At 42.5% G+C, this 121,995-nt stretch overlaps 1 protein-coding gene across 20 annotated transcripts; it reads left to right on the forward strand.

Moving 5' to 3' along the window:
* The first annotated feature begins 26,734 nt into the window (after positions 1 to 26,734).
* NKTR (natural killer cell triggering receptor) lies at positions 26,735 to 111,710 on the forward strand. 20 transcript variants are annotated; one of them, XM_043541649.1, is made up of 17 exons: positions 26,735 to 26,878; positions 31,538 to 31,632; positions 56,033 to 56,107; positions 59,510 to 59,617; positions 61,646 to 61,690; positions 63,577 to 63,664; positions 73,644 to 73,673; positions 75,814 to 75,959; positions 80,987 to 81,221; positions 81,946 to 82,104; positions 85,332 to 85,419; positions 90,195 to 90,340; positions 100,785 to 103,748; positions 104,015 to 104,127; positions 104,806 to 104,865; positions 105,538 to 105,636; positions 109,071 to 111,710. In XM_043541649.1, the coding sequence occupies exons 1-17, from the start codon at positions 26,787 to 26,789 to the stop codon at positions 109,160 to 109,162; spliced, it is 4,635 nt and encodes a 1,544-aa protein (XP_043397584.1). In that variant the 5' UTR covers positions 26,735 to 26,786; the 3' UTR covers positions 109,163 to 111,710. The 20 variants fall into 20 exon arrangements, with proteins under 20 accessions (XP_043397584.1, XP_043397594.1, XP_043397596.1 ...); XM_043541659.1 differs by having other exon boundaries at positions 80,999 to 81,194; XM_043541661.1 differs by having other exon boundaries at positions 80,999 to 81,194; positions 81,949 to 82,104.
* Positions 111,711 to 121,995: the final 10,285 nt, after the last annotated feature.

A 121,995-nucleotide genomic window follows, 5' to 3' on the forward strand; every position in this document is an offset into this window, starting at 1 on the left:
ACATGATGTTGAAAGTGTGCATTACTGACCCTACCTGATACTTTGTGCTGATGTTCTCCTAGTAATGATGGAGCATTCATAAATTCTAAGATCAGAAGGGACCATTGTGATCATCTAGTCTGACCTCCCGGAGGAGCTAGGGTAAATTCAGGTTCTAGGTCTTCAACAGGTCTTTCAGCAGCTCCCATCTTTCTTTCCCATGCTGCCATTTGAGATACCCAGAGCTAAGGCTATTGTAAGAAAAAGGATTAAGAGACTGGGAGCGTGCATGCATTGGATGCAGGAGACATTTGTTGAGTGCTGTGGTCTGACAGACAAGCACAAATACTGAGGCCACTGCCTGATTGTATTACAATGATCATTTCTGGTCATATTCCCTTCACCATTACTTCCCAAAACATCATTTGAGACCAACCACAAAATAAAGGAGCTGGATCTGTGTATTTTCCACAATCTGGAGATTTGGCATATCAGTTTCTTAACCTGTTGGATAGCCATTTTTTGTTATTTTATTATTTTTACAGCAACCAAAAGTTTTCTAGGTGCTCTATGGAACACAGAGACAGACCCAATCCTTGTCCCAAAAATTTAACCTAAGGCCTTAATCCTGCAAACACTTACAAACTCGCTTAACTTTATTTATTTGAGTAGTCGCACTGAAGTCAATGGATCTATTCACAGACAGAATAAAGTTACTTATGTGCATAAGCATTTACAGAATCAGGGGCTAATTTTAGACAGGATGCAGCAAGTAAAATTAATAAGTTCTGCAGTTACTTGATCCACTGAGGCATGTTGAGTAAGAAATTATTAAATATATGCTAGATCTTTTTGCATATGTTTTGTTTTCTGGATTTACCTGGATTGTTTCCATGAGCCCATTCCCAGTGCTTAATTTGAAATTAAAGAGATGCCATGGCTCAAGCAATTTTTTTTTATGTTCATATCTGACGCAGCAAGCCCAGAGATGCCGGGGCTATGAAATGCCAAGTCTAGAGGTAGCAGGGCTCAGCCCTGGCACAAATTAAGCCCTGCCTGTTCCTCAAATTATCACAACATATTATTTAAACCCTGCTGCTGCAAAGCCTATACAATGTCCATATCTGGGATATTTTGTGAATCTCTCATCTCTGATTTAATGAGAAATTTGTCCCATTGATACAGGATGTTACCTTACCGCTCATTTCCCCTCTCCTTCCCCATTTTATGTGATGGTTCTTTCAAACAGAAAGTTAGGTATTCCATATTGTTGATTTGGAAGGACATACTAGTCACCTGACCATGTGTCTTGGACCAATGTAAAGGTCTAGTTAGTGGACTGGATCAGATCCATGGTCCATATAGTCCCATATCCTGTCTTCAACAGTGGCCAGTACCAAATGCTTCAGAGGTGATCCGTAGTAGGCGGATGTGGGATAACCTGTCTCCCATGAAGGATTCATTCTAACTCTTCATTCCTGAATAGCAAATGCAGACACTCTGTGCTCCCTGTTTGTTCTTCCACTTCCCATTTAACGATTTAAGACTAGACGCACACCACCTATATCAACTTACTTCTTAGCACACCCCCTTATTTTTAACCCTCTACCGTATCTCATTTATGCTAGGACTCTCAGATGAACATCTGTTTGGAATATTTTAGCAGCTGTGAGCACTGTATGCGCTACATTTTAAAAATACATACTTGTGAGCAATGACCCAGCCATCGTTTCTGTTGGTATTGATCATCCAATTCCAAGTTACTTAGTTTGTGAACACAATGCCATATGGAAGAGAACAGAGGAAACAGAAAAATATAGAAATCTCTGCTTTCCAGCCCAGACCCAACTCCTCTCTTTCCGTCTGACAGTGGCAAAGTCCTCTGATCTAGGGGTAAAGTACTAAATCCAGTTCCTCTACTGGTTGGCCCTTTTGGAGGGGTTTGACTCCCAGCCAAAAGTCATGTTTATCTTCCACAATAAATTACATTGTTTGTTACAATGTAAGGGCACAGAACAAACAGGTTTCCCTGGCAGTTTAAGTGAACATAAGTTACGTTTACCAGCTTGGTTAACTGCAGTATAATAAAATAAAGCATGCTATGTCAGTTAGCTTTATCAGCATCAACAAGCTTTAATATTGGTTTTTATGAGGCTTTGTGGGGAGTTAGTCTGAAAAAAATCTTGAGTCACCAGACATCTAGGGATCTCTATGGCTTGTTTGAAGAAAAGAAGAATGTGCCTCATTCTTTCCCCACAAAAACCTCAAGATTTTTCCTAGGTGCCTTGAAGCATCTCTCAGCAGACGTAACACCTCTGGGAGGAATGGCCCAGTCCATACTATGGCCTGGAAAGTGATGTTGTAACAACCAGAGTGAAAAACAGATGCCTAAAATGGCTCTTGTCCAGTTTTCACGATGCAAAGCAGCAGCCATTGCTAGGACTCTTTGAAGCTCTGCTTCTTTGTCCACCGTGGATGGGGAGTTTTCTTTCCTCTGTTAGCCCAAATCATGCTATACACACTAGGCCTGGCTCCTACCCCAACTGGTAATCTTGCCTTCTGTGCCAACCACTGGGCGTCACTGCCCACAGCCAGGTTCATGACAGATGGTGCCTTCTGTTATGGTACTGGTATTTTTGCTTCTTACACACTTCTGACCATGATTGCTTCCTGATCTGGCTTTTTGGAAGGCCTAAAGCATGTACACTTTATACAATTTGCTACTTTGTACCAGCATGGAACACTATAATTAAAAGGAGGTTGCAGTGACCTTGGTTCCCAGGCATCTGAGTGTCCCCCGCAGCACTGTTAGATAGCTCTCTAGCCTGAATGAATGCATTTAGACGTTATCTGTCTCCTCCACAGCCAAAAAGATCTCTCACTTGGTTTCAGAAAGCTGTCTGTTTCTAATGTTAACTTTCCTCCACCTGGACTCAGGGCAATCTGTTCCCACTAGTCTCCAGAAAGACTCAAACTGGCGGCCCTAATAGTACAAAAACAGTGTTCTGTAGAGCTGTGTAGAAGATTATAAGATTTTACACTCATTTAGCACCTTCCTTCCTAAAAGATCTTAGTGCTTAGATCTCCTGGAGAGAAACAACTTTGCCTGCCACTTAAATGCAGTCTCATTTGTAATACAACAGTGCACAAAACACACTTTAGGACTGGAAGTGAAAAAAACAAACATGTCCAGTTAAAATTGCAGAGGGAATTCCAATAAGCAGAATGTTGTTACTCACATTGGAATCTGGCAAGGACACCAGAGCAAGCATCCCTATCTGTCTGAGGCTGACAAACATGAGCATTCATTAACTTGTGCATCCCATCTGAAAGATGGCACCTCTGGCTGCTCCCCCTGACACCATGCTGGGGCACTGCTTCAGTAGAGACTCATTGAGAAGAGCATCCCCCTGTTGAATCACCAACTCCCCTTTGAGTTTCCTTGGAGGTCTGCTTTACAAGCACCATCCTTGTTTGTTAGCTTGTACAAGCTAACAAAGTCCCTGCCTATGCTGGAATGTCTCTAAATAATAGAAGTGATTTGATGCAGTGAAAAGACAAAATCCTCTTGCAGCCTTTTATCTACGTTTCACTCAAGAATCAATGTGTAGTGCTTTTATCTGAAGCATTGCAGGAAGTAAACATGCACAGGCTGTCAGACACATGGGTCTTTTCAACAGCAGTTCAGCAGACTAAAAGCTCAATCCTGCAAAGTACTCTCAACTCCCAGTGCAGCAGCCCCTTAAAGGAAAAAGCTTTAGTTTAACAATTGCAGTGGCCACTCTGACTGATCAACTGAATTGCAGTCCAGTTTACAGCTACTGTTACCCTTATGGAATAGGTGTGTCATTTTTACAACTTCCAGATAAGGTGTCTGAAATTAGACCATGCTCCAGCTGTCAGGGAGAGAAAAGAGAGGGGGTTATGTGGCTCATTCCTGGACTTAAGCTTGAAAATTTGAATCCTAAGTGCTTGAAAACAAATGAAATAAAAAAGAACCCAGCATTTATTATTGTTAAAGTGTCATGATTTTTAAGCCAATCTCACGATTTTCTGGGATCGGTCTCGTGAGTTTTAAACACTTGGGGCTGTCAATACTGACAGTGAACATTGGGAGAGGGTATGCAGAGTTCAGGTGACTCATCTCGTATGAGAATCAGTTTGCCACCTTCTTTGCTGGGGGGGGGAAAAAGGAGCAGCTTTACAGCAGGTTTTACCATCTGCACAAAGTGACACATCTTAATAAGACGATGTGAAAGGAACTAGTTCCTGGGAGCTGGGCATTTACACCCTACACACGTTACCCACAAATACTCTAGCAAATGAGTTTCCTGACGCAAATGCTCATGGAATCAACAAACAGAGACTATGCACAGAGTGAAATTTTCATGGCTCAAGACTCCCCACATCACTTATGTAAGGACTCCTTGGAAGATCTGCCTGCTGGGTGGCCACACAGGGGAACATGCACACCCTCTGCATGCTACAGAAGTGTTCTCCATGCCCACACCCAACAGAAGGCCACTTTGTGGGTACTAGGCTGGGATGGGCCAAGGAAATGACCACAAATCTACACTTACATGGCTCGTGCAGCTCCAGCATCACATGCAAACATGCAGTTCCTGTGAGCTGGAACAGCAGTGGAGGACTCCTCAGTCTTCCTGCACAGAGCCCAGGTATTTGGGACCTAAGTTCCCTCTAAGCTGTGCCTCCAGAAATAAGAGTCAAGGTCACACAGTCAAGGTACAGACCCAATACCTTGGACCTGTATGTCTAATCAAAACCAGCCAACCCAGTTCAGTGTTTGGATATCAAATACCAACAATTAGCTGTTCATGAGCAATATACAGACTGAGGCTGATTTTCAGAAAATCTTCTCCCAATCATTTCAAACAAACCAAAATGGGGAAAAAAAAAAATCTCAAAGCCCCACAAATAGAAAATGAGGATACATCCATTGAATTCAGCATTTGCTTTGCTCAAACTTTTCTATGTGCTGCCCTAATTACCATGTGTCTCACACTAAGTTTTCACATTAGTTCTGGAGTTCTCCTGTTTGATTGTGCTTGTTCAGGACTCTTCCTTTGAGTGGTTTGTTCCCTAAGGATGCTGCAAAGATGCACAATCATTTGTTTGATCCTTTATTTTGCTGTAACTGGGACAGAGAAATGGTGTGCAGAGAGAAGTTTAGTGAATCTGTGGCACAGTTCCAGTTCAACAAATGCAAGGAAGCAGAAAATCTTCTCTAATAGTAAGTGTCATCATGTAGCTGTTGGGGGACAAATCTCCTATGGAGGGAGCCTTTGAGGAAGCAGAAAGATTGATTTAATACTCTGGCAAAGGAGAGAGTGGGAAGACACTGGTAGGATAAACCAGAAAGAGGATACAAAGTGAGGTATAGGCAGATGTTTTAGTGGGTGAGCAATTGTTTTTAGTACATACATTGGGTGTCAATTATGGGACATATTCTCATTTACATTGCAGTAGGAATTTGACCCAATGGTGTGCCACCACCAGGGAATCTGGTCCCTTGTCAACTCCAGGAGGCTGAGTCCTATTTGGAAAACATCCGAATCTGAACAAATAATGGGCCTGATCCAAGGATTATTGAAGTTGATGGAAAGACTCCAGTTGACCTCAGTGAGTGTTGATCAAAACTTTGGCCAGGATGTTTAGATCAGACTTAGCCATGACAACATCTGATTCTGAAAACATACTTTAAACCTGCTTCTCTTGTACTGAATGCAGATGCTGGCTACTGACATTCAAGCTCAGTTTAAAAGAATGTGGGGAAAATAGCCAAGGAACTGAATATTCCTGGCTTCCTCCTACAAATAAATCACTGGCTAGATAATTTAAATTTGGACTTTTTTTGCATGTAGGGAAGCGATTTATCTTAGCCTTGGTACAGCAAACATGTCTCCCATTCCTAAAATAAATGCACATATCTTTCTGTTGCAGAGACTTCACCAACTTCTAAGTTATCAGAACATGTTTAGAATATGTGATTAAGGCTTTGGGACATTGTTCACTTGATCAAACAAATGAAACACCGTAGAGGCAAAGCCATTGCATTCAACTTCAGGATATATACAGTCTGATATTGTATTTATTTTTATTGCTGTTCCACCATTATATCATTCAGACACATCTAGTGACATTAGGTTTTACAGATCTGGCTATATAGTATGATTCCAGTTGACACTAATAACTGCATGGCTGAATTTCCACATGGTTTGTTCTTTAATACACCGTTAGCACTTCATTTATTACTGGTAATAGTAAAAAGTCTATTTATTCATTATTCCTCTCACAAGGACTAGTGGGTACCTCCAGATAAATGTTTTCCAGCATAACCAAGACTGCCTGTAGGGGACTATAACACAGCTACTCTCTCAATTGATCTATAATCACCTTTACAGAATAGCAGCATTTATCTTTGACAGAGACACACTACTCAATCAGGATACCTTTTTGAAGTGTATGCAAAAGGCACAGGTTACCTTCAGCTCTGTGTTTATACTTGGAGTCACTAGCTCTTATTGATGCTACAGAAATTATAGCCAAATAAAGGATCCAGGCCATGGGATTTTTTTTACTTATTACTAGCTGAATTATGATAAACCCGTGGGTTAACAACACATGGTTAGGGCCAATATCTTTCCTCAGTTACACCAGTGTATACCTGGATTTACACCAAGGAAACTGAAAGTCCCTTCTTGCAATATCAAAAGTCCAGTCCTGCTCCATATGTGGCAAATCCTGATCCCACTGAAGTCAAAGGGAGTTTTATCATTAACTTCAGTGGGAGCAGAATCAGATCTATGTGCATACTGCAAAAAAATAGTTACAATTAGAAACCTCATTACTTAGAAAATTGCCTCCATACTGTAATTTGATTAGAGTGAAAGATGCTGTAGCTACTGCCATAGAAAATGCAATTTTATGTAAAAAGTACATTTGCAATAGATTTTAAAAGCCTAAGCAATTATTGCTCATTTATAACAAATGCAATCTGCTGAAGGAGACTGGCAGCATTGATTACAATTTCTTTGGCATTATTAGCATTGCACTATGTTGGAACAAACCCACAGAAGCCCAGACTACATTTCAGATGCTGACTCTTAAGTTGGTTGCATATATTTTGGGATCCAGAATTTACAGGGTCAAGTAAATACCAGTCATCTTATCTTCTCATTTAGATTTTATTTTCAGCTTCTGCTTAATCAGACAAATTGTTCCTATGCAGGGACATAAACAGGTTCTCACTAGAGCATGTTGACAATTTTATGTTTTTCTGCCCCCCAAAAGGATCTTTTAGTATCAAATTAAGTGCGGTCAAGGCTTCTGAACTCCCTGAATGAATATTTTGCTATTGCTGCAAAATACAGAAATTGTCATTCCCAAACAGATCAATACAGTATCCTGCCTCTGACAATGGCCATTGTTGAATGCTTCAGAAGACCCTATAGCAGGGGTTCTCGACCCCTCAAGGGGTCACCAGGTTGTTACATGGGGGGTCACAAGCTGTCAGCCTCCACCCCAAACCCTGCTTTGCCTCCAGCATTTATAATGGTGTTAAATATATTTAAAAGTGGTTTAATTTATAAGGGGGGGGCATCACACTCAGAGGCTTGCTATGTGAAAGGGGTCACCAGTACAAAAGTTTGAGAACCACTGCCCTATAGCCTCCCTGCACACACACTTTCCACACCTATTTGTGTTCACTCCCTATAGCAAAACAAAGACTCACCAGTGCAGCACCTCCTGCTGTCTTGGGAATTAGCTCTTCCAACCCAAAGCACCCTCTGCAGGCCAGTGTCTCACCTGTCACTAGCCCCCCATGTCCCTCCCAGACCCCAGTCCCCCTTTACCTTGAGGTGCTAACCCCTGGCAGTGCCCCCACACTCTAGGTCTCCCCTCCCCAGGGGAACCCCCAACCCTCTAAACCCACCTTGCCTCAGTGGTGACTGCCAGTCATCATCTAACCCCCACTCCCTGGGGCAGACTGCAGTGTGTAATGGCCACACATCATTGGCAAGGGGGTAGGACCAGCTGCCTCTGCCTATTCCCAGGCTACACCTTTGTAGCCCCAGTACCTTTTCTGGCCTTTAGCAAGGCCTGCAGCCTAGGACATTCTCCAGGCTGGAGCTCCCCAGCATTGCTTCACTTTTGTCCCTTGCTCCCCAACAGCTAGCCCTTCCCCCTCCAAAGCTAAAGTGAGGCTCCTACAGCTTCTGGCCCACAGCCCTCTTATAAGGGCCAGCAGGGCCCTGATTAAGCCAGCCACACCTGTGGTCAGGTACATAGTCAGCTTCCCCCAGCTGTTCTTAATCCCTTTACCAACCACAGCCCTCTCCAGGGCTGCTTTTACTATTGGCTCTCCCAGGCTGTTTTAACCCCTTCAGGGCCGGAGCGGGGTGACCAGCCTGCTACACCCCCAAACAATGGAAAACACACACACCCCATAGAATCATAGAAGATTAGGGTTGGAAGAGACAACAGGAGGTCATCTAGTCCAACCCCCTGCTCAAAGCAGGACCAACACCAACCATCCGATGAAGTGAGCTGTAGCTCACGAAAGCTTATGCTCAAATAAATGTGTTAGTCTCTAAGGTGCCACAAGTACTCCTTTTCTTTTTGCAGATACAGACTAACACGGCTACTACTCTGAAACCATCTGATTGTTCACTCCCAAACAATGGAGGAGAATAGGCGCATGCACACACACACACACACACTCTCTCTCTCCACATCTAATTGTTCACTCCAAAACAATGGAGGAGAACACACACACACTGCACAGAATCATAGAAATGAAGGACTGGAAGGGACCCCGATAGGTCATCTAGTCCAGTCCCCTGCATGAACACACACACACGCACTCTGCTTATAATTGTTCACTCCCAAACAATGGGATCATACAACAAACAACAATAGGAGCATACAACAAACTGATCATAATTTTACACTAGTCTTATTTATTCATATTATTATTAATAATAATGATCACTACTACTGTCAAATGGTTGCACACTTCACTGCTTCTGTTGGACAAGTTCACTGCACATGCCATGGGCTTCTAGTATTCCTCCATTCCCCCCGGAAGCTCTCTGTATGCGACCCTCCCCTCCCTCTCTAGTTCAGAGTCTCCCTGCAACTCTTTTCCCCTGATCCATCATGCCAGGGGCTCTTGCATGTATGTGTCTCCCCCCTCATGCATCATTATTATTATTTTTTTCCTGTCTGGGAGATGTCACTCTGGTGCCAACATCTGAAACTCTCTTGGTAGGATGGGCAGGACTTGAGATGGGGCAGGGTATTGTTATGCTGGAAGATATTGCTGGCGGATATCAACTTGTTCTTTGATCTGTGGATAATTACATCCAATTATTATTTATTTATTGCAGTAGTCCCAGTCAAACTCTATGCATCTACGAATGTATAAGGCCAGAAGAGTCTAATAGGTCATCTAGTTTGACCTCCTATCACAGGCTAACAACTTTTGCCCAGTTACCCCTATATTGAGCCCAATAACTTGTGTTTGGCTAAAGCATATCTCCCAGAAAGGAATCCAGGCTTAACTTCAAGATATCAAGAGATGGAGAAACCATCACTTCCCTTAGGAGTTTGTTTCAATGGTTAATCATCCTCACTGTTAAAAAATGGTGCTTTATTTCTGATTTGAATTTGTCTGGCTTCATCTCCCAGCCATCAGTTCTTGTTCTGCCTTTCTCTGCTATGTTAAATTGCTCTTTAGTACCCAGTACTTTCCCCCTGAAGGTATACCATCAAGTCACCTCTCAGTCTTCTTTCTGATGACCTGTAGGTTGAGCTCTTTAAGCATCTCACAGTAAGTCATCTTCTCCAGCCTTTGAATCGTTTTTGTGGCTGTTTTCTGTACCATCTCTAATTTCTCAACATCCTTTTTAAAATGTGGACTCCAGAATGGTACGCAGTAATCCAGTATCAGTCTCACCCATGCCATCTACAGAGGTACAATCACATCCCCGTTTCTACTCCCTGATCCCCTGCTTATACATCCAAGGATCGCATTAGCCCTTTTTGCCACAGTATAACACTGGGTGCTCATGTTCAGTTGCTTGTCCACTATGAACCCTAAATCCTTTTAATAGTTTCTGCTTTACGGGATACAGTCACCCATTCTGTAGATATGACCTGCATTCCTTGTTCCTAGATGTATAGGTTTGCACTGGGTTTATTAAAATGCATTTTGTCTGAATGGGCCCAGCTTATCAAGTGATTCAGATCGCTCTGTATGATTGACCTGTATTCATCATTACTTACCATTCCGCCAGTCTTTGACCTAGGACCAATACCTGGGGAACGCCACTAAAAACACCCTCATTCGATTATGATTCCCCACTGAGGACTACTTTCTGAGCTGTCAGTTAGCCCATTTTTAATCCATTTAACTTTACTAATATTGTATAGGGCTAACTTTTGTATCAGAATGTCATGCAGTACTAAGTCAAATGACTTAGAAAACTCTAAGTATATCACATCTGTGCTGTTCTTTTTCAATCAAACTTGTAATCTCACCAAAGAATGAAATCAGGTTTGTGTGACAAAATCTATTTTTCATAAAACCATGTTGACTGGCATTAATTATATTCCTATCCTTTAACTCTTTATCACTTGGATCCTGTATCAGTTCTTCCATTATTGTGTCTGTGATTGATGTCAACCTAGCCAACCAATAGTTATCCAGGTCATCTTGCTTGCTCTTTTTGAATATAAGCACAACATTAGAACTCTTCCAGTCTTTTGGAATTTCTCCTGTATTCGAAGGTTTATTAAAAATTAACATCAGCGGGCTGGAGATCTCTTCAGCCACCTCTTTTTGGATTTGTAGCAGGGTTGGCTGCCATCAGAGCGCCCCCTCATGACCAGACATCGCTGTGGAGCCATGTCTCTGTTTTCCCCTGCTTTAGGGCTCCTTAAGCAAACTCAGACTCAAAAAGGAATTCAAACAATCCCCAGAAGGGTCTCATTTATTTATTCCTCAGGTGCCCAATGGCCCTCTAGTTCAGTGTCTCTCCCAGTAGTCCAACACAAAGTCTTTCAAAACAAAACACAAACTCATGCAGTCTTCACCCCAGTTTCAACTGGGCATAGCCCCATCTTCCCTGAGGGCCTGTCAGTCTCTCCCCTACTTCTTGGGCAAGATCTCTCCTTGTAGGCCCATCTCACATCCCAGCCTGAAATGAGTACCCCTGCCGTTGACCACCATAAATATTACACTCTTCCTTTATGTCCAGTGACTCCATGGCCAGAACATGTTATTTTTATACACCCAGGAAACAGGGGTGGAAGATGTAAAATGGATATACCTCCCACACATTTTAAATTTTACAGACTACATATTGCTTGCAACCTGCCTGGCCCCATGTAAGAAATGATTCAGTTAAATTATAAGGCACACATTTGATTATGCTAGGATCTGGTGGGAGGCATATTTCATAGACACAGAAACTGTAGAGGCAAGAGGGACCCAGTGGGAACCATACTGGGTGGCACTGGAGCTGGGAATCTCCCTATGGAATCCTGCAGACATTATTAATATATCTGTAAATACTGTACTTGATTCACTGAATAATAATAATGTTTCTCAATCAATTGCTTGCAGCATATATGGCACTAAATTTGTTTTGCATTTAACTCAGGGAATAGGAGAAATAAAGAGGGGGGAATGGACAAGACTGTTAAACAGCACACTGATTAATAATTGATAATAATGGAGAAGAAAATTTGCAAGGCTAAAGGTCCTGGACACTGGTCACCACGTGAAATTAATAATTCAACTGTGCCAATTATAACTGCTATTCCTAGATGGACAGGGATTCCTAAAGAGTTGGTGTATGTTAAAAGCATGCATACAATAGAGAGTGGGACATATAAACAGCAGTATCCCAGAGTGAAGATGGCAACACAAGGAGGAAATAAAATAAACACAGCCTGCTGTAAACAAATGGTTTACAGATGGTTCTGTGAATTCTTGGCAAGATGAACTTGACCACAAGCAAGAGAGATTGGGTCCGACTAGTCAAAGAGAGTGAAAAGGTGGTACGGCTCAGAAACAAAGTATGTGTTCTGGGATACCACAACTTTTCAGTGGGGAAAAACACCATGATAGGGAAGTCTGGATGGATTTTGTCTGAACCTCATGTCCCTGACTTGGATAGGAACCAAAGTAGTCTTCTGTCTTTACATGAACCCGGACCCCATTGTGCTAGGTGCTGTATAAACAGAGAACCAAAAGATGGTCCCTTGCTCAAAAATCTTACACTCTAAATATAAGAAAAGAGACAACAGCTGGACATAAAGAGACAGATTGGGGAATTCAAGGAAACAATGAGACAAACTGTCTAATCCTGTTTTGAGAATAAATTAATGCTCACTTGTGTTGTCGCTCTGTGGCACATCACTCCCACAGGTTTAAAGTTATTAATCTTCATAATATCCTGTGGCACTGAGTTTCACAGGTTAATTATATATTGTATAAAATAATCTCTCTTTTGATCTGTTCATCCACAGGACAGTAAAAGCAAGGGCAACAACAATGCGAGCTCCCCCTATAAAAGTGCTTCAACCCTGACGTAGCCTCCTGAAATCAGATAGCATTATTGTTTCTATTCTCTCTCTCTTCTGTGATTCCCAATTAGTGGCCATGGTGGTAATGGTTTTTGTGACATGGACAATTGTCCACTAAGATCTGGGGAAAGACCAGCAAACTCATGTTACATAGTCCACTGAATAGTTGTCAGTAATAACTTACAGACACTTGAGCTGGATTTGAATCAGCTGCCTAGGGTTGACAGATTTTATTTTCTCTTACCAACCCCAAGTTTGGTGTCACTGAAGGTGACATTCAAGTGCCTTTCTGCATCTTGGTTGCTCAGGTGGAATGTGGAGACAGCTGTTTTTTGAGGGTTTGGTTGGAATCACAATAACCTACGCATTCCTCCAGTTTTTTTCAGATCTTCTGTGATGATGCATTCCTCTTGGGTGAAAGTGCTCGCTGGGATGGCAAGCATAAAATCATCTGCATATCCAAGTTTCCGTTCCCAGCTCGCTGATATAAATATTAAATAGTGATGGTGCCAAGACAGATCCCTGTGGGAGCCCATTATTCAATAGACAAGACCTGCAGGTCTGTTAAATGTACACAAAACTTGTGGTTGGTGAGCATAACTGTCAGTAGGAGCAATGTTGTTCTGCACCACACTATTTTCAACACCTTCAGAAACAGGCTGTTCTGCCAAACTGAGTCATATGCCAAGGACAGGTCCACATACGCTGCAACTGTTTTGAGCCCACCTTGATAGCCGGTTTTGGTATGGGTCATCAGTGCAATCATCTAATCACAGGTGCAATTATCTAATCACAGGTGTTCTGGTCTAAACCTGGATTGCTCTTTAGGGATATGGGCATGAGGATTTCCAAAAATATCTTGGAAAGGTTGGCTTGTAGCCAACATATAACAAAGACCACCACCAACATAAAGGTTAGGAACAATATTATCCACAAATTAGCTCGTACCAGTTGAGGACCAGATACTCACACCTTGTGGACAACCACATTGGCCCTCGTCTTCTCAGTAGATGAATATTGCATGCCAGTATGAGCAGGTAGCATACGTATTAAACTTGTCCACATCCAATTGGACACTACTATGACAATTGTATATGACATGGTCTATACTGACAATTTGACTTCCCATCCTCATACATATCTTGCAACCATCCCTCAGAAGAGAAGCAGCAATAATATGAGAATATGACTGTGAGATAATGAACCAGGACGTGCCCATCTACAAAGATATCTGACCACCTCTGTGATGCCACCTTAAGTCCAGTCTAGTTAGCAGCCAAAGCTCTTAAAACCTTAGGACAACTATCAAAAGACAAGAGATGGAGACTGCAGGAAAACAGCAGGGTCAAGAATCAAGACCTGATCACAGATCCTATAGACCAACCACTTGGCTTCACCAAGCCATGTAAAATATGGATCATAGAGAACCACATCAGAACCTCATACAGATGCTGCAATTACCTACTGTTGTTGGTAGTCCATCGCTGCTGCTGCTACTGATATTGTCGCAGTTCTCATATATGGCTATGCAAATGACTCCACAGTCCGAACCCTGATGCACAGAGTAAGCCGCACTGGGGCATGGGAAGTCTGTATCTATGATGTTTGATGATGCAGATCTGTGGTGCCTTTCACGTGCAGCCTGGAGATGATTTTGTTGATCCCGCTCAAACTTGTCACATGCTGATCTTGTCAGAGACCGCCAGTGAGTCCTGTTCTGAGCCATTTGCTCAAGTTCTTTCAGATTGATGCCAGGCCACTGGAGACTGCTCTTCAGATTATCTTTGAAGTGCTTACATGGACAACACTTCTTTCTTTTGCCCTGACTCAGCCTCCCATACAAGATCTATTTTAGGAGATGGTGGTCTTCCATTCTGATGACATGTCAGGTCCATGTAAGTTGTGCTCTCCATAACATTTTGTTGAGTTTCCTCTCTCAAGGACCTTAATATTGGTCACTCTGTCCTGCCAACGAATGCTCGTTACTGAGCGGAGGGGAATGCATGTGAAATTGCTCAAGCTGTTTAGTGTGACATCTATAAAAAGTCCACATCTCAGATCCATACAGGAGAGAACTTAGAAGCACAGCACTGTAGATCTTCAATTTGGGGGAGAGACAGATGTTGTGTCAGTTAAGAACTTTTGTTCGGAGTCGGCCAAGGGCCTGGCTGGCTTTACTAATTCTGGAGGAAATTTCCTTATCAAGGGAACCGTCACTCGAGATGATACTGCCCAAATACTTGAACTGATCTACATTTTAAACTGTGTGCCTTCGATGAAGAGGGCTGGCACTGGGTCATTGGAATGAGGTGCTGATTGGAACAAGACCTCTGTCTTCCCAAGACTGATGGTGAGGCCAAAGAGCTGGGATGCTTTAGAAAATCTATCAACGATGACCTGAAGGTCGTCATGTCTATGGGCCATCAAGGTGCAGTCATCCGCAAAAAGTGCCTCGACGAGAAATCTCTCCAGTGTCTTGGTCTTAGCATTGAGTCTTTGAAGCTCAAAGAGGGAGCCATTGAGTCGGTAGTGGATGTATATCCCCTGATCCAAGTCCCTTGTTGCGTGTCTGAGGACACAGGCAAAGAACAAGTTGAACAGCACTGGACCAAGTATGCAGCCTTGCTTCTCTCCATTCAAGATTTTGAATGCATCAGAAAAGTCACCATGGAACAGATGGATGATTTGTATGAATCTTCTTGGGCAGCCCAGTTTATGTAGAATAGCCCATAGACCCTCTCTGTTGACCGTATCAAAAGCTTTGGTCAAATCAATCAAAACTGCATACAGGTCCATGTTCTGCTCTAAACATTTTTCCTGGACCTCCCTTATGACAAAGATCATGTCCATAGTACTATGACCTGGTCTGAAACCACACTGAACTTCTGGCAGAATCTCCTCAGATATGTTTGCGATGAGTCTGTTCAGTAGAATGTGAGCTAGAATTTTGCCTGCTGTACAGAGGAGAACAATGCCTCTGTAGTTTCCACAGTTAGCTTTTCTGCATTTGTTTTTGAACAGTGATACAATAATAGCATCTTTGAAGTCCTGTCGCATTTCTTCTTCCTCCTAAATGCTACTCAAGATGTCATGAAACACCTCAATAGCCTTTGGGCCTGATCCTTTATACAATTCTGCTGGAATATCATCCTTTCCAGATGCTTTGCCAGAGTTCAGTTTTTTGATGGCTTTTATAACTTCTTCAGCTGATGGAGGGAGATCAAGATCCTCTTTGATGGGTTTCTCAGGTAAATGATCAAGGACACGCTGATCTACCGTGGATATCTATTGAGCAGACTATTGAAGTGTTCAGCCCATCTCCGTACGATTCCCTCCTTGTCTTTGATGAGGGTTGTGTCATCTGCCGACTTCAAGAGGGCTGTGCCAGAGTTAGATGGTCCATAGACTGCTTTGAGAGAGTCAAAGAACATCTTTGCATTGTTTTTTTCTGTGTAATGCTGGACTTCTGCAGCTTTTCTCTCCCACCCTCAAACTGCATTCTCCTTAGTTCAGACTAGGCTTTGCACTGTAGTACTTAAACCTATCTTTCTGTGAGATGGAAGTGAGTTTATTCTGCTATTCACCAAATGCTTTCTTCTTGTCACTTAGGAGCTTGGAGATGTCCTTGTTGTTCTCATCAAACCATCCTGGTGTATCCTTTTCTTTGGCCCCAGAACTGATTTAGCTGTATCAATAATCACGTTTCAAGTGTTTCCATTTTTCTGTTGGGTTGCCGGTGATTGGCAGGCATGAAAAAAGCTTGTCATCAAGTGACTGCTGAAAGTGTGCCTGATAGTTGGAGTGCTTGAGCTTTGCTATGCTGAAGGCTGTTCTATTAAGTTTGGGACACATGTGCTGTGAAGGGTCTATATGCAGGTTCAGCATTGCTCTTACCAATTTGTGGTCTGTCCAGCATTCCATACCAAATATAGCTCTGGTAATTCTGACATCGCGGATGTCTCATTGGCGGGTGATAACATAGTCAATCAGGTGCCATTGGTTGGAGTGTGGGTGCATCCATGTCATTTTATATTTATAATTTTGCCTAAAGATAGTGTTAGTGATGAGCAGACTGTGTTCTACACATTTACTCAAGAGGAGAAGTCCATTGCTGTTTATCTCTCCCACTCCATTTCATCCTATCATGCCTCTCCAGTCACTACTGCCTCTACCAACCCTAGTGTTAAAGTCTCCCAGCAGGATGAGCTTGTCATATGCAGGAGTTGATCTGATGATGAAGTCCAGGTCAGAGTAGAACTGCTCCTTGCTTTCCTCTGTGCTGGACTGTGTAGGTGCACAGGCACTGATGATAGTGACATGCCGTAGAGGATTCAGGGGAAATCGAAGTTTCATGAGCCATTCATTCAGGCCAACAGAGAGGTCAGGAAGTTGTTTCAGAAGTGAAGGTCTTATTGAAAATCTGACTCCATGGATCCTGTCTTCATCCTCTGCTTTTTCTTTCCAAAAGAAATTTTAATTGCTTCCTAGCTCACTGATGGAACCTTCTCTGTCCAATCTAGTCTCTTGCAGTGCTGCAATATCAATATTGTAGTGGACAAGTTCTCTGGAGACAAGAGCTGTTCTTCTCTCAGGCCTTTGTGCATTGCCTCCATCCATAAGGGTGTGGACATTCCATGCTCCCAGAGTGAGTCTTTTCTTCTTTATTGTTTTTCAGCTGCTGTAGGATGATCTGCCAGCCATGATAGTCTGGCCAGATGTTATGGGGCAGGCAATGTTTTGGGCACCTTTTCTAGGCCCGTCCCTTAAAACGGGTGAGCAGTGCTATCCTAAAAAGGGCTGCTCAGTAATCTAGGATGCTGATGAACTTCTCTGCTGCCCCGGGGACAGAGCTGAATGGCCTAAGGCCGCCTATGTGCAGGATTGTGGCTACAACTGCCAGTTCATCTCCATCTGTTGCTTTTCCAGGCCCCCATCGCCACAGGACTTGAATTAATGATAAAATGATAATGATGATGAGATTTGATAAGATGTTAATGGGATGAGAGTTGGGAGAAAATCTGTGCAGGAAACTTTTGAGCGAGAAAACTATTGCACACTCTCTTGGCTGTGGAAGTCAGATTCCAGCAGCATGAAGAATCGTGATGGCTGGGGACTTCCTTAGCTGCAGTGGGTGACCAGGACATCTTCTATGCCTTGTCATGCTCTACACGCGCCACAGCATGTTGCTGAACCACCTACATGGCCATTGAATCACAAATTGATTTCCCCCACCCTGTCCACCAGAACAGTCTTCGCATGCTAGAAAAAGGCAGTTTCCCTATCTCGCTGAGGGCAAAAGACCCATCGGCTGCCCTCATGGTGTATGAGGTATATGGGGGATAAGAGGAAAAGGTAGTACCTCTGTTGGAGGAACCTGTCATGCTTCTTAGGGATTCGTTCATCTGCTTTGGCCCGCACCTACACCCAGCTCTCACCTGTGGCTCCAAGTAGCTGTTTGCATAGGACAGTGGCCACACCCTGGTAAACTGCTTCAATGAGTGGGCTAAACCAGGTGAGATAGCCAATATAATTACCTACTACACAAGTGGAAAATGAAGGACAGCTGAATATGACAATGTGGAGAAGACATCCAAACCATGGAACATCTAGTGAACTGCTGCCCTCTAAGATCCTTGTCTGGATGGACAGCCTTGATTCATTCCATGTCAACAGAAACCACAGATTAGACGAAAGAAAAGGAGTACTTGTGGCACCTTAGAGACTAACAAATTTATTTGAGCATAAGCTTTCGTGAGCTACAGCTCACTTCATTGCCACAAGTACTCCTTTTCTTTTTGTGAATACAGACTAACACGGCTGCTACTCTGAAACAGATTAGAGGATAAACCTGGATGTTGACTTTTAATGTTGCTTTTCAAATTGCCATATGAAAGAAAGAAAGAGCCAACCCCAAAGTCATTTAGTTTCCTTTAAAATTCTGAACTCCTAAAACAAGAGCTGGCAAGGATATTTTTAATTAAGTTCCTTTTCATTGTTTGAATTTGCTTAATGGATAACTGCCTGCTGGCTTTTTGCTCTTAACTGCTTGTTTGCTCAGAAGCGAAGCATTTGCTAATTAAAGTACTTTTTAAGTTATTCTGCACTGCAATATTATCATTCCAGAAAGAAGAAATTAAAAAACTGTTTTTGCATGACTAAACAATTAAAGGCAACACACTGAATTCTGCTTTGATCTTCTTTGTTATGCAAGTTTTCAGATTTAGCTATGAAACTTCAACTCCTATTGTCCAGTATGTTCTCTCCTTGGTATTCTGTACTTTCACTGGGCCTCACTGAGAGTTCTAGGTCAGTTCCTCACTTGGTGCAGATCGACTTAGTTCCACTGAATTCAATGAAGCTGTATTGATTGATATCAGATGAGGATCTGGCCTTTTATGTGTAGAGCAGCTACAGAATATGCAGTTATGAACCAGCCTCATATACGTGATTTGGGCCCTACACAGATAAATTTCAGGTATTGTAAGGCCATGTCCAAACATTTCCTTGTCTGCCCTATGTAGCTAAGAAGCACTCCAAGTGCAAATTCTGTATGGATCCTTATGCGGCATCCAATAAACAAACCACAAGCACAGTAGGCTCAGAGAAGTCTGTGTAATACCACATATAATTCAGTAAAGTTATCTAACTGCAATGGAAAATTTAAGAGCAAGCACTATTTGACAAGTTGCTGTTCTTTTTAAATTTAACACAATGCTTTTTTTGTACAAAATTTCCAAAAAGATGGAAAAAATTCCAGAAGCTAAAACTATTTAGCTACCCTCCTGCGGTCATATCTAAACCAATGGTCACCAGATCAAAGGCACTTCCTACAATGAGGAATAGCTTCCAAATTTAAACCTTCTAACCCCAGTTGTTTTGGCTGCACAGCTGTTCAATAAATGGTGGAAAGGTATGTATTATAATGGGGAAAGTGTAATTTTTGCACCCTCCTTTTTCTCAAAAATAGCTGAACCGAGTTTGTTCAATCTCTCAAAAAAATTCACCTTCAAGCACATTTGCCAGTGGGACTACTCTTGTGCATGGGTGTTTGCAGGACTGGGGCCTAAGCCTGGAAAATTTCAACCAGAAATTTAATGTTTCAGGAATTTATGACAAACAAAAACAAGATTTATAACAAAGACAATTATGCAGCCTTATCTGTAGAGATGAACCACTGAGTGTACTCTCTTCCTCTAGGAGCCTGGCCCTGTGCCCATTGAAATCAATAGGGCCCCGGGCTTTGTTACTAATTTCAGTGGGCACAGGATCAGACCTTAATTCAACTAAAGCAGCATCTGCAGTAGCATCTAGCATTGGAATAACATGAACAAATAATTATTTGCAACTGGTGTACATATTTCATGATCTGGTTCAAAAGAATGGCCTCAAAACTGCTTAGCAAACTTTTTTCTTCATGTAACATATTTTCCTCCACTGAGCTGCATATTTATCAGCTTCTGTCCTAGATTTGATTATGAGAGTTCATTTCGCAGAGCACCAGACCTTCTTAATTTAGTTCTTTATTCAAGTAATTGGGGCTTGACATTTTTTTTTTTAATGGCTGGAAATCCTTTGCTACCTGCATTAAGAATAATTAGCATATTTCCAAGTCTTTTATGTGTGTGTTTTTAATTTGTTTGTTTGCTCTTAGCCAAGAGTTCAAGTTCCAATAAAATTGGAAGATCAGATAATGTAGGAAGGGAGAAATGAATTAGTACAGATGTACTTCAGTTATGAAGAAAAGAATAATACCCAGTGATGTTTGTTACTTTAGGAAGATAAAGGAAAGCAAAGTGATCTGGGTTCCGATCCTGGCTCAGCCACAGACTTCCTGTGTGACCTGGGGCAAGGCATTTAATCACTCTGTATCTCAGTTCTCCATCTATAATACTGGGGTAATATTGCTTCCCTACCTCACTGGGGTTGTTGTGCAGATAGATCCATTAGGGCCAGATTTTATCATATTTACTCATGTTTAGTGAAATGATACTTTGCAAGTAGCCCCAATGGTCTTACAAACCTGTAAAAGTACACAACAATTGAATCCCCAGTGGGACTACAGTGCATAGTAATGTATCACTAAACATGAGTCAAGACGAAAAAATCTGATTTTTTGTTTAGTGAGGTGCTCAGAAATAGTGATGAAGGCCATAAAGCCTGTACATAACCAAAATCCAACAAATTCTGTCACACTTTTATTTCTGACTTCTAAAGTATCTTTTTGTTTCCATCTTGCCACTGTTCACTCCTAGTATGTTTGTTATCTAAGGTTGCCAGGAGATTTCTGAACCCTCCTCTCCAATGTGAACTTCAAAACAGTTCTCATCTCCAGGCTAGATTCTACAATGGGCTCTCATTTGTGCTACCTTTGAAGAGCATCTGGAAGGGGGTCACCAAGTGCGAAGGCAAAAGCTCACCTCTCAGATGGTGTGGTTATTACTGTGAGCATATTTCATCAGTGCTCAGAGCTCTGCCCTGGTTACTTCTTTCTGGGTGCAATACAAGGTGTTGGTCACTGTAAGAATAGGAATCAAGATACTGTGATGCATGTGACTGTACAGATGGAATGATGGAATAAATATGGGAGTCTATGCTTATACCTACATCTAGTCTCTGAGCATTCCCATTATGAAGCAGCTCTTTCTGGACATAGGAGTGGGCTGATACGGGAACACACAAAGAGAGGACTAAGAAGATAAGAGTTGGCAGTGGGGTTTAGTAACAGCATAGTATAAAAACGTAGGGCCTGTCTAGACTCGGGAAACTTGCACTGGTGTAACTACACCAATCAAATCCCTAACGTGAACACAGTGTTTTTGGTATAAAACAGGGCTTGTAACCTACTGGAATAAGGTGCATCAGTAGAAGCCTCATCTTGTACTTGTGCAGAGCACTTACACAGGGCTTTGCACACGTACAGCTATGTTGGTGCAACTCACCCTCCCCTCTCCCCACATTGACAAGATCATAGATCTCATAGGAAAACATTAGGAACAATACAACCAATGATACATTCAGGGCAACTGTTAACAATGCTGTATTTTTGGTGCACGGATGGTAATGATTTGTAAAAGTGCTTATTCTTCCCAAATAAACAGCCATAAACAAAGAATAAGGGACTCAACTGGCTCTATTTTACACCAACAAGGCATGATCCTCACGCAGGCAACAGTGGCAGCCCACTCATTTAGGGGAAAAGCCCCTTGCAATGGATGAGAGGAAATGACACGTTTCATGACACTGAATGCATGTGTCCTCTTCCCAGATCTACTGTTAATTCTCTAGTGAGCATCATACTGACCAACGTTTTCAAATTAATTTCAGGAAGATTTGTGGTGGTACTTAATTTGCTAATAAGTTCAAGAAGGAAAGACAATCCCATGTGCTTCCTGGCCTCCCTTGAGGATGGTGGGGAAGGGGGGAGGGGAACTAGCTAGGAACCTGTTTAATAATCTGAAGAACTCCCTGTGACATTCTATACCTTGGGGGAGCATGCTGTAATCTCCCTATTCCTCATTTTCATATAATCGTGATCTTACGTATAAAGCACGCCTTGTAAGGTATCAGGGGAAAGGTTATGATCTGCTAAACGTCATTTCTCTATCCATAGATGTATATCATTAATGCATATGAAGTTATGAGAATTGTGTAGTATGGTTGTCACTAAAACATGCTGTAAATTGGGGGAATCAGCCAGATATTAGGTCCCCAAAGGCAACAGCAAGGAAAGTAACCAAAGCCCAGGCCAGGTGTCAAACAACCCATCAACAGCCATTGTCCAGCAAGGGAGCTACAATGCAATGACTCACCTGCATGAGGCCATACCAGGGGAATTGCTCAACCTTACTTGGAGAGACTCAGTAATGCTCACCTGACTCTGAACGGGTTGTGGGGCAAAGCCAAGAGGGAGGAAAGGACCTGATAAAAGGAAGAGATGTTTGCTGTGCTCTTCCTCTCTCTTCCACCTCCATCTACAGGCTGGACCACACCAAGCGACTGAAGTGCTGATCAAAGGGGAGAGCCTGACTAAAGAGCAACCAGCCAGCCTGTGGTGAGAAGCATCTAAGTTTGTAAGGACACTGAAAGTGTTAAGATCAGCTTAGAATGCATTTTGTTTTTATTTCATTTGACCAAATCTGACTTGTTATTCTTTGACTTATAATAACTTAAAATCTATCTTTCATAGTTAATAAATTTGTTTATTCTACCTGAAGCCGTGTGTTTGGTTTGAAGCATGGTAGAGACTCCCCTGGGGATAACAAGCCTGGTACATATCAATTTCTTTGTTGAATTGACAAACTCATAAGCTTGCAGTGTCCAGCAGACATAACTGGACACTGCAAGATGGAGGTTCCTAGGGTTGTGTCTGGGACCGGAGATATTGGCTAGTGTCATTCAGTTGCAAGTAGCTGGGAGCAGCTTACATGCCAGAGGCTGTGCGTGACCAGCCCAGGAGTGGGGGTTCTCATAGCAGAGCAGGGTAAGGCTAGCTCCCAGAGTCAAGAATTGGAGTGACCTAGCAGATCACCAGGCCGGATAGAACCAGAGGGGAACGTCACACTCTCCCTCCTTTCCCCTCCCCACCATTAGTGTGAATTGAAACGGAGGGGTAATAGCTGGGGATACAGGACTGACCCTTGGTCTGGGGCACGGGCAAAATGGAGGGAGAGGGGGGCAAAGTACAGGCTTTACTCTGTCTCTATGTACGTGTGTCTCATGGGCGGGGGAGGGCTGCTGGGCAAAGTAGCTAGTGCAGTGCCCATGAGAGAAGGTTGGACCTGGGGGGGGGGGGGGGTGAGCCTGGCAGTGCAGGGTTGCATGGGAATGGGAAGAGGACAGTAAGTCAGCCAGCTGTAATTATTGGGGTTACTCTGTACCCCAACTCCCTAGAGTGTCAGTAGTATGTCCAGTGTATTGCGTCTTGGAGGCAAACACTGCAGGTGGTTCAGCAGCTTAGTTTTACAGACACTAGCCCTGGTGGATCCCAATTATCACTCAGACACATGGCTGAAGGAAAGGTATTTACTAGGGGTGACAGGACAGGGAACGTTGCAGACACCCCAGATACAGAGGTTTAAACAGCTACAGTTCAAAGTGAGCAAGAACAATTCCAGACTGGGCTCAGGCCAGCCCAAGGGAGAGTCAGGGCTCTCCAGGCCTAGAGCTTTGGGTATCCTGTCCAGTCCAGTCTCTATTCAACATTTGTGGGTTTCCAAGCCAGGCTTTAGTGTCTCTGCTCTGGGTCCTTTGCAGTGCCTCCCTGCCCAGCTGCTGCTGCTCCCCCATAAGCCCCACACAGACCTGTACGTGGCTGTGATGGCCTGCAGTCACACACACCCTGGTCCACATGCAGCTTTGTCCACAGTCCCCAGGGTTTCTCTACAGCTCCATGCTGCCCTATGGCTCTCACACCCAACAGTGCCCAGCTGCGCCCAGGTTCAGGACCTTACCCTTCCCTTGGCCAGGGGAAAGGGATCTGTAACAGGGAAGGGGCTGCTGTAGGTTGACCAGATAGCAACTGTGAAAAAACGGGACGGGGGCAATAGGCACCTATATAAGAAAAAGTCCCCAAAAACGGGACTGTCCCTATAAAAACGGGACATCTGGTCACCCTAGGCTGGTGGGAAACACAGACCCTCCTTTGCTGAGGGGAGTTGCAGTCCCTGATTTGCTGATCCATCAAGCAGTTACTGGCGTTTATGGGGCCGCTTCGGGGGTGAGGGGACGGGGAGGAGGAAAGGGAACAAAATGATAGGGGCTGCCAGGTAAGATCGCAGCTATTGCTACCCCCACCCAATGGGCAAGGGGAGGATGGCCTGCCAGTTCCCCCAGGCACCCCCAAGTTCCCAGTGGGGGTGATGCGCCCTTCCAGCCACCACTGAGGGGGAGGCTGGGGGCCGGGGGCCACCCCCTGCACCTTCCCGTAAGGAGGGGGCAGCAGGGCAGGGCAATCACTCCCCCCAAATGCCCATAAAGTGTGTGGGCCCTCCACCCTCGCTCCCACAAAGAAGGGGCAACAGGAAGAATCTTACCCCCCCACATCCAAATTTCCCCCCAAGGGGGGGCGCAGGGAAGGATCATAAGCTCATTGCCCCCCAATTTCCCCCAAAAGTGGGCGTGGAAAGAAGGGATTGTGTTTGTAGGTGAGTGAGGGAGGCAACCTAGTGACAGAGGATGTGGAAAAAGCTAATGTACTCAATGCTTTTTTTGCCTCTGTTTTCACTAACAAGGTCAGCTCCCAGACTGCTGCGCTGGGCATCACAAAATGGGGAAGAGATGGCCAGCCCTCTGTAGAGATAGAGGTGGTTAGGGACTATTTAGAAAAGCTGGACGTGCACAAGTCCATGGGGCCGGACGAATTGCATCCGAGAGTGCTGAAGGAATTGGCGGCTGTGATTGCAGAGCCCTTGGCCATTATCTTTGAAAACTCGTGGCGAACGGGGGAAGTCCCGGATGACTGGAAAAAGGCTAATGTAGTGCCCATCTTTAAAAAAGGGAAGAAGGAGGATCCTGGGAACTACAGGCCAGTCAGCCTCACCTCAGTCCCTGGAAAAATCATGGAGCAGGTCCTCAAAGAATCAATCCTGAAGCACTTAGAGGAGAGGAAAGTGATCAGGAACAGTCAGCATGGATTCACCAAGGGAAGGTCATGCCTGACTAATCTAATCGCCTTTTATGATGAGATTACTGGTTCTGTGGATGAAGGGAAAGCAGTGGATGTATTGTTTCTTGACTTTAGCAAAGCTTTTGACACGGTCTCCCACAGCATTCTTGTCAGCAAGTTAAGGAAGTATGGGCTGGATGAATGCACTATAAGGTGGGTAGAAAGCTGGCTAGATTGTCGGGCTCAACGGGTAGTGATCAATGGCTCCATGTCTAGTTGGCAGCCGGTGTCAAGTGGAGTGCCCCAGGGGTCGGTCCTGGGGCCGGTTTTGTTCAATATCTTCATAAATGATCTGGAGGATGGTGTGGATTGCACTCTCAGCAAATTTGCGGATGATACTAAACTGGGAGGAGTGGTAGATACGCTGGAGGGGAGGGATAGGATACAGAAGGACCTAGACAAATTGGAGGATTGGGCCAAAAGAAATCTGATGAGGTTCAATAAGGATAAGTGCAGGGTCCTGCACTTAGGACGGAAGAACCCAATGCACCGCTACAGACTAGGGACCGAATGGCTAGGCAGCAGTTCTGCGGAAAAGGACCTAGGGGTGACAGTGGACGAGAAGCTGGATATGAGTCAGCAGTGTGCCCTTGTTGCCAAGAAGGCCAATGGCATTTTGGGATGTATAAGTAGGGGCATAGCGAGCAGATCGAGGGACGTGATCGTTCCCCTCTATTCGACACTGGTGAGGCCTCATCTGGAGTACTGTGTCCAGTTTTGGGCCCCACACTACAAGAAGGATGTGGATAAATTGGAAAGAGTCCAGCGAAGGGCAACAAAAATGATTAGGGGTCTAGAGCACATGACTTATGAGGAGAGGCTGAGGGAGCTGGGATTGTTTAGTCTGCAGAAGAGAAGAATGAGGGGGGATTTGATAGCTGCTTTCAACTACCTGAAAGGGGGTTCCAAAGAGGATGGCTCTAGACTGTTCTCAATGGTAGCAGATGACAGAACGAGGAGTAATGGTCTCAAGTTGCAATGGGGGAGGTTTAGATTGGATATTAGGAAAAACTTTTTCACTAAGAGGGTGGTGAAACACTGGAATGCGTTACCTAGGGAGGTGGTAGAATCTCCTTCCTTACAGGTTTTTAAGGTCAGGCTTGACAAAGCCCTGGCTGGGATGATTTAACTGGGACTTGGTCCTGCTTTGAGCAGGGGGTTGGACTAGATGACCTTCTGGGGTCCCTTCCAACCCTGATATTCTATGATTCTATGTGAGGAGAAGGAGCCCAGGGGGAAGAGGTGGGGCACGAGAAGGGGCGGCGGGTCTGCACCAGGGGAGGGGCGCTCATGAAACCTGCCCCCAGCCACGCCACCTCCCTTTACTGCTTCTCGCCCCCGGCGCTGCCACTGCGACCGTTGGGCAGAGGCGCGCGCGCGCGCGGCGGGGCCAGGAGAGGCGAAGCGCGAGCTTGCTTCTGGCCCCGGGCGCGTGCGCAGGCAGGCCGGGCGCGGTGGCGAGCGCCGCGCACGTGAAGAAGGAAGGGGGCGGGGACGCGCGGGAGAGGGGAGGGGAGTCAGCCCGTTAATGACGTTTGGGGCCGGTGGCTCCGGCTGTGGCTCCTCACACGGGCGGGGGGGAGGAACCGGGGAAGGGAAACAAAGCGAAGGAGAGGCCAGGTAAGGACGCAGCTGCGGCTAATCTCCCCCTAATGGGGAGGGGAGACCTCCTCGTTCCCACGGGGTCACCCCCCTAATTGCTGGTGGGGCTCGGGAGGCCTGTTAGTTCCCACGGGGTCGCCCTTCTAGTCACCACGGAGGGTGGGGTCCTCGCTCCCCCTTCTTGTGAGGGGGAGACAGCAGGAAAGTGCCCCCCCATTACTGTCGGGGGCGGGGTCTTCTCCAGCTCCACACATGTTCCCATAGCCGGGGGGGGGGGCAGCAAGGCAGGGGCTCGCTCCCCCCGGATCCCCCTAAGGGGTGTGAGAGCAGGAAAGGGTCTGGTTCTTCACTCCCCCGGAGGGAGCAGCCGGGGAAGAGCTCCCCCCCCACCCCCGACACACACACAGGCACCCAAACTTCCCCGAAGTGGGGGTGGGGCAGCAGTAGCATACCGACCCCCCCCCGGCCCCCAGCTTCCTCGCTCTCCCCCATCCCCAACTCCCGGGGAAGGAGGCGGGGGCAGCAGCCGGAGCCCCTCACTCTTCCTCCACAATGTCAGCGCCGACGTGGGAGCAGGATCCCCCAAACCTGCTTCCCGTGACGTGGGGGCAGGAGTCGAGGGTCTTCGCCCCCCCCCCCCAATTCTCATTGGCCAAGCGGTGCCTGCTCCCCACTTCTCATTCACTGGGGTGGGCTGGGGCAGGGCTCAGGGGCCTCCCCCCCCCTTCGCCAGGGGGAGGTGCTCGTTGTGGTTCACAGTAAACCTTTATCGAGGGGCGGGTCCCCACTGCTGGGAGGGTAGGGGAGGGGGCGTGCTGCTGTGACACTGGCGTTGTTTCCGTCCCTTCGGGGAGGGGGGGCTGTCTGCCCGCCCGGGGGGCGCTGTCGGGCCGGGTGTTCGTAGAGGAGGAAAACGAGCCCTGCGGGGGCAGGGCGTGCGTGGAAGGAGCGCTGCTCGCGAGACAGCCACCCGAGCCACCTCCCTTCCTCGCCCCTGCCCTCGCGCCGCCACATCACGGGCCGGGCGGCAAACGGGACGCGGGCGTGTTCTCGCGGGATTACAGCGTGGAATCCGGGCGGGGGCGCGCCTCGCCGGGAGGGCGCGCGCGCGCGCGGTGGGGCGAGCGCAGTGCCTGTGACCCCGAGGGGACGCGGCGGAGTGGGGCTAGCCAGCCAGTTCATGTCAGCTAGATGGGTCCCACGGGGTCACTCCCTTTTTCCCAGTGGGGAGGCCTATTCGTTCCCACGGGGTCACCCCCTAATTCCGATTGGGGGTCACCCCTCCAGTCACCACACAGAGGGAGTGTGGGATTCCTATGGAAGAGGTATTGGGAAAAGGCCCTCCTCCCTCCCCGCACATGACACATTCCCATAGGAGGTAGTTTCAGAGTGGTAGCCCTGTTAGTCTGTATCAGCAAAAAGAACGAGGAGTACTTTTGGCACCGAAAAGACTAAATTTGTTAGTCTCTAAGGTGCCACAAGTACTCCTCGTTCTTTTTTCATAGGAGGTAGTGTCTTCCCCTAGCTCCATATGTGCTCCTATAAGGGGAGGGGCAGTAAGGCAGGGCACTCCCTCCCTCCTAAATTCTCCTGAAGGGTGTGTGGAGAAGAGTCCTGACTCTCCCTCCAACTCCCACAAGGTAGGAGCAGCAAGAAATTATTTTAACCCCCTTGTGACAGGATGTAGTCCCTAGGGGTGAGGAAGAGGCCAGAGAGACCTTGGTAGGTCTAGCCCCACATCGCCTGCCTTGTCAATCATGCATGGAAGAGGGGAAACTGCAGTGGGGACAGGGAGGAGCAAGATCGCCCTAAAGCATCAGACTGCAGGAGCTGTTGCCAATGGTGCAGAGGGAAGACTTAGGCAGGAGACCTTCTCCGTGACCCCGAGAAAAGTACAGCAGACTCCCAGGGTAAGACAGATAGGCTGAGCTTGCCACAGAGACCCAACCAGAGCGATTTACCCCCCAAACGCATAACTTAAGTGACTGGGTTGTTGGCAGCACTGTAGACTCACTACCTCCCTTCTTCTGAGACCTCAGGGAGAGAGTATCCCCGAAAGTGTGGGGTGTTTGTGACTTCCATTTTGAACCCCAGCTGGAGAGAGAGTTAAGGAGGCTAACAAAGGGACACTCCCCCTCCCCCCCCCTTGTGAATAATAGGGAAGTGGGGCTGGTGGTGTGACCACACATGTAGATAACTGGGTATGGTCAGGTTCCCTGAGTAAGGAACAATCAAGGACTCTGCTGTATCCCCCCTACCCACCACCCAAATTATTCAAAATGGGGGGAGAAGGGCAGCAGTAGGGAAAGATATTAACTCCCAACATATTTAATCCCTCAAAGGGGGCAGCGAGGACAAAGCATAACCTCCCCAGAAACCCAGATTCCTTGCTTCCCCCCCACTCCCAATTCCTAAGGGAGAAGGAGGAGGGGTCGGCAAGCAGAGCCCTCGCTCTTCCTCCGCAGTGTCTTTACCAAAGTGGGAGCAGGGTCCCCAAACATGCCCCCTATTGCCACTGATGTGGGGGCAGGAGTCTAGGGTCTTTGTTCCCCCCCCCAATTCCCAGTGATCTAAGTGGTGTCTGCTCCCCACTTCTAATTCACTGGGGTGGGTCAGAGGGCAGGGGCCCTCTTGCCCCCTATTTGCCAGGGAGAGGTGCTCTTTTCTGTTCAGAACAGTAAACCTTTATCTGATGCTGTGTCTCATCTGGGTACAGCACTAGTCATTGCTGTGGGGCAGAGGAGGGTGTTGCTGTGCCTGGGGTTGGCAGTGAGACAGTGTGATTGTTTCTATCCCCTCTTGGAGTGGGAGGGGTCCAGCGCGGGACAGCGCGGGAGAGGGGGTGTTTGTACATGAGGAGAATGAGCCCGTGCCAGGGGGAGCATGCAGGGCACTAGAGGGGGCAGCGTGTGTGTGAATGGGGGAGTGCTGAGTTGAAACCTGCACCAGCAATATCCATTTATTACCCCTTCCCTTTTACTGCCACATCATGGTGAGGGTGGAAAACATGAGATGGGTATTCTCACAGGCTTACAGTTGGAATCTGCTCTCTCCTCTCCTGGTGTGCTCAAGGAGGAGAGAGTGGAGGGCACGGCACGTCCCTCCTGGGTACAGGTGCAGGGTATGGTGGTGAGCCCAGTGCCTGTGATGAGAGGAGAGTGTGTGTGGAACAGTGGGGACACACAGGAGTGGGAGGTGGAAGGAGGACAGGGGGTTAAGTCAGCCAGTTAATGGTGTTTGGGGCTAGTGGCTGGAGCTGCAGCTCCTCGGGGGGAGGGGGGGGGAATGGGAATAAAGAGGAGGAACTGCCATGGAACGATGCAGCTACTGCTAATTCTGCCCGGTGGGGGAGGGAGGCCTACTAGTTCCTATGGGGTCACCCCAAATTCTCAGTGAAGCAATGTCACCATTTCAGCCAAAACTGAGGGTTGGTGGGGTCATCACCCCCACCTTCCTGCAGGGGCATGCAGAGAAATTTAACTTTGACCCCTTTCTGTAGAACCCCCTCCACCTCCAGCAGGAGCTCACTCTTCCCTCCCCTGCTGCCCCCAGCTCCAGTACATAGGAGCTCGCTTTTCCCTCCTCTGCTCCCCCTCGCTCCAGGAGGCGCTTGCTCTCCTCCCAGCAGCCCAGGCCGCCACCATGGGGCTGGAGAAGTTCTGTGCCGCTGATGATTATTGGGGCAGGGGCGTGTCCCTTCCTCCCCCCTCCTTCCCCTGTGCATATCCCTGCATTTCTGTAAGGGGGAGGCAGCAGGAAAGGGCCTCCCCAACTCTTCAATGACACATTCCCAAGTGGGGCAGTGTATTCCCTAAGCTCCATACACATTCCTATAAGGGGGGACAGCAAGGCAGGGGGCTCACTCCTCTCAAATTCCCCTAAAAGGTGTGTGGGGGAGGGACCTAACTCACCATCCTACCTCCTACAGAATTGGGGCAGCAGGGAATGATCTTAACTCCCCTCCAGATTTCCCCCAAAAGGGTGCAGCAGGGTAGGAGTTGAACTCTCCCTCCAAATTCACCAAAAAAGTGGGGGGATAGGGAAAGATCTTAACCCCACACACACAAATTCCCCCTAAAGTATGGGAAGCAGCAGGGAAGGACTTAGCATCCCCATGTACCCAGATTCCTCGCTTCCCCACCCCAAATTTCAGAGGAAGGGACAGTAAGCAGAGTTCTCACCCATCTTTTGCAATATTTGTACCAAAGTGGAGCTGGTTTCCCAAACTTGCCCTCAATTCTGAATGATCTGAGGGCAGGAGTTTACATTCTTTGCTCCTCCGAATTTCCAGTGATCAAAAAGGAGTCTGTTCTTCCATTCCAGTTCCCTGGGGTGGGTAAGAGGGCAAGGGCCCACTTCGCTCCCTACTTGTCAGTGAGAGATACTCATCATTATTAATAATAATAAACCTTTATTTCATTTTCTCTCATCTCATTAAAGCACGAGTCATTATTGGCTGCTTTTGGAGGATGGGAGATGTGGGGTGCTGTTGTTTTCAGGATTGGAAATGATACAATGTTGTTGTTTCTTTCCCTTCTTGGGATGGGAGGGAGCCCTGGCTCAGTTTGGGGACTGTAATACAAGGACTTGACTAGAATAGGATAGAGTCCCTCACTGGGGCGGGATCTTAAGATGTGCTGCATGTCTCCTGGTTTATTCTTTCTCTTGTGTGTCAAGGTGGCGAGGAGGAGAGGGGCTGGAGCTCCCTGCTGCCATGGGGGCTCAGGACCGGCCTCAGTGCTTCTTTGATATAGAAATAAATCGGGAACCAGGTAAGATTTGGGGCTTTGTGTGACAACTATTTATTTATTTATGTTTGCTCAGTTTTCTGCTTTAGATATTGGATAGGCTCTTACCACTGATTTAGGCAATCGGCATGTTTCTTGTGGGTTTGATCAATTATACCTAAAATACTTAATATTTCTAGTAGTTTAATATTCTTTGAAATTCGATGTTGTGTTTAGAATGTCTTTCATAGTACTGTGGAATTTTTCTTTAACCAGGTTTTTCCCTACAGGGATTTGGTAGGGTTAATAAATGCTCAGTACTTGGAAGGTGAAAAGGACTGTATGGTATAAGTGCTAACCAGTTGAAATGAATACAAATATAGCATCATGTGTGTTTTGTTGTATCTTCAAGATTGTTTGTACAAACAAAACAAACTATAGAAAATGGATAAAACTGGTGAGGGGATTGGGCAGGATGATGGAGCTTTATTTGTTACAGTTCTTAAAGGCACTTATCACTTATATGTAAGTGCCATTAGTGGATGGTCTAAAACATCTCTTCCATACCTAGCTCATGGTTCCCTATGAGAAGCAGTATAGTCTGCCAGTATTGGGAGGTCTGAGTTCCAGTCCCAGTTATGCTATGTGAGTTGCTGCACAGTCTTCACCGTCTGTCTCAATTTCCTGATCTGTAAAGTGGTAGTATTTGTGTCTACCTCACTGTTATGAGAATTAATGTTTGTAAAGCACTTTGAACTTGTAAAGTGCTGTTCAAATGTTGTGTTACTACTGTTCACTGCCCCAGCACACACCCAAAAATAAACAGTTTAAAGGGCGATGGCTCCTTTTACTTTCATTTTCTATCTCCCATTTCCCTGAAAGCCTTTAAGTTTAGATGTGTCACTGAAATAAAAGTTTCTCTGTTTATACTTTCAAATTTCTGTCATACTCAGGTGTATATTGAAGCCATTTTGCTTTCTTTCACTCTTCCATAAACTCTTGCGGGGGAGGGATAGCTCAGTGGTTTGAGCCTTGGCCTGCTAAACCGAGGGTTGTGAGTTCAATCCTTGAGGGGGCTATTTAGGGATCTGGGGAAAAAACTGGGGATTGGTCCTGCTTTGAGCAGGGGGTTGGACTAGATGATCTCCTAAGGTCCCTTCCAACCCTGATATTCTATGGTTCTTCAGGAGCAAAGATTAACTGTTTTCAATAGCTTGTTACAAGAATAAGCTCACTGCAACATAGCTCACAGCTGTATTGTTAGAAGTTCATACTACTGTACATTTTCTAAACTCTGTGTCTGAATAGAAATAAAAACCAGAGCTTCAGTTGTAATACAAAAGTCACAATTCTCCACAACTTTAAATCCGCTCTTGTCATAGGATGGGAGCATTCAAAAAATCAAACTCAGAAATAGATCGTGGGGGGAAGGTTACAATTCTGCATCTTTGGTTTCCAGTCTAAATGCCAGGTTTCAGAGTAGCAGCCATGTTACTCTGTATCCACAAAAAGAAAAGGAGTACTTGTGGCACCTTTGAGACTAACAAATTTATTTGAGCATAAGCTTTCGTGAGCTACAGCATCCGATGAAGTGAGCTGTAGCTTACGAAAGCTTATGCTCAAATAAATTTGTTAGTCTCTAAGGTGCCACAAGTACTCCTTTTCTTTTTGCAGTCTAAATGCATTAGTTAAATGGATTTGCACAAGAAAGAAACACGATGCAATTTCCACCCAAAAACTTTTGCTTATTGATTCTAAGTTCTCTTCCCTCTTCATTTCTCCTATCCTGGGATTTTATTTTGGACCTCATCTTGTGTGTTTTGTTTTTGATCCCTTCCCCTAATTTCCCCTACCTTGTTCAGTCTTCTGATCCCAACTCCACCTGTTTCTTGTTTGCTTTCTGGCCCCGTCCTCAGCCATTTGTTTGCATCCACAAGAGAAGGTAGACTGCCAGTGTGGCTGTCAAGCTAATGGAGACCTAAACTGCTACCCCTCTCTTAGAGATTACTTCATATTGCTGGTGCAAATGGAGGAAGGTTAGGTATTAATCCATTCTCTTTCAACTCAGATGTTTGGCTGCACTGAGCAGAGGTGGGGCTTTGACCTCTTTGAGTGGTATGATGTAACTTGTTCCATCTTTAAAGTTGAACGATCCTCACAACTGCACAACAATTTTAAAGCTCTGCTCTATTTATTGCAATTGGTTAATATTTTCCTGTGCAAATGCCAACCATGCTGACTTATAAATTGTGCTAACATTAAGATCAGGAATGATGTATAATGTGATTAGTCTGCACTATATATTGGTACATAATTATTCTTTTTGAATTTATCACTTAATTGTACTTCAGAATGTTAACCTTTTAAAATGAAAGCTAAGTCATAGACCCATAGGGTTAGAAGAGACCAAAAAGGTCATCTAGTCTAACCCCCTGCCAAGATGCAGGATTTGTTATCTCTCTAAACCAGTTGTCCCCAACCTTTCTGTGGGAATAGCATATTCCTATTCCCAGAAGACTGTGGCGGGCGCCTGACACCTTGCTGCCGAAATGCCGCCGAGAAGCGGCCGCGGCAAGAAGCGTCGCCACTGAAATGCCGCCGAGAGACGGCAACGCTTCTTGGCGGCATTTTGGCTGGTGGTTCTCCAGCGGCCGCGCTCAGCGGCGACATTTCGGCAGCGTGGTGTCCTGCGGGTGCACACAACTGCCCCGGCGGGCGCCATTGTGCCCACGGGCACCGCATTGGGGACTCCTGCTCTAAACCATTCAACGATATGCAACACCCTTATAAAAATGAACGACACTAGTGCTTTCTAGCAGTGAAGATCCCAATTGCAGTATTGGTGTGTGAGACTGTTATGGGCTATTATTTGAGATTAGATAAATATTGCATTTATTTGTAATACCATGTCACCCTTAGAAATCCAGTACCTATTTATTCTCTGTAGCCCTTTTTATGACATTCAAAATCTGAATTAAATGTAAACTACACAGTGATGTCTGCCTGAATCTGCAGATGGCTTGAAACAATGGCTCTCAGAGATATGCACTGCCCTGCCTTGTTCATATCAGTGAGATATTAATTCAGAAATCTGATGACTGTTTAAACGTCAACATTATCTGCTTAGCTGTGGATGATTTTAGAAAAATATCAGGTTAGTGTGCTTATTCATCATTATTGGATATAGCAGAGATGTTGGAGCAGGGTGTAGTGACACACCTAATTATTGTCAAAGGTTGCTGTGGTGGAGAGCAAGAAATCACTCCCTACCCACAAACATATATAGACATTTTAAAGTGATCTCTGCCTTTGCTGAAAACAGGGAGGATAAGATGAGAAGCATCCTTTGCATAGTACCAGAAGTCTTGGTTGCCTTCTGGGTACTAAAACCTATAATAACTTCCCAAGCTTTCCTGGGTACCCAAAGCCCCAAACTGTCCACACATTCAAAACCTTCAGCTTTCCCCTGACATATACTACAAGGCAGTTACTTATTGTCATGATGACTGCAGCAGTTTAAGATATGGGAACAGTATAAAACAAAAATTGAGTTTAATATAAAAATAAAGGATACTGTATTGATTGGTCTGGAAGGCAATGTGGTGGGGACAGAATTTGAGTGGGGTTCTCTGCCACACTATTAGATCTATTATAGTACACTGTACATTGGTGGGAGGGCTTTGATCTCCTATATAGATAGATAGTATGGCTTTGTGCAAGTAGCTATGTCCTATTTTTGTTTTAGCTACAGGATCTTGAAACGCAGCTTTTTAATCCATGTATTTGTATTGTGCTGTGTGGTGGACTTTATTAGCATGCTTTGGAAATTAGTGTTTTTTCAGTACAACCTGAAACTGTAGTTACTCAAAGTAAGTTTTCTCTGGTATTTCTTTTTTTCAGCACTAATTGCAAAATAAATTGGAAATATAAGCAAGTTTGAGAAATTTGCATTTGACAGTAGCGCAGAGAGCTGTTAATAGTGTAGGTTTCAGAGTAACAGCCGTGTTAGTCTGTATTCGTAAAAAGAAAAGGAGTACTTGTGGCACCTTAGAGACTAACCAGTTTATTTGAGCATGAGCTTTCGTGAGCTAGTGTAGTGTATTTGTTCTTGGTATACTTTTTACCTTTTTTGCAAATGTCATGGAAAAAACACTTTTTAAATAGTGCAAAATATGTATTTATAGGGACAGACTAGTTGCAATACCTGTTTTCCCAAATAGTCTGGTATAGCAGCACATGCACAGTTGAATAACTCCATTTAACATTGTGGTGTTTGTTTTAAACATGTCAAAGGTTTGCAAAGCTCTGGATAGGAGTGTGTGTGTGGTGGGGTTTTTCTTTTTTTATACACTCACAGGTTTCAATAACTTATATGGCAGGGCAGAGCAATGTTTCCTCTGATTTATTTTTCCCCCGAGTGGTGAATTTAAAGCTGAATAAGCCCAAACTTAATACTTATGACCACAATCCCTTCATCCTCAAGAAAACCTACTGTATTTGCTATTCTTATTTGCTCTGTCTCACTTCTGCTCTCTTCCTTAAATTCTACTGAACTTTCCTTATTATTGTTCTCTTTTCTCAATCTCTCTCCCATGTGTTTTCTCTTCATTCATTCCCTCACTCATAGTATAGTATGAAAGAGATGGGATGGGGCGGTCTCCTTTCTGAGCTGACTTGATAAATCTTTGGGGCAAGCACGATATCTTTCACTGTTTTATATAGAGCTTTGCTCACTGTTAGTGTTTAGTGAAAGACCATAGAGATTTGAAATGAAGACTAAAGCAAATTGTGGTTAGGAACACAGCAGACTGAAGGCACCAAATTAATCAGAGGTTTAAGCAGAAACTAGGGCTTGGAGAAGATTGATTACTATGGTCTCCCACCTAATTTATTCAGTTATTCAGCAAAAGAGTAATTTTTGACAGTCCTAATCACCTTCAGGTAGTACTCAAATACATTTATGTTTGTGAGCAGCACAGAAGACAGACACATTTATTGGGGATGGGGTTAGCGCTGAGGAAGGAAGAAGTTTTTGTGGGGCTTGAGGGAGACAAATTTTTTTTTAACTAATAATTTAAATAACAAAGCTATTCATTTCTCTTAATAGAATAACTTACTGTGTAAAAAGAAAAGTAGCCACCCTTTCACTTTTATTGCAGTTTAAAATTTTTTGTTTTGGTTAAACTTTTATTCCCATGAATTTCAAACTCTGAGGGATTTGTGATCATGCATCTTTTTTTATTAAATAATTTAAACTTAGCTTCAAATTGTGTGTGGTCCTCAGGCTTCTGGCATCATTACACACTCAATGCAGCAGAGGTTGTATACCACTGTCTTAACATTAGGAGCCTGTACTTTATTATGAGCCTCCTATGAATGGTAGTATGAGTGTGCTGTAATTTTCCCAGTACTCTGTTTGGTCCAAGAAGGTTTTGAAAGGTGGGTAACAAGGAGATTTGCAGCTTAGATTGGATGAGGGAGTTCACTTGGAGAAAAAAGCAACTAGATCCTCAACATTCTTTCTTATGTATTTATATTACTATAGCACCTAGGAGCCCTAGTGATGGACAGTGACCCCCATTGTGCTGTAGGTATCAAGTGAAAGCTCTGAAGGACCACCTAACTAAAACTGGCTGAAATATTCATTGCAGATTTTTTGTAAACAGTTCATATTTAGCTAACTTATTTTTACTTGTTCAGATAGGCTTTATATGTTGTTCACAAACTGTTTGTTCATAGTAAATAATCCTTCAATATCCATAATTTGCTATTCAAGCTCTGTGGTTAGTCCCCAGAGTCGTGGCATGTTTTCTGTTCTCTAATTGGATGATCTAATATTTATAACAAGAAGAGAAGTTAAATACATTTTTGGGGTGTTGATTCAGTCCGAAAGAAGGAGGGAGCACTTCAGAAAGTTGATAGGCCTAGGAAAATTGAGGACACTAAACATTTTCTTACCTACTTTGCAAGAGAGAGAGAGCCTTATATATGGCTGTGGACTCTAGGTTTAAAATGGGTTCCTTCCTGTCTCAGGGAGAGAGAAAGATAAAAGCTAAGTTTATTAGCTATCAAACAGATTTCACGTACAATTTTCGCTTGTTAAATTCATACCAATAATTGTGTGTACATTTATGTGTATTGTCCTAGCTGTGAAGGTTGCTGTAAGATCCTTGTCTGACTCACTTATTTGCCTGCATTGGTGGGGGCTCTTTTTTTCACATTGACAAGTGGTAAAACCTGTGCAACTTGTATGATATGTTACCAGACAGATAAGTGCTGAGGACCCCCATCCGCCCCCCGATGGATACCTAGATGTGTACAAAACTGCATGATGCATGATCAGAATAAGGTATATATTTAGATAAAGCAGGGTGAATTGTAGCATAGCTTATGTGGAGGAGAGCTGTCAGGGTTCCCTCCCCACTCTGAACTCTAGGATACAGATGTGGGGACCTGCATGAAAGACCCCCTAAGCTTATTTCTACCAGCGTAGGTTAAAAACTTCCCTAAGGCACAAATCTTTCATTGTCCTTCGATGGGTACTGCTGCCACCACCAAGTGAGTTAGACAAAGATTCAGGAAAAGGACCACTTGGAGTTCCTCTTTCCCTAAAATATCCCCCAAGTCCCTTCACCCCCTTTCCTGGGGAGGCTTGAGAATAATCTGCCAACCAAATAGGTAAACCAGGTGAGCACAGACCAGACCCTTGGGTTTTTAGGACACTAAAAACCAATCAGATTCTTAAAAGAAGAATTTTATTAAAAAAAAAAAGTAAAAGAATCACCTCTGTAAAATCAGGATGGAAGGTAACTTTACAGGGTAACAAAAGATTTAAAACACAGAGGAATTCCCCTCTAGGTTTAACTTCAAAGTTTCAAAAAACAGGAATACACCTCCCTCTAGCAAAGGGAAAATTGACAAGCTAAAACAAAAGATAACCTAACGTGCCTTGCCTTGTTTACTTACACTTTTTGTAATATCAGAGACTCGTTTCAGGATTGTGTGGAGGAGATGGATTTCCCTGACCGGGTGCCTCTCTGTCTCCCGAGAGAACACACACAAAAACTACAAAACAAAAACCTTCCTCCACAGATTTGAAAGTATCTTCTCTCCTTTTTGGTCCTTTTGGTCAGGTGCCAACCAGGTTATCTGAGCTTCTTAACCCTTTACAGGTAAAAGAGGGATTTTATGCTACCCTTAGCTGTGTGTTTATGACAAGAGCCTTTTTCATTGTCACTGTACGTTGTGTTAGGTCAAGCTTATCCTTTGACATAGAAAAGATGTACTATGAGCACACTCACCTGTGTCTGTATGACTCCCAGAGCTACCTTCACAAAAGGAGTTAGGTGTCTAAATCCCACAATCAGGCTCCTTTGGGATTCACAAAACCCCTGCTCAGCTGCCACCAAACCCTGCAGGTGCCTAAAATTGCTCAGCGTATACATTTTTGCAAGTAGACGTTCCCTAGGCGACTATGTTTTTGCCTCTGGATATGTACACTGCAGCATCATTCTAGGCATCCAGACACCTAAGTCCCAGTGTGATGCAAGAACTAGGGGAAGATAGGTGGCGGAATGCCTAACTCACTCAGAGTACGCTTACCAGATCAGGCCCTCATAGGTGAATTTGTACAAAACATACAGGGGGAGCGATGAGAACTTTTAGCCCAGTAGTTAGGGTACACACCTGGGATGTGGGAGACTCCCGGTTCAAGTCCCCCTCTGTCTGAGGTGGAGAAGGGATTTGAACTGGGATCTGTCACCTCTCAGGTGAGTGGTCTAGCCTTCGGATAGCGGATATTTTGTGGGTGATCCCTCAGTCTCTCTTGTTGAAGCTGTTCTGCTGTGGATAAATAACTAAAAAGCCAGTGGAGCAGGAGGACTCGATCCTGGGTGTCCCACTTCCCAGGTGAGTATCAAGCCACCAGACTACAGAGTCAGTCTCATGTTTGTGCTTGCTCGCACTCTCTCTGGCCCAATGACTTTTTAAATTACACCACTACCCCGATATAACGCGACTCGATATAATGCGGGTTCGCATACAACGTGGTAAAGCTCCGACACGCTGCTCTGAGCATCATGTTAAGGGGGCCGGGCTGGGGCAGAGGGGTTGGATAAGGGGTAGAGGGTCTCTGGGGCGGTCAGGGGCTCTTCCCCCCCCCCCCCCCGGGGTCTGGGAGGCAGGAGCTGTGGGGGGGCACTTTTGGGGGCCCCGCAGTCCCAGAGTGGCCCGGGGGATTAGTGGGGGGCCAGGAGTGGCCCACTCCGCTTCCCTTGCCCCGGCCCCAGCCGTGTCGCTCGGGGGAGGGGGCTTGGGGGAAGGGATTCCCCCCGCGCTCACCAGCAGCAGCGGCGGAAGCAGAGCAGCCCGACCCCAGCCCGCTCCACTCCGCCAGCTCCCAGCAGCAGCATTCCTGTTCCCGCCGCCGGTGAGTGAGGGACCTTTCCCCAAATCCCCCTACTCCCCCAAGCGACACAGCTGGGACCGGGGCAAGGAAAGCGGAGCGGGCTGAGGCCGTGTCGCTCTGCTTCCCGCCGCCAGTGAGCGCGGAGGGCATCCTTTCCCCAACCTCCCCGCACTCACCGGCGGCAGGAAGCGGAGCGCCGCAGCTGGGAGGTGGCGGAGTGGAGTGGGCTGGGGCCGGTGAGTGCCTGTGAGGGAGAGGGGAGCGTGGAAGGGGTCAGAGCAGTCAGGGAGCAAGGGGGCTGAATAGGGGGTGGGGTCGATTAGGGACGGGGGTCTTTGGAGGGGGCGGTCAGGGAACAAGGAATGGGGGGCCAAAGCAAGTTCGATATAACGTGGTCTCACCTGTAACACAATGAGATTTTTTTGTCTCCCGAGGACTGTGTTATATCGGGGTTAGAGGTGTATTTATCCACTGTGGTGAAGGTGTGTCTCAGGTGAAGGGGGGCTTAAACCAGAGATCTCCCACATACCAAGTGAGTACCCTAACCGCTAAAAATTATGAAGAAGCTGCTTCTCCTCAAAACTGCACAGGCACCTAACTCCAAGACAGGTTTTGCTGCTGAGAATCTCCAGCAGAGGGAGGCACCTCCCTGCAGCCTGGATTTAGGAGCCAAACTCCTTGGGAAGGGTGGGGCTTAAGACCCACGCCTTGCCTTTGCATCTCCCATTGGCTAACTTAGGCGGGGAGCCACCTAGAATGTTCATTTTTGTGAATCCTATTCTGAGGGGCCTAGCCCTTTCCATCCATTATATATGGAGCCTAGGCACCTAACTCCGGTTTTGTGAATCCCGGTGATTATCTGGCCCATTAAAAGTTAGGCCTGGTGATAAGCCTAGCGATGCTGAGTAAGTTCCTTTGTGAATCTAGTCCTCAAAGTCATGGCAATCCAGCAAACAATGCTTTTGGAAGGGTATATGGCTAAAAGTACTGCTGGGATCACCTTACCCTAATTCTGAATGTTGGTTTTAAGTTATACATTATAATATGCAAGACTTCAGGTAAAGCAAAAGTTTTCCTGACACCAGATGATCACTTTTTTACTTATTAATTAACCCAGAGTGTGTATTAATACCTGTGGGGGGAGAAACAGCTGCGCATATATCTCTATCAGCGTTATAGAGGGCAAACAATTTATGAGTTTACCCTGTATAAGCTTTATACAGGGTAAAATGGATTTTTTCAGGGTTTGGACCCCATTGGGAGTTGGGCATCTGAGTGTCAAGGACAGGCACACCTCTGTAAGCTGCTTTCAGTTAAGCCTACAGCTGTTAGGAGACGTGGTTCAGACCTGGGTCTGGGTTTGCAGCAGGCCAGCCGGGTCTGGCTCAAACCAAGGAGGGCACTGACTGGGCAGGAAAGCAGGAGCAGAAGTAGTCTTGGCACATCAGGTAGCAGCTCCCAGGGGGTTTCTGTGAACCAACCCATCACAGTGGCGCAGCGAGCAAGGTCTGTGCACGGCTGATTGCTTTGAGATACTGGTACTGAGTTTTAAGTGTGGTGGCTGGAAAACAGACAAAGTGGTTACTGGTTTGTTATTTTCTGTTTGCTTATTTCGGGTAAGGGAAGTAGGGACAGAAAAGGAAGCAAAATAAGTAAAGAGTGAAGATCAGAGCAGATCAGAACAAGCTAGAACCGCAAAGGTTGCAAATTACCCAGAAAGGCTGAACACTGGGCACTGTGAAAGTCTCTGTTAACTAAGAATCCCCTGAGCTGAGTGCAGCCCAGTTTCAGTGAACTGCAGAGGGATGTGGCCCAGCACAAGGAAGCAGGAAAATAACTGCCAGTGAAGTAGCTAATAAACTAGAGCTGGCTAGACTGGAAGCAAAAGAGAAAGAAATTGACCATAAGAGACAGATAGAATTAAGACAATTAGAAATTAATGCTGCGGAGGCAGAAACAGCCAGGGTGGAAGCTGCTCACAAGAGGGCTATCGAGGCAGAAGAGGCTGCCCACAAGAGAGCTATGGAGGCCCAGAAGCATCAACTGGCTGTTATGGAGTTTGAGACAAATCCCTCCATCTGCTGGCTCCACTTCCCCAAAAATCCACAAATGGGAGCGACTGTGTCCCCAGTATGATGAATCCAGCGATATTGCTGAATATTTCATCACCTTTGAGAGACTCTGCACCCTCCATGCGATCCCTGAAGACCGAAAGATGACCACATTGATAACAAAATTGACTGGCAGAGCTCTGGACATATTCAATAAGATGCCTACTGATGATGCTTCAAACTATGGTAAATTTAAGGAACTGGTTCTGAACAGTTTCAGGTTACACCTGAAACCTACAGGGTTAAATTCAGGAGTCTTAAGAGGGGATCTGGATTGAGTAATATGGCTTATGTAAATGAAATGAGAGATTTGGTGGATAAGTGGGTGAGGGGGAAAGGCATTACAAGCTTTGAAGGAATGTGTGATCTGGTATCTCTGGTAACTTTGCCCCTGGGAAAAAGGAGGCTGGGCGTTCGCCTCCTCATTCCCCTGTTACTTGTCCCAAATTTCCTGTACAAGCAGAGGAGCCCAAGAGGTGCTGTCATTGTAAGTCCACTGAGCATCTGAGGAATAAGTGTCCCTTGCTGAGTGGAAACAAGCAGCAAGAAACACATGAATCTGCTACTTCTCAGACCTAGGCTGTGGCCTCTTTCCACAAAGGATTTGTAAAGCTTGCTTCCACACAATCAAGCAATGAGCATATGCATGCTGTTAAAATCAATGGGGAAGTACTTGTTGGATTGAGGGACACAGATGCTGAGATTTCTGTGGTCAGGAGGGACCTGATCTAGGAGAAGGATTTGCTGCCAGAAAAAATGGCAGAATTAGAACTGGTGGGGGGTTACAAAGTCCTTGCACCTTTAGCTAAAGTTCACATGCACACTAGTCATTTGCAGGCTGAACTGACTGTTGCAACGGTAGTACGCAATTTTGCACCATTTCTCCTGGGGAATGATTTCTTTAATGTGGCAAAATCTGTCCCAGGGTTGGTTAGCAGTGAGAAGGAATCTTGTGCTAAAAGCCCTGGTGGGGGAGGGGGTGAAGTCATATGGACTGCTGGGGGAATAGGAGGGTGTCTCTTAGATTCCTCTGTAGCAGTAAAGAATGCAGCTGTGGGGGCAGGAATGGTCCTAACCAGCTCCTGTAGCCCCGGGGCTCTAGGCAAGTCCCAGAGCGAGGGGCTGAAGGAAGCCAGCTCTTGTGCTGTAATCATCTCCCTAGAGGAGGGGAAAGTACCACTTTGTAAAGGGGGGCCACCGCAGTTGCTAACTGCCAGGAAGTTGCAGGTCAGCAGGGGGAAGGACCTGCCCTGGGGTGCACAGAGATATGTGTCTTGAAAGTGGGACTTGGGGTCCTGGTGACCGCTGTGGTGGGTACAGACCCCAAGGGCTCTGTAGCTGGAACCAAGCCCAACCTGAGTGAAAAGGGGGGAATTTTGCTGGCCAGTGAAGGGTCTGTCTTAGCTGGTAGCTGTGAGCCCACAGCTGGACCAGGGTCACCTTCCCTTCTGGGGAACACAGGAGTGTCTGGCCCAGAGGTGAGCCCAGAGGGTGAAGCCCAGACGGAAGGTGCGGGGGAGCCGGAGAGCCCACCCACCTTTTGTAGGGAGGATCTTGCCCAGGAGGAGGGTGAAAAATCTGCTTTTAAAATGCTAGACCCCTCTCCTCTGGATCAGGTTTTAAGGGAAAACCGGGGGTCAGATCTCCTGGAGGAGGGAGTCCATCCAATTGACCTGTTGGGAACAGCAAGTAGGGTGCCCAAAGGGGTTTTACCAATCCTAGGTACCCCATTGAAAGATGTTGTTCTTGCAACGCTTGTAAGAGATAAAATTGTCTCTCCAAGACAGGTAGGGAAAAATCTCTGCATGGGTGAAACTTCACAAGGGAGTGGGGTCCAGCCCAGAGAAATTCCAGAGGGAGGGGCCGAGGGCAGGCATGGTTGCCGTACACCCCTTCCTTGACAAAGCCTCAAACACAGGCCTGAATTAAAAGCCTTCTCCAAAGAGGCAGATGAATCTGCATCAGAGTGTCTACCAGAGGGCACAGAGAACTGGGAAAATGCAATAGACACTAAACAAGCCAAATTGAGTGAACAAAACCTGTCCACCGTAGATTTGCTGTTAACCTTGTGTCTTCTGCTCATTCAGCTATGGGATAAAACAAAGGAATTCATATTAGTGGTTAACCCTTTAAAGATGTGGGACATACCTGATTTGTGGAAGAAATTGTTGTACACGCTAGGGATGGTGACAGGACAGCCCCACAAGCATGTTACTTTTCAGCCTATACCTATAAACAGCGTGGAAGCTTGGCACAGCAGCAAAAGCATAACAGGCCCATGCTACTATGTAGAAGGGGAAACTGAGGTACACCGCCTCATGGCATTGGTGGCTAAATGCCAAGACACCTACACTTTAACAGATATTGCTGTCCGCATTCTGTTAACAGTACTACACCCCAACCTGTTTTCAGGCATCTGGGGACCAGGAACCCCAAAACTGGCTAGGACCCTTAGGAATGACATCGTATGGTTTAAAGGTACTGAAAAGGAGTGTGACCAAAGACAAACAGGGATTTTACGTGTACTGCTTCCGCCATGGACAGTGTCCAAGTCTCTGTCAGTAAGCTCAGGAGGAGGGTGTGACAGTGCCCCCCATAAGGCTTTATGGAAATATGCTTATGAATATATATAGAATATATTCTATATTACATATGCCATGTAACATATCTATGTAAAGGTTATGATCTACTGAATCTATTAATCCTATTTGTATGCATGTATCATGTTTGTATTCGAAGTTATGAATATTGGCCGTGTGCTGGCTTGATTTCTAAATAACATTAGTAGAGCATTTGGTCAGTTCCTGGAGAAAGGAATTCGCAAAGTTAAGTGCCCAATCAAGAAGCACTTAAGGAACAATGCATCTTGGAATGCTCCAATCCACATAAGTCTTCCTGGAGACATTCAAGATACCACGTGGGCAATGGCTTCTGCCTGTAAGAAACTATGAATCATGCATGGACATATGACTTGCCCAGGTGACTCCAGAACTCCATCCTGGAGCTGGACTTTGCATAGGAGAGAGGTTTCCACCCACAAGAGAGAGTCTATTTAAGCCTGTGGGGGACCCCTCCATTTTGTCTTCAGCTGGCTAAGGAGATAGCCTCTCCACCCCCAAGGATAACTGGAACAAAAGACAGTAACTACAGGGGGTGAGAGTGATTGCTGGACCCAGACTAGAAGGAGATTAGTCTCTAAAAGGAAGCTTACTGTAACTGGTGAGGTTTTGTCTGTCTTCAGTTTTATTAGACAGAGACTTGTGTGTTCTATTTTATTTTGCTAGGTAATTCACTTTGTTCTGTCTGTTACTACTTGGAACCACTTAAATCCTACTTTCTGTATTTAATAAAATCACTTTTTAATTATTAATTAACCCAGAGTATCTATTAATACCGGGGGGGGGGGGGGGGAACAGCTGTGCATTTCTCTCTATCAGTGTTATAGAGGGCGAACAATTTATGAGTTTACCCTGTATAAGCTTTATACAGGGTAAAACAGATTTATTCAGGGCAGTGGTCCCCAACCTTTCTGTGGGAATAGCACATTCCTATTCCCAGAAGACTGTGGCGGGTGCCATACACTCCGCCACTGAAATGCTGCTGACAAGCAGAAGCGTAAAGAAGCGGCTCAGCCGAAATAGCACTGAGAAATGGCAACGCTTCTTGGCGGAATTTCGGCGGGCAGTTCTCCGGCGGCTGCAGCCATTTCAGCGGTGCTGTGTCCTGCAGGCACACAGAACTGCCCCGGGGGGTGCTGCGTTGGGGACCCTGATTCAGCGTTTGGACCCCATTGGGAGTTGGGAATCTGAGTGTCAAGGACAGGCACACTTCTGTAACCTGCTTTCGGTTAAGTCTACAGCTGTTAGGGGATGTGGTTCAGACCTGGGTCTGGGTTTGCAGCAGGTTAGCGGGTCTGGCTCAAATGAGGCAGGGCACTGAAGTCCTAAGCTGACTGGGCAGGAAAGCAGGATCAGAAGTAGTCTTGTCCTTGATACTCAGGTGCCCAATTCCCAATGAGGGCCAAACCCTGAATAAATCCGTTTTACCCTATATAAAATCAAGCCAGTACACTGCCAATATTCATAACTTTGAATACAAAAATGATACATACATACAAATAGGATTAATAGATTCAGTAGATCATAACCTTTACAGCGATATGTTACATGGCATATGTAACATAGAACATATTCCAGTTATGTCCTATATATGTAACATGGAACATGTGTCTCTCTCATATATATATTCATAAGCATATTCCCATAAAGTCTTATGGGGGGCACCGTCACAAAGTGGTCACGCACTAAAATGCCACTCTCCACATATTGAACATGTTTTGTGGGCAGAATGCTACCATCTATGTTTTTTTCCTGCACAATTCCAGTCATGCCCAGAAAGACAGCACTTTGCAACATCTTGCTGCTGCTAAGAACTCTGTGATATCCTGAAATTCCTTCAGGCTGTGAGGCTCACTAGTGGGGATTGCACAGCTATTAAATACCTCTTTGTATTCATCTGCCTGTAGGCATGTCTATACAATGAGTTAGTGCATGGCAAACGGGTTTAAATCTACAGTGCTACAGCATGCTGGGCACTAACTCTTGCATGGACCCTGCTGCTGTACACTAAAAGTTCCCTCATGTGCTTCATGTACTGCAGTCTATCAAAATACATGAGGGAACTTTCAGTGTGCAGTAGCAGGGTCCACACAGACAGTTATTGCGTGGCACACCGGAGCTCTGTAAGTTTTCACTCCAGCTTGCTGCACGCACTAATTCATCGTATAGACAAGCCCTAAAAGGAAAAGTGTCAGCTTTGTTGCTGAGCCGTACAGTTAGGAAAATGGCAACATAGGAGTAGAACAGGCTGTGAAAGAAGCTGTACGTACTCATCTACATGGATCCCAGCAGAAAATGTGTTTTCTCTAGTTAGTGTAGATTGGACTTTAATAGTTAAAACCAGGCTTTTTTGGTCACAGCATTGGCTACACCATTAAATTGTATGTAGGCAATTGATATACTTTTTCAATTGGGTTGTGGGCTAAAGACAACAATACATCTGTTAAGTACTTTTGTTTAAAGAACTTTGTAAATGTTCTTATTTTCCTACTCCTGGGGGAATTCTGCACCATTGCACTCACAAATAATTAATGAGCTGTGCATACTTTTAATTTTTTGCGCAGAAAATAGCTTCTGCTGGAAAGTTGCTAAAGTTCTGCCTTCTGCCCACCAGAGGGCATTGTGGCAATAGAACAAAGCAGTAGCTCCTGGCCAGCAAGGGAAGAGAGAGAGCCTGCAGTGCCTTCTTCACAGTGCCTGTTGGGCCAGGTCAGGAGACAGGGGCTATAGCGGAGGGGTGGGGAGAGAAGACAGCATGGGAATGCTGGGGGGGGGGGGGGGGGGGACTGTGACAGACCGGGGCTAGTGGGGGAGGACAGACTGGGGCAGGGGCTGAATGGGAGTGGAGGCACAGGGGGAAGGAGGTGCAGGGCCACATGAGGACAAGGGGGTGGCTGAGTGAGGGCACAGAGACACATGGATAGGGGGTGCAGGGACACATGGGGAACAGGTGTCTGGGGGTGGAGAGACACGTGGACGGGGGTGCAAGGACACATGGGGGTGGAGAGACACATGGGGACAGGGGCACATGTGCCTTACTGAATGGGAGAGGCTATGGGTCAGCCAGGGTCTGCATGGGGGAAGCTCCCTAATAATCCCTCCCCACCCCCACCCCCACCCCCAAAAAACCTGTTCCATACTTTTCCCACCCATACCCAACAACCTTCAAAGTTCACACCCCGGCTCATTCCCAGCAATTACTTCCCTCTCCCTCAGCTCCTCCATTACCCCTGACTCCCCCAAGCCTTTGCACTGCTTCTGAAGGGTATGGGAAATACGGTTCTGTATTGTAGTTTAAATGAGTTATTACTCAGAGTTCTGTTAAATTAATATGTCTAGTAAGAAATATATTTGTCAAAACGCATTTCCTGAATCTTTTTAGCTGTCTGTATTGTTACAGACATACTTGCTGACATATTTTGAAATAAATTACCAACAATAATTGAAACTGGTGTGATTATATTGTGTTATTTTGACAAATAAAATATGCAGAATTTTAAAATATCGTGTGCAGAATTTTTAATTTTTTGGCACAGAATTCCCCCAGGAGTATTTTCCCAGTGGCCCTGTGAAGTGGGCAGGTAAATTTCTGTGCTCATTTTATGGATAGTCTGAAGCAAATAGTCCTTAAGGCCAGCATTTTCAAATGTGCATTTAGATGCCTAAAGTTGTGCAGTCAGGTTTGAAAATTTTGGCATAGTTGACTTGCCAAGGGCCACAGGGATTCATAGTCACAGCAGGGACTTTTAAGCCACTAGACCACTTTTCTCTATGTAGTGCAGTGGTTTGCAATGTGAAAGACCATCTCAGTTTGTGGCTGAGGGTAGGATGTTTTTCAAAAAGCAGTCAGCATTGGTGTTGGACTGTGAGTCAGGTGAGCTGGATTCTAGCTTGGACCTACTATTGACCTGCTCTGCTACCTTGAGCAACTCACCTCATTTCTCTGTATTTTGGTTTGCCTTTCTGCAAAATGGGGGTAATGATATTTGTAAAGTGCTCTATAAAAGCTAAGTATTATCACTTATTATTTTGCATAATAAAGCCGAGTTGATAACAGGAACCTCCAGACATGGATTTCTAATGGTCTGGAGCACAGTTGGTTGTACTTAGTTTGCAGATAGAGGAACAAGATTTCTGACCACTGATTTATTGTTTTTTGTTTTGTTTAGCTACTTTGTCTATAATTTTGTTGAGGGAGGGATGTTCTTTTATTAATGAATAATTGTTCAGCACCCTGACCGCTTTTGCAGAGTTGGGATCATTTGTTCCATTCTTATCCTTATGGGGAGGCTGTTCTTTATGAGTCACTTGGCTCTTTATGGCATTTGCAGTTATAAGGTCAGCAACCTAAGAATCAGTGCAGAAACAAATAATTGCTCTTGAGTATCTTCCTGCATGCTGCATCAGCAATTGTAAGGTCAGCCTCGAACCCTGCCAAAGCACCTATGCATCTTGTCGAGGATGCGTTCAGAATCCATAGGCAAAGAAATTGTCCTAAGGACAAGGTTGTAAACCATAATCTTAATGGCCTCTTCTTCTCTAGAGAGTGTTATGCTGGAGATGATATCAGCGTCAATCATGGCAGATTTAAATCCTTCTAAGATCTGCTCACAAGGTCCACTGGATTTCAAATTTTCCACAGTTGAAGAAAAGGCTCATAAGTTTAAGATCTTGAAACTTCATCAACCAGCAGACTGACCCTGCCTTTCAATGCAGTCCTTATGGATCCTAACAAGGGTTTATGGATAACACCTGTCGATCCAACTAGTTTAGCAGAAGACAGACTTGTTATAGCAAGTCCTTCTTTGAGGATTGGATTCCCCCTTCTCTCCCTCCCCCCCCCCCCCACCCAGATTCCTTTTCTTCTGATGTCCCTGGCAAATGAAAAAAACAAGATCAAAACCACCACAGGCTACAGTGGTGTCAGGAAGAAGGATCTTTACAGTAAAAGCCATATTCTGCTACCATTTATCTGTTGTGTGGCAATCTGTCAAGCTGTATTCTGGAAGAACTACAGGAAGAGGTAAAGGAGATAATATCTGGAAGGTCAGAAAGCAGTGAGGCATTCTTCTAAGAGCAGCTTACATTGCATCAGACACGTAGCTGTTTATTCTGGAGCTATCATCATAAAATGAGCTGACAGACTGATGCACATCAGTTAGTCACTGGACACACAGGTGGAAGTAGAGGAATCTGGCTTCTTCAGAACTTGTACAGTCAGACTTGGGAGAAAGCAAGGGACCCTGGATCAACTTTGAAATGCGTGCACCTGTGTAAACAATCCTCTAAAAGAAGAGCACCCTTTATTTACCAGTTCATGTCAGCTTTCTCCAGCACTGGACTGTCAGAAAAGAATTCAGAAGGCAAAAATTGAAATTCAGTAAACAGACCCACAGGTTGTCGTCTTTTGTGACCTTAGAGCCATCTCCAAACAAAACCTTTGAAAATGCACTTGAAAACCCTGGACCAACCACTGCATTTTTCCCCTTTGTTTATTTTCTCCATCTGCCCCCTTTTGGGGACCCTTTGTCTTGATTTTGGTATGTCAGAACTCCATTTATCCAATCTAATTGAGACCAGGCCAGAACAGATAATCAAAAATTCAAATAATCCAGAGAATGGGAAAGCACGAAGCTGCAATGCCATCTAGAGGTCACAGGAGAGATCACCCACTTCTGGACCTGTGTATGCTCATTGTTCATTTAATACAGAGCCGGATTATGGAGGGTTGGATAAATGGGGTTCTACTGCATTGTGGATTAGCCCAGGGGTAGGCAAACTTTTTGGCCTGAGGGCCACATCGGGGTTGCGAAACGGTATGGAGGGCTGGATAGGGAAGGCTGTGTCTCTCCAAACAGCCTGGCCCCGCCCCGTATCCGCCCCCTCCCACTTCCCGCCCCCTGACTGCCCCCCTCAGAACCATCCAACCCCCCTCCCGGACGCTATCCACCCCACCCCACCCCCCGTCCCCTGACTGCCCCGAACCCTATCCACACCTCTGCCCCCTGACAGGCCCCCTGGGACTCCCACGCCTATCCAACCCTCCCTGCTCCCTGTCCCCTGACTGCCCGCCCCCAGGACCCCACCCTATCCAACCCCCTTGCTCCCTGTCCCCCCTGGGGCCCCACCCCCTATACAAAACACCCCTGTTCCCTGTCTTCTGACCACCCCTCTCCCCCCGGAACCTCTGCCCCATCCAACCGCCCCCTGTCCCCTGACTGCCTCCTGGGGCCTCCTGCCCCTTATCGAACCCCCCCCCGCCCTTTACTCTTACCCTTACCATGCCGCTCAGCGGCAGGACAGGCTTATTTGAAAGCCTGGGAGGTGGGTGGGCGCAAGCTGTGCTGCCTGCGCACAGCGTTGCTGCGGGGGAGGGGGGACAGCAGGGGCCGGGAGCTCAGGGGCTGGGCAGGACGGTCTCGTGGGTTGGATGTGGCCTGCGGGCCGTAGTTTGCCCATCCCTGGATTAGCCTGATCTTTGATAAGTGCGTAATTGAAATCATTCAGAGAGGCTATTCTATACAGTTCCACTGCATACCACCAGATTAATACACACACCTTTTTCACGGATCTCTATTTGATAAAGAATCTGCTAGGGGACAAATTCAAACTTCTTCTACAACAGAAATGGTCCTTCAGAAGCATTGAAGAAAGGAGTTGTTATGCTTTCATTATCTTCTTATCCGTAAGAGAACTGGAGGACTTTGTCCTATTCTGGAGAGCTCTCAATAATTTATCTGAAAATGCAAATTGGGTATTATGACAGCCTCAGCTATAGGAGCTCTAAATCCATGGGATTGGTTTGTGGTCTTGACATCAAAGACACCTTTAGCATTACCTACAGTAGAGAATTTTGCAGGACTAAGTACTCTAATGTTCCAGAAACTCCTTAGTTTTGCAGGGCTTGGCAACCGCTGAGCTTCAGTCATTCCAGACTCAGTCACTTGTTTGTGAGTATGGACAGAGATGCTGCACACACTGTTCAGATTGACCTCACAGTACAGGAGCGTGTTAAAAATACTGCTACCAGCTCTGTTCTTGTTGAATCTCCTTTAGTTTGCTGGTTGAGACAGTTTCAACACCCCTGCTCTCTGTGCTCTTCACAGTATCCCTCAACTATGCCCTCCTCTGGCTCTGGCTCCTTGAGTCGTTAGCTGGTGAACCTCAGTGGGTTACTGGCAGGGTGAGGAAAGTTTGTATGTCTTTCTTCCATCTCCCAATATTAATGTTGAATTCCTGGAAGGGTAGAGAAAATGCTTGCCCTTGACCCAGATCTCCTTCTGGCCTCGGGGTGTGTCTACACTGCAATAAAAAACTCACAGCACCGAGTCTCAGAACCTGGGTCAGCTGACTCAGGGGCTTGGGCTGCTAGGCTGAAAATTGCAGTGTCAACATTCCCTCTCGAGCTGGAGCCTGGGCTCTGAGACCCTCCTCGCGGGATTTCAGAGACCAGACTTCAGCCCAAGCCCTGAAGTTTTTAGCTCCGCAGCCCAAACGCCAAAAGCCCAAGTCAGCGGGCCTGGACCAGCCGCGGCTCTGCTGTGGGTATTTTATTGCAGTGTAGACATACCCAGGGAGCCCTGGAGCAGATATCGTTCCATCACAGTTGCCCATCCTGGCTGTTTCAACTTGACTGCATGCTGTTCCTATCCCCAGCTATTTTCATTAGCTTTGGGGGAGATACAGGGAGAATTGTGTTTATGGGGAAAGAGGGCTGTCTTTGCTTGCCATAGTTTTGGTTGGTCCAGTGTTGTGGATGGACGTGAGACTGTTTGTTTTAAGAAATGAATTTTTAATTTGTGGCAGGGTACTTAAACCAGATAATAGATGATGTGACGAAGCGGGACTGTTCTTAATGTTTCCTCTGAATAGTGTGGGGGTGCCTCGGTTTCCCCTATGCAGTTCTTAAGTATCTAGGTGGTGGGATAAGGGTGTATGATCGTTGCAGGGCAGTGTGTGCAGGGGTCTGGACACAAAGAATGGCCGACACCCTGTTTCCTGGCAACTGATGGCCTGGGCCCTTCCCCCCTGCAAGGTGAGAGCTAAAGGGGTTGGAGAACAAAGGAATCAGGTGACCTCCTGGCCCGGGAAAGGGACGAAGCCCGGAGGAAGAGGGGCTGGAGAGAGTTTGAGTTTGGGGCTGGCTGGGGACATGGAGTGAAGTGCAGACGTGGTTGTCTGGCTCACTGCCCCCCACAATGGACCCAGCTGAGGGGTCCTATTCTCTGCACCTACAAGCTCTGTGTTAGACCATGTTCCTGTCGTCTAATAAACCTTGGCTGGCTGAGAGTCATGTCTGACTGCGAAGTTGGGGTTCAGGACCCTCTGGCTTCCCCAGGAGCCCGCCTGGGCGGACTCGCTATGGGAAGCGCACGGAGCGGCAGAGGATGCTGAATGCTCAGAGGTCAGACCCAGGAGGGTGGAGGTTGTGTGAGCTGTGTGTCCTGCAGACAGTCTGCTCACAGAAAGGAGACTTCCCCAGAGTCCTGACTGGCTTTGTAGGGAGCAGTCCCAGAGCATCGCCCGGGGACTCCGTGACAGATGCTTTTTAAAGTTCTGTTCAAATCAATACAAGGCTTTGTTATACTATGCCCAACATCGTGACTTTTTAGCTCCTAGAACAGGGCTCATCTAAGGAGGAGACGTATTTATGTCCCAATTCTTCCCCCATGTGTCTTTAATTATACCCTTGTTATGCACTCTTTTAAAAAAAACAATTATTGGGACAGAGTTACTTCAACATTTAAGAGCATTTTAACATTTTATCTGGTAGGGGAAATGTGCAGTATTTGTTTTTGCCTTTATGTTTGAAATGCTGCTTGAATGAAACTGTTTCCTTGCTGGGTACCATTTACATCTATGTTGCTACAACCCATGCAGTTTTTTTTCTATCTTTAGTTATTTAAGTAATTTTTAATATCTGTCTACAACTATGAAGAGCCACTGGTCTGACTGTAGGTGTTCCAAATAAAGTAAAATCATGGTGTAATATTGGAAGCTGATGAAGAAAAATGTTCAAAATTTGGGATATACAGTAGTTGAGTTAGATTCATTAACATATATTCTAGTGGTACAATGAGTATGGGTAGTCTTTTTTTCTATTATAAATTCTCAATTTTGAGCTCTAATATTCATAGAATTACCACACCACATCAGACCAATGGTCCATCTAGTCCAGTATCTTGTTTCTAACAGTGGTCAGTACCAGATGATTCAAGAAGGAAAAAATGCTGTTGTGGACAATTTATGGAATAATTTACCTCCATAGGAAGTGTTTTTCTTCTAGAAATATTTTATTTATACTATCAAATGTAACTATGGACGTTGATTTTTTTTTTTTTCCAAATCCATTTAAACTCTTGACCTCCGTGGTGTCTTGTGATGATGAGTTCCACAGTTTAATGTGTTAAACAAATTCTTTTACACATCTCCTTGGCCCTTGTCATGATGCGGAAAGGGAGACAGTTCTCACGAAGGACGTGGAATTAAAAATAAGAACTGCATAATGATGGTTAAGATTAAACTAACCAGTAAATGTTACATACAAGACTTTTACAAGTGTTCTTAACTAAGCAAAATAGTTTATAAACTAATGTTAATAAAAATTGCTAAAAACATTCTAGCTAGGGTTAATATTAAAAAAAGGGCACTTAACCAGGTTCAGGAGCAGCTTCTGGTCCTGTGGAGGGAACTTCAAGCAAATGGGAGGGAAATTCTGCTGAAGTGTGAGCTCATCTGTCTTTTTTCCCCTCCTCTCTTCCTTGACTGCTGGTGGGAGAAGGGAGGGAGGTGGGGCATTCCAATTTGTCTTGGATGAACCATTATGCCCTCACTAAGGTAGAGAATCTCCTGACTTTCCAAACCAGTAAATTATTGGGAAGACATTCTGACAATCAGAATTAAAACTTAATGAATTTCTTAGAAAGGAAGTTATCTGAAAATATTCCTAGATGCCACAGTATAGAATAATTTCAGTGTCAATTTCAAGAGACTTTTTTCATGGCAGGACAGTAGAACTAATTCCATAGTAGCTTTTCAGCAAACTAGGAGCAATACAATCTTTTGCTGCTTTTACAGTCAGTGTTGAAGTGTTACTGTTTTATACCACTAGAGGGTACTCTTTAATAGGTTATCACAAAGATCTGTTTAACATTTGACAACGATTTAGTTTTTGTGGTTTTTATTTCACAAGCTATAATAAAGTCTATCAAGTGAATTTTGTTTCACAAATTGTGCGTTTCATTATACTGTTCGTAAACAATGTTTGCAGATCTTTGGTTTACAGAATGCAGTTTCAGGTAGCTTGGAATATACAAAATGAAATATGAAAACTTCTTTTAAAAAAACTTTGTGCCTTCGAACATATTAATATGTGCCTAGATAAAGTAATGATATAAGGCACCATAAGTTACCACTTATTCTGAGCCCTAATTCTAAGAATGCGTGTGACTGTGCCTGAATAGAGGGATGGACTAGATCAGTGTTTCTCAGCCTTTTTGATACCAGAGACCAGCTTGCTGCCTTCCTAAACTGTGTCAGGGAAATCTCAGGGACCGGCAAGGAGGCTTCCATGGACCGTTGCTGCTCCACAGACTAGTTGTTGAGAAACACTGAACTAGATGACGTCTTAAGGTCTCTTCAAGTCCTATTCTGTTTCCATGATTCTTCCATTATTGTTAATGGAAGTTGTGCAGCTCTCTGCAAAAAGAGAAAAGCTGTCTCAAAGCAGCTAGTTAGGTGTTGCACTCAGCTTTTTGGGCCAGAGATTGTGATTTACATCTGTACAGTAGTTCATGCAGTGGGGCCCTGATCTAGTTGAGGCCTCTGGGTGATAACGAAATATAAATAACCTTTACAGCTTCAAATTTATCTATCCTTCTACAAAGTGTGCTACCTTAAAAAATATTCTCACAGCCCCTGTGATACTGAAAATATTTATCTAAGGCATAAAGCAATTTAGGTGCCTTGTTTCAAAACCATTGTTATAAACAAGATAAAATATTTTTTGTAGATATAATTTGACCTTTATTTCTTAATTTCAAGCCAATATTAAGTGATTAGGATTTTTCATAAATTACATATGGTGAAGTTATTTAATTTTTAATTTCAGGTAAATTTTTCCAGTCACTGTTCTCTTTCCAGCCACTTATTTTAATACCACATTTTCAGAACTTGCTCAGTTCTCAGTCTACTTGTTAAAATACATTTTCAGTGAAATGGTAAATAAAAATCATGCTTACTTGTTTATTATGACAAAAAATTGGCAAACTGAAAACTTTGTAACACCATATACTTATATTTTCTTCCAGTTGGTCGAATTATGTTTCAGCTGTTCTCAGATGTATGTCCAAAAACTTGCAAAAACTTTCTTTGCTTATGTTCAGGTAAGTAATTTTCCCCATTATTATCAATCATTTATTGTTAATTATCATTACAGTTGTTTCTTAGTATTAACTACAGCACCATAATTGGTTTGGTAGTATGTAATGTGCAGAATACCGTGAACAAAGAGCACAATTCCAGCCCCCAAAATTTAAGAATCTAAATGCATAAATGCATACCATACAGAGAACAGACAGTGGTGAGTGGATATTATCGCTGGTAGGTTTTGTGGAACAGGTGTGTTTTTAGAAGTTTTCAAGGACATTCAGAATACTAGATTGGTAAGGGGGGATTGCGGATGGGTTATTGCCTGGTGCTTGTTGGGGGAATAAAAGATTGTGAGGGTTTGGTACCAGAGAATGGATTGGGGACTATAGGAAGGTTATGCATGGGTTTGACAGCTGAAAATGGAGATCAGAGCACTAGCAATGTAGCATTACTCACATTTATATTATGGTGGGAATGGCAGCATAGATGAATTACTCATTTTCAGTAACGCATTGCTGTTTAGTTGAGACTGCATATACTCCTGCTCCAGCTTTTGAGGGTTGAAAAGCTAACTTGAGTGGAGCAATTGACAAAAGGTGTATTCTGAAATCTCATCCCACTGTGTGAAATACATAGATATTTTTCACATATTTGAATATATAAACCTCCTAAGAAGATTTTAAGACAGTGTTTTAACATTAACTATCAGCTTTTTTCTCGCTAACAGTATGTTTATCTGTACGGCCTATTGGCTAAGTAAAGTGAGACCCTGTACTCAGCTCAGGGGCATGTCCTTCTGTGTATATAATGTGATGACTTTTGAACACCACATCCAATCAATTCTAAAATTTCAGGGAATGTTGTAGGCATCAATGGGCAGAATTCTGAGTTCGGTGAAAATTGGAAAAGCCGGATTTCCACTAGTCAGTACCACAGAATGCCCATATGGTGCTGCAGACATAAATCTCTGTCACTCCCTGCTTCTTGTGTACACACATCACCGGCAGCAGCTTAATAGGCTGCTCTTTCTTGTTGGGTATACAGCTTGGCCTACATAAGCAGAACTGTCAGGATTTGTTGGGACTGTGTTTGTGATGGAGAATAAAGATGATTCATTGGCAGCCAGGATGTTTGGGGTGGGAATGTGTGTGAGAGTAAAAGGCAACATTGAGGTTACAAGTCTGGGTAGTGGGGACACGGGGGAACATGGGGGGGTCAAAGTGTCAGGAACTGACAGGAAATTAAGTGTTATTACATTCTCTCCTCTTGGCCCAAGGAGGCAGGAAGGTGAATTTCCTCAGCCCTATAAAGTGCTTTTAGGTTCTTATGTGGGTGGAGATCTACAAGGTTAAGGGTAGGGCATTCGGGTTCAGGGATAGACTCTGTTTCTGCCCCTCCCACCACTTGCCTGTAACATACAATTCTGCTGACTCCTTAGCAGTAGCATGGCCTGAAGGGTTGTGGTGCTGAACATCAGATCAATTTTGAAATGTTAGGGGATGTTCTAGGCATCAGTAGGCATAACCCTGTTGATTTTGACCAAAGTCAATGAAAGCCCAATTTCCACTGCTGTGAAAAGAAAATCAGGCCCCAGTGTATCCATTTGGTGCTGCAGACAGAGGAATCTCTCTGGTGCCCCCTCCCAGTGCATGTACATATCACAGGAAGCAGTGTAAATGCTGCTGTCTCATTGGGTGTGCAGCTCGTCCTACGTAAGCAGTAAAGTGTGCAATCCTCTAGTATTTTATCATATCTTTTTCTGCTTTTCTGATTACTGTGCACTTAACTGCTTTTTTTTTTTTTAACCAAGAAGAGTATTCATTTGGCCGGCAGTGTAGAACTTTTCATTCACACGATTGGATTCAGTTGCCTTTTTTTGTTTTGGAATTAAATAGCTGATTAGTTAACCTGAGACACAGTGTCTTTTTGAAGACTTACTTGCTTCCATTAGACAAATTCATTTCAGAGCATAGAGTTGAGCCCTAGCCATGCACACCTACTCTGTTGACCAGGTTTTTCCCCTCAGTGGGACATCTTTGCATGCTCTCTCAATAGGGAAACTCCAGCATTATTATTAATATTAGAGGTTAGCACATTCTCCAGAAACGCCAGTTGTTATCTAGAATTGTTAAATGCTTTAGGGGAGGTCCAAAATCACCTATCCAAAGGTAGTGGGGAAATTGGAACGTGGTCTTTAATTTTCATATTTGTACATTACTTTTCACACTTTTTTTCTCTCTTTGGTAGGGCATGATTATACTCTAATCTTTTACAGTAAACCCTGGATTAGAATAGTTTTCTGCTGAGAAAATTGTTTTCTTCAAAAATACCCATCTCTGTTCCTCTTGGGTTCATTCTTCCAACCTATGGCCCGGTGGGGAACTGATAGCTTTAAAACTTTAATTTTTTGAGCCATCCATAGTGATGCCCCATATATTTCTCCCTCCAGTTCCTATTATTTAATTAATTAATTAATTCATCATCATCATTATGGTAGTGCATTGGGACCAACTGAGAATAGGAACTCATTATGCTAGACACTGTACAAACAGAATAAGGGGCAGTCCCTGCCTCGAATATCTTATAGTGAGACCAAACAAGACAGACAAAGGGTAAGTGAAAAGGGATAAAATATACAAGCAGAGTGAGCAATACAATGGCTACTACCATCATATTTGTTCTGCAATTTTTTTTTGTTTTGTGTTTAAATTCTTTGGGATTATGTTAGGAGGAGATTAATGGGTTGGAGACCATGAGGAAGGCAGTTGGGAGGGAACTGGAGCAAACAGGGAATCGGCACAGGAAGATAATGTTCAGAAAGAACCGCAGAAAGCAGTTTGACATCAGTGTCCATTGGTCCCTGTTTTCTGCAGCTGCTGTGCAGGCTTCAGACTCTGACTGGATTCATCCTGCAATTTCTTTCCCATGGGTCCTTGGACCCCAAGAGGAGAGTTTCCCCTGCCCTGTTGTGGTTTTGCAGGGTGCTGGGAGGAGGCCCCATTTTACAGCAGGGGCCCAATGCACCGGTACTTGCTTGAACTGCCTTCTGTAAAGCTGCTTTGCCTATACTGCCTTTCTTTGTTACAAAGGCCGTTCTGAACTCTCTGGAGATGATCACCTTTTTGCAGATAGTTCCTGTCTGCAGCAGTGCTCAGTGCTGCTGTCCTCCTCGGTCTGCCTCCTTTGGTGCACTGTCTGTGCTGTGACCAGATGCTGTGTGCATTGTCATAGTATCTGGGGCTTCATCCCTTTTTCCTTATCTGTATGAGGCTGTCTTACGTTCCCCATTTTGATGGCTTCTCTTAAGCTCTGAGTTTCCCAGAAAAAAAATATCCCTGCTTAACGGCTTGGGCAGTAATTTGACTTTTTTAGCAAATAAATTGGTGGTAGTTATTTTTTACATTTCCTTTTACCAGGTGAAAAAGGAATTGGAAAAACAACTGGAAAAAAGCTGTGTTACAAAGGCTCTACTTTCCATCGTGTGGTTAAAAACTTCATGATTCAGGGTGGAGACTTCAGTGAAGGTAAAACAGAAAATTCTTTCTCTGTGCTAAGAGATTTAATTGAAGTTCTAATTTACGAAGTTAAAATTACTGCCAGAAAATTCCTTAAATGTTTTTATACTTTGTAGATATTAAAACCAAATATTACGTTATTTTTCATTCTTATATATTATTATTAAGATTACGTTTAGAATTGCACATATTGTGGAGTTTTTGGAATACCATAAGAATCCCTTTAGGTATTTTTTGATACTGAGGTTCTAAAATGTTCTTGTTAGATGTTAAAAATATATAGTTTTAAAACACAGATTTCCTTGCCTGAGTTGCTAACGCTATCTTTTGTTGTTTAAAGAAAACACCTTAAATCTAATTTACTTTAAATCTTTTCCTTGTTGCATTTTACGTAGTGTGGGCAATGCTGGTAATGTTAACTCTGATTCTTTTGTGCTGGTACAATACTGCATTAAAGGGATGTAACTGTGTGAATAAGTACAATGGTGATAGGTGCATTGAAAATACGTATTGGATGAGCCTCCAAATGTAAATTCAAAGCAACAAGGATTTGTTCTGCTTCTTTTCTCCCAATATACACACAACTTAGGGTCCCTCCCTCAGCCCTTCCTTAAAATGTTTGCCCTCCCCAAAGTGGATTTTTCTTTACCGCTGCACTCTTACTTACTGGCCTTGCAGATTGAACTCTCTCAACTGGTAAAAGGCTGCCTCTGCAGGTACGTTGTACCAACGAAGAAGCTAGGGGACAGATATAGAGCGGGGTTGCTCTGAAAGAACTGTTAGCTACTTTTTCACTTCTGTGGCGACTGAGCCACAGCTGGATTTCTGTGAGCGTGGAAAGCTGTCAACCTTGTTTGTTAGCTCTCTTCTCTGATTCCTGCTGCTACTTTTTCCTATTTCCTCCTGTTTGGAGATCCTTAAGTGCTAAGGGAGAGGAGTAGCCTTTTGAGCAGTGGTGCGCAACCTGCAGCCCGTCATGGTAATCCAGTGGCAGGCCGGCCGCGAGACAGTTTTACATTGACCGTCCGCAAGCATGGCCCCCAGCGGCTGCGGCTCACTGTTCCCAGTCAATGGGAGCTGTGGGAAATGGCGGCCAGCACGTCCCTGCAGCCCGTATCAATTCCTGCAGCTCTCATTGTCCGGGAACGGCAAACGGCGGCCGTGCCCGTGGGTGGTCAATGTAAACAAATTGTCTCGCGGCCCGCCAGTGGATTACCCTGACGGGCCGCAGGTTACCCACCACTGCTTTGGAGCCTCACTTGAGTTTTTTCCAGTCCCCTCCGTCCCCAGGGCAAGCTTTATTGGACTGTGAACTACATCACTGGTGCAAAGGTCTGGGTTGCAGACTCCATAGGGGAATATTTAAAGCCAAACAAAAATATTTCATGAAATTAAAAGAAACTCTTCATGTAAGCCTTTATAAAACTTTTGTACAAAATCTAAATGTTGGGTATTTGATATACTTGAGTGTATCCCTTTAATTCATATTACACCTCTACCTCGATATAACACGAATTCGGATATAACGCGATAAAGCAAAAGTGGTTTTCTGTCTTTTCTACAACATTAGTTCTCAAACTGGGGTTCGTGACCCCTTTGGGGGTCGCAACCCGGTTATGTGGGGGATCGCAAGCCCTGACCCCTGCGCTGGCCTGTGAGCCCCAACTGTGACGCATGGCTGTGAGCGCCGATCGCGTGTGGAGCTGCGGGGCTGCGAGCCCCGACCCCGGGCTTGATGTGAAGGATGACATCAGATGCGCCCTTTCTAAAAACAATGTCAAGAATAAAACTTCTTGTGTCAAATACTGTATTAATAACAGAAATGCTCCAGGCCAAAGCAAGTTCAATATAATGCAGTTTCACCTATAACGCGGTAAGATTTTTTGGCTCCCATGGACCACGTTATATCGGGGTAGAGGTGTATTTGCAAATAGTACCTTTTAAAAATAATTTGTTACTTACTATTCTGAAACTGTTTGTTTATAAAGCAAACTTAAAATCTTCTGATAAGATTTAATGCATGCTTTTACTACATAGGTAATGGAAAAGGAGGTGAATCTATTTATGGTGGATATTTTAAAGGTAAGGGCTAATATGTCTTTATGGTCTGTTGCTTCATTTCGGAGATAAAAGAAGTTTTGATTCCCAAGCTATTTAATGTGGAAAGGTCTACTTATAGGTCATCTTTTGCATGAAACTAATATTGCATGACAGTTATTTTTATATGCATGGATTTCAGATACATTTATTGAGATATTTAATGTTAACTGACAAATTAATTAAGGCTAACTTTACTGGTTAAACATGACTTTCAGCATGGAGGTTAGGCAACTTGATTCATGAAAACTCCTATCTTCCTGCCTAAAACTGTCAACATATTCTTTTGTTTATAGAGAATGTGGTCTTTTGCAAAATGAAAAGGTAAGAGACACAAGCTCAGTAACACAAATTCAAACTCTGTTCCCTTGCACCCTCCCTAGTAAATATATGGACAACTGATAATGTATCAGTTTGTGGATGGATATCTGTATTGCTTGGAGACGTGGAGAATTCTGTATCTAACTTTTTTGAGGGAAAATTAATTATTTGGAGAATAAATACTTGGAATTATTCCCAGTTCAAAACCGTTCTTATTTCTTTAAAAACACTGTCCATTTTTTCCCTCCGAGGTTTGTATGTTTAGTGTTGGTTTCTAAAAATATGTGGCTGTATTTATACTCTGTGCAAGTAATTTATTTGCACAGAGTGGATAAATGTACACCATTCATCTTCTTTCTAAAGCTTTTTTGGAAAGAAAGAGGTGTGAGAGTTTGTAATGGTAATCAGTGCTTTTAGGAGACAAGGTACAGTATAATTTTTAAGTGTAAAAAATGGGAAGTTACTGTGCTATTCCAGTCTTGACACAAGCCTGTACATAAGCTGTTGGGTGTTTCATGTATTGTGTGCTGTGAACAATTCTTTGTAGTTAGGTGCATGCTGTGAAGTTTCTTTAATATGTAATAAGGAAGCATAGTTAGATGTCAGAATATTACAGCTGTTAATCAGAAGCAGCTATATGAACAGATCCCTACTCTAAAAAGTTGAGCTCTTGTTTCTAAAGAATACAGTTGGATTGGTAAGTGCTAAAAATCTGGTACTGTATATTTGTCTGCATTTTTAAACATTAATGGTACAATCTTAAGTCTAATACGATTTTGCCTGTGGTAAATTAGTTGTGTAGTTATTTCATTTTGCTGATTGAAAATATTTTGACTGCACAACTATGGGTCCTCTTTACTTAGTTTATTGGAATAAATAATACATTCTTATTTTTCAACCTCTAATCTGTCTTTTACAGTTGGGTTGAAGAGGAGGACATGTTTTACTCCTCTCATGCAAGTGTCGCTATTAAATTAATTTCCTTTCGGATTTTGAAACTTCAAGTTTGAGTTCCGCAGATTGATGTAGTACACAAGTTAACACCCTGGCAGGGAAAAAGTTGTTTAACTGTGTCTTCCTACCTAAGTAATACTCAACGTTATGTGTAAATGATAGCATTGAATATGTTCAGCCATGTTTTAGGATGGGAGAGGGAGAGTCTGTTATCAAAGTGGCTTTCTTTCAGGAGACACTGTTGGGTTTAAGTTTTTGGAAGCGTATGATGTTTGGAAGACAATAACAAAACATTTTAAATACATTTATTCTTAGCAATATGGTTCAGACTGTTTCTAAAGCAGTTGTGACTTAAGAAAAAAAAAATAAACTCCTGTGTTCTTTACTTGGTATTTCTGACTTAACAAATATAAATCTGTCTCCGCTCTTAATTTTTAAGAGATTTTGCATAGAATTCTTTTTTTTTAAAGTGTTCAAGTTTCCTTAGTGAGCAGAAGAAGAATTTCTCATTGTACTGTCCATGTGCTGCTAAGAAAATTATACTTGTATTCATTTATGGGGGAAACTGACTGACGCGGTTTTTTTTCTTCAAACAGATGAAAACTTTGTTCTCAAACATGACAGAGCATTCCTTTTGTCAATGGCAAACCGAGGGAAACATACCAATGGTTCCCAATTTTTCATGTAAGTAGATGTAGTTTGAGAGCTAAACTTTTCTTAAACAGAGAAGCGCTGTTCATGAGAAAGATGGTATTGCTAAATTAAATATATATATGGATGTTTGACTAGAATCCAATGGGTATCTGCTGTTTGTGAGCTGTTGTAATTAGGAAACATTAAATATGATAGTCTCAATTTATTTGTGTTTTCCTGGAGCACGAGAATTGATCATATATGAATGTTACTTGTTTATTGCTTGTTTTTCTAAAATAACATTGGCCTAGACTTTTGTGTTCATTAGTGTCCCTGGGGTAGATTGTTTTTGCTTTGTGTTCTTCTTCAATATCATGCACATGAAATAAATTATAATTGAGCAACTGTAAACTCCAAACTTCAAAATTTTCTTTGAAAAAGGACAAGATGTCTAATATATAGATAGTTTAGTGTCAACAGTTGCATGTGTTTTCAAAATGTGGTCTGTCTTTGTGGGGTATTCGTACTTACTATTCTAGTCTATCCCTGAAGTACCTTCCTTCTGTGTTGCTGCATAGTACTGTACATATCTGTGTACAAATGGCTTTTTGCCAACACTGGTTAAACTGGATTTAAATTAAGGGTGTTTGTTGAAGGAACTGTAGAAGATCCCTTCTCGTACAGTTATTTCTATTATAAAACACCCCAGTTTATAAGCATACTTCTGTTACAATATACAAGATATTTGACTAAAGTACAGTTCTAACAGGAATAACTGTTCTATACTGAAAGAAATAACTAACGTTTTGGCTGATATCAAATTTTAGGCTCACTAATATCTCTTTAAAATTTGCTAATGTTTGACTATGCATCTACTTCACTATCTTTTAAAAATTGTCCCCCTTTTTAACATTTCATAGAATCATAGAATATCAGGGTGGGAAGGGACCTCAGGAGATCCTCTACTCCAACCCCCTGCTCAAAGCAGGACCAATCGCCAATTTTTGCCCCAGATCCGTAAATGGCCCCCTCAAGGATTGAACTCTCAATCTTAGGTTTAGCAGGCTACTGCTCAAACCACTGAGCTATGCATATCTGAAAAAAATCTGCTTTCTAACTTTGGGTTTATGTTAGGGAGGAGGTTTTCATTGTGAAGTATCTTTACATTGTTATTCTTCAGAAATTAAATAGTCATATAGTTTGCTACATTAAAACTTTGTTTACTTTGCCATCTTTCTTGATGGATAAGAATGAATGGCGCTTCACTGTCTTCAATAAAGGTGTAAATTGTCCAAAAGGATGCCCATTTTCTTTGCCTGAAAAGAGTTCTTCAACGTAATCTAATAAGGTTCAGATAAGAGACATTTTTAGGTCACTTCCTAAAGAATGTCCTAAAAATGGAAAACAGAAGCTCAAGAGGCAATCTTTGGAAATTGATTTACTTCTGATTTTACACTCAAACCCTCCGCTCCTCAAAAAGCTGCAGCTTTGTGGTGCCACCTGCTGTTATCTCTGTCAGTTTGGCTGGAAGATGGCTGTGTATTACTGAGTACAGTACATTTTATACATTTAGCTGTGTATATATAACATATGTTACATATATATAAAATTACATAACTTACAAATAAGTATTTAAAACAGGTTAGTTCACTGTTCCTTTTAAGTGTAATATATAGTGACTTGCTTTTTGATTCTCAAGTCATAATTTTCCATTTTTGAGTTTATCTGAACTGTAAAGTTGAAAATTTAATGAGCTACATCAATCAAGAAGCTACCATCTGAGGGCTCTAAAGTTTCTTTTATCTTATACATATCTAAATATGATATGGGAATCAAATTTTCTTAAATAGACAAGCTGAATGTTTGGTGTGTTTAGGTTAACTTTTTTTAAATAAAAAAGAACGTTAAGGTAACATTGAATACAAAATTTAAATTATTTGATTTAATCACTGAAAGATAAATATTTAAAGAAACGTTTCTATTATATTTTTCAAACATATGAAATGTTTTTAAGAGCACGTGTATTTTAAAAACTGCATTAATTGATATCACTTTTGTTTCTCTCTCAAAGAAAAAGTTTTACAGTTAAGCGTGAATCCTGCAACTGATAGCTCACAGGGCGGGATGGCTGCAACCATACAAGTTGCATTGAAACTCTACACAGGTGCAGCAGTATGGCTATGCATGATCAGTTGCAGAGGCGGGGTCGTCTTTCGTAATTTGATTTGTGGTTGGGCAAGAATGGGTCATGAAAGACCACAAACTACAACCATGGCTTTCTTTTCATGCAAACTCTCCTTTATGTGTATAAACTCACAAATCATAGCAACTGCTCATAAGATAGCTTCTGACATGCACAGTTTCAGATTTAGATAGCTCGTAAAAGTAATTGTTTCCAGATTTCACTCCCAATGATTTCATCGTTTAAAAGTTAAAAATGTAATATATGAAAGTAGTTGCTCTTGCTCAGCAAAGTTACCTCAACTTACAGTATTCCTCCAGGCTGAATGCCATTAAGTTTGTACAGCCTGATTTACCCTTATTAAAGTATACAATTCTTGAAACCCAAAATAGTCCTTTCCTGGCCTCATCCTTTAAGCTGTTTGAGAGGCAAAATTAATATAATATAATATAATCTTAATATTTAATATTAAATAGAATGTTCGTTTTAAAATCTATAATTCCATTTATATAGCTAAAAGGATTTAAATTCTTCAAAGATGCCAAATCAAAGATTATTGGGTAGGTTTTAAAGGACATTTTCAGACTTTAAATAAAACACAGTCATACCTTTTTGAAATGATACATCCAACTTGTTGGATTTATAGAAGGAGATAGATGTCAACTCTTCCTTAATTTTTGTTTTCAGTCCTGCATATACAGGGTTTGGTGCATGATTGGATAGCATATTCTGATATTGCACATATTTGTATTGATGTCAAGAGCTTTATATTTCTCCATAGGGTGGATTTGATTTAAATCAAATTGATTTTCAATCATGATTTAAATCATTAGTCAGGAAGACTTGATTTAATCATGGTTTTCTACGTAAAAGTGCACTCTTGTTGGTTGTTACAACCTAAATACATATTCTTCACAGCTCAGAGATTAGAAGCAGGTTTCATTTTTTGAAGGTACACACATTTTTAAATAGTGATTTATTTTGAAAACTTTTCAGATTAGTTTTACAGCTATAGCAGAAAATGAATGATTGGTTATTTCATTTACCAAAAGTAATTGAAGCAGATATTTATGAAGTCATTGGGAGGTGAACTATCTCCAATTCAACAGGTTAATCATTAATATTTGCAGGATTTTCTTGCCATGTTGTATTAGGAGGAGACCATCACCAGACAGACATTTCAATTGTTTTATTTAACTATTCTCACCTCTATATATTATTTAAAACCATTTTTGCTGTTAACAAGCATGTTACCTCTGGAGACACAAATCCACAGTCTGAGAACTGTAAAACTAAGCATCTCTGATGGTATCTTTTAGACTCAGCACTGAGTAAATAGAAAGATTAACCTAAATAATCTATACAGAAGCCTGTGGAACCCCATAAGATTGGGTCCCTAATCCAGGAACGATTGGAACTCATTTACAAAGCTTTTCTTAAACATTACATGAATATATTGTCTCATACTATAGAATTAGAATTAATAATCCCTATTCCATGATGAGATATCTTTGAGCTATAATGTATCTTAATTAAAATTATCTTTAGATAGGTTTTTTCCTCAAAAAGCATTTTATAAAAAAAATCCAATTTATATTTAAAAAAATCTGATTTTTTTCTTTTCTTTTTTTTTTTTTAAATTTATCCACCCTGTTTCTCCAGACAAACTGAGGCCCCAGACTGTCAAGTGTTTATGCACGTGCTGAACTCTAAAACCATGGATTAGTGCTTGGAGTTAAGCATAAGTGTTTGCAGGACTGAAGCCTAAGTAGAAATAAAGGATTGCACAACTTTAAAGACATGGTTGTTCAAAATGACTTATTTGTTGGCCTCATTTTAAGAGGGCCTTTCCTCTTATCAGGCATTAGTGCTGTTTGGTATAACTGTGGACTTTTCAATAACCTATTAGGCTGTGAATATTCTTTTGGCTGGTAGACTGGATTAACGCACAGTTGCTACTGTCCAGTATGATGCTCCATCAAATGCCCAATGAAAAACAAATTTAAATTGAATTATTATATTGTGAGTTACTTGAAATTGATTATACTGAACACCAATGCTCTGGTCTTATAAGCACAGAATTTTACTAATTTCAGACCACTTCAGTTGTAGTTTATTGATCTGGAATGTCATGGGTGTGAATGAGTAGGGCAGAGAAACTGGTCTCTTATCAAGTACTGCTAGAGAAGTTTAAATGGAAAAGACTGAAGAAATAGGTTGGGGGGAAAATTAAGGATCAATCTGAGAGAAGAACAAACAGGGCAAAAAAACCCTTTAGTAGAGAATAAGACATGGTCATAGAAGCGTAATGAAGTGTGCTCTGTGTCACAAGTGGTAATAAAAGGTTTTTATTGTTAGACAATTTTCTGCTATTTAACTTTGTATTATGATTATTAAATGCAGGGAATGATTTGGGATCAATTGAAAATACTTAGCTGAAGACAAGATCACATTTATTGGAATAACCAATCTTTAAATGTATTAAACGGAGTTATTCTGTTCACCAGTGTTACTGAAGCACGTTGTTGCTTAATTAAGTAAATGTTCAAGAAGTCTTTCTATACCATTTGATTTTAAATATTCAAGGTGTTACTCCTAATATTTCATGAGACTATGGTGCAGGTTCTTAGATTTGGCTGTTACAAGTTGAAAACAAATTATAAAGCAATAGTGTAAAGCTAAAAATTACCCATTGATATTTTTCTCATAAAGGACCACTGCCAACTTCAATTTTTTATATTAACCACTTTCAGATAATTCAGGGTTCTGGGAGAACACCCTTTAAATATAGTATGTCCTGACTTTTTTTTAAACCTTGAAAAAAACAAACAAAGATTTTCCTGATCCCATGCTGATATTCAGAAGTGTTTTTTGGATGGGACAGAAATCAATAGGGGATATACTAGGCTTACCCGTCTTTCTCCTCACTGCCCAGTGCCTGCTCAGTTTTAGCTGTGCTGCTGCTGTTACTGGTAAATATCTTCTTGCAACGCCTGGGGAAGAACATGTGTGAGCCATCCTAGAGTGGTGCATGGGCATAATGTGGTAATAATTATATTAGTAATACTTGAGACTACAAGTGTAACTGACCATCAACAAAACAGTGAAACTGAGCACATACAAAATGTTATAAAATTCACAAAGGCTCTGATCCTTCAAACACTTGTTGGCAACATTACCTTTCTCATACACAGTTGGGGGAGGAGGGGAGGGAGAGTTCAAGAATCCAAAGACAGACCTCATTGATTAATTTTGGTGGGACTACTTGAAATAGTATGATAAGCACGTGTTTGATTGCAGGATCAGGCCCAAAGTAAAAAAAAAAAAAAATCCCAAACTGAAAAGCTCGAAAACACATTTTCTCTTCGTTATTGTAGTCTAGATACTATTTGTAACAATAATAGGTACGCATTTTTCATATTGTGATCTTGTCAGTATTTCTTTAAACTAACCAGTTAGCCTACTGAGAATTCAGGTGACTTTTTTTTCCAAAGCTTCTTGAAGATGTGTGAAAAGTCCTAAATATTATTCCCCATTATTTTGAGTGTTTGGAATTTTTGCATTTATATCTTAGAGCTAGTTTATGAAGTTTTGAAGCCATTCGTTTCTGCACTAAACATCATTTGAGGAAAAACTCTTACTTAGTATCAGTTTAATGCTGTGAGCCACAGGAATTACATGTCTACTTTTTCATGCTGACAAATTAATTCCTGGTAGAATTTTAACATTTCAGAAAGTCACATTTCTGAAGCACAGTGCCATGTTTTGTAACAAAAATAGAATAAATAGACATCTTTGAACTCCTGAGTGAAGAAGAAAACTCATTTTGAGGGTTGTGCTATATGACCACTGTTACAGCCACTTCTGTATATTACTAATAATTAATTGGAAACAGTTAATTACTAAGCTTTTCAGTTAAGGTCTTATAATGTGAGTGTCCCAAATAACATTCAGAATTTTTCCATTGTTACTACTTTGAAGTAAAATTTTCTATTTAATTTTATTTGTACTATTTTACAGTAATATATTAAACTACTAAATAGATCAAAGGGGATTCAGTATTTCAGTGTTTTTGACCACAGTCCTTCAAAATGCTTATACGTGCTTAATTTTAACACATGAATAATCCCATTGACTTGCACGACTCACATTAGTAAAGTTAAGCACATACCTAAGCACTGCAGGATCATAGCCTATGTGCGTCAAGGCAGAGTTAAAAAAAACCTGCTCTTTGTTTAGTTGTTAATTTGTAGATTAATTTAACTAAGCAATATTTAGCTGTTCAATATATCTTCTTTATTCCAAATAAGTTAATTGTATTACTGAAATAATGTTGCAGTTTTAGAAGTATGTCAAAACAAAAATGTAAAGTCATAGGGTAAAAATACTTCCTCCGTTTGCATCTTCAATCTTGATTTCCTTGTTAGATTTCTAGTTAAATAATAGCCCTCCCTTGCTTTTTAATGACAGTGTCTATTTTCCCTTTTTAAGGAAAACTTATTAACATGAGAGAGGTCTTAGCCAGTTGCTGGAACTTGTGAAAGTGTAGATTAACAGATTTCTAATGTGTTTTACTGGTAAATCAGTAGTTTTCAGTATCATATTTATATAAGAAATGTAGTAGTATGGCATCCTATAAAGTATAGAATTAGGACTTGCTTCAGTAAACCTCTTAAACACCTGTGGAACTATAAGCATCTGAGAAGTCCCATTGAAATCAGCTACTCATTTGCTAAATTATGCTTGTTTTCAGGTGCTTTGCTGGATTGAGGATTTAATTAAGGGTATGAGTGGATTCCATTTTCACAATGGTTTATCTTTGTAATTCAGTGCTCAAGCAGAGCATTTCTTTAGTGTTTAAAAACAAAACTTGTTCTAGCTTTCCAAATACCTTTTTGTTCTATAGAAAATTTAGAGCCCTCTATTTTTAAAGCATCCTTGTTTTGCATACTTTAAATTTGTATTTTAATAAAACAGACTCCATTTTGTTTGAAAATGTATTACAATTTATTTCTTGCCATTTTTGTGTAAAATTTACAGAAACAGTGTTACATCGTGCGCTCCAAAGGTAATGTCTCATTCCTCTAAGGCTCTGTCCTTTCTTCTTTTCTTCTCTTCTTGTTTTTCTCTTTCTTTCTTGTCTTTTTCTGATCATGTTATTACATGCATTGAATCCTATGTTAGTGCTGAAGTCCTTTTAAGAATACAAATAAACTTGCTTTATCAGAAGGATTCTCTTCTATGTGGCAATAATATTTTTAATCTATTTACTAGTTCTCTTCACTGACTATGGTTACTTTTTTCTGTAAATATTAACTTGGATAATACTGTCTCTTAAATGGCAGTTTTTGAAATTTGTTTAATTGTTAGTAAAATGAAGTTATGCAGAAATACAGTTCTCTATATGAAATTAAATGTTTCTTGGGGAATGAATTCTATTCACAGCTGTGGATAGATAGAGCCTGCTTCTTGCTCTTGAAAAGTGATAGTGCAAGAAATGAGACAGATGAAATTTCAGAGTATTCTTTCTATGGAAATATTAGCCGACCTTAAAAAATTAACTGAAGTATAATAAATCTAATCTGAAGTAGTCTTGTGAGGAGATATTCAATGGCGCAACGAACAGTTAGGTACCCAGCTTTCATTAAAGGCCTGTGTGTTGTTCACCTGACTTTCATTTGTGCATTTGAAAATCTCCCCCTTGACTTTTTCCTCTTTTCGTTTCATGAGCAAGCAAATGAAGAAAACCGTTTATCCATTTTGGCAGGCTCAAACTGCCAGTGAAATAAGGGAGAAAAACCCCTAGATAGGTTTTGCCACAATGGCTGCCCTTTTCTTTGTTAATCCAAGACTCTAAAGCCCCAGTTCAACAAAGTACCTGAGCCCATCTTAGTGCTTTGCCAAATCAGTATCTAAGTCTTTCTTGTCACTCGGTAGTCACTAGTATATTCATTGTGTTTTAAACTGTTGCATATTATTTTCTTGACTTCTAAAAACTAAAAGTATACATTTCCGTGCTGGTTTCACTAAAGTAACCGCTTGTTTCAATTTCAATCTTTTAGAACAGTTTAATTATAAAACTTGGTTAAAATAAAATATTTACTTGAATGTAGATTGTTAATGTAATTAATTTTTTTGTTTATCAAACTATAATGGCCATAAGAGATTGCTTATCCATAGTAATATATTTCATCAAGAAAGTAAGATTTATTTTATGAACGAACAGAAGGGACACACAAAACAGGAAAATAAATTAAATGTCTTCCATGTAAGCAGCTCTTGTCTTGAAGTTACACTAGAATGATTTCCTGCACTATGTAATGTGGGGAAAGAGGGGAGTGGTGGTGTTTGGACACAAATAAAGGTGAGGCATGAATATTTTTTTGTAGTTCCATCTTTTGGCAGATGTGATCCAGTGCTGCAACACCCCATTGATTTTATTGGACGGAATCATGGCCGCCAATCTAGTTTTGAACTGTCTGATTAAAAAGTAACTTTTCAGTGATAGTTTAAGTACTGAATCCTTGATACCAAGTCTGCTTTAATGAAACCTCAAATGGAACATCTATTGTGGACCCCCCAGGATTTGAAAAGAATTGGTGGAAGGGGCATAGAAAGGGAAAATCATGATTTCTGTGGGTTCAGGGAATAATTTGAGAAAAGAAATTCACGTACAGGTCATGTTGATACTCTGATGAGTAAAATTAATGTGATGGTGGGTTGTTGTTTGTTTTAAATGATGTCCCTAGTTGAATTTCTGTGTCTAAATAGCGCAGTTCCTCTTGCATCTTTTAATGCAGCCTTGCTTTGAACAGACTGAACTTGGATGCAAGTATTATGTCATGCTAGTGTTTTGCAACTTGGAAGTAATTTCCTTTCCTCACTGGGAGAGAATTTAAAGAGTGACTCCAATCCTTTATGATAAAATTAAATCTCTTTTACAAAATTGTTTGAGTCAGATCTTTTTAAATTTAATATTCTCATCTTGAAGGGAAATAAGAAATGTGACAGACGTAGCTCTGTTGTACTGGATGTAGTGCAGTGACTGTTTCTCTGTTGGCTCCTACACACCCAGCTATTTCTAACCTAAATGAATGGAGGTATCTATATGAGGCATTAATCATGGATAATGTTAGCTTCTGTTACTATACAGCTGATTCCCTACCCAGCAGAGCAATCTGCTGCTGTAGAGAGGACTGCAAACTTAATATGTGAGAGGCAGTATTGTAGTCTTGATGTTATATATAGATGTATTGTTTTGGAAGCTGATTCATGGAGCCAGCAAAATAGAATGAGAATGAGAAAGTAGGAAAAATGTGCTTTCCTGTATTGTAACTCCTGTTTTTGTTTTTGTTTTGTTTTTTTGCGCGGGGGGGGGGGGGGGTTGGTTTGTGTGTTGCTTAATAGAACTCACTTAAAAATAATAGTTACATTCTTGTACTGTAATAATTTCAGAAGTACTTCACCCAGTCTTTTTTATTGCCAAATGGTATAGTTTTTTTATACTTAAAAATATTACCATGAGATGTCTTGGAGTATATATTTATACAGACATTAATACATGAAAAAATTGTTTATTGCATGCATTTAATGATTTTTTTAAAATAGGACTTGTAAATGTTGTACTCGTTAATGTAAATTATTTTTTATACTAATGTTCACAATTCCCTGTACTTAGTATGATTTTAATCTTTATTTAGACTTTTATCAAATTTTTAACTGGATTTTTTCACTGTTTTTTGTCTTTTACCTTCACTTTTTTGTTTCCTCTGCCATTCTGCTTTTTACCTCTTCATCTGAATCCCTGATTTTTTACCATCATATCCATGTTGATGTATGTCAAATTAGAACAACAAAGCCTGCTCCTCATCTTGATGGGTAAGACTTCTATTTTTAACTTGTACTGTTAATAAAATTCTAATATTCAGGAATAAGTAGTTCACATCTCAATTTAAAGGTGGACAGAACTTAGAAACAAAAAATAATTGGTTGGTTTGATAGAAAAATGTGGCGGAGGGTTGCCATTTCAGCTTGTTTTACTATCTTTAAAAAAAAAAAACCTACATAGTCATGTTTCAGAATAACAGCCGTGTTAGTCTGTATTCGCAAAAAGAAAAGGAGGACTTGTGGCACCTTAGAGACTAACCAGTTTATTTGAGCATGAGCTTTCGTGAGCTACAGCTCACTTCATCGGATGCAACCGATAAAGTGAGCTGTAGCTCACGAAAGCTCATGCTCAAATAAATTGGTTAGTCTCTAAGGTGCCACAAGTCCTCCTTTTCTTTCTACATAGTCATGAACGTAATCAAATTCTTTATTTTTAACTTAGGGTTTTGGGGGTTTTTTTTGTTTTTTTTGTTTTTTAACTTCCAGCTTTTGTTGTTAACCCTTGGGCCTCTGGGTTTAAAAATATAAAAATAAAATTATAATAACCTTATTTTCTTGTAGTGTCTTCAATATAGATAGTATCCCCAAATACTTTAGAGTCACTGCAAATATTAATTATGGGACTAGAAAATGGGAGGAAGAATTTAGAAGTCATTGCGCTCTAATGAATAGCGAGTAAAGAATAATCCCATCTATATTGCTGATTTACCATGTGTCTTTGGGCAAGCCCTTTAACTTCTGTTTTAGTTTCCTGTCTAAAATGGTGATAATGATTACCTACCTTACTGATATGCAGTGAGAAATAAGTTTGTCAATGCCTTGAGATATCAAATACCTAAATTGAATAGTTCTCTCAATAAAGGCAATTTAGAGCCCTGCGAACGCTCCGAAGGGTGCCTCCATGATGCCACTCTTCCTTGGCTTGTCAGTGGCAAGGGCAACCCACACAGCTGTCTGCTGGGTTGTCATTGTGCTCCTCTTTCAGCAGGCTGTGCCTTCCCTACCTTCCTGAGCCATTATACCCTTTTGCCAGCCAGGCTGGGATCTAATAAGGGACTCTTTTAAACACTCAATGTGTGACATGCAATTTTTGAGGGGTGTATGTAAATATTTCACTGAATCGGGTCTCCTTTAGCACCTCAGTATGTTATATCAGATAGAGAAGAGCTGCTGTTTCTAGGCATTGGGATGCCCTGTGTCTTTAAGGACACAGCCCTGGGAAGTGGGTGCTTAGACATATGGCCCTATGAGAGGGGAAATAAAAAAGGCCCTCTGCCACCCACCCTATTTTTGCAAACACAGCAGGAGGCTCACTCCATCAGGATAACTATTCTCCCCCCGCCCCTCCTTGTGCCAAGGATTTGCCCTCTGCCATAGTCTGGCAGCACCTCAACCCTGGATTAAACCCCAACTCATCCCCACCCCATCAAAGGACAATGGGGAGCTGAGGAGCAGCTTCAGCCCCAGGACCCTGAGCAGCAGGAGAAGATGGGGGAGTGCCATAGTCACCTGCATCATGGCAGCAGCTGCCTAGCTTTGGCTTCTGGCCTCTGACCTGGCCAGGGGCAAGACCTTGCAGGGGGGTGGAGGAGGAGGCAGTGCCAGCACTTAATTGAGGAAGAGCCGGGGGTCGGTTCACAAGAGGGGGCAGAATCTTGTGGCGAGGGAGGGAGCATTCCTCCCCCCCTCCCCCCAATTTTCTATCCAGCCCATCTCAGCCCCTCCAGTGAGAAGAGGCTGGTGCTGCCCCTGATTGTGATTAGGAGCCAAATTCTGGCCTAATAAAGTGCACATGCAAAGGTGGATTTGTCTTCCAAAGCTGCTGTTGACTTCCAGAAGAAGCTATGCACGACATGACCCTCTTTTTTTTTTTTTTTTTTTTTTTTTTTTAAAATAGTGCATGAAATCCTTACATTTTTGATAACATGATGTTGGGGTGTTTTTGTGTTTTTTTTGTTTTTTGAAAGATTGTTTTACTAACCCTAAATTTTGGACATAAACAACCTGGTAATACAGATGGAACTGAATTATTCCATGTAAGAATATGACTTTCAGTCTATGAAGAAATCAGTGGAGAAGAATCCCAGCTATACCTAAACAGTTGTACTTTCTGAATCTTGTATTTCTGCAGTGTACATGTTGTCTTTGGACTGGTTATTTCTGGTTTTGAAGTGATAGAACAAATAGAAAATCTGAAAACTGATACTGCAAGTAGGCCATATGCAGACGTGCGAGTTATTGACTGTGGGGTGCTTGTTACAAAATCAGCAAAAAATGGTAAGCAAACATGTTGCTTGAAATGTATTGAAAATTGTCTTATGCAAAGATTACAAAATTTTTACTTATTTCTAAAAACTTAGTGGTTCTCTGGCATTTTAATTTGGATTTAAAGATGTCTGAGAATTAGGTACTTTTTTCTAAACTGAAGATTCTCTCACTTGAAAAAGGGCATGCCCATTTCCTGTCAACATTGCTTACATTTATTTTTGTGAACTGCCATACTGAACTTGAACACTGATTTCTTTCCCAGTATTTGAGAGGTGGAGCTCTAAATATAGTCCTTCGTACTGCACAAACTATAGACCTTTTTGGATATCTGAGCTGTTAACATAAAACTAGTCATGAAATTAATGTTAACAGAATTTTTTTCCCCTTAAATCATCAGAGGAAAATGTATGAGGACCAAACTTTACTGGGTATCCCATAACTTGTAAAAATTATATCCAAAGCATCACTGGAAATTCGTATAGGCCGAGATTTGACCTTTCTGAAAACTGTTAAAAGATGGGGGTAGGCCTACGGCTTCTAAATATTTTCCCATCCATCCATCCATCCCCTTCCTCTCCCACAACCAATTCTCCACAACTTAATTGAACTTAACCAAAACCACTTACCATTTTAGTGACAGTACACCAAAATATGATAGGCAGGCTTCCTCAATGCTCTGCAAAACACTTGTGCAAAATACGTTCTTGCTGGTGTCGATGAAATTGTTTTTACATGCCAAATAAACTAAAGACAGCATAGGTTTCTGAATTACCCGGAATAAACTACAATAATAAGCTTGCCAAATTGAAAAAGGACAAAATTGATTTTGTGTATTTAAACTGAGTCCCTTTAAATTTTGAGTGAAATATAAGATTTTGTTATTTTTTTTAAAATGGTGCAAACATTTAAAATTGTGAAGAGTTATGGAATGAGAGACTACAGATGGGCAGACAATATAGCAAAAAAATATTTCACATGATACTGACCCCAGGAAGAAAGATGGAGGGATTTTTGAATTGGAGGGAAAGTCTTTCTTATGTGACTGCTGGTTCAGCGACTTCCTTCTGTCATCTTGTGAAGATTAGCAGAGATTTGTTGAGTCTTCCTGGCTTGGTTGGGAAAATGAACACCAGGTCTGAGAGAGAGGAAAAACACTCTCTCCTGAAGCTTCATTTTCAAAGGGTTAGAACAAAGAGACTTTGGTCTTGTTGCCTGAGGGACAGCTTACAGTATTCCTGCAGGAGGAGAGGAGGGTGACATTCCCATTTGTGAACGTTTCCCCCTAGTTCATTGGGTGTGGTCCTAGAGCAGAGGTGGGCAAACTATGGCCCATGGGCCACATCCAGCTCCTGGCCCAGGAGGCTAGCCCCTGGCCCCTCCCCCCACTGTTCTTCCCCTACCCCGCAGCCAGTGGCTGCGAGATCCTGCTGCTCTGAGCGGCATGGTAAGGGGGCGGCAGTGGGGGGGTTGGGTAGGGGATCCCAAGGGGGCGGTTAGGGGACAGGGAGCAGGGGATGTTGAATGGGGCGGAGGTTCTGGGGCAGTTAGGGGTCAGGGAACATGGGGGGTTGGACAGGGCGTGGGAGTCCCGGGGGGCCTGTCAGGGGGCAGGGATGTGGATAGGTCGGGGCAGTCAGGGAGTAGGGAGGTTGGATAGGGTATGGGGTCCCAGGGGGAGGTTTGGGGCAGGGGGTCCCAGGAGGGGGCAGTCGGGACAAGGAGCAGCGGGGGTTGGATGTGTCGGGGGTTTTGAGGGGGACAGTAAGGGGGCAGGAAGTGGGAGGGGGCGAATAAGGGGCAGGAGGGCTGTTTGGGGGGCACAGCCTTCCCTACCTGGCCCTCCATACAGTTTCGCACTCTGCTGTGGCCCTTGGGCCAAAAAATTTGCCCACCCCTGTCCTAGAGGGTAGTGGACAAATTCTATACAAGTATGAAGATGAATGATAGAGCAGACTGATGTGGTTTCTACGAGAAGAGGTGGATATTGGGACTGACTCTGAGAGTCTTGATACTGATTTTAAGTGTAACTTGTGCGTTGATCATCTAAGATGTTTGAGTCACAAAAAAACAAAAAAAAGATGAATGTGGATGGTGCTTGTTCATCTCTCTCTTTTGTCCTAGGAAGAACCAATGACATGAAGTCACAGTATTGCAAGCTAAAATTTATTTTAAAGTAGTCAAGTGATTAAAAAAATGAATCGTGCAATTAAACAACAATAGAATACCATTTATTTTAAGTTTCAGAGTAGCAGCCGTGTTAGTCTGTATCTGCAAAAAGAACAGGAGGACTTGTGGCACCTTAGAGACTAACAAATTTATTTGAGCATAAGCTTTTGTGAGCTACAGCTCACTTCATCGGATGCATTCAGTGGAAAATACATGGGGGAGATTTATATACCCAAAGAACATGAAACAATGGGTGTTACCATACACACTGTAACGAGAGTGATCAGGTAAGGTGAGCTATTACCAGCAGGAGAGCCGGAGGGGGGTGCGGGGCAGCTTTTGTAGTGATAATCAAGGTGGGCCATTTCCAGCAGTTGACAAGAACGTCTGATTTCAGAGTAACAGCCGTGTTAGTCTGTATTCGCAAAAAGAAAAGGAGTACTTGTGGCACCTTAGAGACTAACCAATGTATTTGAGCATAAGCTTTCGTGAGCTACAGCTCACCATCCGATGAAGTGAGCTGTAGCTCACGAAAGCTTATGCTCAAATAAATTGGTTAGTCTCTAAGGTGCCACAAGAACGTCTGAGGAACAGCGGGGCGGTGGGGGGAAATAAACATTGGGAAATAGTTTTACTTTGTGTAATGACCCATCCACTCCCCGTCTTTATTCGAGCCTAAGTTAATTGTATCCAGTTTGCAAATTAATTCCAATTCAGCAGTCTCTCTTTGGAGTCTGTTTTTGAAGTTTTTTTGTTGAAGAATTGCCACTTTTAGGTCACTCAATTACAGACCTAAAAGTGGCAATTCTTCAACAAAAAAACTTCAAAAACAGACTCCAAAGAGAGACTGCTGAATTGGAATTAATTTGCAAACTGGATACAATTAACTTAGGCTCGAATAAAGACGGGGAGTGGATGGGTCATTACACAAAGTAAAACTATTTCCCAATGTTTATTTCCCCCCACCGCCCCGCTGTTCCTCAGACGTTCTTGTGGCACCTTAGAGACTAACCAATTTATTTGAGCATAAGCTTTCGTGAGCTACAGCTCACTTCATCGGATGGTGAGCTGTAGCTCACGAAAGCTTATGCTCAAATACATTGGTTAGTCTCTAAGGTGCCACAAGTACTCCTTTTCTTTTTGCGAATACAGACTAACACGGCTGTTACTCTGAAATCAGACGTTCTTGTCAACTGCTGGAAATGGCCCACCTTGATTATCACTACAAAAGCTGCCCCGCACCCCCCTCCGGCTCTCCTGCTGGTAATAGCTCACCTTACCTGATCACTCTCGTTACAGTGTGTATGGTAACACCCATTGTTTCATGTTCTCTGTGTATATAAATCTCCCCACTGTATTTTCCACTGAATGCATCCGATGAAGTGAGCTGTAGCTCACGAAAGCTTATGCTCAAATAAATTTGTTAGTCTCTAAGATGCCACAAGTCCTCCATTTATTTCAAATAATTTTGGATGTTTACTACATTTTCAAATATATTAAATTTCCGTTACAACACAGAATACAAAGTGTACAGTGCTCACTTTATATTTATTTTTTATTACAAATATTTACACTAAAAAAACAAAAGTTTTCAGTTTACCTCATACAAGTACTATAATGCAATCTCTTTATCATGAAAGTTGAACTTACAAATGTAGAATTATGGTAAAACAAAAACTGTTTTACTTTTGAATGCAATGTGAAACTTCAGAGCCTAGAAGTCCACTCAGTCCTACTTCTTGGTCAGCCAATCACTCAGACAAACAAGGCTGGTTACAATTTGTGGGAGATAATGCTGCCTGCTTCATTTTTACAATGTCACCTGAAAGTGACAACAGGTGTTCGCATGACACTGTTGTAGCTGGTGTTGCAAGATATTTACATGCCAGATGCGATAAAGATTCATGTGTCCCTTCATGCTTCAACCACCATTCCAGAGGACATGTGTCCAGGCTGATGATGGATTCTGCTTTATAATGAGCCAAAGTGGTGCGGACTGATACATGCTCATTTTCATCCTCTGAGTCAGATGCCAACAGCAGAAGGTTGATTTTTTTTTTTTTTGGTTGTGGTTCGGGTTCTATAGTTTCCATATCAGAGTGTTGCTCTTTTAAGACATCTGAAAGCATGCTGCACACTTTCACGATAAAGAGATTGCACTTCAATACTTGTATGAGGTGAATTGAAAAATACTATTTGGTTTATCATTTTTACAGTGCATATAGTTATAATAAAAATAATAATATAAACTGTGCACTTTGTATTCTGTGTTGTAATTGAAATCAATATTGAAAATGTAGAAAAACATTCAAAAATATTTAATAAATTTCAATTGGTATTCTATTATAAATGTTATTAATCGCAATTAATTTTTTGAGTTAATCGCATGAGTTAACTGTTCTGTTCATATGACCAAATATCCACACATTTACTTATTAACATTTCTTTATAAAACACTTATTTGTTGATATGGCAAGCTTTTCATCTTGTTCATACACTATAATTTGTTTATTAAAATATTAAAAAATCCTCCTGTGTTATGTATAATTGAAATGTTGGTTATAAAGTGGTACACTCTGTTTTTTAGGGTAGAGAGATGTAAATTGGAGAGCTGTATAGTTCACTTGGTAGAAACTGAAGAATTCTACCACACTCATCCTTACTCTGATATAAAAAATTATTATACTTCAGGTTAATCATTTCATTGATATTTCATTCATTTAATATGTATGGTCCGAACACTTACTTAATGTAATTACACATTTAAGTGTCCTGTTTCTTTTCTGTTGTGGCTAATCGGGAAATAAGGGAGCTGATGATTGTTTATAGTTTACACTCTGCTCTTTTGGAGAATCATGTTTCTATAATAGTGTCGTCTCAAGTTTTAGAGAAAAAGAGGAAAGCGTCTACTCACTCAGAAGCTTCAGATTCCTCCTCTAGCTCATCAACCTCTTCAGAATCTTCATCGGAAAGTGAAGCTGAAAATGAGAAAAGTAGAAGAAGAAAGCGCAAGAGAAGAACTAAAATAAAACAATCAAGAAAGCGAAGACGGGAAGAGAGAAAGAAAGAGGAGCCAAGGTGCAAACGGATATCAAACCAAAGAGGGTGACTAATCTGTTAAGAATCCCAAAGAAATCATGTGTGAAATTACCATGTTAATTATATAGGTGCTTTATGGAAAACATTATTAAGATGTATTTAATTCTGGAAGTTTGATTTTGTTCGTCCTTGAAAATTAAAGTTTGCTGTAGATTTAATTAAAGATTTTTTTACTAAATATAGAGAAGCTATTAATAACTTAACTAATAAACTGCATCTCTGCACACTGACAGCCATTTGGGACATAATATATTTACATACATTGGGAAGGAGAAACTAATGCATGGAGACAAGATTTAATTATTTGGGATCATTTTTAAAGTAGAGGAAAATTTACTGTACTGTATTAAGGATGGTCATATTAAAATGTGATATTTATTTTCAATTATGATTTCCTTTATTTTAGAATATTAAGATACCTGTTGACACTGTAATAAGTTAACTGATGATCCAAGAAGGAAATATAACTTTTGTCTGTTAAATGTGAAAGGAGCCTTGTTTCTCTAGTTCTTTGATAGCTTGACTTGTAGATGTTGGCATAAAATTAAATGAGTTAACAATGTGATAGAACAATGTGATGAGTTAACAATGTGACATATCCTTAATGTTGGATATGTCACTTATGGTTATTTTTTTTTAAATCAGTTTTGAGAATCTGTACGTCTTTCAGCCTAGGTTTAGATAATAGTTTTGCTTTGTAAATTGCTTTCTCCCCCCTCCTACCCCCCAGCAGCCATTCTGACAAGAGTGATGTAAATGAGAGAAAATCAATTGACTTGAGCACAAAAAGGGACAAACCTGTGGTTCGACCTGAAGAAATTCCCCCAGTGCCTGAAAATAGATTTTTGCTGAGAAGAGATGTGCCTGTTGTCAAAGTAGAACCTGAGCCGTAAGCTGCAGATTTAACCTTTTTTGTTACACTATAGTATTAACTTAGTGGGGATGTTCTTTCCATTAATAAAGGATTTTCTGTACTGACTCTCAGAGGGTCTCCCAGTGGTGAAAGTAAGGTTCTTAACATTAAGTAACTTAGCTGCTTGTAACATTTTCCACTGGAATTTCCACTTCAGCCTGTGTCTCTAATCTCATCAGATCGAATCTTATGTAATAACTTGGGCTGTCGATTAATCGCAGTTTATTCATATGATTAACTCAAAAAAATTAATCGTGATTAATAAAATTAATCATGATTAATTGCACTGTTAAACGATAGAATACCAATTGAAATGTATTAAATATTTTTGAATGTTTTTCTACCTTTTCAAGTATATTTATTTCTGTTATAACACAGAATACAAATTGTACAGTGCTCACTTTATATTATTTTTATTACAAATATTTGCACTGTAAAAATGATACAAAAATACTATTTTTCAATTCACCTCATACAAGTACTGTAGTGCAATCTTTTTATCGGGAAACTGTAACTTACAAATGTAGATTTTTGTTGTTATATAACTACACTCAAAACCAAAACAATGTAAAACTTTAGAGCCTAAAAGTCCACTCAGTCCTACATCTTGTTTAGCCAATCCCTAAGACAAACAAGTTTGTTTACATTTACAGGAGATACTGCTGCCTGCTTCTTATTTACAGTGTCACCTGAAAGTGAGAACAGGTGTTCGCATGGCAGTTTTGTAGCCAGCGTTGCAAGGTATTTACGTGCCAGATATGGTAAACATTCGTATGCCCCTTCATGCTTCGGCCACCATTCCAAAGGACATGCTTCCATGCTGATGATGCTTGTTAAAAAAATTAATGCACTAGTTAAATTTGTGACTGAACTCCTTGGGGGAGAATTGTATATCTCCTGTTCTGTTTTACCCGCATTCTGCCATATATTTCATATTATAGCAGTCTTGGATAATGACCCAGCACATATTCGTTTTAAGAACACTTTCACAGCAGATATGACAAAATGCAAAGAAAGTAGCAATGTGAGATTTCTAAAGATAGCTACAGCACACAACCCAAAGTTTAAGAATCTGAAGTGCCGTCCAAAATCTGAGAGGGACGAGGTGTGGAGCATGTTTTCAGAAGTCTTAAAAGAGCAACACTCAAGTTGCGGAAACTACAGAACCTGAAACACCAAAAAAGAGAATCAGCCTTCTGCTGGTCGCATCTGTGTCAGATGATGAAAATGAACATGTGTCGGTCTGCACTGCTTTGGATTGTTATTGAACAGAACCCATCATCAGCATGGACACGTCCTCTGGAAAGGTGGTTGAAACATGAAGGGACATATGAATCTTTAGCACATCTGGCAAGCAAGTATCTTGTGATACCGGCTACAACAGTGCCTTGTGAACACCTGTTTTCACTTTCAGGTGATGTAACCAAGAAACGGGCAGTGTTATCTCCCGCAAATTGTAACCAAACTTGTTTGAGTGAGTGATTGGCTGAAGTGGGACTGAGTGGACTTGTAGGCGCTAAAGTTTTATACTGTTTTATTTTTGAATGCAGTTATTTTTTGTACATAATTCTACATTTATAAGTTCAACTTTCATGATAGAGATTGCACTACAGAGCTCGTACTACGTGAATTAAAAAATACAATTTCTTTTGTTTTTTACAGTGTATTTGTAACAAAAAATAAATATAAAGTGAGCACTGTACACCTCGTATTCTGTGTTGTAATTGAAATCAATGTATTTGAAAATGTAGAAAACATCCAAAATATTTAAATAAATGGTATTCTGTTATTGTTTAACAGCACGATTAATCATTTGATTAATCAAGATTAATTTTTTTAATTGCTTGACAGCCCTAGTAATAACTTTACATTGTGCCACTCATTGTGAAGGATCCCAAATGTGTTACAAACCTAAATTGAAATATAAACAATACAAATAGATTACTTCATCCATTGCTTCTGTATGAAACCCCAGGATAAAATGCAGTAATTTGTTTAGCAGTGCATAGCAATATAACAGAGTAGTTTAAGAGGGAAAATGAAGTATTACCTTTCCAATTTAAACGGTAAGAGGAATTTGATTTCAGTCTTGTGATCAGTTGGAATTTGGTCAAGACCCTGATGTTAATATGCTTCTCCCTATTTTCCAAAAACGCTATCTTTCTAGAGAAACCAAATAATCATGAATTTGTAAAATAGTTTCAAATTAAATATAAAAGAAATATTATACAAAGTTCAAATGCTCTTTCTATAGCATACTCTGTGTAATGGGCTGAATGGCTTAATATACAATACTAGTCAATCATCTACAGAGCCTGTTTACACTCAAACAATATTCATGAACATAATAAAGTTGACAGTATCAGATAAGTCCCTGCTTGAAATGATAAATCATTTCTTCAAGCTTTGACAACTATTCATTTCTACTGAGCATACTGAAGTGTATCTACAGGAATGTTGAATTGCATTTACAGGAATGTTGAATTGCCTTTCATTGCTAAAAACCATTAGAACTGGTCAGTTGTCCATAGGTGGCAAACTAGTGATGCCCCTTAGGGCTTGTGTACATGAATGTTTAGTTTGTGGCAAGCTGGGGTGTAATTCTACCCCATGCTAGCTTGCTGCACGATAAGGGTCAGTGTGGACGATCCTGATGTACACTTACAGTTCTCTAGTCGGTGTGCATTGTCAGGGTACACATGGACCTTAGTGTCTGGCAGGCGCAGTGTGGGTTAGAGTGACACCCCAATTTGCTGTGAATTAAATGGCTGTGTAGACAAGCCCTTAAAGTAATATATTTGTGGACGCGGAGATCCAGGCATTACTCAGTGCACATATGGTTAGCAGACAGGTGATAAAAATGACTGCGTCCGAGAAAAAGGGTGCACTGTTCTAACATCATTTTGCAAGTTCATTAGTATGTCAGCATTATTTACTGTAGATAGTCTAATCATGTTAGCTAGGTGAAAATTACTATGGTAGTGATCCACCTTTCATAGGGAAGCTATCTATTCACTTATTTTTTCTTTCTCTCCTCGTAATATTGCTTTCTCAGTACACTGACTTTCAGTCTTTCTCTATTTGTTTTATTGGACCTCTTGGTGAATATTTTGTACGTTATTAGCTTAACAATGATCTATGAGGAACAAATTCATATTTTTATTACTGTGTTACATTAAACCCATTTTTTCTTCTTATTTTAGGAAACTTCTTGATGTTGCACCAGCTTTGACTGACCAGAAGCCGTCAGTCTCTAAATCTGGAAGGAAAATTAAAGGAAGAGGAACAATCGTATGTTTATATTTCTCTCACCCTTTCCCCTACCCACCCTTTCTTCCCAGAGTTTTAAATAACTCTAATGGTTTGCATGTGATTTTATTGTAACTGAGGTTGAAGGACCATAGCTTACTTGGTTGATGTGTTGAAATGTTGCAGCAAAATTAAAACTGTATTTGTAAAACCCTCACATTTTTATACCTCTTACACTAAAAACAGGCTTACCTATTAGATTGATGGGAAAAGCAGGATGTTTGCCCCTTCGTCATGAGTAGGTATCAAAATCACTTAAGGATGAAATACTTAGAGGGTAAATAATGCCCGCTAGATTCATCCCATAATCACCGCTGGATCCCAACTTATGGCACCTTGGACGATAGACTACAGAAGCAGCCAGACACAATGACAATAGCTGCTACTTTTCTCCATTTGTCAGGGTGCCCCACAATAGCCTTAGTTGAACCCCAGGATTGTAAGGTGCAGAGATAAGGAAGTACTGTCTCTTTTGCCTTTTGTTATGATGGCTGTTGATCATGTCTCCAGTTGTAGTAACTGTGCTCTTCTGATTACTGTATATATGTAGTCGAGAAAGTAGAGTGACATTGTTGGGGTCTGAGGATTCAGTGGTATGGGGGAAGGATCTTTGGATGTATTAGCCTTTCAGTCTCTATTCTGATGGGTTTGGGTAGCCAAAGTAAGAGACATATGTAGTTGTAGGTCAGTTGGTCAATATAGGTCTCATTGTAGATCCACTGTGCAATGAGTTACATGAGCCACAAGTGAAGTTTAATGTTGTTTAATGCAAGGTCAATATCTCATAGTCACATTCACCTATAATTTAGTCATGAAAGTTGAAAAATTAGAAGGGGGTTCAGAGAAGAGCTGAAAGAATGGTTTGAGGTCTAGGAAAAACATGTTTTATAATGAGACACAGAAGCTCAAAATACATTATTTATCCGAGAAAAGTTTTAGGTGACTTGATCACAGTCTACAAGAGCCTATGTGGGGAAAGAGAGTTATGATAGAGAGCTCTTTAATCTAGCAGAAAAAGGCATAAGAAGTTTGTTAGAACTGAAGCTAGACAAATTTACACTAGAAATAAGGTGCAGATTTTTAAGTGAAGGTAATTAGCCACTGCAGCAATTTGCATAGGGATATTTTGGATTCTCCATCAGTAAATCTCTAAATCAATACTGGATATTTTTCTAGAAGCTATACTATCACTCAGACAGAAGTTCTTTGAATGGCACCATGGTGCATCTTATGATCATGGCAATAGCTATGAGGCCGTTGTCATGCTTCCGCCCTTGTGGATCCTCCCATTTGAGGCAAACAAACTTTTTAACCTTGGAATTGTTGAGGCCCTCTACTCCTTGAAAGATTCAAAGGTAACTGAGTATACTTTGAGTCTTTATGACTCAGCTCCAAGAATGAAGTAGCCACAGCTGCAGCCATCCTTCAGACAGCATTCTTCTGCCCAGTATTACCATTGGCCAGAGAGGCCATCGCAGATGACCCTCTGCCTCCTCATCTGTTGCCTCACAGTCTTGGGCTTCTACCAGACATCAAGTTTGATGCCAATGTTGAGAGCCTAATAGAACCACTAAAGGATTTTTTACTTTCTAAGATTCCCCACCCCTTTTGAAAGTGCCTCTTTTTTTCAGGAAGCTTGGGCTGGGATTATTTGGAACCTGTGGGTCCTGAATGTTGTAAGAGACTCCTTTCTTCAACTCAGACCAGTGGAGGGAGTTGCCCTTGGAGTTCAGGGCTGGGGTTTTGATTTCCATTACTTTCTTATCCTAAAGAAGAAAGGAAGTTGGTGGCCCCTCCTGGACCTTTGATATCTCAACATCTATATCCACCATTTCAAGTCCAGGATGGTGATTCTACCCTCCATAATTTCTTCATTAGGTCTTCAAGACTGGTTTGGAGCTCGCTATTTACATATAGCCAGCTAGCCCTACAAGAAATCTGAGATATTTCCTGTGGGACATTTAATTACCAGTACAGAGTCCGGCCCTCTGGTCTTTCCGTACTATGGGTGTTCTCCAAGTGTTTGGCAGTTATAGGAGCTTACCTAAGAAGACAAGGAATCCAACTCTACCTTTACCTCAATGACAGGCTAATTCGAGGCAGATCACTCCAACTGGTCATCTTTTCAGTTCAAGTAATTCACACCTGTTTGCCTTACTGGGTCTCAAGGTCAACCGACAAAAATCTACAATGACTTGGACTCAGAGCATAGAGTTAATAGGAGGACTGGTAGACTCCAGATCAGTGGAGAGTGTACCTTCCACAAAATAGATTCCAAGCAATAGTAGGTATCATGAACCAACTTCAGGATCACCCAGAATATCAGTGGAAACCTGCCTCAGGCTTCTAGAACATGCAGTCTCATGTACCCATGTGAAGTGATTGCCAGACTTCACCTATGTTCTATGCACGTTGTATCTACCCAAGAGACACTGAATGGACATAGTGATTACAGTCCCTCAAGAAGTCCTCTCTTCGTTAAGCTCGTGGAAAGAGACTCTCTTCAGGTGTGCAACAGAGTATCCTATCTACACTTCTCTCTACCATGACTCTGATGGCAGACTCCATCACTCAGAGATGGGCAGCTTATCGAGGTCACCTTAAAATTCAGGACCTATTGTCCTCTCTGGAAGCTTGCTTCCATTTAAATATCTTAACGCTCAAAGCTGTCTATCTCACATGCAGAATATTCCTTTCTCTACTCTGGAGATCCACAATAGTAGTGCTTATAGACAACACCATAGCTATGCATTATATATCCAGACAAGAAGGAGAAAGACTCTGTCTGTGCTCTGTCAGGAGACCATTTGGCTCTGTAGTTGGTGCATTCTGACTCAGATCAAACTGGTGGCTCTCCACCTTTTCAACCTTCAGAACACCTTGGCAGATCAGTTCAGCAGGCATCCTCAGACAACCGGGGCGTTCTGTCAGACTTCATCCTGTAGAACATTGTTCACAAGTGTGGATTCCTAGAAATAGACTTATTTGCCCGAGACCAGGAACAAGAAGTGTCAGACATTTTGCTCCCGAAGGGGTTCAAGTCCAGGCTCCCTGATAGATGCATTCCTCATCCGCTGTACGCTGAGACTGATGTATGCCATTCCTTGATCCCCATGATACTGAGGGTACTGAGGAAACTGAGGCAAGACTCAGATTATGATAGCCCCAGCATGGGCCAGGCAGTTCTTGTATTCAGATCTGACAAACCTTTTAACACAACGCCCCCCACCCTGCTGACCCTGCCTGCTATAGTCTTGCAGAGCAATAGCCTCTTAGACCCAGCTTCGTTACATTTGACAGGCTGGATCCTGGCTGCATGACACACACCAAAAGAAGCTGTTCAGCTGAGGTTTGGAATATTCTGCTCCAAAGCAGGAAATTTTCAACCAGACAGACTTACAAAGCTAAATGGAAGATTGTCTCAGAGTTCTAAATAAACTACTGCATTCATCTCCCAGTTTTCTTTCCCAAGTCTCACTTAATTGTGGGAGAAGCTAAACTTCACACAGAAAGGGCACTTTCTCTTTACAATGACAAGATAAAATTGTTCAGGAGCACCGCCAGATCATCTGTGGCCTTTGCTGATAGAGCTAAGGAGTAACCTATATACACTCATGTTATCTAAGGAGGTCTCCGGCTGTATAAAGACACGTTATGAGTTAGTCAGGTTTGATCTAGCTAGCCATATTGGAGCTCATTGCACTAGAGCTCAGACTATCTGACAAATGGCCCTATGTCTGTAATTTGTAGAACAGCTACATTGAGCTTGGTCTGCATATTTACAAGATGCTATTCCTTAATATAGGCTTCCAGATTGGATGCTCATTTTGGAAGAGATGTACTGCAGTCAAATTTAAATAGGACTTCTACCACCCTCCTCCAAGCAAACAGACAACTGCTTTGTTAGTGAAATACATGTAGACTCAAAGAAGAAAGGTTTGTTATCCTGCAGTAACTGTGGTTCTTTGAGATGTGTTGTCTGCATGGATTCCGCAACCTTCCCTACTTCTCTGCTCTTATGGAATCCTACTGCTCTGGGTTCTGTTTTGGCAAAGAAACTGAGAGAGTTGGATTCGCTTAATCCATTATGCCGTTCGATGGGGGCCCTCAAGTGAATACTGCTGACCAAGCGAATCAGATCTTATGCACAAGGGACACATGTCCACATGGGTTCCACTTTTGCTGCACAACATACCTTTAAGAACGACACTTACTGTACGGTAAGTAACTGTTCTTTATGGGCTTTATGATGCAGAGATTACTGGGTGAGGTTGTCTGTCCTGTGTTATTGAGGAGGTGAGACTAAGGCCATGTCTACGCTGCTGCGATCGATGCAGCAGGGGTCGATTTACCGGGTCTAGCAGAGACCTGCTAAATTGACTGCAGAGTGCTCTCCGTTGATTCTGGTACTCCATCGGAAAAAGAAGATTAATGTAAGTCAACAGGAGAGCGTCTCCCATCGATGTAGCACAGTGTAGACACTGCAGTAAGTCGACCTTGGCTACGTTGAGTCCAGCTACTTTATTCATGTAGCTGGAGTATCATAACTTAGGTCGACTTACCGCAGTAGTGTAGACAAGGCCTAAATGATCACCATGGTCGCTTGTGGCCTTAAAATCTATGAATTTATGGAAGAGATTCCTGATTTTGCTTGTGTTATTGAGACCTGCTGAATGATACTTTTGCCTCAGTTCTCTCCTGCAGGGTACTTGGTTTCCTTTTTGCCTTTGTTTAAACCTGCTTTTGTACTCTTCCAGCGATACCACACACCACCTCGATCACGATCCTGTTCTGAATCAGATGATGATGAGAGCAGTGAAACCCCTCCTCACTGGAAAGAGGAGATGCAGAGGTTAAGAACATACAGACCACCCAGTGGGGAGAAGTGGAGTAAAGGAGATAAGTAAGATCTTTACTACAAATTTTAAATTGTTATATATGTTATTTGTCTTGTAAAATGAGAAGATACTCTCTTCAAGTTCAGAATAATAAAAATAGAAAAGACTTATTCCATAACCTTTCCGTATTGTTACTATGCCACGGTCTCTCTTGGAAGCACAGTCAAAAAGAAATATATCAGATCTTGTAAATAGTCCTTATACAGTTATAAATGTTTCAACAGAAGCAGCTCTATGAAAAAATTCTGATGACTTGGTAACTGTGGTGTGAATCTTGTTATACCATCAGAGTATAGTCTTATTCAGTTTTCTGCGTTTATGTATCTGATGGTTATTGAATAATAGTAACATATTCGTCATAAACAAAACATCCCAATTGCTATGAATTCCTTCTGCCTGTTAATATATTGTAAGATTGTTTGGTAGAGAAGCACAAAAAAAGTATGAGAAAATGGTTAAGCTTGGATTTCAACATAGCTTATGAATCTATAGTTCTCCTTCAAATGATTGTGCACACATACATTCCAATGCAGGTGTTCGTGCACGCAGTGCACTTGAGTCAGAGACTTTTGCCAGCAGTCCCACTATGCAGTGCATGTGTCCCTGTTCTTGTTCTCTCAGGCAAAGACATAAAAGGGGCCTGGCCACCTCCTCCCTCTCAGTTCCTTCTCACTGCCCACAGTAAGCATTGGAACTCCCTGTAGCATTTGCTTCAATAAGCCAGCATCTCTAAAAGATATGGAAAAAATCCCCAGGTGTGCAACCTGTGGGGCCGTTATCCCGGTCACAGATAGGCACAAGAGCTGCTTGATTTGTCTGGTTTAGATGAGGGACAAATGCTCTATTTGTACCTCCTTCCCCACCAGGACCAAAAACAGAGGAACTTTTGACTTAAGGTCCACCTCGTGAAAGAGGCCATGCATCTTGCATCATAGTTGAGCCCTGACCATGAGGCAGGGGACTCAGATTCAGGCAGAAGTGCCCCTCCAGCTCCTCCTGTTTCAAAATGCAAGTCCACTGACAAACATCATGCTTTGTCTTCTCTGTCAGCTTCAACAAAGCGACCTGGGCATTCCAATGCTAACAAGACCTCAAAGTTTTGGTCTTTCCCCAGAAAATCTTCTGGTAAGTCCTCTGGTACCCATTTGAGGCTTCACAAATGTAAGCGCTCACCAGTTCCATATGAGGGAGCACCGTCAAGTCCAGTGTCTTCACCCATGATGGGTCTTTTGTTCTCGCTGACTAATATATATTGGTTAGCATGTAAATATTGTGTGTGTGGTATGGCATTAAGCACAAATACTGTAACAGTGATATAACCTAAACAGGCCTTTACCATAATCTTGTTCACTTCCTATGCTAAGTGTCCCATAACACTTTGCATTTGCTGAAATCAGCATTTCATAGAATCATAGAATATCAGGGTTCGAAGGGACCCCAGAAGGTCATCTAGTCCAACCCCCTGCTCGAAGCAGGACCAAGTCCCAGTTAAATCATCCCAGCCAGGGCTTTGTCAAGCCTGACCTTAAAAACCTCTAAGGAAGGAGATTCTACCACCTCCCTAGGTAACGCATTCCAGTGTTTCACCACCCTCTTAGTGAAAAAGTTTTTCCTAATATCCAATCTAAACCTCCCCCATTGCAACTTGAGACCATTACTCCTCGTTCTGTCATCTGCTACCATTGAGAACAGTCTAGAGCCATCCTCTTTGGAACCCCCTTTCAGGTAGTTGAAAGCAGCTATCAAATCCCCCCTCATTCTTCTCTTCTGCAGACTAAACAATCCCAGCTCCCTCAGCCTCTCCTCATAAGTCATGTGCTCTAGACCCCTAATCATTTTTGTTGCCCTTCGCTGGACTCTCTCCAATTTATCCACATCCTTCTTGTAGTGTGGGGCCCAAAACTGGACACAGTACTCCAGATGAGGCCTCACCAGTGTCGAATAGAGGGGAACGATCACGTCCCTCGATCTGCTCGCTATGCCCCTACTTATACATCCCAAAATGCCATTGGCCTTCTTGGCAACAAGGGCACACTGCTGACTCATATCCAGCTTCTCGTCCACTGTCACCCCTAGGTCCTTTTCCGCAGAACTGCTGCCTAGCCATTCGGTCCCTAGTCTGTAGCGGTGCATTGGATTCTTCCATCCTAAGTGTAGGAGCCTGCACTTATCCTTATTGAACCTCATCAGATTTCTTTTGGCCCAATCCTCCAATTTGTCTAGGTCCCTCTGTATCCTATTGCTACCTGCCACCGTATCTACCACTCCTCCTGGTTTAGTATCATCCGCAAATTTGCTGAGAGTGCAATCCACACCATCCTCCAGATCATTTATGAAGATATTGAACAGAACCGGCCCCAGGACCGACCCCTGGGGCACTCCACTTGACACCGGCTGCCAACTAGACATGGAGCCATTGATCACTACCCGTTGAGCCCAACAATCTAGCCAGCTTTCTACCCACCTTATAGTGCATTCATCCAGCCCATACTTCCTTAACTTGCTGACAAGAATGCTGTGGGAGACCGTGTCAAAAGCTTTGCCAAAGTCAAGAAACAATACATCCACTGCTTTCCCTTCATCCACAGAACCAGTAATCTCATCATAAAAGGCGATTAGATTAGTCAGGCATGACCTTCCCTTGGTGAATCCATGCTGACTGTTCCTGATCACTTTCCTCTCATGTAAGTGCTTCAGGATTGATTCTTTGAGGACCTGCTCCATGATTTTTCCAGGGACTGAGGTGAGGCTGACTGGCCTGTAGTTCCCAGGATCCTCCTTCTTCCCTTTTTTAAAGATTGGCACTACATTAGCCTTTTTCCAGTCATCCGGGACTTCCCCCGTTCGCCACGAGTTTTCAAAGATAATGGCCAAGGGCTCTGCAATCACAGCCGCCAATTCCTTCAGCACTCTCGGATGCAACTCGTCCGGCCACATGGACTTGTGCACGTCCAGCTTTTCTAAATAGTCCCTAACCACCTCTATCTCCACAGAGGGCTGGCCATCTCTTCCCCATTCTGTGAGAAGCAGATAGGGAACTTGTCAAAATCAAGATACATTGGTTTTGTGTTTCAGTACAAGCTATGGAAATACCTTCACAGATCAGTACCTGGAATGCTAGTACCCAAAACCAAAGTAAGGAGGGAACAGAATAACAAGTTAGGGACGTGGAAGAAAGTGATGGGTTGGATTTTGGTTACATGTAGTAAGAATGTGTAACTTGTAAAATCATATAAATAATACCAGCTGAAATGTGTAACTTGGGGGGCACACCTTCTGCATAAGATGAATATAACATTGCTTCATGGGACTGCTCTTCAGAGGTATCCTATAGGACCTTTTTCCTGTACCATGTTGTTAAACTTGACTAAGGTTGGTTATTTGGTTTCTTGAGTATATTTCATAACGAACAAAAATGTGGTCATGCAATTGACTATACAATTTATCAGCTCTTTTCAGCTGTTTCAGTCTGCCTGTGCTCCACTGGCACTATTGACACACTTACCTGAGGTACCTTCCACCATGTAGGCCTCGTTGACCTCAGGCGATCTCCTTTGTTTTTCCCTGCCAGACTCTCCTCTTCTGCAACCAGTGACACTGTCTTCAGGGCTATCAGCGTACCTGGCACTGTGGGCACTATCTCTGTTACAGTCATCTCTATGATGACTGTGTGCAAAACCATACTCTGAAATGTCCCTAGCCTCTGTTTGCCAGAAGCTGGGAATGGGCGACAGGGGATGGATCAGCTGATGATTAACTGTTCTGTTCTTTCCCTCTGGGGCAGCTAGCATTGGTCACTGTCGGAAGACAGGATACTGGGCTAGATGGACCATTGATCTGATGCAGTGTGTCCATTCTTATGTTCTTATGAGTTATGCTGGCATCATTGGATCACTTCATCTACATTCTGCCAACCCTTGCTTTCTTTGGAGCCCAATGTCTCTCATATCCAGGCCACCTAGAACACCAGTGAGAACTGCTCCTCCATATTCTGAGATGGCTTACATTTCTTCTGACTCAAAAAGAGAAGAATCTGTCTCACCTTTGGAAGAATCTGTCGTCCTATAAGGAAATCCCTGCCTGGGGTCCCCCTTACTGGTCTTGTGCTGCTCCAAGAGACTCTAGATCTCCCTCACTCTAGAAAGAAGTCTCCTACTCCCTTGCTGCCAAAAACCTCTACTCATCATCCTGCTACCATCCCTCAACCCGCTGTGCTGAATCCCATGGAAGAAGAGGAGGAATTAATGGAAGAATCCTTAGATCTTCCTTCTCCTATTTCTTCATCTTAACCAGGTCAGGCAGTCACACCAGAGACTTCATCTCCCCTCCAAGGGCTTCAGAGTTTTTCACGACCTGATTAGGAGGGTTGACACTTCTCTGTGGGGGGTGCAGTAGAAACTTGTACAAGAGAATCCACCACACTGTCCTAGTTACTTTACAGCCCCCTCCCCCGGGAAGAGTTGCACTTCCCATCAATGAAGCATTACTGTAGGTAGCGAAAACTCTCTGGAAAACTCCAGCCTCTATACCACTTATGGGCAAGCTAGTGGACAGACAATACCAAATCCCTCAACAAGATTTTGACTGTTTCTATACCCATCCAATTCCTGAGTCTTTGGTGTTCACAGGTGCTAATGAACAGTCCCATCAGTCTCACCCTTAGGCTACTCCCAAGGATAAAGAATATGAGAGGCTGGATTTATACAGCCCAAATATTTCTTCCGCTGCCACACTTCAAATAAGAGTTGCTAATTATCAGGCTGTTTTGTCAAAATATAACTTTATTAATTTCTTTGCAATTTCTAAATTTGCTGACAAGCTGTCAGAGGAATATAAGGAATGGTTTTTAGTGCTGGTTTCAGGGGCATCTTACAGGATGCTGCTGATACAGCTTTGTGTTCCAAAGGCATTGCAATCTACATGCTGTGTTCTTTCTTGCTACAGGTTTCTGGCATTTCAAGGTCGCTGCAGAACACAATAGAGGACTTGCCTTTGGAGAGTTCTGAACTGTTTGTTGCTAAAACAGATGACGCTATGCACACACTGAGGGACTGTCATGCAACACTTGGTTTATTAAGCATTTATATTCTGGTTACCAAGAGGAAACTGTTTAGGCCCCAATCTTACTCCAGATCCTCTTTCCAACAGAGGTCATAGTATGTGTTCAAGAGAAGGTCAAGCCCTTCCCGACATAACTAGCCATCTTAATCGGTGGGAGACCCTTCTCACGAGGCAGCTTCATCCTCCAAGCAATCATTTTGACTTCTTAGTTGAGGACAGCACACCAACTATATCTCCTCCCTGGATTGCACCTGTCCGGCTTTCAGTGTGCTTGGGAAAGCATCACCTCAGACAAGTGGGTGCTCAGCAGAGTGAAGGAGGGATATGTTCTCCAATTTACCTCTCTTCCTTTTCCCAACCCACCTTCCCCGTACCTTTTCAGTGACTCGTCTCACAAGACTGTTACTTCAAGAACGCCAGTCTCTTCTAGAATTGAGTGACAGAAGTTCCTTACCAACACAGAAGAAAAGGTTTCTATTCCTGGTACTTCCTGGTCCCAAAGAGATCTGGTGGCCTTCACCCCATTTTAGATCTAAGAAAGCTGAACCATTTCATCAAAAAAAAAAAATCAAGATCAGGCTGGTTACCCTCACTGCTTTTATCCCTTCCCTGGAGATTGGTATGCAGCACTCAGTTTACAAGACACTTACTTCCACGTGGCGATAAATTCCTGACAGGAAGTACCTTTGATTCTTAGCAGACGTCAGTCATTACCAGTATGCAATGTTTCCCTTCGAACTGTCATCAGCTCCAAGGGTCTTCAAGTGCATGGCAGTTGTAGCAGCCCATCTCTAGTGCTGGGGTGTTCAGATATTTTCTTACCATGATGATTGGCTAGTTTGTGGCGCATCAAGCGACCAGGTCCAAAACAGCATTCTAAGCAGGCAGTTGTTCTCCCATCTGGGTCTGAAACTAAATTTGGACAAATCACAATTATAATCAACGCATATCCTTCATAGGAGCAGACCTTAATGCCAGGACAGCTAAGTCTTATCTTCCATATAAAAGATATCAGTCTTCAGCCTTCCTTTCCAAAACCCTGAATTCCTACCCAATGACAACAGTGTATGCCTGCCTTCAGCTCTGGGCCACATGGCCTCATGCATGTACGTAACTCTGCATGCCAGACTTCACCTTACCTATCTGCAGGCCTGGTTCCATTTAATATATAGTCCTTCCCAGAACCCTCTGGACATACGGATTTGCGTACCTACTGTGAGTGCTTCAGTCTGTCGTTTGGTTGTTGGATCCCCACAATGAGTGCAAGATTATTCCATTCTTGTCCCCAGAACTGACTATGACTCTGATAACAGATGCATCTGCCGAAGGTTGGAGAGCCCATCTCGGTCAACTCTGGACACAAGCTCTTTGGTCACCCCGGGAAGTTTCACTCCACATAGATGTGTAGAGCTACAAGCTACTCATTTGCCTACAAGATGTTTATGTCCACCATCGAGAACCAGGTGGTACAAGATTTTACATACAGCACCATCACCATATTTTAGCTGAAGAAGCAGGGAGGTGGAAGATTGTCCCAACTGTGCCAGGAGGCTATGCTCCTATGGAATTTATGCATTCATCATGATGTTTCCCTGGAGGCCTTTCACCATCCAGGATTAAGAAACACACTTGCAGATTCCTTCATAGACCAACATAAGTGGTCAATCAGGAAGGACGTTCTCTTCCAGATTTTTTCACCAGTAACACATTTGTTTGTAACCAACCTGAACAACAAGTGTATGAGATTTTGCTCGGGGATGGGCTGCAACCCAGATTCCATCACAGATTCTGTTCTTTTTCCATGGTCCAGTTGTCTTCTATGTGCATTCCCTTCAATTTCTCTCATTCCGAGAGTATTCGGAAAACTGAAAAGTAACTTCAGTCTTGATGCACCAGCACGTCCAAGATAGCATTGGTTCACAGCCCTTCATCAGCTCTCTGTTCGAGCTCCATTAACTTCGCCTCTAGTTGAGGATCTGTTGTCTCAGAACCAAGGTAAGTCTCTACATCCAAACCTCCAATCTCTCGATCGCATGACATGGATGATCTCTGGTTGAATTCTCATGAGAAATTGTGCTCCTGAGAGGTTCAGACCATCTTTGTGAACAGCAAAAAGGAATTCACTAGAGCCACATATGCAGGAAAATGGAAGAGGTTTTTGATTTGGGCACAATCTTAACATTTATCACCCCTTCACACAGAGGCTACATATGTACTGGAGTACTTGTTGCCCCAAAATGGTCAGGCTTTCAGTTAGTTCTGTGAGAGTTCGCCTGCTTCTATTTCTGCACTATATCCACCAGTAGATGGGAGTTCCATTTTCTCTAACCCTCTCGTTTCCTGCTTTTAGAATCATAGAATATTAGGGTTGGAAGGGACCTCAAGAGGTCATCTAGTCCAACCCCCTGCTCAAAGCAGGACCAATACCCAACTAAATCATCCCAACCAGGACTTTGTCAAGCCTGACCTTAAAAACTTCAAAGGAAGGAGATTCCACCACCTCCCTAGGTAACGCATTCCAGTGCTTCACCACCCTCCTAGTGAAAAAGTTTTTCCTAATATCCAACCTAAACCTCTCCCACTGCAACTTGAGACCATTACTCCTTGTTCTGTCATCTGCTACCACTGAGAACAGTCTAGATCCATCCTCTTTGGAACCCCCTTTCAGGTAGTTGAAAGCAGCTATCAAATCCCCCCTCATTCTTCTCTTCTGCAGACTAAACAATCCCAGTTCCCTCAGCCTCTCCTCATAAGTCATGTGTTCCAGTCCCCTAATCATTTTTGTTGCCCTCCGCTGAACGCTTTCCAATTTTTTCACATCCTTCTTGTAGAGTGGGGCCCAAAACTGGACACAGTACTCCACGTGAGGCCTCACCAATGTCGCATAGAAGTGAATGATCACGTCCCTCGATCTGCAGGCAATGCCCCTACTTTTATATAGTCCAAAATGCCATTGGCCTTCTTGGCAGCAAGGGCACACTGTTGACTCATATCCAGCTTCTCGTCCACTGTAACCCCTAGGTCCTTTTTTGCAGAACTGCTGCCTAGCCATTCGGTCCCTAGTCTGTAGCGGTGCATGTGATCCCTGGGCGCGGGGCCAGCAGCCGGGATCCCCCCTAGTTCTCCAGTAAAACGTTTAATCGATAGAATTTTAATCAGCTACATGAGTAGGATTTTTACATGCTGTTTACATCCCTAGTAAACATCAGTTAAAAATTGTATGTTTGTTATAAAATTTAAAAAGTTTTTTAAATTAAGAAAACTGGGCATAGCAGTTTTCTGAAAGAACTTGTAATTCAGAAGCTATTTTGGTATTCTCAGTCCCTGCATAATAGAGATGACTGAACTAATCCATACGTGAATACAGCACTGTTCCTTAGTATGCCAAGGAAAGTTACCAAAGAGTTGTGGAAATACGCCTTCAGAAGAAAAATGTTTTGTACAAAGAGCCACAGCCTGTCTTCACTTCCAAGCACAAGAACAGCTAGTGTTGCAATCAACCAAACAGAAGCTTAAAGCAGATGATGAAAAAAAACAGCAATAAAATTTCTCTTACTGTATATTGCTTCGGTCAGAAATGCATTCACCAATCCAGAATCTGGATTGATAGAGGAGCTCTGCTTACTGGCACATGCACAGAGGCAGCTTTTTGACATTCCCCTCTCCCCCCTTTTCCTTCCCCAGCTGGAAAGATTTCTGCTGAGGGGTGGGGTGCTAGTCTAGTGGCATGGGCTGGGAGGCACCTTCAAAGTTTTTGTGAATAATACCGGAAAAGCTTATGGTACAATTCTTGCCCCACTAAAGGCAAGGAAAGCTTTTCATTGACTAAAGTGGGGGCAGGATTTCAGCTTAGTCTTGTTTAAAGTAATGGGGAGAGCAGCTGGCTTGGACATAATTTTTTTGAAAGGTCTATTCAGTGTTTACCCTCCTATGCCTGATCCTGTACCTATATGAGATCTCAGTCTAGTCCTCTCCAAATTCATAAGCCCCTCCCCCTCCCCCCCCCCCTTGAGTCTCTGGCTACCACCTCATTACCGTTACAGTGTATGAAAGTAGCCTTTCTGGTGGCAGTCACTTCTGCTAAGAGGGTTGTAGAACATCATAATTTTCTTGCTGATCCTCTTTTCATGGACTTCCATTAAGATAGTTTCCTTTAGATCACACCCTAAGGTCATGTCAGCTTTCCATTTGAATCAATCTATTCATTTGCCAGAGTTTTTCCTGAAACCTCTCTTTTAAAGCTGAGAACACTTTGTACATTGGATGTTCGTAGAGCTTTGGTGTTCTACTTGGATTTCACTAGAGTTCTCCCAGGCTTTTCACAGCTTATGCTGAGCAAGTTAAGGGTCAATCAGTGTCAACTGAGTGAATCTCACATTGCATTTTTGACTGCATTAAGTTCTGCTGCAATCTTGCTGAAGTCTCTCCTCCACCAGGAATAACTTCTCACTCCATGTCTACTTCATCAACATTTCTGAGCAGTGTTGCATTTGCTGATGTCTACAAGGCAGCAATATGGTTGTCTGTCCATATTTTTTGTGCTCATTACACCATCTCTCAAGCGTCTCGTGACAATGCCAACTTTGGCAAGTCAATGTTGCAATCTCTGTTCAGATGATCTGAAGTCCCTCCACCTGTAAGGGAACTGCTTATGCATCACCTGTAGTGGAATGTATATGTGCACAATCACACAAAAGAGAAAAAACAGTTGTTCTTTGAGATGTGTTGTGCACATATACATTCTAGGACCCTGCCACTTTCTCTGCTACTTTGGACATTCTGTTCCTTCGCATTGTTGTACAAAGAGGGAGGCAGTAGCCATACCTATTTCATGCCCTCACCCTAGAGCACAAGGAGAACAGAGCACGTGCTCCACCTGGTGATACTCCTCGCAAAAGTCTGACCCAAGTGCACTGGGTGCACAAACACATGCAGTGTATATAGGCACAATACATTTCAAAGAACAACAGTTACTGTACTGGTAAGCTACCATATTTTTTTTTTTGGATGGTGAGATTGTGCACTATATAAGCCATTTACATCATTTAGTTTATCTGCATGCTGTAAAACTAATTATTTTAACTGATATTTGATAGCTATTATCTCCCAGATGAGAAGTAGCTATCTAATAACTTCATAATTAATAAAGCCATTTCATATGTGAAAGGGAATTTTTTTATAGTATAATATAGGCTTTTTTAAAGATGTATATGTACCCTTGTGACAGAAACCCTTATTTATTACCAAGTATAACATTTTCCTGTACCTAGTTTCATTCAGCACTCTGAAGACCCAATTGTATTGATATTTTATATTGGATGTAGAAAATAAGCAAACTATTTTTTAGGGAATTTCCTTTAATATTGTGTACTTTTTTTTTTTTTTAAGGTTGAGTGACCCATGCTCAAGCAGATGGGATGAAAGAAGTTTGTCCCAGCGATCAAGGTCTTGGTCACATAATGGCTATTCTGATCTCAGTACCCTGAGGTATACCAGCCACCACAAAAAGCACCGAAAAGAGAAAAAGAAGACAAAACACAGAAAGAAAGCCAAAAAGCAAAAGCATTTCAAGAAACATAAACAAACTAAAAAAAAGAGACCCTCACCCTCATCAGAGGTAGAATCCTCTCGTTCTTCTATCAGGAGGACAAAGTCATCTCGGGATCGTGAGAGGAAGTCTCCTTCTTCCTCATTATCTTCTAGACGCTCATCCAGAAGAGACTGGTCTAAATCTGACAAAGATGACCAGAGTTCATCAACTCTATCAAGCAGAGACTCTCGATCATATTACAAGTCCAGGTGTAGATCCAGATCTAGATCAAGATCAAGGTCTTATTCCAGAAGAAGTTCTAGATCAAGAACAGCATCTAAACTGTCTCATTCTCGAAGCAGATCAAGATCTAGCACTAACTCCAGGCGCCACAGGACAGTTTCAAATTCACCACGAAATACTACAGCAGAATTGAATGAAAATAAGCCAAGCAAGACTGAACCTGTAAGAGCAGTAATCCCACAGAGTGATAAAGTTGTAGTACAGCCTGTTGTAGCTGAAAATATTCCAGTTATACCCTTAAGTGACAGTCCTCCACCTTCTAGGTGGAAACCTGGACAAAAGCCCTGGAAACCATCCTATGAGCGAATTCAGGAAATGAAAGCTAAAACAACCCATGTAATGCCTACCCAAAGTAGCTACAATTTAACAAATATTAAAGAAGTTAATCCTTCCTCCTCCTCCTCCCGTAAGCGACAAAAGAGTTCAGATAGTGATCGAAGTGATTATTCAAGGTCTCATAGTGAGAGAAGTTCGGATAGTTGGCTAAGATCAAGGAGCAGGTCTTCCCGGAGCAGATCCTACTCTAGATCATATTCAAGATCAAGGAGTCCATCTAGTTCAAGATCAAGATCTCGGTCAACTGGCAGATCTCGGTCACCAAATAGATACCGCAGTGACCAGTCAGGTTATAGCGGCTCATCATCTTATTACTCTCTTAGTGATGACGATAGACATGGAAGCAAAAGGAAATCTGAATCCAGTGAGCAAAATTTCCAATCATTGAAGAAAAGGCAAGAGAGTAGCTCTGAAAGTAGCACAGTTGTCAGGAAGAGTAAAGCCTATGATGAGTCTTCTCAAGGACGAAAAGAGAGTGAGAGAAGATCATCTTTAGACTTTTCTACAGATAGCGAGCATTCTGTTAAAATACAGCCAGTCCAGGAAAAAGGAGGACATTCTCAACCAGAAGGAGACAACCAGAAAGAGAATAAAAACAATTTGACTGCTGACAGAAGTGAGGAGAAATCCAAGTCTGAATGGGACAGTGACCATTCAAAAAAGAAATCTTTGAGGGAGAAAACTTCTGAACAGCATAGAAGTGGTTCAAAGACAAAAAGAAAGACTTATTCAGGCAGTAAATGGGACTCGGAATCAAATTCAGAAAGAGGCGAGACTAGAAATAGTAGAGAAGATTCTAGGCCCTCATCCAGTAAAGAGGAAGGTGAGGCCACATCAGGATCTGATACAGCGCTCAGTCTTACCAAAAGCAGGGTGAAAACTAAATCAAATTCTTCAGAAGGTTTTCTGGATTCTTCTGACCATACTTGGAAAACAAGCAAGCAACAGTCCTCCTCTTCTGCATCTGAGAATTCCCACTCCAGTTTGGCAAATATTAAAGGAAAGTCAAAAAAACACAAACATGGGTCCAAAAAGAACCTCAAAAAGTCACATTCCAAAAAAGCCAAAGAGAAATCAAAGGATAAAAAAGAGAAGAAGCATAAGGTTCAGAAACAAAAAGAGCTTTTTCACTGGCAGCCTCCACTGGAGTTTGGGGAGGAAGAAGATGAGGACATGAATGAAAAGCCTGTTACCAGAGATGATAAAAAACAAAAGCAACTTACCAGGGACAGTAAAGATAAAAACCAACAAGCTTATGAAAACAACAAAATGTGCAAAGATAAAACTGGAAATGGTGAAAAGTCTTGTGAAGATGAGAACCTCTCAAATAAAAACACTATGTGCGATACATCGCCAGATCATAGTCAGCTTAATAAAGACAACAGTGATCACAACTATTCAGCCAGTACATTAAATTCAGAAATAAATGTGGCTACTTCAAAGAAAGATGTTAAACATAGTGAAGAAAATAAACAAAATGGATCAGAGGATGTTATGCAGACAGATGATAACATGGAGATTTGTACTCCAGATCGTAACTCTCCTGGGAAGGTGGTTGTGGACGTTTTGTCTCCTGTCATCCTGAGTGCTAAATCTCAAAATTTCAATATTAATGCAAACAAAGATTTACAGAATGAGAACCCTGGACCAGATACAGCCAAACAAGGAAACCGTATTAAACAATTGATCAATGTTAAAGAAGTCAAAAAAATAGGAATACAAGACAGTAGCTCCGTCACCATGGTCACTACTGTGGAAAACACTTCGAAAACTGAAATAACTGAAAACGTACAAAGTAGTATGATAGATAATAAATGGAAACCATTACAGGGTGTAGGTAATCTACAATCTGCTACTACTAGTAGTGCTGCAGAAGTTACAAACAGTACGTCAGCACCTGACTCTAAGCCACAAGGTTTAAGAATAGAAATAAAAAGTAAAAATAAAGTGAGGCCAGGATCTCTGTTTGATGAAGTTAGAAAGACAGCACGGTTAAATCGGAGACCAAGGAACCAAGAGAGTTCAAGTGATGAACAGTCTCCTCCAAGTAGAGATGACAACAGCCAATCCAGGAGTCTAAGTAGGTCACGAAGTAAATCTGAATCTAAATCCAGACATCGAACAAGATCTCTATCCTACAGTCACTCAAGAAGTCGATCACGAAGTTCCACTTACTCATATAGGTTAGCAATTTGTTATGTAATCTCTGTTTTAGTAATCTACAGTTTTACTTAAACAGTAAGCAAACAAATTTGAGATAAAACTGCAAGTTCTGTGTTGACAGGATCTCTCATTTTCCAACAGTAATGTGCTAACTAGAAACTAGCAATATATCTCTTCACTAACTACTTTTCAGTAAAGCATTTTATTTTTCAAGTTTATTTTGAAGTGTTAATTCTGTTTCCGTCACTATTCATTTTAATAATAATTCAGTATATGCTTTTCAAAGTTGTTTATCAATTATAGATCAAGAAGCTATACAAGAAGCCGAAGCAGAGGATGGTACAGTAGAGATCGGTCAAGAAGTCGAAGTAGATCTTACCACACTTACAAGAGTCATAGGTAAGGATACGATTTTGTCAGGAAGGTCACAGAAGTCATGGATTCTGTGACTTCAATGGATGTCAGTGACATCTTTGGCTTCAGCCCTGCCGCAACAGCAGGGCTGGAACGTTTATCAGGCCCCTCTTCTCTTTCCCCATGCCCCCTGTCTGGAGTAGTGTGGCTTTCAGCTCTTTGCCCCCCTCTTGGAGTCTCGGGGCTGAAGCAGCTCTCAGCCCCACCCCCTGCAGCGGGGCTTGGGCTGTCAGTTCCCCACCCATCAGCAGGTCACGGGCTTCTGTGAATTTTTGTTTATTGCCCATGACCTGTCCATGACTTTGAAAAATTCCTGTGACAAAATCTTAACCTTAATCATAGGTAAGTTTCTGTGATAGAGATAAGAACGCCCTGAGTATGTGTTTATCACAAACTACAAATCAGACACATCCTAGTAAGTTAAATTACTTTTTTTGATGTTGAGTTGTAGCTATGCAAGTGCATCCTGGAAGCAATCTACTCTGAAATATGTATGCTTTTTAAGAATAGAAACAGACTGTAACTGCTTATTTTTGAAGAATATGTTTAAATGTCATGCAATGTGGACAAGGAATATCCAAGCAAGTCACTTAAAATTTTTTTCTAATTCAGTACTTGGTCTGAATTTAATGATTAAAATGTATTTCTTTGATTGTGTCACAGTCGAACCTATAGTAGAAGTCGATCCAGAAGCAGTTCATATGATCATCACGGTCGATCCAGGTATGGATTATGATACTACACGACCACTGAGAACAAAGTAATTTTTATAATGAGCAAATATATTAAGACAGTGATATTGTTCAAAATACATCTTTATAGTAAGCCATAATATAGCAAACTTAATTTCCTGAAATTAAATCAGGTTGTTTTAAAAGAGGAAAAGAGCAATCAGAGTATCCAGATATCACAGGCATAGGCATGGTATTAGGCCCTGAAAAGAATTGAATTGATTGATGCCCTTTACTGCTGTTTTCTACTCTTTTGTCCTCCGTTTTAAATCCCCCCAAATTTTTCTGCTGTTTATTTTACAAGAGTATGGTCAAGGAGGGAAGTCAAGGCTTGATATTCTTGATACTTTGTGCAAAATTTGTAGACAGGTTTATAAAATTCTTTATTTTGTTTTAAAATATATTGAATTATTTTTTAAAAGTAAACCACTTATTTGGGTAAACCACTGCATTGTGAAGAAACTTTATACTCTTCCTGATAAACATTTTATTACATTTACAATTATTTTGGCTTATTTGCCAAATCTTTCAAGTAGTAATAGGAATGTAGCAACAAAAATCTTTCCTTATATAAATGTCGTCACAAGAAACATCCAAAATTCTAATTTTTATCATTTTAGAAAAGAACTTTCCAAAGTCTTCAATTATTTTTTTCCTGTTAAAGTAGGTCATATACTTATGATAGTTACTACAGCAGAAGTCGAAGTAGAAGTCAGAGGAGTGACAGCTACCGCAGATCTCGAAGTTATGACAGACGGTCCAGGTACGTAATTTTTCAGTGCCACAACTTCAGAAACTTAACTGTACACAATTAATTTCCTTAGGTGCTTTATTGGAAGTTTATAAGGAACAGCCTTTCAACAGATGCAGTCTTTTTCAAGTATAAAATGTACTGTTACTAGCAAATTCGTTTTATGGTAAAAATTAAGAACCAGAAATATAAAAAGATAACACGAACACACACAGTCCCTACTTCAAGAATTCCAAAGGAAAGAGGAGCACAGAGGAATTTAAGAGAAGAGATAAATCATTGTACTATTATATGTAAATCCATTGTGTGTATGTGTGGGTATGTTCATCTCTACACATGCATATACGTATTTTTTAAAAATCTGTCACTTAATTCCCATTGGCTAAATCAGGAATAGTAATTGCAGGATTTAAATTTAACCATGCTTGTGCTTAAATGCCATAGGTATAAAGGACTGAAAACTACCCTGAGTGTCAAGATTCTACTGGATGGTAGATCTTCTTTTTTAGCTAGACCTCAATGTCAATACAAAAAACTTGTGAATGGGAGATGCAAAATAACTATGCTAACAGGAATGACAATCGAAATGATGCTTCCTGCAATGTAATTACAGCTACAATTAAAGTAACTGTGAGTGTAATTACAGTTACACTTCTATAGACTTTGGCTACATTCTTCACAGTCCAATTGCTGTTAAAGGTGACATTCCTAGCACGTTTAAAAAAGAACCGTTGTCTACAAGCCTAGTGCTTTGCTGGTATTGCTGTCTGTACAGTGTGGTCCATGGTATAAATTTGGGACTATATAGCACCCTCAATCCACAATGGAATTCCTTGGGAGGTTTGCACAAAGATCAAGGGTGGAATATGATCTTTTGGTAGTAACTTAAGTTTTAGTTGTTCTCTCAACCAGCATCACTTGGTGGGAAAATGTGCCAGTGTTTAGCATTATCACTGTTTCTCTTCTTTCTGCATTCTCCTTTCTTTTTCATTCCCCAATTTTCTTGTTTCCTCTGTATTTCTCTCCTTGTAACAATTCCGTTTCTAGCCTGTGGACATTACTCCCACCCCTTCCCCATCCCATCCATTGGTGACATAGGGCTTGTCTACACAGTGCAGTAATGCACACCAGTGAGGTATGAATTCTAACATTTACCAGTGTGTTGCATGCTAACTGGCCTGTGTAGACCCTGCTGGTGTGAGCTCAAAGTTTCCTACTGTGCACTAGAGAACTTTTAGTGCACATCAACAGGGTCTACCTCAGTCAGTTAGTGCACAACACTAGAATTGACACCCAACAGTGTGGTAATGCACACCAGTGAAAGTTAAGTTTCATTATGCATTAATGTTGACATCCTCATGAGGATAATGGAGAGTGGGAAGTAGACCCCTCTGAATCATTGTTTCAGGCTGCCTGCAAACATCAGGAAGACAACATTGGATCAGGGTACATTTATTTGCATTTGGAAGGTTTTCTTCACAACCAAAAGGGCCAAAAAAGAACATCAAGCAAGTTGCATCCTGGCCACTGGCCAAGTATTCAACACTTCTGGTTTATACAGTCCGGAAGTGCCTGTTCTCATTTTGACATGCTGATATTTCCAAAACCTAGTTTTATCATTTCAGGGGGCCCAGTCTTGCAAACCCCTACTCACTTGTTGATTTGATACTGCTCACATGAGGTAAGGGTTTTGCAGGATTAGGCCCTTGGAGAAAACACAAGCAAAAGAACTGTAAGGGTCCATTCAAAAAGACTCTGCCTGTTCAGCCTGTGCTAGCTCACTGAACTGAAGCAAAACAAAATATATTTTTTAGTTCTGCTTCCAAAATTTAGTTACTGTGCGTGATATCCTGGCCACACTGAAGTTAATGGCAAATGCCCTGTTGACCTCACCGCAAACAGGATTTCACTGTGGAAATTTAGCAACGTTTTGGCTGTAACAAATAGGCTTAGAAATGATGAAGCTCTATCACATTTTCAATGGAATCATAGAAGATTAGAATTGGAAGAGACGTCAGGAGGTCATCTAGTCCAACCCCCTGCTCAAAGCAGGACCAATCCCCAACTAAATCATCCCAGCCAGGGTTTTGTCAAGCCGGGCCTTAAAAACCTCTAAGGATGGAGATTCTACCACCTCCTTAGGTAACCCGTTCCAATGCTTCACCACCCTCCGAGTGAAATAGTGTTTCCTAATATCCAATCTCGACCTCCCCCACTCCAACTTGAGACCATTGCTCCTTGTTCTGTCATCTGCCACCACTGAGAACAGCTGAGCTCCATCCTCTTTGGAACCCCCCTTCAGATACTTGAAGGCTGCTATCAAATCTCCCCCTCGCTCTTGTTTTCTGCAGACTAAATAAGCCCAGTTCCTTCAGCCTCTCCTGGTAAGTCATGTGCCCCAGGCCCCTAATAATTTTTGTTGCCCTCCGCTGGACTCTCTCTAGTTTGTCCACATCCTTTCTGTAGTGGGGGCCCAAAACTGGATGCAGTACTCCAGATGTGGCCTCACTAGTGCCGAATAGAGGGGAATAATCACTTCCCTTGATCTACTGACAGTCCTCCTACGAATGCAGTCCAATATGCCGCTAGCCTTCTTGAACACAAGGGCACTTGTTTTGACTCGTATCCAGCTTCTCATCCACTGTAATCCCCAGGTCCTTTTCTGAAGAACTGCCGCGTAGCCAGTCAGTCCCCAGCCTGTAACAGTGCATGAGATTCTTCTGTCCTAAGTGCAGGACTCTGCACTTGTCCTTGATGAACCTCATCAGATTTCTTTTGACCCAATCCTCTAATTTGCCTATGTCCCTCTGTATCCTATCCCGACCTTCCCCCCTATCTACCACTCCTCCCAGTTTAGTGTAATCTGCAAACTTGCTGAGGGTGCAATCCATCCCATCATCCAGATCATTAATGAAAATGTTGAACAAAACAGGCCCCAGTACCAACCCATGGGACACTTCGCTTGATACCAGCTGCCAACTAAACATCAAGCCGTTGATCACTACCCGTTGAGCCCAACAATCTAGCCAGGTTTCTATCCACCTTATAGTCCATTCATCCAATCCATACTTTTTTAACTTGCTGGCAAGAATACTGTGGGAGACCATATCAAAAGCTTTGCTAAAGTCAAGATCTATCATGTCCACCTCTTTCCCCATATCCACAGAGCCAATTATCTCATCATAGAAGGCAATCAGGTTGGTCAGGCATGACTTGCCCTTGGTGAATCCATGTTGACTGTTCCTGATCACCTTCCTCTCCTCCAAGTGGTTCAGAATGGATATACATTGTGTTCCTGTAGAAGTTTCCACAGATTTTTTTTCTTCTCACCTACACTCATCTCCTAAGATTTGGATTGCCACAGTTTTGAACTTGAAACAAAAAGATTGAAATCTGATTTGTAAGGAGTTTTAATCTTTTTTCTTTTTTTTTTTTTTAAATTGTAGGTCTTATGGCTCTGACAGTGAAAGTGATCGCAGTTACTCTAACAACCGAAGCCCCAGTGAAAGCAGCAGATCTAGCTGAAAATGTCTCCTGAGCAATGTAGATTGTATTTAGTAATTCTATGTAAATGTTGTAATACCTTTGTTCTGTCAGTGTCACAAGTGAAAGTGAAGGATGTTTACTGAGTGAGGTGAAACTTCCTTATTAGCAGTGGATTCATTTGACTGGCTGCATTGACGAATGGACATTTTGAGCACAACTCACTAAGGTTTTGGGTTTTTTCCCTTATGCCAAATACTACTGTAACAAACTATGAAGACTAACTTTATTTGATTGAATCACATTTTCCAAGCCATGAAATTACATTTATATACATTTGCTGTTATTCCTTTTCTGAGTGCAGCAATCTGTACTGTCTCAAAATATCCCTATAAATACCGGAGGGCTCTCAGCCTATTATTTTGAAATAAATGCTGATAACTATAAAACTTTGAAGAAAAATATTTGTAAAGGCTGCCATCTGTATATTTTATTAAAATGCTAATTTTTAAAAGCTGGCTGTCAGTTCAGTGGTGTCTTGTACATACTTCTTATAAACATAGATTTGATTAACAGTAGCAAGGTGATGAAAACAGACTGCCACACTGTCTTAACACTCAACCCCTTTGTACCTTGATATTGCAGAGGTATGAGGAAACGGGTGAGATATTGTATACCATGCCAATTGTAATAATTAGGCACAATGTGCAAAGAAAAGGGTGATGAATCAGAGTTCATTCTTAATATCCGACTTGTTGTCTAAGAACTTAAATGTTTTTAAGTGATTTTCTTTGTGATGATTAGCCCAATGTTTAAGACCCCAGGAAAAAAATTGCTTCTCGGCAGTCCTATTTCAATTCATGCTGCTGTGCGTGGAGCACATCAGTTTGTCTTTGAAGTTGAACATTATAAATCTTTGAGTCACATTACGAGTCCATGAAAATAGACATGAAAATTAGTTTTGACAGATTAAATCATAATGGCCCATTCCAAAATGTTTGTGGGTAAAACATTGTCTTCTAAGTTAGGATGTATCTCTTCTATCTTCGGGAGATGTCATTGTGTGGTTCTTGGACTATTTATTAATCTGTAATATGGCATTGCTATAAAAGTGATATGCTTAATAAAAAGTATCCACAGTACTTTGGAAGTTTAATACCAAAAGTGAGTCCACATTATGGACAAGTGGTTTGCAAAAGTTGTGTTGAATAATTTTTTGCGAAACTCTGGTTCAACTGATTTAAAATTACTTGTAAATAAATACATTTTTCATTGTTTAAGAATTTGTATACTAAGAAATGATTTTTTTTATTGAAATGGTAGTAATAAACTCTGGGTTTATAATGGAAAAGCTGACAAATATAGCTTTAGCAGTGCTAATGAGTACTGCAATGTACTATAGTAGCTTGCTTTATTAACTTTCTGTAATATTTTGAGATTGTTTACTTTTCTCAAATGTTTTGCAATAGTGAAAATTATTTTTTTTGTATCTCATCAGGAGCTTTGAACTGTAAAAAGTTGTCATTTTTTCTTAGTTTAATACAATAATTTTTGATAGTATTAAATTACTAAAAATTAGTCTTCAGGCGCTCAACTGAAACATGCAAAGGAAATTCAAAAAGAAGCTTGAAAATTTAATGTCATACTCCACTTACCCTCTGTGCACAGATAAGAGGGGGCATTTAATTTGCAAGGTCCTGGGATACCTAGAACTGAACTAATTGAGATCTGAATATCCAGTTTTCAAACATAGGTTCAAATCAGGTTCTTAATCCCAAAAGTTAGGATTAAACCCTTCTAACACTTATGGTAGCTTTAAAAGAAAAAGCAGACCCACAATCTTTTAAATCCATATTTTGTAAGTTCTTGAAATATACATTCAACTGAAGCTAAAAATAGTTGTGTTCTAGCAGGTCATGCAGGTTTACAGAAATTTTTCTAATAAAGTTGCAACCTGCTAATCAGAATCATGAATGAATATATCATTGCTAACTCAAAACAACAATGTTATTTGGTGCAGATCCATCATTTTAAATGCAAAAGTAAGTGAATATGTCACCTTATTTGCAAGGGATTAATTCATATTAAATTTTCGCTTTATTTTGAGTACTAAACATGAAATAAGGCATCCAAAATCTTAAACACTGCCATATCACATGGGGTAAAAACAAAAAGTGTTCCCAGGCTATAACTTTTCTCGCATTTCACGCTAGAGTTGACTTTTAAACCTAGAAAAACGGGGTGCAGTAGAAATACTGTCAACTAATAATTATACCAGTCCAAAGCATACTGCTAGAACGTTATATTTTTATGGTTCACATCAGCAATTGTCAGCTTTATAAAGGGATTCACTCTGTATTTTAGGATTTTTATTTTAAATATGGTATTACGTCGAATTGTCCTAATAGAAAATGCACTATTGAGCGTTTTTATAATGTTCTGTTTACTTACTGCAAATTTGTTATTCAGAAGCAGGTGGTGGTTAAAAATGTCAATGGAATTTTTGTACATATATGCAAACACTGATTTCTTTACATTTGAAAAAATTCCTCTAGTACTTAAGAGGGGAACTTAAAGAAATTAAACGTATACTTCAAATTCTATATCCATCTGTGTGGTTTTTTTCTCTCTAAAAGACTACAAGTTGTCTTTTCTCTTCCTGATCTATATAGGAAAGGATTCTTACATCTGTGTAGTGAATTTACATAATAGCTGCATGAGGAACAAATATTTTGAAAAGTTTTGAAGTGAGGAAGTGGTCAGTCACCAAATCAAGATATGTAAAATGTGCATATTCTTTGTGAAAGAATACACTTAATAGATCTTCGCTGAAATTGTCTCACTTTAAATGCTGAGCTAAATATTCTTTCCCAAATACACATTGCCACATCATTTGTGTAATACTCGAAACGTGGGGATTAGCTGTAGTCAGCAGATATAATGTCTTAGTTTGCTAAGCCACTAGTCTTTTAGAACTTCTGTTCCAGAAAAACTAGATTTTATTGGAAATATCAGCTTTGTCTTAATGGAAAGGCTAATTGCCACTGTATATAGTAAAAATGGATTTCCTGCAGGGAGTGGCAAATAATAGCATGCATCTGTGGTGTTAGATCTAGTCTCTGGCACAAGCTGGCAGACCTGTATTTTCTACATTGTGGGCCAAAACATGATCTCTGTCTTTTGGTATAAACTGCAAGCAAAAGTCAGTGGAATCCATAGATCCTGTGGCCAGGCGGGACCACTGTGATCATCTAATCTCACCTCCTATATAACACAGGCCATAGAACTTCCCCAAAATAATTCCTAGAGTAGATCTTTTACAAAAAACATCCAATCTTGATTTGAAAATTTAGTGATTGAAGATCCCTCATGACCCTAGGTAAATTGTTCCACCAATTAATTACTCTCACTGTTAAAAATTTACATTTTGTTTCCACTCTGAAAAGTACACTGCTATAAGACCAGAATCCAGCCCTGCATATTTATTTCTCTTTAACCACTGTTTATAAAATTAGAATGGTACCTGGAGATAAACAGTGGACAGAGTAGGTTTTACAGCTTAAAAAAATAATGTAGTTGTCATCCAGGGATGCATTGTTAGTTTAGGGCATCATTCCATAAAATTGAAATATAAAACCCTAGAACACTCTTACAAAGTACTTTGTAAGTATCTATGTTCAAATATAGTAGAACCCCATTTTAAAGAAAGCTAAATTTGGTTCAGTGGGTTATGTCTTCATATTTCTGGCTGTTTTTATTAGATGATCAGCTACATGGCATCCAGACTGCTCTAGCAATGTAGTTCTGTAGAGGATACTATCTTCAGGAATATACAATTACAGGTAAGCAATTTCCTTTTTAATATGCCTAAGGGAGGAAAATAACAACTTTGGGCATAATGGAATCCAGCACATGAATAACTAGCTCTTGTGCTATAAACAGTTTAAAGAGCAGCAACATAAATGCAGTTTTTCTTTTTTAAATAGATTTGCACATGAAGAGGTCTTTAGTTCCTCCAGTATCACCTTTACATGAGGGCTATTTGTGTCCTTGTTCTGGGTGGTAAGCAGCATTTTAAAATGCTCTAGCTGAGGATCATCCACTGTCTGACAGTGTATTAAATTTCTGTTGATGGCCTTACGTGGTTCATCATGATCATGCTTACCATTTGGAGCAGAACGCAGCATTTAGATGACCTTGAGCTGCAGTGTGCTGGAACCCATCTGGTGTAATTTCCAACATGAATGCTGCCTCGGATTTAATCACAAGGAGATAAAGCATCAAATTTTCCTCCAGTCATACACCAGTACCAACAACTTTTTGCACTAATATGGTTGTGAAACACACTTATCCACCTGCATTTTAGGATAGTTTTTATTTATTTATGGGAGGTTAAATCTCATATTAAAATTTTATAAACTGTTAATTAAAGGGACCAATTTCTGCCTTTAATTACACATATTCAACCTGAAGTCAATGGAATTGCATGGGTATAACCAGCTAGAATGTGTACTAGTGTTTTATAAAGCTAAAACACTGGTACTTGGGTGGGGGGAGGGGGGTGTATGTGTGTATATATATATATATATATATATATAAATACAATTCCTTACTATTTTGCAGTCTGTCATATTTAAAGCCCTTAAAGGTGATCTGCAAATGTTTTTTTTTTTAATTGCACTTATTTAATGTTGATAGTACCCAGGGGCCAGCCATGTTGAGCCCCCGTTATGCTAAGTGCTGTGTAAAAAATATAAAATGAAAGTCCCTGCCCCAAAACGCTTATAATCTAAAAGACAAGACATAACAGGTGGCTGAGGCAAACAAGCACACGGAGGAGACAGGTCAGTGGCCCTTTTTGTGTTTCCCATGATGTAGAAAATTCTAGTCAGGGTTTATTAAAGTGTGTTTTGGTTTTGGTTTGTTTAATTTGCCCTTTAAGGGCATCAGGAACGGCAGCTCTGGTCTTCCCTGGCTTTGCTGGAAGACTTGTTGGAGAATGTAGACTGTTGGCACTTGCACCTTACGTGTAGTACAGTTACTCTTCTTTAACAAAGGCTTGTTCTTCTAGGAATGTCCCTGTGGGTGCTCCACTTTAGGAGAATCTGCACTTGTAATCGGAGATTTTTAGCAGCAGTACCTAGCTGAGTCACACATGCACTGTCCCCGTCTAGCGCCGCCCCCTGACAGTTACATAGCGCTCTGTGACCAACCCCGCCTCAGTTCCTTCTCTCCCGCCCTTGGTTTGAGACGGAGCATTTGGCAGCGCCTCTGCGCTTTATCTTTATCCTAGTTTAACTTTAGAATACTAGTTTGTTAATTAGTAATTTAGTTTACTACCCTACCTCTTCCCCGTTTATTTATAAAAAAACCTCTTGACTTTAGGAATTTAAGTTTCAGTTATTAGGACACCCCATAGTATAGAAAAGTTACCCTCCCTCATGGGAGAAACCGTATTCTAAGGGGCATGGCCAGCTCCCCAGGTTTTAAATATTGCTTCATTTGCTGGTCATCAATCCTGGTTTCTGATGGGCTTTCCTTTATCCAGCAACGAGGATGATAATGACAAAGGGGAAATCTACTCCTCACATCACTCCTTGTCTATCCACGCAACTACCAGACCAGGTCCACTAGAGCACCACGAATACCACCCCAGACCTGAAATTCCAGGATGTTGCAGACACCCATGGATGCCACCACCAATGCCATTCCCATCACAGTGGCCTTACTGCGGCCCATGGGCAGCATACCACCAACTCTGTGCTAAGCCTCCCAGTTCACAGAGAGAGAGAGAGAGGGTAAGGTATTCCCCATCACCCTCTGTACCTGGACCCTTTGAACCTCCAGAAGAGGCAGTTGAGGAACTGGGTTGACTTTGGATCAAGAAGGTAACCCCAGGTACCAATTTTTCCTCCTCCTTCTCCGGATGAAGCTATTATGCCCTCACCACCCATGACGGGGAATGACTTTAAACAGTTCCAGAATTGTTTGATGATCACTGATTCATTAGAGTTTATGTCGGGAGAAGTTGCAGAGTCCCAACAAAAGCTGCTGGACATCCTCCAGACTTCAGCTTCTTCCAAGATTGCCCTACCAATATGTGAGGCTCTCGTGGACCTGACCAAGACCATCTGGCAGACCCTGGCATGGAATTTTTGTTCATATCCCAAATCAAACTCTCTGGTGGTAGAGGCCATGAAAGAAAGGGACAGACGACAACACTCCTGAACCACCCCACATGACGGGGACTGGAAGCAGTTGGACCTTTTTGGACATAAGGCCTGGTCGTCAGCAACCTACAATTTAGGATTGCCAATTGCAAGGCATTGATCGCCAAATATAATTACACAAATTATTCAAAAATGTCTGAATGTATTGGTTTTTCTACCTGAGAACAAAAAAGAGCAATTCAAAGCAACCGTCTTGGAGGCCCACCTTCTTGCTTGAACAGCCTTACAAGCCTCACTGGACTCTGTAGACACAGCAGCATGTTCCATTGCCAGGGCTATAGTCATGCAATAAGCTTCCTGGCTCCATCTCTGGGTTTCCCAAAATTGGTACAATCTACCTTCAAGGATCTTCTGTTTGAGGGTCCAAAGCTATTCGCAGCCAAGACGGATGAGTTGCTTCACATTAAAGGACTCCAGGGCTTCCCTCAGATCCTTGGGTATTTACAAACCTACTCAAAAGGAAAAAACGGAGGAAATATTACTCAGCGTAAAGAACCTAATCTGTGCCCTACCCCCAACCTCAGAGGCAATATGACCCGCAGAGGCAGAGACCCAATAGAGGAGACCACTCCCTTCTCAGCCCTCGACATCCCAACAGCCTCCCTCTAAACAACAGTTTTGAGGGTTTTGGTCAAGGACCTGAAACATCTCCCACGTCTTCTATTGCTGGAATCATCCGATACCATCCACCCATTCAGAGACCGTCTGACTCCATCCACCCAATGTGGCGAAACATCACATCAGATAAATGGGTACTAGAAATCATCGAGACTGATTATTCCATCCAATTTACCTCCATCCCCGCAACCCATCATCCCTCCCCGTCCCTCTCCAGGGACTCTTCTCTACATCTACTATGACAGGAGGTAAACCATCTCAAATGCCTGGGCATAGTAGAACCAGTACCAACATAACACAGAGGGAAGAGTTTCTACTCCCATTATTTTCTCACCCAGAAAAAAACCAGAGGATGGAGGCTCATTCTCGACTTAAGAAGACTCAACAAATTCAGGAAGACCCAGCAATTCAGGATGGTCACACTAGCAATAATAACTCCAGCACTGTAACAAGGAGACTGGTTCTCGGCCCTTGATCTACAGGATGTATATTTCCACATAATGATACATTCTTCACACAGGTGGTTTCTCAAATTTGTTCTGGCAAAGATCGCTACCACTACAACTTATTTCCATTTGACTTGTCTACAGCTCCACAGGTATTCTCGAAAATCCTCACGATGGTGGCGGTTCACCTCCACATACAAGGGGTCATAATATTCCTCTATCTGGACGATTACTTACTCAAAGCCTCAACTCAGGAAGAGACCCTAGAAGCTACCCAAAAGACAGTAGCTCTCTTCATACAGCTGGGTCTAAAGATAAACCAACAAAAATCAGTGGTCACACCTGTGCAGAGACTGGAGTTCACTGGGGCCTACCTCGACTCTCTGGAAGCAACAGCCTCTCTGCCCCAGCACAGATTGCCCACTCTAGTCAACCTAATTGCTATAACACAAGCAGCCCACAGACATTGGCCAGGATCTTCCTCCAACGCTTAGGCCGTATGTCAGGAACGACATTTGTCATCAAGCATACTAGACTACACATGCAATGCAAGCATGGCTCAGGACAGTATATATTCCACATAGACACAGTACAAACAAGCATCTTACGATGGCAAGCAAGGTAAAAAAATAAAAATAAAAAATCATCTCTCCATTGGTGGACTCAACCACATAACGTCTATACAGGAGTTCCCTTCGCACAGACCCATCCAGGGATGATACTCACAACAGACGCCTCTCTGCTGGTGGGGAGGGGCGGCCACACCTGTGCAACCACGTGATCCAAGGCTGTTCGTCCCCTTGGAAGCAACATTACACATAAAGCTACTGCAGCTCTGGGCAGTCCTCAGTGCATGTTCACATTTCCTACCCATGATAAGGGACAAGGTCATAAAGGTGCTTGACAGACAATGCCACTTGTATGTTTTATATAAACCACCAAAGAGGTAAGCCCAAGCCCCAGCCCTGAGCACCCCCCCCCCCAAACCCAGAGCCCCCTCCACCCCAAGCCTCTCATCCCCAGCCCCACCGCAGAGTTTGCATCCCCAGACGGAGCCCTCACCCCCCTGCACCCCAATCCGCTGCCCCAGCCCAGAGCCCCCTCCCACACACTGAACCCCTCTGCCCCAGCCCAGAGCCCCCTCCCACACACTGAACCCCTCTGCCCCAGCCGGGATCCCCGTCCTACACCCCAAACCCCTCTGCCCCAGAGCCCGCACCCCCAGATGGAGCCCACACCCCAACCCGCTGCCCCAGCCTGGAGCCCCCTTCCACATCCTGAACCCCTCATTTCTGGCCTCATCTCAGAGCCTGCACCCCCAGTTAGAGCCCTCACCTCCCGCACCCCAACCCCCTGTCCCATCCCAGTGAAAGTGAGTGAGGGTTGGGGAGAGCGAGCAACAGAGGGAGGGGGGCTGGAGTGAGTGCGGGCAGGAACTTGGGGAAGAGGCAGGGCCTCAGAAGGGGCGGGGCTAGCATATTTGGTTTTGTGCATTTAGAAAGTTGGCAACTCTATGCCTGACAAGTGGGAGAACTGGGGGCCCTCATGGCATATCCCCCATACACAATTTTTTTCAAAAACAAAGTTACCCTACGACTACATTCCAAGTTCCTACCTAAAATAATCCATCTCCCATCGTTCTTCCCAAATCCTCACGGGAACAAGCTCAATGCTTCATATTCTGGACATCCGAAGGGCACTAGCTTTTTACATTGAAAGGACAAAGTCTTTCAGAAAGTCACCAAAGTTACTTCTTTCCATCACAGAACAATCTAAGGGAGACGCCATATCCAGACAAAGGCTGTTGAAATGGATCTCCAGCTGCATTGACTTTTGCTATCGCCATCAATGGCTACAACCCTCCCCGGGGACCTGGACACGCTCCACCAGAGCTCTCTCTACATCCATCACCTTCCTCAACAATGTGCCCATTGTGGACATCTTCAGAGCAGCAACCTAGGCACCAGCTCGTGTGTTCACACAGCACTATGCCACAGAGCAGCACTCGACATCAGTGGTTTTATCATCTGCCACGACTGCAACTCCGAAGCCCTTCCCTTCCACTGAGGGACATGGCTCTACCGTCACCTAAAGTGGAGCATCCCCAGGGACATCCCTTGAAGAAGAAGAGAAGGTCACTCACCATGTGCAGTAACTGAGATTCTTTGAGATGGTTGTCCCTGTGGTTGCTGCACTACCCTCCCTCCTCCCCTCTACTTCGGAGTTTTCATGCTAGTGACTCTGCGGTAGAGAAGGAACTGAGTGGGAGTTGGTGTCACCGCGCTATGTAACCGCCAGAGACGGTGTGAGAGGGGATCAGCACATGTGATACCCAGCCAGGCACTGCTACTACAAATCTCTGTTTACAAGTGCAGGAGCACCCACTGGACAGCCGTCTCAAAGAACCTCAGTTAATGCATAGAGTGAGTAACCAAAGGGTTAATTGTCACTGAAATTAAAGTTCACCCCAAAAAAAAAAAGTTAAAAAGTTTTAAACCATATTTAAGGGAAATGTTAATGATCCCCCGCATCAGCAGTAGATCTAGGCATTTCTCATTAGCTTTCATCAGTCATGGAGCAATAGATCATCACACCCAGTAGAGCAGATTTCCCCTGCTTACCCTGTTGTGAAATTGGATGGACCTGTGGCTGGGATTATTAAAGGAGCTGCTAGGGTTTAGGATTGCAACTCCCCCTGAATTGTTCAGTGCGCTTGCTCTAGTTTGTTTGAACGGCTGAATTGTGAAACCTTTGTGTTGGTGATCATCACTTACTGATGGGTGTCAGTCCATTCCAACCAAGCGCTCACTCGTATGAGTTAAGGGCTCCTCGAGCTGCCCCACAGCGACAATAGGGACCCTGTCATGAATCCGGTCCATCTTCTCTGCAAAGTAAGATGAAAGCTCCTGATGTCAGGAAACATTAGACTGAGCCCTGGGGAAGACAGCCCAGCTTAATCAGATGGCTCCCTGTCTGTGGCTGTTCTGGTGATAGGGAATTCACAGCTGTTATGTAACAGAGGAGAGACGAGACCTCCAAGTCCTCACCAGAGCCCTGGCCTTCGACTGTAAAATCTCTCAGTTCTGCAATCAGTGCTCCCTGCTGCTGTTCCTGTCCCCTTCCCTCTCTCTGTCAATGTGGCCTCCATTACCGTAGTATCTGCACAATCTTTAATGTATTCAACTTCACAACACCCCTGTGAGGTAGAGAAGTGCTATTTATTGTTCCCTTTTTACAGAGGAGATACTGAGGCATAGACACATTGTGTCACATACCCCATGTTCACACAGCCTGTGGAAGAGCAAGGAATTGAAACCAGGTTTGTCCAAGTCCCAGGCAAAGACACTAGACCCTGCTTCCTCTTGTGCTGTATCTGTCTTGGCATCCATAAATCATGGTGTCTTGTGAAGACCACATCAAGGAAGGGGACATCTGAGAGCTAATGCTTTGATGACAACAGATGTTTCTAATGCCCTTCCAGCCCATCAATTCACTGGTGCAGTGGCTGCCCTAGAGAATTTGGGAGTCCAGCAAGATCTATAAGTCTCCAAAGGCAGAGGGGTGGTTGAAAGACCTGTGCCACTACCTGGTGGAAGTGATCATTAACCCTACAATTTGGTCATGGCAGTCACAGATTCTGTGCATTTACTGGACCCCTTGGTGACTTCTTCCGCTTCAGCTTTCAGCAGCTGCAGCTGGGGCAGGAGGCGGGACTGTGCGCCCCTGCCCTGCTGCAACTGGGGCTGGATGGCTGGAACCAGGACCCTGCAGCTGCTGCCCTGCAGCTTGCAGGCGGGGGGGCTGCAGCCAGGCTGGGTGCCCCTGTCCCGCAGCTGCAGCCAGCTCCGGAGGGGGGGTTGCGCGTCCCTCCCATGGCTGCATCCCCTGCTGCGCCCCAGCCCTGCAGCTTCGGCCAGGGGCTGCAGCTGGGGCCGTGCTGCAGCCAGGCCATATGCCCCAGCCCTGCAGCTTCTGCCAGGGGCTGGAGCTGAGTCTGTGTATTGTAGGGCTGCAGTGTGTGCTGTGTGCCCCATTCTCGGCTTCCCAGAGCCCTGTGCCTCTATCCCGGCTGCCGCCCAGGCTTGGCAAGGGCTACAGCTGGGCTGTGCACCCCTGTCCTGCAGCTGCGGCCAGCTCTGGACTGGGGGCTGTGCACCCCCCGTGGTTGCGCCCCCGGCTGGAGCTGGGGCTGTGCCACCCACCATTGCGGGGGTCTCGGCCTGTCAATCATGCCCTGCCCCCCCCAGGGGACTCCATTCCTCTCCCCATACTTAGCCGTGCCCCCGGTTAATTTTAGTAAAGTCACGGGCAGGTCACGGACTCCCTGAATTTTTGTTTATTGCCCATGACCTGTCCGTGACTTTTACTAAAACTACCCATGACCAAATCTTAGCTTAGTGATAATTAGACCGGAACAAGGTGCCGCTCCCTACTCTCCCAATATGCACATCTATAACAAGGGGAAGATTTAACATCTCTGTGCATATGGGTTCAGAGACCTGTTGGATCAGACCCTGGTCCAACTAGTCCAATATCCAATCTGAGAGCTGCCAACACCAGATGCTTCAGAGGACGGTGCACAAAGCCCAGATGTAGGCAGTTACAAGATAATCTGTTCCTGGAGAAGTGTAACCTGCTATAGTTGATGCATGTGGGTTTATATCTCTTTTAGAATCACTGTCAATAATCTGACATAAGAGATTCCAAGGAAACACACTAGAGATGTCATCTTTATGGATACTGCAGGTTGTCCACAGACCTCTTTGATGATTCCGGCCCCAAGGTTGACAGCAGATCAGGATTACAATTTGTAAATGTGAAAGTGTAAAAATAAGTGAAGATTGCTTACCTGTAATCCTATTTGTCATAGCACTTTTCTTTCATTTTACCCAGCAACTGGAATATGGCCAATACACTGAGGTAAACACCTCTACTTTTACAAAAATTGCAATGGGATCTTTAATGACCTAAGTGGCTTGAAATGTATTGTTGGCTGTATCCCTAATGCAGTCTACTTTTAGTAACAATTAACAATCAAGTTCCTGCCCCATCACTATTATTTTCCATTTTGGTGAAGTAATAGACATTGTCACTTGGAGCACAGATTCTAAGGGCTTTTAGTCTATGTTCTGAATTTTTTATTTGCAAGCAAACACTTTTAGCAGTTTTGGAGCCTGAGTGAATACAGACTTGGATACTAAAAACTCAGTGTTCATTAGGTACATTTCAGCTCTTCAACTCTTCTGTTTTTACAATTGTTTTTACAGAGACAATTAAATAGCAAAAACTAGAATGGTCAAAAGAGAACCAATGAATGTTGTTTAATGATTTAGGATCATGCGTTCCCCTATGTGCAGAAGAACAAGTATTAGGAGGCAGGAAATCCAACTTAGATCTTTCTAGTGGAGGATGTCAGGGTTGTCACCACTGTTGCAAATACTTTGTGCTAAAATTGTCCTACACTTAAATAGTGATGAGAATATGCATCTAACCTTGGGTTCTTCAGATGGAACCTCTACCAACATAATACTAGAATAGGCCCCTGCTTTGGTATTATGGTCGTGCCTAGGGACCGGTCAAGGACAGGGGCCAAT

This window comes from Chelonia mydas, chromosome 2, assembly GCF_015237465.2.
Source record: "Chelonia mydas isolate rCheMyd1 chromosome 2, rCheMyd1.pri.v2, whole genome shotgun sequence".
Lineage (NCBI taxonomy): Eukaryota > Metazoa > Chordata > Testudines > Cheloniidae > Chelonia > Chelonia mydas.

Bases quoted from the DNA above. Each gene is read 5' to 3' on its own strand.
- NKTR (XM_043541649.1), top strand. From the start codon at position 26,787: ATGACGTTTGGGGCCGGTGGCTCCGGCTGTGGCTCCTCACACGGGCGG. The intron at 26,879-31,537 runs GTAAGGACGCAG...TTGTGTGTCAAG, and splicing joins CAAAGCGAAGGAGAGGCCAG to GTGGCGAGGAGGAGAGGGGC. The intron at 63,665-73,643 runs GTAAGTAGATGT...ATGTCAAATTAG, and splicing joins AATGGTTCCCAATTTTTCAT to AACAACAAAGCCTGCTCCTC.